At 50.8% G+C, this 143,824-nt stretch overlaps 2 protein-coding genes across 3 annotated transcripts; both read left to right on the top strand.

Annotated features, from left to right (window-relative positions):
- The first annotated feature begins 33,803 nt into the window (after positions 1–33,803).
- LOC137309968 (netrin-G1-like) lies at positions 33,804–95,558 on the top strand. Its single transcript, XM_067977965.1, has 7 exons — positions 33,804–34,166; positions 70,304–70,947; positions 73,734–73,906; positions 75,645–75,671; positions 88,637–88,804; positions 93,669–93,803; positions 95,138–95,558. Exons 1-7 carry the CDS (start codon positions 33,924–33,926, stop codon positions 95,365–95,367), a joined length of 1,620 nt encoding a protein of 539 aa, XP_067834066.1. The 5' UTR covers positions 33,804–33,923; the 3' UTR covers positions 95,368–95,558.
- A 7,800-nt stretch (positions 95,559–103,358) lies between these two features.
- Positions 103,359–133,144, top strand: LOC137309969 (E3 ubiquitin/ISG15 ligase TRIM25-like). Of its 2 annotated transcripts, none has more exons than XM_067977966.1 (6): positions 103,359–104,007; positions 105,540–105,635; positions 106,325–106,555; positions 109,960–109,982; positions 110,938–111,146; positions 129,838–133,144. In XM_067977966.1, the coding sequence occupies exons 1-6, from the start codon at positions 103,447–103,449 to the stop codon at positions 130,368–130,370; spliced, it is 1,653 nt and encodes a 550-aa protein (XP_067834067.1). In that variant the 5' UTR covers positions 103,359–103,446; the 3' UTR covers positions 130,371–133,144. The 2 variants fall into 2 exon arrangements, with proteins under 2 accessions (XP_067834067.1, XP_067834068.1); XM_067977967.1 differs by having other exon boundaries at positions 103,360–104,007; positions 110,938–111,071.
- The last annotated feature ends 10,680 nt before the right edge of the window (positions 133,145–143,824 follow it).

Here is a 143,824-nt window from a genome sequence, read left to right as displayed (position 1 = left end):
GGCAATTTACCTCATTGAGATAGTTGAGGTCATTAATTTTTTGTTGATTCTCAGTCTGAAATGAATTGAAGCCTCACCTGCAGGGGTTTCCCGGGGCTTCTGAATCTTGTCAGGTGAGAGGAGGTTAGAATGGCCGATCCATGAGGTGAGTGAGGGCCTTTATTGCACTGCTGGTGGGCCCAGAGGAGGAGGACTGTTCCATCCAGGACCAACAGGCTCACCTGGCCAACAGGACCCTCATGATCGTCTGACCCCCTGTTGGCCGAGAACCCCCCCGGATGGGAGACCCCCCACCGATGGCCGAGACCCCTCATCGCTCCAAATCTTTATCCGATGTTCGACCTCCCCCCGATCACCTCCCCCCCACCACGACCTTCTCCAAGGTCCTCCCCCCTCCCATGTCCTCCACGGCCCACGATCTCTCCCTCCCTCCCTCCTCTCCGATTCCCGGCTCCTTCCCCTCCTGTTAATCCGACTGTCCCGCGGGAAACACGGAAGAAAAACTAATGACCTTCAATTGAGTCCCGATGTCAGATTCGGACACACTCACTTCACTTCCGGGTTCCCCACAGGAAAATCTACCCCCCGCTGAATTCCCCGCTCCAAGGAAAAATCATGCCCATAGAATCACTGAATCATCGAATCTTCAAATCATAGAATCTTAGAATCATAGAATCTTACAGCACAGGAGGAGGCCATTCGGCCCATCGTGCCTGTGCCGGCTCTTTGAAAGAGCTATCCAATCAATCCCACTCCCCTGCTCTTTCCCCTGCAAATTTTTCCTTTTCAAGTATTTATCCAATTCCCTTTTGAAAGTTATTATTGAATCTGCTTCCACCGCCCTTTCAGGCAGCGCATTCCAGATCAGAACAACTTGCAAAAAATTCTCCTCATCTCCCCTCTGGTTCTTTTGCCAATTACCTTAAATCTGTGTCCTCTGGTTACCGACCTTTCTGCCACTGGAAACAGTTTCTCCTTATTTACTCGTTCAAAGTCCCTCATAATTTTGAACACGTGTATTAAATCTCCCCTTAACAATCTCTGCTCTAAGGTGAACAATCCCAGCTTCTCCAGTCTCTCCACATTATTGAAGTCCCTCATCCCTGGTCCCATTCCAGTAAATCTCCTCTGCACCCTCTCCAAGGCCTTGACATCCTTCCTAAAGTGCGGTGCCCAGAATTGGACACAATTCTCCAGCTGGGGTCTAACCAGTGATTAATGGCGTGTAACAGAAAGGCAGTGGATATTAACCCTAACTAGAGCAGGGCAATCACACAACACACAGGTGGATGGGAAATGAGCAGTAATGGCCCGTAGATCAGACATTGTCAGAACAAACATTGCCCTTTGCTGCTCCATTGGGAGCCCGAGAACCATTATATAAAATCACACAGGGCACCGACAGACTCAAAGGGATGTGGAACTCGAGCAACATTCATCTCAGTAAATGTGGAGCCCGTGAGTCTGTCTTTGGGATGAGACGTTAAACCGAGGCCCCGTCTGTCCCAATGAGAATCCCTACGTGGTCAGTTTTTAGTAAAATATTAAAATGCCTATGTGGCAAAGAAGCAGAATGCAAAATGGTTAGAAAGGGTTAATTAGTTAGTAACTGAGATTGATACAAGTGGCCTGGCCCTCCTGCTGGGCCATATGGTTGCTTAGTCAGCAGGCCTGCATTGTCTTATCAATGATAGGTCTTTGATGTGAGTCAAGGACTGGTCTGAATGTCTCCATGTTTATGGCAGATCAATATAGGGAACGAGCTTAGCCAAAGTTGAAAGACATTCCAGGTTGGGAGATAAGGAATAGAAGGAACAGGGAAGAACCTTCCAAGTTGGAAAGTGAGGAAGTAACCCCTTTGATGTCTAATAGCAACATGGTCAGCATATGGATTGTCTATGATTGGCCGGAAATAATGTAACCCCGCATGGCAGCCTGTGCCCGGCTTATGATTGGTGTTGACTTTTGTGTTAATGATGTTCCAACCTCTATGGATTTGTATAAAGGTATGAGTTTTTGTCTTTGTCTTTGTCTCTCCTTATTCTGTTAGAATCGTTCGGATTCTCTCAGGAATCTGAATTGAAGCTACAGACTAAGATCTGCTATTAAAGTTGTTTGAACTTTACGGTGTACTCGAATCAGTTCTTGCTGAACCAGACTGAGGGGAAAGAATCCGGTTCGTCATTTGGTGGCCCGTACGGGGATTTCAACGGTCGTTCACCGAGAGTTCGCGGAGTAAGAGGCGGTTTGTCTTGGACACAGAGGACGGGAAGGGCGCGCCCGGTGTGAGTAAACTTTTCTTTACTATATCGGCTTTCCTAAATCTGTTAAGTCTGACGACGAATCGTCCAATCGCTAACACTCGAGTGGCGTCTTTACGAGATTCAGGTCAGTCTGGCGAATACACAGAAATAGCAGAAAGAGGTCAATGGTTGAATATCACTGAGGGTCAGTACAGGGACTGAGGGAATAACTTGTAAGCGGTAGGTCAGTGATCGAACTAGAACTTCGGGTCAGTGATCGAACTAGAATCTTGAGTCAGTGATTAAAATTATCACTGAGAGTTAGAGTTCGAGTTTTTGGTGATTTGTTATAAACCAGAATCTTGAGTCAGTGATTAAAATTATCACTGAGAGTTAGAGTTCGAGTTTTTGGTGATTTGTTATAAACCAGAATCTTGAGTCAGTGATTAAAATTATCACTGAGAGTTAGAGTTCGAGTTTTTGGTGATTTGTTATAAACCAGAATCTTGAGTCAGTGATTAAAATTATCACTGAGAGTTAGAGTTCGAGTTTTTGGTGATTGGTTATAAACCAGAATCTTGAGTCAGTGATTAAAATTATCACTGAGAGTTAGAGTTCGAGTTTTTGGTGATTTGTTATAAACCAGAATCTTGAGTCAGTGATTAAAATTATCACTGAGAGTTAGAGTTCGAGTTTTTGGTGATTTGTTATAAACCAGAATCTTGAGTCAGTGATTAAAATTATCACTGAGAGTTAGAGTTCAAGTTTTTGGTGATTTGTTATAAACCAGAATCTTGAGTCAGTGATTAAAATTATCACTGAGAGTTAGAGTTCAAGTTTTTGGTGATTTGTTATAAACCAGAATCTTGAGTCAGTGATTAAAATTATCACTGAGAGTTAGAGTTCGAGTTTTTGGTGATTGGTTATAAACCAGAATCTTGAGTCAGTGATTAAAATTATCACTGAGAGTTAGAGTTCAAGTTTTTGGTGATTTGTTATAAACCAGAATCTTGAGTCAGTGATTAAAATTATCACTGAGAGTTAGAGTTCGAGTTTTTGTTGATTTGTTATAAACCAGAATCTTGAGTCAGTGATTAAAATTATCACTGAGAGTTAGAGTTCAAGTTTTTGGTGATTTGTTATAAACCAGAATCTTGAGTCAGTGATTAAAATTATCACTGAGAGTTAGAGTTCGAGTTCCTGGTGAGTGGGTATAAACAGGAACTGATTGCTTGTGCTGATCGACTAAGGGAGGAAGTGCCTGTCTCAACGCGCAGCCTTCGACCGGTTGTTAAGAGGGGAGATCCCCCACGCGAAGGTCAGGACCCTGAAGTGGGCGTAGAGACCAAAGGCACTTGGGATTGTGAGGCACAAGGAGTCAGGTCCATCTTTGAATTCTGTTCAAATACGGTTGTATTAATTAGTTGACTAAGAGTAAAGGAAAACGGGACATAGAATGGGTAGTTGTCTGGATACCTCTGCAGAACCAGGGAGTGCCTTACAGACTTTGTGTGAAAAATATCCGGACAAGGCAAAACAATTTAGACAATTGTCAGGCGGGTTGAATAAAAAACTGGGGAATGGTCAATGGCCATTGGGAGGAGTTAAAGACCTAGATACTGCCATAAAAGCACAGGAATTAATTTGGAAAAATAACGGAAATAAAGTAGCCAAAGATTTAATTGCTTTATGGAGACAGTACTGTCAAGAACTGAAAGAAGCTTCGTTATTAGCAAGTTGGCAGGATAATGCGTTGAAGTTAGGGATAGGACTCACTGAAGGAGGGGTGGTCAAGTCCGTAGAGGTCCTAAAAGGAGAATGTGCTCATGAAAAGTGCTCTAAAAAGAGGTCTGAAAAGACTTCGGGCGAGCCCAAACTGGTTGAGAAAAGTGGATTATGTAATCCAATGATTGGCCTTGCCTTGGCTGGGGGAGACGATGATGAATTGGATGAGTGGAATTGTAGGTCCCGTGTAGCTCCCCAGGGTCCTAGTGCCCCTCCTGAGTACAGTAATATCTATTCTTCAGGGCCTATGGTACAGACTGTTCAGACCCCTGTGATAATGCCTCAAACTGTCTCCCCGGTTGCTTCCCGTACTAGAAGTAAAACTAGGGAATTATTGGCTCCAACATTTAAATTCTCAGTCAGCCCACTTAGTTTAAGTCAGCAGAGAGATCAGAGATTGGACAGTCAGGGACTTAGAGACGCAGAAACTGAAGAGTCAGGAGACGACTTGCCATCACTAAACTTAGAACGTACTACTGAGACACTAGCTAGGGATGAGCCGACCCCTCGTCAGTTACCAATGAGGCCGATGCCTAATCCTACTTTTGACCCAAACCCAGACAATGTTGGAGTAGCCGGCAACTCCCGAACGATAGATGTGTACTGTCCATGGAAACCTAACGAGATAATGGCCATTCTATCTGGGGTGCCGGATAGGAGAAAGTCACCTACCGCATTTATAGAATTCCTTAAGACTACCGTTTCTGTCTATAATGCAGAATCAAGGGACTTATGGTCGCTAATACAGCAAGTTTTAACCCATGCTGAACATACCAAATTCCTGGACCAATTGAATGTCCGGACTCATGTCGCATTGGTAGCACAGATACCAAACAATGATGTTGAGCGCCAGGAGCGTCTTTTGGGTGCCCTTAGTGCTACTCTACAAAAACCAATTGACATAACTAAGATCTTAGACACCAGGCCTAAAAAGGGAGAAGGAGCAGATGAATATTTGGAAAGATTCTCGGAAGTATACCGGAATCAATCAGGGGACACAGCGTACCGTGAGGGAAGAGACTCACCACAGTACTGCGCTATGCTACTGAACTGCCTACCGATTCCGGTTTCTCAAGCAATTAGGACTAATAATATGGACTGGTCAGAGAATACTTCCAGCCAGATGAATAGGGCAGTAAAATACTACTGGATGGATAATAAGCACCAGGAAGGTCAGGCCCAAGTTCAAGTTAAAACTGAGTATGTGGTGAAAAAGGAAGGGCCGAAACGCACCTCAGACAGAACAGGATATCAGATGGAGCCTCAGTATTGTGTTCCAGGATGGGTTAACGGAGAAGGGTATGGGTACGATACACACCCTAACGGACCAACCGCCCCTAACTATGGCCCACCCTACGTTCCTCCGAGACGTAATTTTGAAGGGAAAAGAGGAGGAGGGAGACAAACAGGGTCAGATGCCTGTTTCAATTGTGGTCAGCTAGGCCACTGGAGCAAGGAATGTCCCTCCCGTAGACAGGGAAGAGGGGGCCATATGCAAGGGCAGCGAAGAGGAGGTTGGCAAGGGAATCGAGGACGAGGAAGATATACGGACTTTTCCCAAAACAATCCGTTCCCCCAGTATTGACTAGCTAACCTTGTGGTAAACGGGATCCAGTCAGAGCAGGAGCCCGTTTTGTCACTGATGATTAAAGGAAACCCACATACATTCTTGGTAGACACCGGAGCAACCATGTCATCTGTCCGATCGGAGCTCAATCTCCCTGAGTCCGGGGAAAAACAGAGTCTGTCTGGTTTTCAGGGACAAGTGAGCCAATACCCGATATCTGAACCAGTGGAAGTACAATTTGGAAATGAGTCAGTGAAACACCAATTTGTAATTACAAGTGGACTAGACTGTAACCTCATGGCTAGAGACTTGCTATGTGCATTCCGCCTGAGCATTGAATGCGGGGACGAAGGACTGATTGTGAAACCATGGGCTCCCAAAATGCAGTGTTATGTTTCCATCACCCCACAATGGTGGTCTCTAGACTTCGAAGATGAGGGTTCCCTTCATGTAACCTTGGCCTACGATATGAGTGGGAGAAATAAGGAATTGGAGGACTTTTACCGAAGCTATATAGGAACGGAATGGGAGGTTATTCGCCGGGCTATGGTTACAGGACCAGAAGGGAGAGCAGAGTATGTTGAGATCCCCTCAGAGTTGTGGAAGGAAGCACCTGTTACAGGTTACATCCCTCGGGGTGCTGCAAAAACAATAGGATGGGACCCAGGACCCTTTGAAATAAAGGGAGCCCCACATATCACCTGGGAGGTGAATTACCCGTACCATGCGAAAGATTTAGGACCCATGATAAAACAGACAGTCGAACAAGCTGATTCAAATAATCGACAGAAACAGACCCTGTCATGCGGTCGGACTATTCTGTTTTACCAGACACCAAGGGTTAACAGGGCACAATTGCGCCACCATGTGGGCAATGAAAAACCAGAATATGTTAATCCGCAAGTGTGGGCGGAGGATCCCACACAGGTAGGATGCGTTAAAATGATTCCTATTCATATTGCCCTGCAGGAAAATGTTGTATTACCCTCTATTCGACAATATCCACTAAAGCAACAGGCGATACCAAGCATTGACAAATTGATCGCTGGGTTGTTAAAACAAGGGATTTTGATTAAATGTCAGTCCCCGTGTAACACGCCGATACTGGCAGTTCCAAAGCCAGGCAAGCCAGACCAGTACAGATTAGTACAGGATTTGCGATCAATCAATGCCATTGTACAGCCACTCCACGCGCTAGTGCCCAATCCAGCTCATATTCTGGCTCAAGTTCCTGCAACAGCCAAAGTCTTTGCAGTAGTCGATCTCCAACACGCCTTTTTCGCCTTACCGCTAGACCCATCAAGTCAGTACCTTTTTGCCTTCACTTACAAGGGACAGCAATATACTTGGACCCGACTGCCACAAGGCTTTGTTAACTCCCCAACATTATTTTCTAGATGCTTACAGGAACAATTACAGACCTTGACTTTGAAACAAGGGTCTGAACTAGTCCAGTATGTGGATGATCTGTTGATAGCCAGCCCTGATGAGCAGAGTAACCGAAAAGACACTGCCCAATTGCTAAATCACTTATCCTCGCTAGGGTACATAGTATCCCAGTCGAAAGTACTGGTGGGCCAACAGAGGGTTAAGTTTCTTGGAGTTATGCTCTCAGCAACTGAGCGGAGCCTAGAAAGAAGCAGGATTGAACCAATCTGTCAATTCCCTGTACCTCGCACTGCAAAGGAGGTCCGGCAGTGGATGGGAATGGTAAACTATTGCAGACAGTGGATCCCTAACATTGCTTTGGACACTAAATTATTAACACCATACACCAGCATAGAGGGTGAATTTCAACTAGATTCTGATGCCTTGGGAGCATTTGAGAGATTAAAGGAAGCTTTGTCACAAGCACCCGCATTGGGGAGACCCTTGTATGACAGACCCTTTCAGTTGTACTGTACTATCCTCGCTGATTGCTCGACTGCTGTTTTGACTCAAAAACATGGCGACAAGCATAGACCGGTGGCGTACTACTCTTCGAAGTTAGATCCAGTAGCACTAGGACATCCAGTTTGTACTCAGATTTTAACGGCCATTTACAATAGCCTACAGTCGGCGGCTAATCTGACTTTACAACAGGACATCACTGTATACAGTTCACACTCGGTAACTGCATTATTAGGACAGCTGCAGACTCAACATCTTACCATGGCTCGACAGAATAAGTATGAGATATATCTGCTTAATAATCCTAGACTGCGATTTAAACATTGTACTACTATCAACCCAGCATGTTTTCTCACAGAACCACCCATGGAACAGACTGATCCAGGACATGATTGTTTATCTTTAATTAAGGAAGACACTTCTGTCAGAGATGATCTATCTGATGTCCCAATAAAAGATCCGGACATAACTATGTACGTGGATGGGAGTGCCTCTATTGGTTCCTTTGGAGAGAAACTTTCTGGATATGCAATAGTGGACCAGGACGGTAAAACTGTCGAATCTGCTGCTTTTGAGTTTCCATATTCTGCCCAGCAAGCGGAGCTGTTTGCATTGATAAGAGCTTGTGTCCTCGGGAAAGACCAAAGGGTTAATGTCTATACAGATTCGAGATATGCTTTCGGGGTAGTTCACGACTTTGGACAGTTATGGAAAAACAGAGGGTTTCTGACTTCTGTAGGTACGCAGATTTCCCATCAGAAGTTAGTTTCAGATTTGTTACAAGCCCTTATGCTACCAAGACAGATCTCGGTTATAAAGTGCCCCGCCCACACGACAGGACAGACCCCAGTAGATATAGGGAATAGATATGCTGATCAGGAAGCTAAGGAAGTGTCCCAGACACAGAGGGTGGTTGTCCCTAGAATGATGAGTCAGACTAAAAGCTCAAAACAGAGCAAGTCTCCCTCTGAAAAGCCAATGCCAACCATCCAAGACGTCATTAAATTACAGGAGGACGCTCCTGACTGTGATAAACAATTGTGGAAACAACTTGGTTGTACTTATGACTGTGTATCTAAATTATGGGTTACCCCTGTGGGGCAGACCTGTATGTCAGATAAATTAGCATTATGGGTTATTGAATGTGTACACTTTGCAACTCATTGTGGTGCCAAAGCTGTTAGTGGTACGCTGCTGGCCACTTGGTGGCATCCTAGGTTGCAAGCCCTAGCTCAGAGCATCAGCAGTCGCTGTCTCATTTGTCAACAATACAACCCTGGGAAGGGAGTGCCTTGCGAATGGGGAAAGACCCCTTTGCCGGAAGGTCCCTTTGAGACCCTCCAGATGGACTACATTGAGTTGGAAAGATGTCAGGGTTATAAATATGTCCTAGTTATTGTTGATGTATTTAGTAAATGGATAGAGGCCTATCCGACAACAGATAACAAAGCCTCCACTGTTGTAAAAGTTCTGATGAAAGAGATCATCCCGAGATACGGAATCCCAAATCAATTGAGTTCAGATAACGGCCCTCATTTTGTGGGTCAGGTGAACAAGGAATTCTGCACCCAAATGGGCATTAAACAACAGTTACACTGTGCCTACAGGCCACAGGCCGCTGGGTTGGTCGAACGAGCTAATCAGACTTTGAAAAATAAACTGGCTAAACTGCAGGCAGAGACTGGTACTACTTGGCTTAAACTTCTTCCTATAGCCTTATTTCAGATACGTACTACTCCGGCTGGGGTAGCACGGTTAAGTCCTGCTGAAATTATATACGGGAGACCCCTCAAGACCCCGTGGAATCAAAACGTTCCGAAAACTGTCCACTTTCACCACATGACGACAGAAATGACTAACTATATTTTGTCATTAACTAAGGCATTGAGAAGCCTCCACTCTCGGGTACGAGCTGCCTACGTCGAACTTCCTCCTATCGCCAGTCCATCTAAAATTGAACCGGGAACGTACGTGTTAATCAGGAATTGGACAAGGAAAGGACTGGAACCTCGTTGGGAGGGGCCCTATCAGGTTCTACTCACCACCCCTACCGCTGTGAAGGTAGAGGGGAAGAGTGCTTGGGTTCACCTCCACCACTGTAAAACTATCAGTTCCACGTCTCAAACTTAAAATGCTAACTTTTCTTTTCTTCTAAGAAATCTTCCCTATATAGGTATCGTGACCAGTTATGAAAGTCTTCCCTTGGATCTTCTGCCTTGAACTCTTGCTGACCCTGGGAGTAACCAAAGGGAGAACATGTCGACGGGACCAGCCTAAGTGCATACACCACTTATGCGAAGGAGACGTACTTCGATGCAACGATAATGACCCAGACGGATTCGGAAGGTGGAACATCACCCGGATAGATGGATGTGCCGGGCTCCTGAGGCAGCCCCACCGCTCGATAGAGTTTGGAATATCGCATGGAGGAATACCTTGTTATTGGACTGAGTGCAAATATGATTATGTTTGTAAACGTGAAGGGGAAAAGACCTCTGAGTTGTGTGAACAAGAGAGAGATACACAGAGGTACGATCGGTACCTGAGATTTAACCAAGGGAGAAAGCGTAATGGGTTAGCCCCCATAGAGATTTTTAACTATCCAAGATTAGGGGGTTCTCTGCTACAGAGACGAAAGAGAGATCTCCAACTCCAAAAGCGCGAACTGCACGTTAACACCTTCCTGTACATGAGTTATGTGTATGCCAAACGGCAGGGTATCTCCAGCTGTTGGGTGTGTTCTCACATTCCTATCCATTCCAAGGGAGGTATCCCTTTAAAGCCGATTCCCTTTATGTCCCATGAATCTGCGGAATGGGTCATTAGACGAAACAATTCGGGAAATGCGATAGGAACCCCGGAAACAATAGAATGGGCATCAGCGGGGTATAGTCTTAATGAGTTTAGAGGATGGTACCAGCCTAATTACAATCAAGCCCATAAGCCCCCGTTCTTGCTCTTGACCAATACGTCTAGACCAAACGGGACGGTATGTTGGAATAAGAATGCCCCAAATAATGGCCCTTTTATGGGACATAGTGATTGCAGCACCACCCACTATTGGCTACCGCCCATAGTCAACCTGACTACACAGGGCATGTTCCAGGGCCAATGGGCCCCAACGCTTAATAAAACCAGTGGGTTGCTGTGGAATCACCTTGACTCTCAGCCTCTTATATATATGGCTAAAAAGGGAAATTTAACTGCATATAATGGTACGTATTTCATATGCGGCCATAAGGCATACCCATGGTTGCCTCAGAACTGGATCGGGTCCTGTTATTTAGGATATGTAGTACCCCATGTTCATCACTTGCCTTCCCTAGCGGATCATTACCAATATAGGTCTAAAAGGGAAATTACAGAAACGGAGCGATATTTCGCTATTTTGTTCCCTGGGTATGGGGTAGCCAGGACAATTAAGGAAATTCGGCAGATGGCTTCGGTATTAGAAGAAGTAGCTAATGACACCGCAGTGGCACTGAAGGATACAAATGCAGAAATGATAGCCATTCGGACAATGGCCTTGCAGAATCGCATGGCTTTAGACTACCTGTTAGCCGCAAAAGGGGGAACCTGTGCACTGATTGGATCAGAATGCTGCACCTACATACCAGATAACTCAGAAAATATAACTAATCTGGTTGAGCATATACAGAAAGCCGTAACAAAATTACACCAGACCCTGGGAGAAGGTTGGTTAGAATGGCTCCTCAGTGGCTCATGGGGATCGTACTTGATGCATGGATTAGTTATTCTAATTGTAGCAATACTTACTTTTGGCCTGATCGTTGCTTGCGTTAAAATCTGCTGTAAGGCGGCAATGGAACAGATTCGTGTATGAGACTCTGCTTAGGCAGAACTGATGAGTAAACAAGGGTTGGTTATCATTAAATGATAAAAGGGGGGAATGAGAATCCCTACGTGGTCAGTTTTTAGTAAAATATTAAAATGCCTATGTGGCAAAGAAGCAGAATGCAAAATGGTTAGAAAGGGTTAATTAGTTAGTAACTGAGATTGATACAAGTGGCCTGGCCCTCCTGCTGGGCCATATGGTTGCTTAGTCAGCAGGCCTGCATTGTCTTATCAATGATAGGTCTTTGATGTGAGTCAAGGACTGGTCTGAATGTCTCCATGTTTATGGCAGATCAATATAGGGAACGAGCTTAGCCAAAGTTGAAAGACATTCCAGGTTGGGAGATAAGGAATAGAAGGAACAGGGAAGAACCTTCCAAGTTGGAAAGTGAGGAAGTAACCCCTTTGATGTCTAATAGCAACATGGTCAGCATATGGATTGTCTATGATTGGCCGGAAATAATGTAACCCCGCATGGCAGCCTGTGCCCGGCTTATGATTGGTGTTGACTTTTGTGTTAATGATGTTCCAACCTCTATGGATTTGTATAAAGGTATGAGTTTTTGTCTTTGTCTTTGTCTCTCCTTATTCTGTTAGAATCGTTCGGATTCTCTCAGGAATCTGAATTGAAGCTACAGACTAAGATCTGCTATTAAAGTTGTTTGAACTTTACGGTGTACTCGAATCAGTTCTTGCTGAACCAGACTGAGGGGAAAGAATCCGGTTCGTCACCCTCAGGTGGACGTAAAAGATCCCTCGGCACGATTTCGAAGAAGAGCAGGGGAGTTCTCCCCGGTGTCCTGGGCAATATTTATCCCTCAAACAGCACCTGAACAGATAGATGATCTGGTCATTTATTTCACTGTTTATGTGTGAAAATTGTCTGCTGTGTTTCCTACATTACAACAGTGAGTACATTTCAAAAGTACTTCATTTGCTGTAAAGCACTTTGGGACGTCCTGAGTTTGTGAAAGGCGCCATATAAATGCAAGTCTTTCTTTCTCCTCTCATTCAAAACAGCAACTCGTGGGGAAGGCAGTGGGTTCGGGTGGGGGTAAGTCACTGCGGCCATTTCAACCTCTCGCCCTCCCGCCCGGTTCCTGCTGGGGGTGAGTGGGTTAAAATCGGGCCTGGTGATTCTACACCCGTTTCCCGCTGGGGGGGAGTGGGTTAAAATCGGGCCTGGTGATTCTACGCCCCGTTCCGCAGCATCTGAGCAGAGTTTTAACGAAGAATCTTCGCCCAAAACATGAGCCGATCGGTTCCCTTTGTTTCAGACGCTGACAGACCTGTCGTGTGTTCCCAGCGTTGGTCGTTTACCATTTTACTCTCTGTAAGATCGAGGATTCGTCTGTTCCCATCGTCACCGGAGCAAGAAGTTAAAAAGATGTTTGTGTTAAATTTGAATGATTCCAACACACGACTCGTTCCCTAAAGTGCCTCAGATCAGCTGCGGAGTGAGGATTGGAAGTGGATTTATTCACAAATCAGACTCCGAGAATGTGATCAGTTCAAACAAACAGAGGCTGAACATGGAAATCTATTCAAAGGGGAATATGGAATAATACGTCAGCTGGGAAAACAGAGATTGCACCAAGTGTGTTCATTACAAACTCCAGACACGCTCAACAGCCCATAATTAGTGCTCAGTGATGTAATATTATCCTGTCAGTGTTTATTGCTTTATTACACGGTTCATTTAATGGATCAAAACAGGATTTTAACCTGCGCTCCTGACTCGCTCAGTAAGGGGACTGAGAACTGCAGTGACTGGGCCAATAGGAGGGTCGTGTCCCTGATCTCAGTCCACCCATAGCCCAGGCCCAAAGGGTGGGGGAGGCCCATCATTTCCTGCACCGTTTTCTGTACAGAATCTTTGTGTTAAATCGATGGGCCTCAATCACAGGCTTTGGGCCTGTGCAAAAAAACAATTCCCACTCAATAGAACCTGGTTGGTCCGAGCTGGAGACCAGACTCACAGGTAAAGGCGGCTCCACTAATATTTAATTCACTAATATGGCCACGATATTGAGGAATATTAAATCACACGGCCCCAGTCATTTTATACAGGCTGGTAAGATCTCCGATTCCCTCTAATGGTCGGTTCACCCACTCACAGGAAAGGAGAGACTTTTATTTAAGATTCTCCGTACGATCAGCATCGATTTTTATCTCCTTTGTGGTCGTTATATTTGCAAATTGGTAAAAAGTAATGGGATATAATTATAATGGGATATAATTGTAATGGGATATAATTGTGATGTAGAGAGAGTAGATCGGAAGAAACTGTTTCCAGTGGCAGGAGGGTCGGTAACCAAAGGACACAGATTTAAGATAATTGGTAAAAGAACCAGAGGGGAGATGAGGAGAATTTTTTTTACGCAGCGAGTTGTTCTGATCTGGAATGCGCTGCCTGAAAGGGCGGTGGAAGCAGATTCAATATTAACTTTCCGCAGCCTTCAACATGTCATCAATGAGGACAAACACCTCGCTATGGCCATCCCCAAACCTCCACTACTCGCCTTTAAACAGCCACCCAACCTCAAACAGACCATCGTTCGCAGCAAATTACCCAGCTTTCAAGAGAACAGCGTCCACGACACCACACAACCCTGCCACGGTAACCTCTGCAAGACATGCCAGATCATCGACACAGATACCACCATCACACGAGAGGACACCACCCACCAGGTGCATGGTTCATACTCCTGTGACTCGGCCAACGTTGTCTACCTCATACGTTGCAGGAAAGGATGCCCCAGAGCATGGTACATTGGCGAGACCATGCAGACGCTGCGACAACGGATGAACGGACACCGCGCAACAATCGCCAAACAGGAGGGTTCCCTCCCAGTCGGGGAACACTTCAGCAGTCATGGACATTCATCCACCGACCTTCGGGTAAGCGTACTCCAAGGCGGCCTTCGAGACACACGACAACGCAAAATCGTCGAGCAGAAATTGATAGCCAAGTTCCGCACCCATGAGGACGGCCTCAACCGGGATCTTGGGTTCATGTCACGCTACACGTTACCCCACCAGCGAACAAATGTTATCTGTTTTTAATATAACGGGTCAGTTGCTGTCTTTTCTATGTTTCTACCTCTCTATCTCTGTTTTTTTTTGTTTGTTGTTTTTTTTTTGGTGATTTGTATATTCTGTGAGACCTGGCAGGTAACACCTGTCTGTCTGCACACTGATTGCCTTGGCAACGGGCAGTTGAAAAAACTGTCTGTACTCACCAAGCATTGTTCTGTGAATTATAAATGCGATTTCATCTCGAGGATTTCATTTTCACATCGTTCACCTGACGAAGGAGGTAGCCTCCGAAAGCTTGTGAATTTAAAATAAAATTGCTGGACTATAACTTGGTGTTGTAAAATTGTTTACAACTTTCAAAAGGGAATTGATTAAATACTTGAAAAGGAGAAATTTGCAGGTCTATGGGGAAAGAGCGGGGGAGTGGGACTAATTGGACAGCTCTTTCAAAGAGCCGGCACAGGCACGATGGGCCGAATGGCCTCTTTCTGTGCGGTAAGATTCTATGTCACTTTTCGCTAAGTGAGATTGAAAATAATGGTCACACAGTTTGAAAAGTTTATTTCACTCATTTGATGAACTGGTACGAGTTGGTTTGTGAGTGGTTTTGAAAACAATGTAGGATTTGATTGGTCAGTTTTCTGCTGGTTTCTCATTTCTCATTGGTACTTTTTTATACTATTAAGTTGTTCACATTTAGTCATTCAGATACGTGATTGGCGATTTATCAGAGTGATCGTCTTTGAGCCGATCATGACTCTCTGCCTTATACACTTTGAAAATGTGACAGCCTGAGGCATGACACCCCAAGGTGTGACACTCTGTGATGCGACCCTGAGGTGTGACACTCTGAGGTGTGACACTTTTAAGGTGTGATATTCTGAGGTGTGAATCCTTGAGGTGTGATGCCCTGAACTGTGACATCTTAAGGTGTGACACCTCTAGTCCAAACTGTCAGCTGTGACCCTCTGAGAGCTGTGATGTGACAGGTCCATGCTCCACACAAGACTTTACAGATAGTCACACATAATTACAGATATTCTCTCTAAAACGGTATTTGCCACACATTCTGTTGGTGAAGTTCTCGGGGGGGAAATGAGTCCCAGTGATTATGGGATGTCATCAGCCTGTTGTGGAGAGAGAGAGAGTTTGAAACTGTCCAATTACTGATTGTCGAGCTGTGTGATGACTGTATTTTACACGGTGATTATTATGGTGAAATGGGAGATGTTTTATTGAGAGTGTCAGTTATTACTGATGCAGCAAAACAGACGGCCGATATTTGGAAAGTGTCCATGTGTGGAACTCCTGAACTGACTGGACGGGAAAGTATTGAGAATGAGCCTCGATTTATAGTCAGTGCGGAAATATTGCAGAAATATGGAGTGAGAATTTCCTGATTGGTGAATTTATTGAGACGGCAACAACAAGAACAACAACTTGCATTTGTATAGCGCCTTTAACATAGTAAAACATCCCAAGGTGCTTCACAGGAGCGTAAATCAGACAAAAATTGACACCAAGCCAAAGAAGGAGATCTTAGGACAGGAGACCAAAAGCTTGGTCAAAGAGGTGGGTTTTAAGGAGGGTCTTAAATGAGGAGAGAGAGGGGGAGAGGTTTAGGGAGGGAATTCCAGAGCTTAGGGTCCAGGCAGCTGAAGGCACGGCCGCCAATGGTGGGGTGAAGGGAGTGGGAGATGGGCAAGAGGCACAGAGATCTCGGAGGGTTGTAGGGCTGGAGGAGGTTACAGAGATAGGGAGGGGAGAGGCCAGGGAGGGATTTGAACATGAGGATGGGAATTTTAAGTTTGAGGCATTAATGGACCAGATATATATCGCAATTATATAAATGCAGCCTCATAAATGACCCTCAGTAAATTTCAACATAGTATTGTTATTATTGATAATCAAAGATATGAAGATTTTCTGGTCTAGTGGTGATGTTACTGTTTGTCCAGTAATCCAAAGGCTGGGACCAATAATCCAGAGAACAAGAGTTCAAATCCCACCCGGGCAGTTTGAGAATTTAAACTCAGTTTTAAAAATCAGGAAATAAAAATCTGGTCTCAGTAAAAGTGACCATGAAGCTGTCGGATTGTCGTAAAAACCCAACTAACCCACTGATACACACACCAGCCGACCTTACCCGGTCTGGGCCTATATGTGACTCCAGTCCACACCAACGTGGCTGACCCTTAACCTCCCTCTGAAGTGGCCGAGCGAGACACTCAGTTTGTATCAAACCCGCTCCCAGTGGTTCAAGAAGAAGGCCCAGCACCACCTTCTCAGGGCAACTCGGGATGGGCAATAAATGCCGGCCCTGCCAGCGACGCCCACATCCCCAGAATGAATAAAAAATAACACACCAGCACCTTAAACTATGTGAAAATAATCCCATCCCGAATGCTGATGGTAAATAATTCATTCTGATTCCCAGTGGATGGAGAATATATAAACCTGGTGCTAATGTCACCGTATAAACTGCCTCTTCATTCCACTGTTCTCAGAATTAATGCGCTTTGTGAGAAACTTCAATAGTTCAGCAAGTCATAAATATTTAACACCCAAACCTCAATGTTCACTTTAATCGAGGGTGGAGAAGGAATGATTTTGGCCTAAATTTTAACCCATTGTGGGGGGGGGGAGCAGTGAAAATTGTTTTAATGACTGGGCCCAGAGCTGGGGGGGTTTCAGATCTGATTCTCGCTCAGAGTTAAATGATTGTGTTTGTTTCCCTGGTGAGGGACAAAAAATGCCGTCAGATTTCAGATTCCGCTCTGCCCCCGAGTCTCGGCCTCAGCTCATGTTTCCCGCTGCGTTTCTCAATTCTCCCAGTTTTTATTTTGATAGATCGGGCCGTCCAGGATCTAATGACCTCGAGCTCTGCTCATTTATCCTCACCCTGTTTACAGATTTTAACGCTGTAAATCCTGTTAAATTAGCAGAGCTGGGAGTTGCGGGATTGTGATGAATTCAGACGGTGTGATTCCAGCCCCGGTCCTTCGATATCCCGGGTATTAATCTCACTCCAGTTATCATCATTCACTCTGCGTTAACACATTTTCTTTTTGCTGTTTCTATTTGTTTTAATCCCCTTCCCTCTCCCTCCCAGCTGCTCCTTGTTGGTCTGAGGGTTCACAGCTCTGGTCACCCCCTCACCCCCCCAGTACCTCATCCCCAAGGGGCCATTGTTCATGTGATGGTGAATGTCAGCTCGATATTCGACTTTGGGGGGAATCACAGACAAAACTGATCCTGTCTCCAACCAGTGGTTGAAGATGTTCCATAAACAGAGATGTGATAATGACCGGATAATCTGTTTTATGATGTTGGTTAAGAAATAGGAGCAGGAGTAGGCCATTCGGCCCCTCAACACTGCTCCGCCATTCAATCAAATCATGGCTCACCTTTGACCTCAACTGGGTGCAGTAGCATCGTGGTTATGTTACTGGACTAGTAATCCAGAGGACTAATATTCCCGAGTCATGAGTTCAAATCCCACTACGGCAGCTGGAGAATTTAAATTCAATTAAATAAAAATCTGGAATTAAAAAAAAATAGTATCAGTAATGGTGGCCATGAAACTACGGATTGCTGTAAAAACCCATCTGATTCACTAATGTCCTTTAGGGAAGGAAACCTGCCGTCCTTACCCGGTCTGCCCTATACGTGACTCCAGACCCACTGCAATATGGTTGATTCTTAATCGCCCTCTGAAATGGCCGAGCAAGCCACTCAATTGTTCAAGTTGGTGGCTCACCACCACCTTCTCAAGAGCAATTAGGGATGGGCAATAAATGCTGGCCCTGCCAGCGACACCCACATCCCATGAACGAATAAAAAAAACTCCACTTTCCTGCCCGATCTCCATTTCTCCATATCCCTTGATTCCCCGAGAGTCCAGAAATCTATCGGTCTCAGCCTTGAATATATTCAATGACTGAGCATCCACAGCCCTCTGTGGTAGAGAATTCCAAAGATTCACAACCCTCTGAATGAAGAGATTTCTCCTCATCTCAGTCTTAAATGGCCGACCCCTTATCCTGAGACTGTGCTCCCTCGTTCTAGACTCTCTTGCCAGGGGAAACAATCTCTCAGCATCTACCCTGTCAAGCCCCCTCAGAATCTTAAGGGATAAATATTGGCCAGGACATTAATCGGCTGATGTTCAAACCAGAGTCCTGGGGAATTCAATCAGTGACTGTGTGATTTGCCTCTCACTCTCCTTCAGATTGTGAGGCTGTCCTTTTGATCCTTGTTTCCTCCCTTCATGCCCAGTAATAGCTGACATTCCGACCTTTGGGAAGTCCCGATCAGGGATTATATATATTGTGAATTAATCCTACACTTCCCACAAGGATGGAACTGTCACTGGGAGCGTTTAGTACTCTCTCACTCCTCATCTCCCCTCAGGCCGAACAGTTATAGGCCGGTCAGTCTTACCTCGGTGGTGGGTAAACTATTAGAATCAATACTGAGAGATAGGATAAACTGTCACTTGGAAAGGCATGGTTTAATCAGGGATAGTCAGCATGGATTTGTTCAGGGAAGGTCATGCCGTACAAATCTGATTGAATTCTTTGAGGAAGTGACAAGGAGGATTGATGAGGGTAGTGCAGTGGATGTTGTCTACATGGATTTTAGTAAGGCATTTGACAAGGTCCCACATGGCAGACTGGTCAGAAAGGTAAAAGCCCATGGGATACAGGGAAATGTGGCGAATTGGATCCAAAATTGGCTCAGTAACAGGAAACAAAGGGTAAAAGTCGATGGATGTCTTAGTGAATGGAAATCCGTTTCCAGTGGTGTCCCACAGGGCTCAGTGTTGGGTCCCTTGCTGTTTGTCGTATATATTAATGATTTGGACTTGATTGGCAAACTTGCAGACGACACAAAAATTGTCCGTGTAGTTGATAGTGAAGAGGATAGCTGTAGACTCCAAGAAGATATCAATGGGTTGGTGGAGTGGGCGGAAAAGTGGCAAATGGAGTTCAACCCGGAGAAGTGTGAGGTAATGCACGTAGGGAGGGCAAACAGTAAAAGGGAATATGCAGTAAACGGGAATATATTGAGAGGGGTAGAGGAAGTGAGAGACCTTGGAGTGCATGTGCACAGGTCCCTGAAGGTGGCAGTACAGGTAGATAAGGTTGTGAAGAAGGCATACGGAATGCTCTCCGTTATTAGCCGAGGTATAGAATACAAAAGCAGGGATGTAATGATGGAACTGTATAAAATGCTGGTAAGGCCACAGCTGGAGTATTGTGCACAGTTCTGGTCACCACATTACAGGAAGGATGTAATTGCTCTGCAGAGAGTGCAGAGAAGATTTACAAGAATGTTGCCAGGGCTTGAAAATTGCAGCTACGAGGAGAGATTGGATAGGCTGGGGTTGTTTTCCTTGGAGCAGAGGAGGCTGAGGGGAGACTTGATTGAGGTGTACAAAATTATGAAGGGCCCAGAGAGAGTAGACAGGAAGTACCTGTTTCCCCTAGCAGAGAGTTCAAGAACGAGAGGACACAGATTTAAGCTGATTGGTGGAAGGATTAGAGGGGACATGAGGAAAACATTTTTTACCCAGAGGGTGGTGGGTGTATGGAATTCGCTGCCCGAATTGGTGGTAGAGGCAGGGACCCTCAACTCTTTTAAAAAGTACCTGGACCTGCACCTAAAGTGCTGTAAGCTGCAGGGCTACGGACCGGGTGCTGGAAGGTGGGATTAGAATGGGCACCTGGTTGTTCTTCGAGCCGGTGCGGACACGATGGGCCGAATGGCCCCTTCTGAGCTGTATCTTTTCTCTGGTTCCATGGTTCTAAATTCTTTTGCTGATTACCTTAAATCTGTGTCCTCTGGTTACCGACCCTCCTGCCAATGAAAACAGTTTCTCCTTATTTACTCTATCGAAACTCTTCATGATTTTGAACACCTCTATGAAATCTCCCCTTAACCTTCTCTGCTCCAAGGAGAACAATCCCAGCTTCTCCAGTCTCTCCACATAACTGGAGTCCCTCATCCCTGGTCCCATTCCAGTAAATCTCCTCTGCACCCTCTCCAAGGCCTTGACATCTTTCCTAAAGTGTGGTGCCCAGAATTGGACACAATTCTCCAGCTGGATCCTCACCAGTGTTTTATAAAGGTTTAGCATAACTTCCTCGCTTTTGTACTCTATGCCCCTATTTATAAAGCCCAGAATCCTGTACACTATTTTAACAGCCTTATTAACTTGTCCTGTCACCTTCAATGATTTGTGTACATCCACCCCCAGGTCTCTCTGTTCCTGCACCCCCTTTAAAATTGTACCATTTAGTTTTCATTCTTCTGACCAAAGTGAATCTCTTCACACTTCTCTTAATATAAATCAAAAAGAGCAGTGGTCCCAACACCGAGCCCTGGGGGACACCACTGTAAACTTCCCTCCAGTCTGAAAAACAACCGCTCACCACTACTCTCTGCTTTCTGTCCCTCAGACAATTTCATACCCACACTCCCACTGTCCCTTTAATCTCATGGCTTCACATTTGCTGACAAGTCATAGAGTCATAGAGTTATACAGCACGGATAGAGGCCCTTCGGCCCATCGTGTCCGTGCCGGCCATCAGCCCTGTCTACTCTCATCCCATATTCCAGCATTTGGTCCGTAGCCTTGTATGCTATGGCATTTCAAGTGCTCATCCAAATGCTTCTTGAATGTTGTGAGGGTTCCTGCCTCCACAACCCTTTCAGACAGTGAGTTCCAGACTCCAACCACCCTCTGGGTGAAAAAGTTCTTTCTCAAATCCCCTCGAAACCTCCCGCCTTTTACCTTGAATCTATGTCCCCTTGTTATAGAACCCTCAACGAAGGGAAAAAGCTCCTTAGTATCCATCCTATCTGTGCCCCTCATAATTTTGTACACCTCAATCATGTCCCCCCTTCAGCCTCCTCTGCTCCAAGGAAAACAAACCCAATCTTCCCAGTCTCTCTTCATAGCTGAAGCGCTCCAGCCCTGGTAACATCCTGGTGAATCTCCTCTGCACCCTCTCCAAAGCGATCACATCCTTCCTGTAGTGTGGCGACCAGAACTGCACACAGTACTCCAGCTGTGGCCTCACCAGTGTTTTATACAGCTCCATCATAACCTCCTTGCTCTTATATTCTATGCCTCGGCTAATAAAGGCAAGTATCCCATATGCCTTCTTTACCACCTTATCTACCTGTTCCGCCGCCTTCAGGGATCTGTGAACTTGCACACCAAGATCCCTCTGACCCTCTGTCTTGCCTAGGGTCCTCCCATTCATTGTGTATTCCCTTGCCTTGTTAGTCCCTCCAAAGTGCATCACCTCGCACTGTTATGTGTTTTGAAAGTCCAATATTATATATAATATATACACATTCATATAGATATAAATATGTGTATATATGGGGTTAATGTATTTAAATATATAAATAAGTGTGTACACTTACATATACCTGCATGTCCTTCTGTACACAAACACACACACGTGTATATTGATATAAACCCATTGCCCCCGCCCTTGTCCCACACACAGGACTCTGCCCCTCACTCATTCCCCTGGAACACTGAGGGGACCCAGCCTGAGGAAGGGGATTTACAGGGAGAGTGAGACTGGCCGCGGTGAGGGGGAGGCTGCTCATTTATTCCAGGCTCCAGTTTTCGATCGCTGTCTGTATCCCAGCCATCAGCCCACAGGCAGTGTGTGCAAAGCTTTCACAGACCAGCATTAACACTGAATTAAAGGGCTGGACGGCCCCAATGTGCCGAGTGATTCGTTTCCCGTCTTGGTTCATTCAGTGCGGATGCTGCCGTGGATCGGGGGCTGGACGTGTCGAGCTATCGAGAGAGGGGAACATTCGCCCGTCTCCAGTGAACACACGACTCTCACAAACCAACCGGGATAAAACTGGAAGCTTTAAAGTGGAGCTGGGTCGGTCCAATCAGTCCTGGGAATAATCCGTGCAGGAAATAACCTTCAGAAATAGGCGGTGAGTGAGAGAGAGAGAAATCGGGGGCTCCGGGCAGGTGGATCGAGATTATTGCAGCCCAACACCATCCATTTATTACAGTGTGTGGACAGTGTACAGCCCACAGCAACAACAACAACTACCTGCATTTATATAGCGCCTTTAAGGGAGGGAAACCTCCCAAGGCCCTTCACAGGAGGGGATTATCAGACAGAATTTACACCCAGTCACATCAGGAGATATTAGGACAGGAGACCAAAAACTTGGTCAAAGAGGTGGGTTTTAAGGAGCGTCTTAAAGGAGGAGAGAGAGGGGGAGAGGGGGAGAGGTTTAGGGAGGGAATTCCAGAGCTCAGGGACTCGGCAGCTGAAGGCACGGCCGCCAATGGTGGAGTGATTAAAATCGGGGATGGACAAGAGGCCAGAATTGGAGGAGTGCAGAGATCTCGGAGGGTTGTAGGGCTGGAGGAGGTTACAGAGATAGGGAGGGGCGAGGCCAGGGAGGGATTTGAACACAAGGATGAGAATTTTAAAATCGAGGCGTTCCTGGACCGGGAGCCAATGTAGGTCAGTGAGCACAGGGGGTGATGGGTGAACGGGACTCGGTGCGAGTTAGGATACGGGCAGCAGAGTTTTGGATGAGCTTTAGGGGGGATAAAGATCATTGTTTTATTCCAGTTTATTCACGGTTCAGTAGCACTTCCTGGTTTTATTTCAGTGACAGCAGAGTGTTCAATTTCGAAGCTCTGTTTTTATTTCGATCGATTTCTTTGTCTTCAGATATCTTTTAAATCTAATCTCAGGATCTGTTTACAGAACTCTCTCTAAATCCCAATCAATCCCTGGTTAATGCTCGTGTTGTTCTGGGGTTTCTGAAACTGCCCCGTTAATTGTTGGATATTGTTTCTTGGGAGAACAGTGTGGAGCTGTGTTTGGGGAGAGAATTCCTCTCACCCTTTATATCATTTATTAAACTCGATTCCAAATTTACTCTGGTTTCCAGTCAGGACTGAAACATCTGGAATATTAATGATGAATAATAATGAGAGAGCTGTTACTAAACGATGGAGGTTCGTTAGGAGACGGAGGCTGGTGTGAGTCAGTTTAACACAGAGAGCCCGTGTTAGTGAGAGAGAGAGTCAGACACACAGAGCAGTGTATAAACCCCTTCGTACCTTTTTTTTTATTCGTTCATGGGATGTGGGCGTCGCTGGCGAGGCCGGCATTTATTGCCCATCCCTAATTGCCCTTGAGAAGGTGGTGGTGAGCCGCCTTCTTGAACAGCTCCGTGCCTTCAGCTGCCGAGGCCCTAAACTCTGGAATTCCCTCCCAAAACCTCTCCACCTCCTTAAAACCCACCTCTTTGACCAAGTTGTTGGTTAGTCCGGATTAACCCCAGTCCCGGATTAACCCCAGTCCCGGATTAACCCCAGTCCCGGATTAACCCCAGTCTCTGATTAACCCCAGTCCAGGATTAACCCCAGTCCCTGATTAACCCCAGTCCCGGATTAACCCCAGTCCCGGATTAACCCCAGTCCCTGATTAACCCCAGTCTCTGATTAACCCCAGTCCCTGATTAACCCCAGTCCAGGATTAACCCCAGTCTCTGATTAACCCCAGTCCCAGATTAACCCCAGTCCCGGATTAACCCCATTCTCTGATTAACCCCAGTCCCTGATTAACCCCAGTCCCGGATTAACCCCAGTCCCGGATTAACCCCAGTCCCTGATTAACCCCAGTCCCTGATTAACCCCAGTCTCTGATTAACCCCAGTCCCAGATTAATCCCAGTCCCGGATTAACCCCATTCTCTGATTAACCCCAGTCCAGGATTAACCCCAGTCCCTGATTAACCCCAGTCTCTGATTAACCCCAGTCCCGGATTAACCCCATTCTCTGATTAACCCCAGTCCAGGATTAACCCCAGTCTCTGATTAACCCCAGTCCCTGATTAACCCCAGTCCCTGATTAACCCCAGTCCCGGATTAACCCCATTCTCTGATTAACCCCAGTCCAGGATTAACCCCAGTCTCTGATTAACCCCAGTCCCGGATTAACCCCAGTCCCTGATTAACCCCAGTCTCTGATTAACCCCAGTCTCTGATTAACCCCAGTCTCTGATTAACCCCAGTCCCTGATTAACCCCAGTCTCTGATTAACCCCAGTCCCTGATTAACCCCAGTCTCTGATTAACCCCAGTCTCTGATTAACCCCAGTCTCTGATTAACCCCAGTCCCTGATTAACCCCAGTCCCGGATTAACCCCAGTCCCGGATTCCCTTTCTCTTGCCGTGTGTTTCTGAATGTAAATCCCTGTCACTGGGAGGCAGCAGCCGAGGTCCCGACCCCCGGTCTCAGGGTCTGTTACTGTCCGGTGCCCAAACACACGGCCGAGGGTTTGATCGAGTCGATGGTCCAGACAGTGATCTGAAGCAGGTCGATCTGGGTGTGTCGCGACTCACTGATCCGGATTAACGGGCTGAGGATTTGCTGATGCAACAATTTAGATGCCTGAAGGACAGAAGTTTATTGGGTGAGTCTCTCCGATCGGGGCACTGGGCGAGTTGGTGACTGAGGGCTTCGGACGGGGAAATTTGCGGACAATTCCAGATTAGGAGGTGTGGTTAATTCTTCAGAAGGTTAAAGGAAGCTGCTGAGGGATATTGATGACATGGGGAATGGGCTGGACAGGGGCAGAGGGATATTGATGAGATGGGGAATGGGCTGGACAGGGGCCGAGGGATATTGATGAGATGGGGAATGGGCTGGACAGGGGCAGAGGGATATTGATGAGATGGGGAATGGGCTGGACAGGGACAGAGGGATATTGATGAGATGGGGAATGGGCTGGACAGGGACAGAGGGATATTGATGAGATGGGGAATGGGCTGGACAGGGGCAGAGGGATATTGATGAGATGGGGAATGGGCTGGACAGGGACAGAGGGATATTGATGAGATGGGGAATGGGCTGGACAGGGACAGAGGGATATTGATGAGATGGGGAATGGGCTGGACAGGGGCAGAGGGATATTGATGAGATGGGGAATGGGCTGGACAGGGGCCGAGGGATATTGATGAGATGGGGAATGGGCTGGACAGGGGCAGAGGGATATTGATGAGATGGGGAATGGGCTGGACAGGGGCAGAGGGATATTGATGAGATGGGGAATGGGCTGGACAGGGACAGAGGGATATTGATGAGATGGGGAATGGGCTGGACAGGGCCCAATGGGATTCAATGTCAGTCAATGCGAGGTGATGCATTTTGGTTAAATAAACAACTGCAGTAATTATACTGTGAATGGGGGTGGGTTCAGGACTGTGGGGGAGCAGAGGGATTTGGGGGAGGACAGGGTCACAGGTCATTAAAGGCACCACCTCAGGGGGAGAAGGCTGTAAAAAGCTCGTGGAATTGTATGTTTCACCTCAAAAGGTGCAGAATATAAAAACCAAGAGGTAATGATGAACCTAAATAAAATCTTAATAAGACCTCAGTTCGAGGACTGTGTACAGTATTGGGCTCCACACTGTAGGAAGGATATTGGGGTTTAGAGAGAGTAAAATACAGATTCACTGGGACGCTGCCTGGAGTGAGGGAAATAAATACCAAGAAAGACCAGAAAATGGGGTCTCTGTTTTTCTCTCTCTCTTTGTCTCTCTGTCTCTGAATGTTTCTCTCTCTCTCTCTTTCTGTCTCGCTCTGTATCTGTCTGTTTTTCTCTCTTTGTCTGTCTCTCTCTATCTCTCTGTCTGTCCCTCTGTCTCTGTCAGTCTGTGTCTGTTTCTCTGATTTGTAAGATTTCTTGGAAAAATCTGTCTGTGTCTGTTTCTCTGTGTCTCTGTATCTGTCTCTGTCTATTTCTCTCTCCCTGTACCTCAATCTGTCTGTACATATCTGTCTTTCTCTCTGTTTCTCTCTCTCTCTCCCTCGGGGAGTGAATGAGACGGGATCTTACAGAATCGTGTATGATACTGAGTGGAATGGAAAAGGTTAATCCCCAGTCACTATTTTAAATTAAACCGTGACTGCAGGAGACACAGGTACAGACTGGGAAAAGGCAGGTTCAGGACTTGTGTCAGGAAGCACTTCACACAGAGAGTGACCAATATCTGAAATTAGTCCCGGAGCAGGGGAGTGGGACTGAAACCTCTGGGGCCATTCACAAGTGTCAGTTGGAGGCTGTGAAGGGCGGGGCTGGGGGATTTATAGGATTTCTTGGAAAGGTGGGGCTGGATGGGCCGAATGGCCTTTCTCTGCGTCTCTCTTAAAGCTGCCGGACTTGTCTTCATTTCTCAAGCAAAATGTCGTGGTGTGAGGGGGAGCAGGAGGTACGAAGGGTCCAAGAACCCCATCACCCCAAGGTTTATGTGTTTTATCCTTCCATAAAATCGTACAGTACAGGAGGAGGCCTTTCGGCCCATCATGCCTGTGCCAGCTCTTTGAAAGAGCTGTCCAATTAATCCCACTCCCCCACTCTTTCCCCATAGCCCTGTATAGATGGAGCATCAGTCAGCTCTCCTGGGAATCGGGTCGGCAACTCTGGTTGGACATGTTCCTGGAGGTTTCATCACATGACCTCTCACCTCCAAACACCCCACCCCCACTCTCCCGCCTTTGGTCGCCCGACACATCCATCCTCATGACACCCCGCCCCCTCCCCCAATCTCCCACCTTTGGTCGCCCGACACATCCATCCGAGTGTCTCCCCACCCCCTCACCCCCACCATTGGTCGCTCGACACGTCCATCTTAATGACGCCCCGCCCCCACACTCCCTCCTTTGGTCGCCTGATACGTCCATACATGGGAACCTCCCCCTGCACTCCCGCCATTGGTCACCCGACACGTCCATCCCACACCTAGCGGAAAGTGAACAGACTCTTTGTTACCCGATTGGATGATTCTTGACTCTCAGTCAAACAGCCAATCTCCGCCATCGACAATATTTTTACAATTAATAAATGAAAGTACTCAAAGAAAATGTAAACAACGTACCATTTTTTAATGGCCCCATGATGTTTCTCCCCCGGTTTGCTCGCAGCGGTGTCCTGGAGATTAATATTTTATTCCTGGAGACTCCAGGACAATCCTGGAGGGTTGGCAACCCGACCTGGGAATGTTGTAAACAGAAACAGGACCGATCCCTGAAGTGAAACAGACATCAAACCCCAGCCCTGGACTTTCATATCCCTTCCCCCATATTATTTAAACTGTGATTACTTCACATTTCTTGTAGTATGTTTATTCATATTTATCAGTAACAGTAGAACACACAAGCCCAAATCCGGGCTGAATATCGGATTCATTTTGATTCGGACAAATTTGAGTGTTAATGAAATCCGATAGTTTTAAACAGCGGGCTTTAGGACCGCGGGGAGGCCTCAGGTGGGACCATTGGTCAGAGTAACTCGGCGGGCTTGAGGACCGCGGGGAAGCCTCAGGTGGGACTATCGGGCAGAGTAACTCGGCGGGCTTTAGGACCGCGGGGAAGCCTCAGGTGGGTTGATGTTTCCAGTCTGTGTCTGCTCCTGGATTGAGATTTTATTTCTCTCTCTGTGAATTTCTCCGGGACCGGGCCGGTCTCTCTCTCCCCATCTATTCCCCCCTCTCCCCCCATCTATTCCCCCCTCTCCCCATCTATTCCTCTCTCTCCCCATCTATTCCCCCCTCTCCCCCCATCTATTCCCCCCTCTCCCCATCTATTCCTCTCTCTCCCCATCTATTCCCCCCTCTCTCCCCATCTATTCCCCCCTCTCCCCCCATCTATTCCCCCCTCTCCCCATCTATTCCTCTCTCTCCCCATCTATTCCCCTCTCTCCCCCCATCTATTCCCCCCTCTCCCCCCATCTATTCCCCCCCCTCTCCCCATCTATTCCCCCTCTCTCCCCATCTATTCCCCCCTCTCTCCCCATCTATTCCCCTCTCTCCCCATCTATTCCCCCCTCTCCCCATCTATTCCCCCCTCTCCCCATCTATTCCCCCTCTCTCCCCATCTATTCCCCCCCTCTCCCCATCTATTCCCCCCTCTCTCCCCATCTATTCCCCCCTCTCTCCCCATCTATTCCCCCCTCTCCCCATCTATTCCCCCTCTCTCCCCATCTATTCCCCCCTCTCTCCCCATCTATTCCCCTCTCTCCCCATCTATTCCCCCCTCTCCCCATCTATTCCCCCCTCTCCCCATCTATTCCCCCTCTCTCCCCATCTATTCCCCCCCTCTCCCCATCTATTCCCCCTCTCTCCCCATCTATTCCCCCCTCTCTCCCCATCTATTCCCCTCTCTCCCCATCTATTCCCCCCTCTCTCCCCATCTATTCCCCCCTCTCTCCCCATCTATTCCCCCCCTCTCCCCATCTATTCCCCCCCTCTCCCCATCTATTCCCCCCCTCTCCCCATCTATTCCCCCCCTCTCCCCATCTATTCCCCCCTCTCTCCCCATCTATTCCCCCCTCTCCCCATCTATTCCCCTCTCTCCCCATCTATTCCCCCTCTCTCCCCATCTATTCCCCCCTCTCCCCATCTATTCCCCCTCTCCCTCCCCTCTCCTTGTGATGATCTAATTGCCGATCCCATCTCTCAGTCTCACAATCCGCCAACACCCAACACATGTCCCCATCACACCCATCAAACGGGACTCGGATTCTCCCCCTCCACCCGCTCTCTGCAGACGGGTCGATCCCAGGACCGAGTCGATCATTTTATTTCGGGATTTATTTCCTGTCAGCAAATCCCGCGGCCGCAAAATCAACTTTAATCCGGTTTCTCTGCTAAAGTCATCGGACCCGATTGAAGAGGCTCCGTCCTGAGGAATGCGGAGCTCGGTCCCTGATCGGAGGGCGCTGATCTCGGCCAGTGTAAGTGAGACTCTGGACATGTCCCCCCGGTAGGAGGGTCTGTGTACATTGTATAGGGGGGTCTGTGTACATTGTATAGGGGGGTCTGTGTACATTGTATAGGAGGGTCTGTGTACATTGTATAGGGGGGTCTGTGTACATTGTATAGGGGGGTCTGTGTGCATTGTATAGGGGGGTCTGTGTACATTGTATAGGAGGGTCTGTGTACATTGTATAGGGGGGTCTGTGTACATTGTATAGGAGGGTCTGTGTACATTGTATAGGAGGGTCTGTGTACATTGTATAGGGGGGTCTGTGTACATTGTATAGGAGGGTCTGTGTACATTGTATAGGAGGGTCTGTGTACATTGTATAGGGGGGTCTGTGTACATTGTATAGGGGGGTCTGTGTGCATTGTATAGGGGGGTCTGTGTACATTGTATAGGAGGGTCTGTGTACATTGTACAGGGGGGTCTGTGTACATTGTGTAGGAGGGTCTGTGTACATTGTATAGGAGGGTCTGTGTACATTGTATAGGAGAGTCTGTGTACATTGTATAGGAGGGTCTGTGTACATTGTATAGGTGGTCTGTGTACATTGTATAGGAGAGTCTGTGTACATTGTATAGGAGGGTCTGTGTACATTGTATAGGAGGGTCTGTGTACATTGTATAGGGAGGTCTGTGTACATTGTATAGGGCTCTGTGTACAGTGTATAGGGCTCTGTGTGCAGTGTACAGGCTCTGTGTACAGTGTATAGGGCTCTGTGTGCAGTGTACAGGCTCTGTGCACAGTGTATAGGGCTCTGTACAGTGTATAGGGCTCTGTACAGTGCATAGGGCTCTGTGTGCAGTGTACAGGCTCTGTGTGCAGTGTACAGGCTCTGTGTACAGTGTACAGGCTCTGTGTACGGTGTCTTGGGCTCTGTGCGCGGTGTGCGGGCTCTGTGCGCGGTGTGCGGGCTCTGTGCGCGGTGTACGGGCTCTGTGCACGGTGTACGGGCTCTGTGCACACTGTACGGGCTCTGTGCGCGGTGTACGGGCTCTGTGCGCGGTGTGCGGGCTCTGTGCGCGGTGTACAGGCTCTGTGCGCGGTGTGCGGGCTCTGTGCACGGTGAACGGGCTCTGTGCGCGGTGTACGGGCTCTGTGTACGGTCCAGGGTGGGATATGCTGCTTCCTGCAATCTGACAATCTCCAACACCCACAAACTCTGATTCCCATTTCCCCCGGGCTGGAACAGGGCCCCCTGCCGGTCCGGCCCAGTCTCACACCCTGGACCACCCCCAGTTTTGGGGACAATTTCCTTTCACTGAGCGTCTCCCCCAACTCACTCCTTCCCACATTGTCTGACTTTATAAACGATTCGAGATGCAGAAGGAGCTTTCTTTATTTAATGGTTAATAAAGAAATAATCCTGAACACACAAACAATGGGATTGGATGAGCCTTAAATCAGCGTTGATGAAATGAGTTTTTGATGAGCGGCCGGTGCTGAACTTGTCCTGTTTCCCCCCGCCGTGTGTTTAATGCTCCTGTCTGGGATCAGATTCACTTCTCACAACATTTCATTTCATTTCTAAATCACAGCAGAGTTTCCAGAGCGAGGGCATCAAACCAGCCCACATCCCCGAACCAGCCACTGGGCAAGATTCACACTCCCCTCAGCTCTGAGCTGCCAATAAATTCAACCCCAACTCGCCTGTTATCGAGGTGTAATTATTCCTATTGATCTGCAGCTTGTGAAGATAATGTGATCACTGAAACAAATCTCTCCTAAACTAGGCCCAATATATCAAAACCTCATCAAACTCTAGTGATGTCCGACTGTGAGACCCTCCAGCCCTCCCACCCTCCGAGATCTCCGCGTTCCTCCAACTCTGGCCTCTTGTCCATCCCCCACTCCCTTCACCCCTCCATTGGCGGCCGTGCCTTCAGCTGCCCAGACCCTAAGCTCTGGAATTCCCTCCCTAAACCTCTCTGCCTCTCCCCCTCTCTCTCCCCCTCTCTCTCCTCCTTAAAACCAACCTCTTTGACCAAGCTTTTGGTCACCTGTCCTAATATCTCCTTATGTGGCTCGGTGTCAAATTTTATTTGATAATCGCTCCTGTGAAGTTCCTTGGGATGTTTTACTACGTTAAAGGCGCTATATAAATGCAAGTTGTTGTTGGGGTCACATAAGAACATAACACAAGAAATAGGAGCAGGAAGAGGCCATTCGGCCCCTCGAGCCTGCTCCGCCATTCAGTCAGATCTTCGACCTCAACTCCACTTTCCCGCCCAATCCCCATATCCCTTGATTCCCTCAGTGTCCAAAAATCGATCGATCTCAGTCTTGAATATTCTCAACGACTGAGCATCCACAGCCCTCTGGGGTAGAGAATTCTAAAGATTCACAAACCCTACGAGCAGGTGGTGTGACGTAGGAGCCAGAAGATGAGTGTGGATTGTGAGGATCGAGCTGAAGGGGAACAGCATTCCGGGGGAGGAAGGGTGACGTTCGGAGACTATTTCTGCTCACGGTGTAGCAGCTTATAAAAGGCCGTAGTATTTATTATAGAAAATGGGTTATAAATATCCCAGTTACAAGTCTGTATATCAGTCAGAGTCCAGAGTAACACATTGTGTCGTAAAATGGTCCGCGGGAGGGACATCAAACCCAGAGTTTGTGAGTTTTTATAGGGGCCACTTTTAAAAAGAGAATGAGAATAATTTCACTTTTCCCGTGTGAGGAGCTGCTGAGATTGAGGTGAGATGATGGAGGGAGGGGAATATTTTTGCTTTTGCATCTCCTTCTCACCTCTCCTGAAGGTGCTGACTCAAGTCCCACTCCAGAGACTCAAGCACTTAATCCAGGCCGACACTCGCGGTGCAGTACTGAGGGAGTGCTGGACTGTCGGAGGGTCAGTCCTGAGGGAGTGGTGCATTGTCGGAGGGTCAGTACTGAGGGAGTGCTGCACTGTCGGAGGGTCAGCACTGAGGGAGTGCTGCACAGTGGGAGGGTCAGCACTGAGGGAGTGCTGCACAGTTGGAGGGTCAGTACTGAGGGAGTGCTGCACTGTTGGAGGGTCAGTACTGAGGGAGTGCTGCACTGTTGGAGGTGCCGTTTTTCGGATGAGATGTTAAACCGAGACCCCGTCTGCCCTCTCAGGTTGATATCGATGATTCCATGGCACTATTTTTAAGAAGAGCATGGGAATTCTTCCCGGTGTCCTGGCCAATATTTATCCCTCAACCAACATTGTGAAAAAACAGATTATCTGGTCATTTATCTCATTGCTGTTTGTGGGATCTTGCTCTGCGCAAATTGGCTGCCGCGTTTCCTACATTACAGCAGTGACTACACTTCAATAAAGTATTTCATTGGCTGTAAACAATTTGGGACGTCCTGAGGATGTGAAAGTCCCAAAGCTGCTCAAACAAAGTCCTCCACAGAGAGAGCCAATAGAAAGTGTTTGAGTGGGAACCTCGATTCCTTGTCATTGAATTGAAGGGCTGGAGACTCTCACATTTTAAAATTAAACAAAGCTGTTTCACTTTAATCCTCACTCCAGCCAATAGGTGACCCGGCTCCGTCACACTCACTGGTTCTCAGTGTCTGCAGTTATTGGTTTATATTAAAACTAATAAAAGGCGGTAACGATTGATTCTGGGCAGTGTGGTCCTGATGATCAGGGATCCAGAGTCTGGATCTGGTGTTGTCTGAAAGGATCTTTTGATTGTCTGTAATTTCTGAATGTTGCAGTAAATCAGTGCGTTTATAATCAGATAATGAATAATATCCTTAATCCCTCAAACTCCAGTGTGTTCTGTTTAATCAGTGAGCTTTTCAATAGAGGCCGAGATTTAACGGGAAAATCCCATCACAAGATTTATTTTTATCTCGATCAGAATCCTGGGAGTTGAGTTGAAATCTTCATCTCATCAAAATCGAGATAAAGTCTCAAATCCAGGCACTCGGATTGGATTAGTCAGAGTGCGGGGATTGGCTGTTAATGGGCAGTGTGAGTCTGAGGATTGGGCTCGAAGGTCAGGAGCAGAACCTGGTCCAAAATCCATTGATTTTATTTCTCTCCCAACAGGGAGCTGATGTCAGAAGGAGGAGATGATCAATGGGAGAGAGAGTCTTGTCAGGATACAGTCATCACATTGGGTCCCAGTACTGACTGATCAGCGAATAAGGACAACTGTCTGACACAGAGAACAGCTGGGGGGAAAACAGCTGGAATTCAAACACCTGGAACATCTGCAAACACAGCCGGGGAAAACAGCTGGAACCATAACACCTGCACATCTGCAAACACTGTTGTGGAAAAACAGCTGGAATCCTAACACCTGACACATCCGCAAACACAGCTGAGAAAAACAGCTGGAACCCCAACATCTGGAATATCTGCAAACACCGCTGGGGAAAAACATCTGGAATCAGTGTCCAGTCAAAGTCGGATCGTCACAGAACGTTCACACCAGACCTCAGAGTGGAGACCCCCCTGAATCACCCCCAGACGGACCGAGATCACCCCCTCTCTGAGCGAGGGTCCAGTTGGAGCGGAGACCCCCCTGAATCACCCCCAGACAGACCGAGATCACCCCCTCTCTGAGCGAGGGTCCATTCGGAGCGGAGACCCCCCTGAATCACCCCCAGACAGACCGAGATCACCCCCTCTCTGAGCGAGGGTCCATTCGGAGCGGAGACCCCCCTGAATCACCCCCAGACGGACCGAGATCACCCCCTCTCTGAGCGAGGGTCCATTCGGAACGATGCGTCTGTCCGGTTTGTTGCCCCTTCAGGCCCTTTGGACAGCCCTGTCTGTCTCCACACAGCACTTCCCGTCCTGGGGTCACTACGACCTGTGTAAGGCTCAGATTCACTGGGACCAGGGGAGGAGTTGGGATTACATGGCCTGCCAGCCCGAGGCGGAGCTGGTCAGCAGGTTCCTGAGGGTGAGGTTGGATCCCCCCAACAGTACGTGTGGAGAGACCCCGGAGATGTACTGCACGCTGGTGAGTAGAAGCCTTTCACACCCAGTCTCTGTTGTGTGTCACGCTGGGAATGGACGGTCACTGAATGGCCTTTATCAAAGTGAGTCATTACATAGAATTACAGAGAATGTACAGCACAGAAACAGGCCATTCGGCCCAACTGGTCTATACTGGTGTTTATGCTCCACACGAGCCTCCTCCCACCCTACTTCATCTCACCCTATCAGCATATCCTTCTATTCCTTTCTCCCTCCTGTGTTTATCGAGCTTCCCCTGAAATCCATCTACACTATTCACCTCAACCTCTCCTTGTGGGAGTGAGTTCCACATTCTCACCACTCTCTGGGTGAAGAAGTTTCTCCTGAATTCCCTATTGGATTTATTAGTGACGATCTTATATTTATGGCCCCGAGCAGGTGAATATGTCCAATTGTGTCTCTGAACACTGTCCAATATCTCCAGTGGGGGAATATGTCCAATTATATTTCTGAACACCACTGATTTATTATAATGTTCTGTCTCTCTGGGGCTGCTGGGAGACTTGTCATTTTCTGAAGATCCAATTCAGCCCAAAAGGCAACAGACTCGATCCCGATTGGCTTTGCTGTAATCTCCCCGAGTCTGACAATCTGATCTGATTGGGTTTCCGTACGATATAAACTGTCCTGTAATGAAGTCATTGAGATGTAAATTCAGGACTGTTTCTAAATATTAATTATCCTCTCGTTGAGTTAATCATCTCCTCAGGACAACTGGTTCCTTCATCATTGTTAGAGGGAAAGTCCTGAATTAATAATCCGTCATATGTTTCACCAATAATTAAAACTGTATAATTTATTGCAGAACATGTAGTTTATCAGAGGGAATTATTCTCCAGGTCAATTAGTAATCTGTTACAACAATAATACGACTCTTTGAGGTAAATCTTACACCAGTCCCGTATTCCACTAGTCCGGTCTCACTGGGCCCGGGCAGTGTTTCACACACAGTGACACCCGGTCCGGTCTCACTGGGCCCGGGCAGTGTTTCACACACAGTGACACCCGGTCCGGTCTCACTGGGCCCGGGCAGTGTTTCACACACAGTGACACCCGGTCCGGTCTCACTGGGCCCGGACAGTGTTTCACACACAGTGACACCCAGTCCGGTCTCACTGGGTCCGGACAGTGTTTCACACACAGTGACACCCGGTCCGGTCTCACTGGGCCCGGGCAGTGTTTCACACACAGTGACACCCGGTCCGGTCTCACTGGGCCCGGGCAGTGTTTCACACACAGTGACACCCGGTCCGGTCTCACTGGGTCCGGACAGTGTTTCACACACAGTGACACTGTCGGAGGGTCAGTACTGAGGGAGCGCTGCACTGTCGGAGGGTCAGTACTGAGGGAGCGCTGCACTGTCGGAGGGTCAGTACTGAGGGAGCGCTGCACTGTCGGAGGGTCAGTACTGAGGGAGCGCTGCACTGTCGGAGGGTCAGTACTGAGGGAGCGCTGCACTGTCGGAGGGTCAGTACTGAGGGAGCGCTGCACTGTCGGAGGGTCAGTACTGAGGGAGCGCTGCACTGTCGGAGGGTCAGTACTGAGGGAGCGCTGCACTGTCGGAGGGTCAGTACTGAGGGAGCGCTGCACTGTCGGAGGGTCAGTACTGAGGGAGCGCTGCACTGTCGGAGGGTCAGTACTGAGGGAGTGCTGCACTGTCAGAGGGTCAGTACTGAGGGAGCGCTGCACTGTCGGAGGGTCAGTACTGAGGGAGCGCTGCACTGTCGGAGGGTCAGTACTGAGGGAGTGCTGCACTGTCGGAGGGTCAGTACTGAGGGAGCGCTGCACTGTCGGAGGGTCAGTACTGAGGGAGCGCTGCACTGTCGGAGGGTCAGTACAGAGGGAGCGCTGCACTGTCGGAGGGTCAGTACTGAGGGAGCGCTGCACTGTCGGAGGGTCAGTACTGAGGGAGCGCTGCACTGTCGGAGGGTCAGTACTGAGGGAGCGCTGCACTGTCGGAGGGTCAGTACTGAGGGAGCGCTGCACTGTCGGAGGGTCAGTACTGAGGGAGTGCTGCACTGTCAGAGGGTCAGTACTGAGGGAGCGCTGCACTGTCGGAGGGTCAGTACTGAGGGAGCGCTGCACTGTCGGAGGGTCAGTACTGAGGAAGTGCTGCACTGTCGGAGGGTCAGTACTGAGGGAGTGCTGCACTGTCGGAGGGTCAGTACTGAGGAAGTGCTGCACTGTCGGAGGGTCAGTACTGAGGAAGTGCTGCACTGTCGGAGGGTCAGTACTGAGGGAGCGCTGCACTGTCGGAGGGTCAGTACTGAGGGAGCGCTGCACTGTCGGAGGGTCAGTACTGAGGGAGCGCTGCACTGTCGGAGGGTCAGTACTGAGGGAGCGCTGCACTGTTGGAGGGTCAGTACTGAGGAAGTGCTGCACTGTCGGAGGGTCAGTACTGAGGGAGCGCTGCACTGTCGGAGGGTCAGTACTGAGGAAGTGCTGCACTGTCGGAGGGTCAGTACTGAGGGAGTGCTGCATTGTCGGAGGGTCAGTACTGAGGGAGTGCTGCATTGTCGGAGGGTCAGTACTGAGGGAGTGCTGCACTGTTGGAGGGTCAGGACTGAGGGAGCGCTGCATTGTCGGAGGTGCTGTCTTTTGGACGAGACGTTAAACCGAGGTCCCATCTGCCCTCTCGGGTGGGCGTGAACGATCCCAGGGTTACTATTTTGAGGAAGAGTAGGGGAGTTCTCCCCGGTGTCCTGGGCAATATTTATCCCTCAACCAACATCAAAAACAGATGATCTGGTCATTTATCTCATTACAACAGTGACTACACTTCAAAAAGTACCTCATTGGCTGTAAAGCGATTTGGGACGTCCTGAGGATGTGAAAGGCGCTATAGAAATGCAAGTTCATTCTTTCTTTCTTCATGGCCAATGAAGGACTTTTTTTGAAGTGTAGTCACTGTTGTAATGTGGGAAACGCGGCAGCCAATTTGCACACAGCAAGATCCCACAGACAGCAATGTGAGAAATGACCCGATAATCTGTTTTAATGATGTTGGTTGAGGATAAATATTAACTTCCTGCCGCCATATTGGGACCTTAGTTGGCCGGTTTACGCCTGAGAAACGGAGCCTTGTTGTTCGGCCGGTATCTCGTAGTTTGTATATTTTTTATTCTGTAACTGTGTTTTTTACTCGTATCCTCGCTCCTTCTCTCCCAATCTGTTCCCTCTCCTGAACTTCTGTTCTCTGATTCTGTTCTCTGATTCAGTATTCAATGTGAGTGGGTGAGTGAGACGGAAAGACTGCAGGGTGAGAATGGATTCAGACTCTGGCTGTAGAGTTGGTGCAAAGACAGCAATTCCTGCACAGATGCTGCAGATTTTAAAATTCTCATCCTCGTGTTCAAATCCCTCCATGGCCTCTCCCCTCCCTATCTCTGTAACCTCATCAACCCTACAACCCTCCGAGATCTCTGTAACCTCGTCAACCCTACAACCCTCCGAGATCTCTGTAACCTCATCAACCCTACAACCCTCCGAGATCTCTGTAACCTCGTCAACCCTACAACCCTCCGAGATCTCTGTAACCTCGTCAACCCAACAACCCTCCGAGATCTCTGTAACCTCGTCAACCCTACAACCCTCCGAGATCTCTGTAACCTCGTCAACCCTACAACCCTCCGAGATCTCTGTAACCTCATCAACCCTACAACCCTCCGAGATCTCTGTAACCTCGTCAACCCTACAACCCTCCGAGATCTCTGTAACCTCCCCCAACCCTACAACCCTCCGAGATCTCTGTAACCTCGTCAACCCTACAACCCTCCGAGATCTCTGTAACCTCGTCAACCCTACAACCCTCCGAGATCTCTGTAACCTCCCCCAACCCTACAACCCTCCGAGATCTCTGTAACCTCGTCAACCCTACAACCCTCCGAGATCTCTGTAACCTCCCCAACCCTACAACCCTCCGAGATCTCTGCAACCTCCCCCAACCCTACAACCCTCCGAGATCTCTGTAACCTCCCCTAACCCTACAACCCTCCGAGATCTCTGTAACCTCGTCAACCCTACAACCCTCCGAGATCTCTGTAACCTCGTCAACCCTACAACCCTCCGAGATCTCTGTAACCTCGTCAACCCTACAACCCTCCGAGATCTCTGTAACCTCGTCAACCCTACAACCCTCCGAGATCTCTGTAACCTCGTCAACCCTACAACCCTCCGAGATCTCTGTAACCTCATCAACCCTACAACCCTCCGAGATCTCTGTAACCTCGTCAACACAACAACCCTCCGAGATCTCTGTAACCTCCCCCAACCCTACAACCCTCCGAGATCTCTGTAACCTCGTCAACCCTACAACCCTCCGAGATCTCTGTCACCTCGTCAACCCTACAACCCTCCGAGATCTCTGTAACCTCCCCCAACCCTACAACCCTCCGAGATCTCTGTCACCTCGTCAACCCTACAACCCTCCGAGATCTCTGTAACCTCCCCCAACCCTACAACCCTCCGAGATCTCTGTAACCTCGTCAACCCTACAACTATCCGAGATCTCTGAAATCTCCCCCAACCCTACAACCCTCCGAGATCTCTGTAACCTCCCCCAACTCTACAACCCTCCGAGATCTCTGTAACCTCCCCCAACCCTACAACCCTCCGAGATCTCTGTAACCTCGTCAACCCTACAACCCTCCGAGATCTCTGTAACCTCCCCCAACCCTACAACCCTCCGAGATCTCTGTAACCTCCCCCAACTCTACAACCCTCCGAGATCTCTGTAACCTCCCCCAACCCTACAACCCTCCGAGATCTCTGTAACCTCCCCCAACCCTACAACCCTCCGAGATCTCTGTAACCTCGTCAACCCTACAACCCTCCGAGATCTCTGTAACCTCATCAACCCTACAACCCTCCGAGATCTCTGTAACCTCGTCAACCCTACAACCCTCCGAGATCTCTGTAACCTCGTCAACCCTACAACCCTCCGAGATCTCTGTAACCTCGTCAACCCGACAACCCTCCGAGATCTCTGTAACCTCATCAACCCTACAACCCTCCGAGATCTCTGTAACCTCCCCCAACCCTACAACCCTCCGAGATCTCTGTAACCTCATCAACCCTACAACCCTCCGAGATCTCTGTAACCTCGACAACCCTACAACCCTCCGAGATCTCTGTAACCCCGTCAACCCTACAACCCTCCGAGATCTCTGTAACCTCCCCCAACCCTCCAACCCTCCGAGATCTCTGTAATCTCCCCCAACTCGACAACCCTCCGAGATCTCTGTAACCTCGTCAACCCGACAACCCTCCGAGATCTCTGTAACCTCGTCAACCCTACAACCCTCCGAGATCTCTGTAACCCCCCCCAACCCTACAACCCTCCGAGATCTCTGTAACCTCGTCAACCCTACAACCCTCCGAGATCTCTGTAACCTCCCCCACCCTACAACCCTCCGAGATCTCTGTAACCTCCCCCAACCCTACAACCCTCCGAGATCTCTGTAACCTCCCCCAACCCTACAACCCTCCGAGATCTCTGTAACCTCGTCAACCCTACAACCCTCCGAGATCTCTGTAACCTCCCCCAACTCTACAACCCTCCGAGATCTCTGTAACCTCGTCAACCCTACAACCCTCCGAGATCTCTGTAACCTCCCCCAACCCTACAACCCTCCGAGATCTCTGTAACCTCCTCCAACCCTACAACCCTCCGAGATCTCTGTAACCTCGTCAACCCTACAACCCTCCGAGATCTCTGTAACCTCCCCCAACCCTACAACTCTCCGAGATCTCTGTAACCTCCCCCAACCCTACAACCCTCCGAGATCTCTGTAACCTCCCCCAACCCTACAACTCTCCGAGATCTCTGTAACCTCCCCCAACCCTACAACCCTCCGAGATCCCTGTAACCTCCCCCAACCCTACAACCCTCCGAGATCTCTGTAACCTCGTCAACCCTACAACCCTCCGAGATCTCTGTAACCTCCCCCAACCCTACAACCCTCCGAGATCTCTGTAACCTCGTCAACCCTACAACCCTCCGAGATCTCTGTAACCTCCCCCAACCCTACAACTCTCCGAGATCTCTGTCACCTCCCCCAACCCTACAACCCTCCGAGATCTCTGTAACCTCCCCCAACCCTACAACCCTCCGAGATCTCTGTAACCTCGTAAACCCTACAACCCTCCGAGATCTCTGTAACCTCCCCCAACCCTACAACCCTCCGAGATCTCTGTAACCTCGTCAACCCTACAACCCTCCGAGATCTCTGTAACCTCATCAACCCTACAACCCTCCGAGATCTCTGTAACCTCCCCCAACCCTACAACCCTCCGAGATCTCTGTAACCTCCCCCAACCCTACAACCCTCCGAGATCTCTGTAACCTCCCCCAACCCTACAACCCTCCGAGATCTCTGCAATCTCCCCCAACCCTACAACCCTCCGAGATCTCTGTAACCTCCCCCAACCCTACAACCCTCCGAGATCTCTGTAACCTCGTCAACCCTACAACCCTCCGAGATCTCTGTAACCTCCCCCAACCCTACAACCCTCAGAGATCTCTGTCACCTCCCCCAACCCTACAACCCTCCGAGATCTCTGTAACCTCCCCCAACCCTACAACCCTCCGAGATCTCTGTAACCTCGTCAACCCTACAACCCTCCGAGATCTCTGTAACCTCCCCCAACCCTACAACTCTACGAGATCTCTGTAACCTCCCCCAACCCTACAACCCTCCGAGATCTCTGTAACCTCCCCCAACCCTACAACCCTCCGAGATCTCTGTAACCTCGTAAACCCTACAACCCTCCGAGATCTCTGTAACCTCCCCCAACCCTACAACCCTCCGAGATCTCTGTAACCTCGTCAACCCTACAACCCTCCGAGATCTCTGTAACCTCATCAACCCTACAACCCTCCGAGATCTCTGTAACCTCCCCCAACCCTATAACCCTCCGAGATCTCTGTAACCTCCCCCAACCCTACAACCCTCCGAGATCTCTGTAACCTCCCCCAACCCTACAACCCTCCGAGATCTCTGCAATCTCCCCCAACCCTACAACCCTCCGAGATCTCTGTAACCTCCCCCAACCCTACAACCCTCCGAGATCTCTGTAACCTCGTCAACCCTACAACCCTCCGAGATCTCTGTAACCTCCCCCAACCCTACAACCCTCCGAGATCTCTGTAACCTCCCCCAACCCTACAACCCTCCGAGATCTCTGTAACCTCCCCCAACCCTACAACCCTTCGAGATCTCTGTCACCTCCCCCAACCCTACAACTCTCCGAGATCTCTGTAACCTCCCCCAACCCTACAACCCTCCGAGATCTCTGTAACCTCCCCCAACTCTGCAACCCTCCGAGATCTCTGTAACCTCGTCAACCCTCCAACCCTCCGAGATCTCTGTAACCTCCCCCAACCCTACAACCCTCCGAGATCTCTGTAACCTCCCCCAACCCTACAACCCTCCGAGATCTCTGTAACCTCGTCAACCCTACAACCCTCCGAGATCTCTGTAACCTCCCCCAACCCTACAACCCTCCGAGATCTCTGTAACCTCGTCAACCCTACAACCCTCCGAGATCTCTGTATCCTCCCCCAACTCTACAACCCTCCGAGATCTCTGTAACCTCGTCAACCCTACAACCCTCCGAGATCTCTGTAACCTCGTCAACCCTACAACCCTCCGAGATCTCTGTAACCCCCCCCCAACCCTACAACCCTCCGAGATCTCTGTAACCTCCCCCAACCCTACAACCCTCCGAGATCTCTGTAACCTCATCAACCCTACAACCCTCCGAGATCTCTGTAACCTCCCCCAACCCTACAACCCTCCGAGATCTCTGTAACCTCGTCAACCCTACAACCCTCCGAGATCTCTGTAACCTCCCCCAACCCTACAACCCTCCGAGATCTCTGTAACCTCGTAAACCCTACAACCCTCCGAGATCTCTGTAACCTCCCCCAACCCTACAACCCTCCGAGATCTCTGTAACCTCCCCCAACCCTACAACCCTCCGAGATCTCTGTAACCTCGTCAACCCTCCAACCCTCCGAGATCTCTGTAACCTCGTCAACCCTACAACCCTCCGAGATCTCTGTAACCTCCCCCAACCCTATAACCCTCCGAGATCTCTGTAACCTCGTCAACCCGACAACCCTCCGAGATCTCTGCACCCCTCCAATTCTGGCCTCTTGTCCATCCCCGATTTTCTTCGATCCACCATTGGCGGCCGTGCCTTCAGCTGCCTGGGCCCTGAGCTCTGGAATTCCCTCCCTCCACCTCTCCACCTCTCTCTCCTCCTCTAAGATGCTCCTTAAAACGTACCTCTTTGACCAAGCTTTTGGTCTCCTGTCCTAATATCTCCTTCTGTGGCTCGGTGTCAGTTTGTGTCTGATAATCGCTCCTGTGTAGGGCCTTGGGATGTTTTCCTACATTAAAGGCGCTATATAAATGCAGGTTGTTGTTGTTGCTGTTGTTGTTTCTGCTGCTCTGTACCTTTATCGGCCGTCTGACCCTAACCCTGTTTACACTGACGTTCTGTTTGTTGTTGGGAGTGGGGACTGCCTGCCAGGCCCTGGTGTCCTGACTTGTGAAGGCCCGAGGCCTGAGAGTCGTGACCCGAGAGTGACCTCTGCAATCGACCTTCGAACCCGGCTCCACACAGCATGGGGAAACATTTATTATTGGACGATCAGTGAGACCTCCCGGTGTCCCGGCCAACACTCCTCCCATCCAACATCAACACAAACAGCTCATCACAACGCTGTCTGTTGGATCTTGCTGTGCACAAAATGGCTGCTGCGTTCAGCTCCATCAGACTAACCGTGTTTCACCTGTCAGCCTTGACTCAGTGGTGAACTTTCACCTCGGAGTCAGAAGGTCATGGGGGAGTGCAGGGTGAGGTCTGGGGGCTAAGTTGAGGCCCAGTGCAGATTGTCTCCTGTGAAGCAGAGATTCTAGTGATCCTGTTGTAGACACTGAGCTGAGGTTTAAACTCCGTGAGGGCCGAAAGCCCCTTTAATACGGGTTCCAGGATTTGAAATCACTGCATTGCTTTAAAATCTTTTCCTGTGAGCTGATGGACGTGTTTCTCTGGAGTGTCGGAGCTCAGGTTCGAGTTCAGATAATGGGCTATATTTATATAAAAGGCCGCGGTTTCACCCAGTCTGACTCACATTCTGGGCTCCACTTCCCGCAATATCACTAATTTTACCAAAGTCTCTCGACAGCAGAATGAAGGGGTTACGATCAATATTTCAGCATTTTTTTTTTTATTCGTTCACGGGATGTGGGCGTCGCTGGCGAGGCCGGCATTTATTGCCCATCCCTAATTGCCCTTGAGAAGGTGGTGGTGAGCCGCCTTCTTGAACCGCTGCAGTCCGTGTGGTGAAGGTTCTCCCACAGTGCTGTTAGGAAGGGAGTTCCAGGATTTTGACCCAGCGACAATGAAGGAACGGCGATATATTTCCAAGTCGGGATGGTGTGTGACTTGAAGGGGAACGTGCAGGTGGTGTTGTTCCCATGCGCCTGCTGCTCTTGTCTTTCTAGGTGGTAGAGGTCGCGGGTTTGGGAGGTGCTGTCGAAGAAGCCTTGGCGAGTTGCTGCAGTGCATCCTGTGGATGGTGCACACTGCAGCCACAGTGCGCCGGTGGTGAAGGGAGTGAATGTTTAGTGTGGTGGATGGGGTGCCAATCAAGTGGGCTGCTTTATCTTGGATGGTGTCGAGCTTCTTGAGTGTTGTTGGAGCTGCACTCATCCAGGCAAGTGGAGAGTATTCCATCACACTCCTGACTTGTGCCTTGTAGATGGTGGAAAGGCTTTGGGGAGTCAGGAGGTGAGTCACTCGCCGCAGAATACCCAGCCTCTGACCTGCTCTCATAGCCACAGTATTTATATGGCTGGTCCAGTTAAGTTTCTGGTCAATGGTGACCCCCAGGATGTTGATGGTGGGGGATTCGGCGATGGTAATGCCGTTGAATGTCAAGGGGAGGTGGTTAGACTCTCTCTTGTTGGAGATGGTCATTGCCTGGCACTTGTCTGGCGCGAATGTTACTTGCCACTTTTCAGCCCAAGCCTGGATGTTGTCCAGGTCTTGCTGCATGCGGGCTCGGACTGCTTCATTATCTGAGGGGTTGCGAATGGAACTGAACACTGTGCAGTCATCAGCGAACATCCCCATTTCTGACCTTATGATGGAGGGAAGGTCATTGATGAAGCAGCTGAAGATGGTTGGGCCTAGGACACTGCCCTGAGGAACTCCTGCAGCAATGCCCTGGGGCTGAGATGATTGGCCTCCAACAACCACTACCATCTTCCTTTGTGCTAGGTATGACTCCAGCCACTGGAGAGTTTTCCCCCTGATTCCCATTGACTTCAATTTTACTGGGGCTCCTTGGTGCCACACTCGGTCAAATGCTGCCTTGATGTCAAGGGCAGTCACTCTCACCTCACCTCTGGAATTCAGCTCTTTTGTCCATGTTTGGACCAAGGCTGTAATGAGGTCTGGAGCCGAGTGGTCCTGGCTGAACCCAAACTGAGCATCGGTGAGCAGGTTATTGGTGAGTAAGTGCCGCTTGATAGCACTGTCGACGACACCTTCCATCACTTTGCTGATGATTGAGAGTAGACTGATGGGGCGGTAATTGGCCGGATTGGATTTGTCCTGCTTTTTGTGGACAGGACATACCTGGGCAATTTTCCACATTGTCGGGTGGATGCCAGTGTTGTAGCTGTACTGGAACAGCTTGGCAAGAGGCGCAGCTAGTTCTGGAGCACAAGTCTTCAGCACTACAGCTGGGATGTTGTCGGGGCCCATAGCCTTTGCTGTATCCAGTGCACTCAGCCGTTTCTTGATATCACGTGGAGTGAATCGAATTGGCCGAAGACTGGCTTCCGTGATGGTGGGGATATCGGGAGGAGGCTGAGATGGATTATCCACTCGGCACTTCTGGCTGAAGATGGTTGCAAATGCTTCAGCCTTGTCTTTTGCACTCACGTGCTGGACTCCGCCATCATTGAGAATGGGGATGTTTGCAGAGCCTCCTCCTCCCGTTAGTTGTTTAATTGTCCACCACCATTCACGACTGGATGTGGCAGGACTGCAGAGTTTTGATCTGATCCGTTGGTTGTGGAATCGCTTAGCTCTGTCTGTAGCATGTTGCTTCCGCTGTTTAGCATGCATGTAGTCCTGAGTTGTAGCTTCACCAGGTTGGCACCTCATTTTTAGGTACGCCTGGTGCTGCTCCTGGCATGCTCTTCTACACTCCTCATTGAACCAGGGTTGATCCCCTGGCTTGTTGGTAATGGTCGAGTGAGGAATATGCCGGGCCATGAGGTTACAGATTGTGCTGGAATACAATTCTGCTGCTGCTGATGGCCCACAGCGCCTCATGGATGCCCAGTTTTGAGCTGCTAGATCTGTTCTGAATCTATCCCATTTAGCACGGTGGTAGTGCTACACAACACGTTGGATGGTGTCCTTAGTGCGAAGACGGGATTTCATCTCCACGAGGACTGTGCGGTGGTCACTCCTACCAATACTGTCATGGACAGATGCATTTGCGACAGGTAGATTGGTGAGGACGAGGTCAAGTAAGTTTTTCCCTCGTGTTGGTTCGCTCACCACCTGCCGCAGGCCCAGTCTAGCAGCTATGTCCTTCAGGACTCGGCCAGCTCGGTCAGTAGTGGTGCTACCGAGCCACTCTTGGTGATGGACATTGAAGTCCCCCACCCAGAGTACATTTTGTGCCCTTGCTACCCTCAGTGCTTCCTCCAAGTGGTGTTCAACATGGAGGAGGACTGATTCATCAGCTGAGGGAGGACGGTAGGTGGTAATCAGCAGGAGGTTTCCTTGCCCATGTTTGACCTGATGCCATGAGATTTCATGGGGTCCAGAGTCAATGTTGAGGACTCCCAGGGCCACTCCCTCCTGACTGTATATCACTGTACCAACACCTCTGGTGGGTCTGTCCTGCCGGTGGGACAGGACATACCCAGGGATGGTGATGGAAGAGTCTGGGGCATTGGCTGAAAGGTATGATTCTGTGAGTATGGCTATGTCAGGCTGTTGCTTGACGAGTCTGTGGGACAGCTCTCCCAATTTTGGCACAAGTCCCCAGATGTTAGTAAGGAGGACCTTGCAGGGTTGACTGGGCTTGGTGTTTTGCCGTTGTCGTGTCCGGTGCCGAGTGGTCCGATGCCGGGTGGTCTGTCCGGTTTTATTCTTATTATGACTTTTCGTAGCGAGATTTTACAACTGAGTGGCTTGCTAGGCCATTTCAGAGGGCAATTAAGAATCAACCACATTGCTGTGGGTCTGGAGTCACATATAGGCCAGACTGGGTAAGGGCGGCAGGCTTCCTTCCCTAAAGGACATTAGTGAACCAGGACATGATGTTCAATGTCAGCTGACCAACTGAATCCATGGCCTTGTTACTGATTATATCGCTCACCTTCTCTCCCCGGAAAGTCTGTTAATAATTGATGTAAAGTTGCTTCTCCAGAGAACAAAACATGGTTGAGGTTTGATTGAAATACTGAGGGGATAGTGTGAGGAGACGGGAGGGGAGTATTGGTGAGTGAAGCAAACACTGTCGGGAACATCGGAACAGCAGGAGGCCATTCAGCCCCTCGAGCCTGTTCCGCCATTCAATTAGATCACGTCTGATCTGTACCTCAATCCCATTTACCCTCCTTTGCTCCGTATCCCTCGATACCCAACAAAAATCCATCGATCTCAGTCTTGAAAGCTCCAATTGACCCCCAGCATCCACAGCCTTTTGGGGGAGAGAGTTCCAGATTTCCACTCCCCTTTGTGTGAAGAAATGTTTCCTGACATCACCCCTGAACGGCCGAGCTCTAATTTTAAGATTATTCCCCCTTGTTCTGGACCCTCCCACCAGAGGAAATAGTTTCTCCCTATCGACCCTATCAAATCCCTTTATCATTTTAAACACCTCGATTCGATCTCTCCTTAATCTTTATATTCCGGGGAATACAAGCCTAATCCATACAACCTGTCCTCATAATTTAACCCTTTAAGCCCCGAGAGTGCCCTCTCAGTGTGCCCGTGTTTCAGATCAGTCTGAGTGTATAATTTGGAGACCTTCCCTGAACCATCGATATCCGACAAACCATCGATGAGGTATCGAGTGACAGCCGACTACACAACCCACAGGTCTGACAGAGGGAGTTTGGACACACAGGCTGAGCCCTTTAATAAAGCTGGTTTAATCGAAATAAATTCATCTCTTTTTATTCAATCCTCGATTATAATGAACCGAGTTTAACAGAAGAAATTTACAAGGCGTGTTTTTATTTTAATCCATTGTTAATGAAGTGGGACGAAGGCGTTAATTAGACTGAGAGCCAGAGAAGGGTCACCTTCCATAAACAGGCCCCAACAATCAACGCTGTAGAGCACCCCGCGCTCGGATCACCCGGACCCCCTTCCCCCGGACCCCACCCCCCCTTCTCCGGACCTCTCCTCCCCAGACCCCCCTCCCCTGGACCCCCTTCCCCCGGACCCCACCCCCCCCCCCTCCTCCGGACCTCTCCTCCCCAGACCCCCCTCCCCCGGACCTCACTCCCCAACCCTGGAACCCACCCCCCCAGTTATTGAATAGTAACTTTCAAAAGGGAATTGGATAAATACTTGAATGCGAAATATTTGCAGGGTTATGGGGAAAGAACGGGGGAATGACATTCATTGGAAAGCTCTTTCAAAGAGTCGCCACAGGCTCGATGGTCCGAATGGCCTCCTTCTGTGCTGTAATATTCTATGATTCTATGGACTGAGGGACACACTGTGGGGCCTGTTGTTAGACTCACTCCCCCAGTTATATTGTTCACTCCCCCTGGACTGAGGGACACACTGTGGGCCCTGTTGTTAGACTCACTCCCCCAGTTATATTGTTCACTCCCCCTGGACTGAGGGACACACTGTGGGGCCTGTTGTTAGACTCACTCCCCCAGTTATATTGTTCACTCCCCCTGGACTGAGGGACACACTGTGGGGCCTGTTGTTAGACTCACTCCCCCAGTTATATTGTTCACTCCCCCTGGACTGAGGGACACACTGTGGGCCCTGTTGTTAGACTCACTCCCCCAGTTATATTTTTCCCTCCCTCTCACAACCTTCTCTAAACAGACAGCTTTTCCCAACAGAAACCCTGACTGTTGTGTCGAAGGCTCAGTCCAGGCAGGAGTTGGAAGGTCGAGTTATCTCCCTGTCACCCTGTCCCTGTCTCTCCTCCCCTTCAATACTCGTCCAGCTCACTCACTCACACAGAAAGGAGATGAGAAGCAGTCGGTCACTAACACTGTTTAACAAAGGAGATGGGAGATCGGAGGAGGGACTGATTCAATCTCACAACACTTCCCAACAAAAAGCAGAAACTCAATCCCATTAATTCACAAACTGAATGTTTGAGTCAAAATGAAATGGGATGAATTAAATCCACTTTCCATTTCAGTGGATTGTGTTTAAAATGTAAATGAGATGAGCTTCCTCTTTAAACCGGGCCAGGTTTCCACTTTAAAGGAGTGATGATCCTTTGTTGCTGGGTTTATTCCCCTGTGGGTCAGCATTGAGGAGTGGGGCTGTGGACAGAAGCAGGACTGACTGCCGTTTGCTTGTTAATACACGGCCCGTTCTCTGCCCGTTCACCCTTCGACCTCCCGCTGACCTCGTGCCCAGAGTCCACCTTCAGGTCGATTTGGTTCGCGGGTCGATAAACGTGTGTGAAAAGGAGACGGGATAATGTCTGGGCTCACCCTTTCCCTCCTGCATTTTCAGGGTTTCTTTCCACTGACAACAACAACAACCTGCATTTATATAGCGCCTTTAACGTAGTAAAACGTCCCAAGGTGCTTCACAGGACCGTAAATCAGACAAAAATTGACACTGAGCCAAAGAAGGAGATATTAGGTCAGGTGATCAAAAGCTTGGTCAAAGAGGTGGGTTTTAAGGAGGGTCTTAAAGGAGGAGAGAGAGGGGGAGAGGTTCAGGGAGGGAATTCCAGAGCTTAGGGTCCAGACAGCTGAAGGCACGGCCGCCAATGGAGGGGCGAAGGGAGTGGGGGATGGACAAGAGGCCAGAATTGGAGGAGTGCAGAGATCTCGGAGGGTTGTAGGGCTGGAGGAGGTTACAGAGATAGGGAGGGGTGTAGGGGGGAGGGGTTTACAGAGATAGGGAGGGGTGTAGGGCTGGAGGAGGTGATAGAGATAGGGAGGGGTGTAGGGCTGGAGGAGGTTACAGAGATAGGGAGGGGTGTAGGGCTGGAGGAGGTTACAGAGATAGGGAGGGGTGCAGGGCTGGAGGGGGTTACAGAGATAGGGAGGGGTGTCGGTCTGGAGGAGGTTACAGAAATAGGGAGGGGTGCAGGGCTGGAGGGGGTTACAGAGATAGGGAGGGGTGTGGGGCTGGAGGGGGTTACAGAGATAGGGAGGGGTGTCGGGCTGGAGGAGGTTACAGAAATAGGGAGGGGTTTGGGGCTGGAGGAGGTTACAGAGATAGGGAGGGGTCAGGCCATGGATTTGAAGAAGAGGAAGAAAATTTTAAAATCAGAATTAAAATCACTGATGATTGAAATCTGAATGTGGGAAGCTTTGCCACAAGTGCTGATCGATACTGAATCATTTATAGTGTTGAAAAGGTCACTGGGTAAATACTGAGAGAGGAATTAAAAAGTGTCCGAGAGCAGGAAAACAGGACCATCGAAAACCAGCCCCAATTGGGGCCGAAATTCAGCCCCGGCAGAACGGGCCAAACACTCGCCTCCTGAGTTAAAATCTCCGTCTCCAATAGAATGGGACCGGGGATGAGGGAATTCAGGTGTGGAGAGACTGGAGAAGCTGGGATTGTTCTCCTCAGAGCAGAGAAGGTTAAGGGGAGATTTAATATCAAGATGGGTTTTGATGGAGTGAATAAGGAGAAACTGTTTCCAGTGGTGGGAGGGTCGGTCACCAGAGGACACAGATTTAAGGGAATTGGCAAAAAAAACAGGAGGGAGATGAGAATTTTTTTAACTCAGCGAGTTGTTCTGATCTGGAATGTGCTGCCTGAAAGGGCGGTGGAAGCAGATTCAATAATAACTTTCAAAAGGGAATTGGATAAATACTTGAAAAGGAAACAATTGCAGGGCTGTGAAAGAAAGGAAGACGGAGAGACTTGTGTTTCTATCACACCTTTCAGGACCTCAGGATGTCCCAAAGCTTCACAGCCAATTAAATACTTTTTTGAAGTGTAGTCATTGTTGTAATGTAGGAAAAGCAGCAGCCAATTTGCGCACAGCAAGATCCCACAAACAGCAATGAGATAAATGACCAGATAATCTGTTTTAGGTGTTGGTTGAAGGATAAATATTGACCGGGGAGAACGCCTCTGCTTTTCTTTGAATAGTGAAATGGGATCTTTTACGTCCACCTGAGAGGGCAGACAGGGCCTCGGTTTAATGTCTCATCCAAAAGACGGCACCTCCGACAGTGCAGCACTCCCTCAGTACTGCCCTGGGAATGTCGGCCCAGATTATGGAGCTCAAGTCTCTGGAGTAGGACTTGAACCCACGACTGTCTGACTCAGAGGTGAGAGTGCTGCCCACTGCGCCAGTATAACCCCGTGCTGTGACCCCCAATATTCTGATTGTTTAACAGCCTGGGAACATTGTGCTGATGGTTTCAGTGACCTGTCCACTCAGACCCCGAGATCTCTCTCCTGCTCCAACACCTCAAGTACATTCCCATTTAGCACATAATCCACATCAACCTTCCCTCTGCCCAATCTCATGACCTTACATTTCTCTGTATTAAACTGGATTTGCCATTTCTCTGCCCATTGATCGAACTTGTCAAGATCCTTTTGAATTTGTTCCCATTGATATTCATCATTTTCCACTGCTCCCAAGTTGGTATCGTCTGAAAATTTGGACACAATTCCTTCCTCTAAATCATTTATAAAAATTATAAACAGCGGCCCCGACACTGAACCTTGTGACACTCCCCTGGTAACTGTCGGCCAATCAGAGACCTGCCCGTCCCCCACTACTCATTATCTACCAATCATATCCCAATCCAGTTTAATCCATTCCCATCTGTCCCGTGGGCTCGGACCTTATGTTGTTGCCTATTATTTGGGACATTGTTAAATGTCTTCCTGAATCCTGGGGAGACAACATCCACCGTCTCCCCCGATCTACTCGGTCTGTCATCTCCTCAAAGAAATCCAATCAATAAGTCAAGCACCACCTCCCATTGTCTCGAATTAGCTCATGTCTCACAAGATGACCCTAATATTATCCCTCCCAATCCTTTCAAACACTTTCCCAACACTGGAAGTAAAGCTTGTGGGTCTGTGATTCGATGGTTCATCCCTCGTCCCTTTCTGGCACTCACATTTGGGATTTTCTTTTTTTTAATTTATTCGTTCATGGGATGTGGGCATCGCTGGCGAGGCCAGCATTTATTGCCCATCCCTAATTGCCCTTGAGAAGGGGGTGGTGAGCCGCCTTCTTGAACTGCTGCAGTCCGTGTGGTGAAGGTTCTCCCACAGTGCTGTTAAGAAGGGAGTTCCAGGATTTTGACCCAGCGACGATGAAGGAACGGCGATATATTTCCAAGTCGGGATGGTATGTGACTTGGAGGGGAACATGCAGGTGGTGTTGTTCCCATGTGCCTGCTGTTCTTGTCCTTCTAGGCGGTAGAGGTCGCGGATTTGGGAGGTGCTGTCGAAGAAGCCTTGGCGAGTTGCTGCAGTGCATCCTGTGGATGGTACACACTGCAGCCACAGTGCACCGGTGGTGAAGGGAGTGAATGTTTAGGGTGGTGGATGGGGTGCCAATCAAGCGGGCTGCTTTATCTTGGATGGTGTCGAGCTTCTTGAGTGTTGTTGGAGCTGCACTCATTCAGGCAAGTGGAGAGTATTCCATCACACTCCTGACTTGTGCTTTGTAGATGGTGGAAAGGCTTTGGGGAGGTCAGGAGGTGAGTCACTCACCGCAGAATACCCAGCCTCTGACCTGCTCTTGTAGCCACAGTATTTATATGGCTGGTCCAGATAAGTTTCTAGTCAATGGTGACCCCCAGGATGTTGATGGTGGGGGATACTGCGATTGTAATGCCGTTGAATGTCAAGTGGAGGGTGGTTAGACTCTCTCTTGTTGGAGATGGTCATTGCCTGGCAGTTATCTGGCGCGAATGTTACTTGCCACTTATCAGCCCAAGCCTGGATGTTGTCCAGGTCTTGCTGCATGCAGGGTCGGACTGCTTCATTATTTGAGGGCTTGCGAATGGAACTGAACACTGTGCAATCAACAGCGAACATGCCCATTTCTGACCTTATGATGGAGGGAAGGTCATTGATGAAGCAGCTGAAGATGGTTGGGCCTAGGACACTTCCCTGAGGAACTCCTGCAGCAATGCCCTGGGGCTGAGAAGATTGGCCTCCAACAACCACGACCATCTTCCTTTGTGCTCGGTATGACTCCAGCCACTGGAGAGTTTTCCCCCTGATTCCCATTGACTTCAATTTTACTCGGGCTCCTTGGTGCCACACTCGGTCAAATGCTGCCTTGATGTCAAGGGCCGTCACTCTCACCTCACCTCTGGAATTCAGCTCTTTTGTCCATATCTGATCCTCTGGGATTTGGTCCGAGTCTCGTCAACTCTGAAAAATATCCACAAGACTCTCAATCGTTTGTGTCGATTCCTTCAGACCCCTGGGATGAAACGTATCAGATCCAGGAGCCTCATCTCCCTTGAGCTTCAACAACCTCCCCAACATGTCCTCTCCACATTTCCCCATCTACATTCACCTTTAAACTGGACCCCAATTCTGACCTTTCTCCCCCCATTTCTTTTGTAAACATTGTTAAAAAACGAACGGTTAGAAGCTTCAGCAATTTCTCTATTTCCGGACGTGACCTCCCGATCGTCACAGTTTGTGACTGTGTGTAAATTTCAGGCTCCCGGTCAATGACTGACTTTATTGTGATTGGATTGTTTTGTGTCTGTAACCGTGTGGAGTCTGCTGTGTGACGGAGTCACGCCAGATGGGAGAAGAATGTGGTATTTCTGTTTGTCTGGGATTGGTTTGATGGCCGTCCATAGGAATTACTGGAGGGGAAAAGACCGAGGTCGATCTCGTTCACCTTCTACCATCCTGGTAATCACATGATCCAATGGTAATGGAGTTATTGACCAATCACAGCAATCAATCTCTATCAATGCGTCTCCAACAGACCCAGACATGAGGTGAGGAAAACCCCCAGTGGGGGAGAGCTTTGGGAACCATAGGTCCAAAGTCCCCTGTTCCTCCCGAGCCTGTTACACTCAGCACACGTCATGTCTCAAATTACTCAGATACTGGATCACAAAATATTATTTCTGAATGAAATCGATGTAATTTGTATTTGAGTGAATCAATACTAACTGTTCCCACCGTCTCCCTGGGGAACCTGTTCCATAGATTGACCACTCGCTCACTGAAATATTGTTCCCACAGATGAGTTTTGAATTGACCCCCTTCGAGCGCAGGCCGTGTCCTCGGGTTCTACTGTTCTGGACAGGGTGAAACAGCTGGTCATGGTCGACATTATCCAGTCCCTTTAGAATCCGAAACACACCAATCAGATCACCTCTCAACCTTCTCTTTCCCAGTGAGAATATTCCCAATTGACATAATCGCTCCTCATAATCCAATCCCTCCATCCCCTCAATCATTCTGGATCCTTTCAATAGCTGCAATATCCTTTTTGTACTGTGGTGACCAGAACTGCCACGGTGTTCTAACATCTGTACACAGTGTTCTAGCATCTGTACACGGTGTTCTAACATCTGTACACGGTGTTCTAACATCTGTACATGGTTATTCGAAGATCTGTACACGGTATTCTGTGAACTGTACATTGTATTCTATGAGCTGTACACTTTATTCTGTGAACTGTACACTGTATTCTATGAACTGTACACTTTATTCTCCGTGAGGTCACACCAATGATTTATAAAGTGACGGGATTACCTCACTATTTTGCTCCCTTTAAATTCACTCACTGTCCATGAGTTTGAAGGAGGATGTGGTTAACCAGGAATCCTTGTCTCAGCGAATTCTCTACCTGTGTTGTGAGGTTTGCTCGAACTGTCGACTTAAAGGGAGGAACATCACTACTTCTGGAGAAACACAGTCTGTGTGATTCGCTCGGCTAAAAGTCTGACAGCCAATTATTTCTAAATCCGAGCACCAATTATGAAAATCCCAGCGAGTCTCGACAGCTGGTGAATGTTAACGGGAAGTGTCGGCTTCTCTTCTTTGAGCCGAGTCAAGTGATTCAGTTCCGTGTTCTCCAGAAATTTCTCCCAGAAAAGGGGTCCGGTGATGTGGTGATTTTGTTACAAACATGGAAATGACGGGCAGGAAAGGACCAGCTGGTCCATCAAGCCTGTTATTGGCCGAATAATCCAGAGATCGTGAGTTCAAATCCCACCATGGGCAGTTTGAGAATTTGCATTCATAGAATCGTAGAATCTTACAGCAAAGAAGGAGGCCATTCGGCCCATCGTGCCTGTGCCGGCTCTTTGAAAGACCTATCCAATTAGTCCCACTCCCCCGCTCTTTCCCCACAGTCCTGTAAATTTTTCCATTTCAAGTATTTATCCGATTCCCTTTTGAAAGTTATTATTGAATCTGCTTCCACCGCCCTTTCAGGCAGCACATTCCAGATCAGAACAACTCACTGCATAAAAAAACTTCTCCTCATCTCCCCTCTGGTTCTTTTGCGAATTACCTTAAATCTGTGTCCTCTGGTTACCGACCCTCCTGCCACTGGAAACAGTTTCTCCTTATTTACTCCATCAAAACCCTTCATGATTTTGAACACCTCTATTAAATCTCCCCTTAACCTTCTCTGCTCTGAGGAGAACAATCCCAGCTTCTCCAGTCTCTCCACATAACGGAAGTCCCTCATCCCTGGGACCATTCTGGTAAATCTCCTCTGCACCCTCTCCAAGGCCTTGACATCCTTCCTAAAGTGCGGTGCCCAGAATTGGACACAATACTCCAGCTGAGGCCTGACCAGTGATTGATAGAAGTTTACCATAACTTCCTTGTTTTTGTCCTCACTGCCTCTGTTTATAAAGCCCAGAATCCCGTATATTTTTATTCAGTTTAAATAAATCTGGAAATAAAAATCTGGTCTCAGTAAAAGTGACCACGAAACTGTCAGATTGTCGTAAAAACCCAACCGGTTCACTAATGTCCTTTAGGGAAGGAAACCAGCCGTCCTTACCCGGTCTGGGCCTATATGTGACTCCAGTCCCACACCAACGTGGTTGACCCTTAACCTCCCTCTGAAGTGGCCGAGCAAGACACTCAGTTTGTATCAAACCCGCTCCCAGTGGTTCAAGAAGAAGGCCCAGCACCACCTTCTCAGGGCAACTAGGGATGGGCAATAAATGCCGGCCTTGCCAGCGACGCCCACATCCCCAGAATCAATTTAATAAACGAACGATGTTTTAAGTCCACATCTTCCCAGGGAGCTCGATGGGATTCTCAGCGTCGAAATTTAATTACAAAGAATCTGAGCCGGTGGAAATGAATGTTTGTTCAAGTTAATAAAACCCAGAACTCTGCACCTGGTGTTTGTGTTTAAACATTTCAGTAATGAGCCGAGCACAGGGAGGTTTCAAGAGAACGAAAACCTGACTGGAGAAAGAATGAGAATCTCCAGCAAATATTAAACAAGCAGGAGGCCATTCAGCCCCTCAAATTACATAGGAACAGGACCAGGCCATTCAGCCCCTCGAGCTTGTTACATAGGAACAGGAGGAGGCCATTCAGCCCCTTGAGCCTGTTCCGCCATTCAATTAGATCACGTCTGATCTATATCCAACCCCATTTACCCGCCTTTGCTCCGTATCCCTCGATACCCTCACCCAACAAAAATCTATCGATCTCAGTCTTGAAAGCTCCAATTGACCCCCAGCATCCACAGCCTTTTGGGGGAGAGAGTTCCAGATTTCCACTCCCCTTTGTGTGAAGAAATGTTTCCTGACATCACCCCTGAACGGCCGAGCTCTAATTTTAAGATTATTCCCCCTTGTTCTGGACTCTCCCACCAGAGGAAATAGTTTCTCTCTATCGACTCTATCAAACCCTTTTTTATCATTTTAATCACCTCGATTAGATCATCCCTCAACCTTCCAAACTCGAGGGAAACAAAACAAGTTTTGCAACCTGTCCTCAAAATTTAACCCTTTTAGCCCCGGTATCATTAACAGCAATGTGATAATGAGCAGATAATCTGTTTCAGTGATGTTGGTTGAGGGATTAATATTGACCTCGACACCGGGGTGAACTCCCCTGCTCTACTTCGAATAGTGGCCGTGGGATCTTTTACACCCAATTGAGAGGGCAGACGGGGCCTCGGTTTAATGTCTCATCTGAAGGACGGCACCTCCGACAGTGCAGCACTCCCTCAGTACTGACCCTCCGACAGTGCAGCACTCCCTCAGTACTGACCCTCCGACAGTGCAGCACTCCCTCAGTACTGACCCTCCGACAGTGCAGCACTCCCTCAGTACTGACCCTCCGACAGTGCAGCACTCCCTCAGTACTGACCCTCCGACGGTGCAGCACTCCCTCAGTACTGACCCTCCGACGGTGCAGCACTCCCTCAGTACTGACCCTCCGACGGTGCAGCACTCCCTCAGTACTGACCCTCCGACAGTGCAGCACTCCCTCAGTACTGACCCTCCGACAGTGCAGCACTCCCTCAGTACTGCAATGCGAGTGTCGGCCTGGATTATGTGCTCGAGTCTCTGGACTGGGCCTTGTACCCATGACCTTGCCTGTCTGTCTCTATCGGTGTTTATAATTAAATATGAAATTGAGCAATACAGAGAACGGGAAACAGAGAATAACAGGAGACGGCCCCGAGACTCCTCATCATTCAAACTGGTCGATAGAAAAATCCATCCCCCGATGACAGGGTCACAAGGTCAGTCAGTCATTACCTCAACATCTGGAAACAGCCTCTTAAAACACCGTCCGGTTAGAATCAGGTCTGTGTGCAGCTGCTGACGGACTCACTCCATAAATATCTTGTAATGTTTTCATGTACACAGAGCGTTTTTATAATTCATTCCTGGGATGTGGGTGTCGCTGGCAAGGCCGGCATTTATTGCCCATCCCGAGTTGCCCCTTGAGAAGGTGGTGATGGGCCTTCTTCTTGAACCGCTGCAGTCCGTGTGGTGAAGGTTCTCCCACAGTGCTGTTCGGTCGGGAGTTCCAGGATTTGGACCCAGTGACGATGAAGGAACGGCCGATATATGTCCAAGTCGGGATGGTGTGTGACTCGGAGGGGAACTTGGAGGTGACGGTGTTCCCATGCACCTGCTGCCCTTGTCCTTCCAGGTGGTGGAGGTGGTGGGTTTGGGAGGTGCTGTCGAAGAAGCCTTGGCGAGTTACTGCAGTGCATCCTGTGGATGGGACACACTGCAGGCACGGTGCGCCAGTGGGGGAGGGAGGGGGTGTTTAAGGTGGGGGAGGGAGTGGGTGTTTAAGGTGGGGGAGGGAGTGTGTGTTTAAGGTGGGGGAGGGAGCGGGTGTTTAAGGTGGGGGAGGGAGTGGGTGTTTCAGGTTGGGGAGGGAGCGGGTGTTTAAGGTGGCGGAGGGAGCGGGTGTTTAAGGTGGGGGAGGGAGCGGGTGTTTAATGTGGGGGAGGGAGCGGGTGTTTAATGTGGGGGAGGGAGTGGGTGTTTAAGGTGGGGGAGGGAGTGGGTGTTTAAGGTGGGGGAGGGAGTGGGTGTTTAAGGTGGGGGAGGGAGCGGGTGTTTAAGGCGGGGGAGGGAGTGGGTGTTTAAGGTGGGGGAGGGAGCGGGTGTTTAAGGTGGGGGAGGGAGTGGGTGTTTCAGGTGGGGGAGAGAGCGGGTGTTTAAGGTGGGGGAGGGAGCGGGTGTTTAAGGTGGGGGAGGGAGTGGGTGTTTCAGGTGGGGGAGGGAGTGGGTGTTTCAGGTTGGGGAGGGAGTGGGTGTTTCAGGTGGGGGAGGGAGTGGGTGTTTCAGGTTGGGGAGGGGGCGGGTGTTTCAGGTGGGGGAGGGAGCGGGTGTTTAAGGCGGGGGAGGGGGCGGGTGTTTAAGGCGGGGGAGGGGGCGGGTGTTTAAGGCGGGGGAGGGGGCGGGTGTTTAAGGCGGGGGAGGGAGCGGGTGTTTAAGGCGGGGGAGGGAGCGGGTGTTTAAGGCGGGGGAGGGAGCGGGTGTTTAAGGCGGGGGGAGGGAGCGGGTGTTTAAGGCGGGGGGAGGGAGCGGGTGTTTAAGGCGGGGGGAGGGAGCGGGTGTTTAAGGTGGGGGAGGGAGCGGGTGTTTAAGGTGGGGGAGGGAGCGGGTGTTTAAGGTGGAGGAGGGAGTGGGTGTTTAAGGTGGGGGAGGGAGCGGGTGTTTAAGGTGGGGGAGGGAGCGGGTGTTTCAGGTGGGGGAGGGGGCGGGTGTTTCAGGTGGGGGAGGGAGTGGGTGTTTAAGGTGGGGGAGGGAGTGGGTGTTTCAGGTTGGGGAGGGAGTGGGTGTTTCAGGTGGGGGAGGGAGCGGGTGTTTAAGGTGGGGGAGGGAGTGGGTGTTTCAGGTGGGGGAGGGAGTGGGTGTTTAAGGTGGGGGAGGAGTGGGTGTTTAAGGTGGGAGAGGGAGCGGGTGTTTCAGGTTGGGGAGGGAGTGGGTGTTTCAGGTGGGGGAGGGAGCGGGTGTTTAAGGTGGGGGAGGGAGTGGGTGTTTAAGGTGGGGGAGGGAGTGGGTGTTTCAGGTGGGGGAGGGAGTGGGTGTTTCAGGTGGGGGAGGGAGTGGGTGTTTAAGGTGGGGGAGGGAGTGGGTGTTTCAGGTGGGGGAGGGAGTGGGTGTTTAAGGTGGGGGAGGGAGCCGGTGTTTAAGGTGGGGGAGGGAGTGGGTGTTTCAGGTGGGGGAGGGGGCGGGTGTTTGAGGCGGGGGAGGGGGCGGGTGTTTAAGGCGGGGGAGGGAGCGGGTGTTTAAGGCGGGGGAGGGGGCGGGTGTTTAAGGCGGGGGAGGGGGCGGGTGTTTAAGGCGGGGGAGGGAGCGGGTGTTTAAGGCGGGGGAGGGAGCGGGTGTTTAAGGCGGGGGAGGGAGCGGGTGTTTAAGGCGAGGGAGGGAGCGGGTGTTTAAGGCGGGGGGAGGGGCGGGTGTTTAAGGTGGGGGAGGGAGTGGGTGTTTGAGGCGGGGGAGGGAGCGGGTGTTTCAGGTGGGGGAGGGAGTGGGTGTTTCAGGTTGGGGAGGGAGCGGGTGTTTAAGGTGGCGGAGGGAGCGGGTGTTTAAGGTGGGGGAGGGAGCGGGTGTTTAATGTGGGGGAGGGAGCGGGTGTTTAATGTGGGGGAGGGAGTGGGTGTTTAAGGTGGGGGAGGGAGTGGGTGTTTAAGGTGGGGGAGGGAGCGGGTGTTTAAGGTGGGGGAGGGAGCGGGTGTTTAAGGCGGGGGAGGGAGTGGGTGTTTAAGGCGGGGGAGGGAGCGGGTGTTTAAGGTGGGGGAGGGAGTGGGTGTTTCAGGTGGGGGAGAGAGCGGGTGTTTAAGGTGGGGGAGGGAGCGGGTGTTTAAGGTGGGGGAGGGAGTGGGTGTTTCAGGTGGGGGAGGGAGTGGGTGTTTCAGGTTGGGGAGGGAGTGGGTGTTTCAGGTGGGGGAGGGAGTGGGTGTTTCAGGTTGGGGAGGGGGCGGGTGTTTCAGGTGGGGGAGGGGGCGGGTGTTTAAGGCGGGGGAGGGGGCGGGTGTTTAAGGCGGGGGAGGGGGCGGGTGTTTAAGGCGGGGGAGGGGGCGGGTGTTTAAGGCGGGGGAGGGAGCGGGTGTTTAAGGCGGGGGGAGGGAGCGGGTGTTTAAGGCGGGGGGAGGGAGCGGGTGTTTAAGGTGGGGGAGGGAGCGGGTGTTTAAGGTGGGGGAGGGAGCGGGTGTTTAAGGTGGGGGAGGGAGTGGGTGTTTAAGGTGGGGGAGGGAGCGGGTGTTTAAGGTGGGGGAGGGAGCGGGTGTTTCAGGTGGGGGAGGGGGCGGGTGTTTCAGGTGGGGGAGGGAGTGGGTGTTTAAGGTGGGGGAGGGAGTGGGTGTTTAAGGTGGGGGAGGGAGTGGGTGTTTCAGGTGGGGGAGGGAGCGGGTGTTTAAGGTGGGGGAGGGAGTGGGTGTTTAAGGTGGGGGAGGGAGTGGGTGTTTCAGGTGGGGGAGGGAGTGGGTGTTTCAGGTGGGGGAGGGAGTGGGTGTTTAAGGTGGGGGAGGGAGTGGGTGTTTCAGGTGGGGGAGGGAGTGGGTGTTTCAGGTGGGGGAGGGAGTGGGTGTTTAAGGTGGGGGAGGGAGTGGGTGTTTCAGGTGGGGGAGGGAGTGGGTGTTTAAGGTGGGGGAGGAGTGGGTGTTTAAGGTGGGAGAGGGAGCGGGTGTTTCAGGTTGGGGAGGGAGTGGGTGTTTCAGGTGGGGGAGGGAGCGGGTGTTTAAGGTGGGGGAGGGAGTGGGTGTTTAAGGTGGGGGAGGGAGTGGGTGTTTCAGGTGGGGGAGGGAGTGGGTGTTTAAGGTGGGGGAGGGAGTGGGTGTTTCAGGTGGGGGAGGGAGTGGGTGTTTAAGGTGGGGGAGGGAGCCGGTGTTTAAGGTGGGGGAGGGAGTGGGTGTTTCAGGTGGGGGAGGGGGCGGGTGTTTGAGGCGGGGGAGGGGGCGGGTGTTTAAGGCGGGGGAGGGAGCGGGTGTTTAAGGCGGGGGAGGGGGCGGGTGTTTAAGGCGGGGGAGGGGGCGGGTGTTTAAGGCGGGGGAGGGAGCGGGTGTTTAAGGTGGGGGAGGGAGTGGGTGTTTAACGTGGGGGAGGGAGCGGGTGTTTAAGGTGGGGGAGGGAGCGGGTGTTTCAGGTGGGGGAGGGGGCGGGTGTTTCAGGTGGGGGAGGGAGTGGGTGTTTAAGGTGGGGGAGGGAGTGGGTGTTTCAGGTTGGGGAGGGAGTGGGTGTTTCAGGTGGGGGAGGGAGCGGGTGTTTAAGGTGGGGGAGGGAGTGGGTGTTTAAGGTGGGGGAGGGAGTGGGTGTTTCAGGTGGGGGAGGGAGTGGGTGTTTCAGGTGGGGGAGGGAGTGGGTGTTTAAGGTGGGGGAGGGAGTGGGTGTTTCAGGTGGGGGAGGGAGTGGGTGTTTAAGGTGGGGGAGGAGTGGGTGTTTAAGGTGGGAGAGGGAGCGGGTGTTTCAGGTTGGGGAGGGAGTGGGTGTTTCAGGTGGGGGAGGGAGCGGGTGTTTAAGGTGGGGGAGGGAGTGGGTGTTTCAGGTGGGGGAGGGAGTGGGTGTTTAAGGTGGGGGAGGGAGTGGGTGTTTAAGGTGGGGGAGGGAGTGGGTGTTTAAGGTGGGGGAGGGAGTGGGTGTTTCAGGTGGGGGAGGGAGTGGGTGTTTAAGGTGGGGGAGGGAGCCGGTGTTTAAGGTGGGGGAGGGAGTGGGTGTTTAAGGTGGGGGAGGGAGTGGGTGTTTCAGGTGGGGGAGGGAGCGGGTGTTTAAGGTGGGGGAGGGAGTGGGTGTTTCAGGTGGGGGAGGGAGTGGGTGTTTAAGGTGGGGGAGGGAGTGGGTGTTTAAGGTGGGGGAGGGAGTGGGTGTTTAAGGTGGGGGAGGGAGTGGGTGTTTCAGGTGGGGGAGGGAGTGGGTGTTTAAGGTGGGGGAGGGAGCCGGTGTTTAAGGTGGGGGAGGGAGTGGGTGTTTCAGGTGGGGGAGGGGGCGGGTGTTTGAGGCGGGGGAGGGGGCGGGTGTTTAAGGCGGGGGAGGGAGCGGGTGTTTAAGGCGGGGGAGGGGGCGGGTGTTTAAGGCGGGGGTGGGGGCGGGTGTTTAAGGCGGGGGAGGGAGCGGGTGTTTAAGGTGGGGGAGGGAGTGGGTGTTTAAGGTGGGGGATGGGCTGCCGATCGAACGGACTGCTTTATCCTGGATGGTGTTAAGGTTCTTGATTGTTGCAGCTTCACATCCACTTCCTGTCACGTACAGATGCATCGAGCCACACAAGGAGATATTAGGACAGGTGAAGAGGGAGGTTTTAAGGAGCATCTTAAAGGAGGAGAGAGAGACGGAGAGGTTTAGGGAGGGAATTGCAGAGTTTAGGGCCCAGGCATCTGAAGGCACGGCCGCCAATGGTGGGGTGATGAATATCGGGGATGAATAAGAGGCCAGAATTGGAGGAATGTGGTGGACCAGTGATCCCGAGGCCTGGAGCGGTGATCCCGAGGCCTGGAGCGGTGATCCCGAGGCCTGGAGCGGTGATCCCGAGGCCTGGAGCGGTGATCCCGAGGCCTGGAGCGGTGATCCCGAGGCCTGGAGCGGTGATCCCGAGGCCTGGAGCGGTGATCCCGAGGCCTGGAGCGGTGATCCCGAGGCCTGGAGCGGTGATCCCGAGGCCTGGACCGGTGATCCCGAGGCCTGGAGCGGTGATCCCGAGGCCTGGAGCGGTGATCCCGAGGCCTGGAGCGGTGATCCCGAGGCCTGGAGCGGTGATCCCGAGGCCTGGAGCGGTGATCCCGAGGCCTGGAGCGGTGATCCCGAGGCCTGGACCGGTGATCCCGAGGCCTGGAGCGGTGATCCCGAGGCCTGGAGCGGTGATCCCGAGGCCTGGAGCGGTGATCCCGAGGCCTGGAGCGGTGATCCCGAGGCCTGGAGCGGTGATCCCGAGGCCTGGAGCGGTGATCCCGAGGCCTGGACCGGTGATCCCGAGGCCTGGAGCGGTGATCCCGAGGCCTGGACCGGTGATCCCGAGGCCTGGAGCGGTGATCCCGAGGCCTGGAGCGGTGATCCCGAGGCCTGGAGCGGTGATCCCGAGGCCTGGACCGGTGATCCCGAGGCCTGGACCGGTGATCCCGAGGCCTGGACCGGTGATCCCGAGGCCTGGAGCGGTGATCCCGAGGCCTGGACCGGTGATCCCGAGGCCTGGACCGGTGATCCCGAGAGTCACTGGCGGAGGGGAGAGAGAGAGAGGGTACCCATTGGAGGAGGGGAGAGAGAGAGGGTACCCATTGGAGGAGGGGGAGAGAGGGAGGGTACCCATTGGAGGAGGGGAGAGAGAGGGAAGGTACCCATTGGAGGAGGGGAGAGAGGGAGGGTACCCATTGGAGGAGGGGGAGAGAGGGAGGGTACCCATTGGAGGAGGGGAGAGAGAGAGAGGGTACCCATTGGAGGAGGGGAGAGAGGGAGGGTACCCATTGGAGGAGGGGGAGAGAGGGAAGGTACCCATTGGAGGAGGGGGGAGAGAGAGAGGGTACCCATTGGAGGAGGGGAGAGAGAGGGAAGGTACCCATTGGAGGAGGGGAGAGAGGGAGGGTACCCATTGGAGGAGGGGGAGAGAGGGAGGGTACCCATTGGAGGAGGGGAGAGAGAGAGAGGGTACCCATTGGAGGAGGGGAGAGAGGGAGGGTACCCATTGGAGGAGGGGGAGAGAGGGAAGGTACCCATTGGAGGAGGGGGAGAGAGGGAAGGTACCCATTGGAGGAGGGGGAGAGAGGGAGGGTACCCATTGGAGGAAGGGAAGAGAGGGAGGGTACCCATTGGAGGAAGGGAAGAGAGGGAGGGTACCCATTGGAGGAGGGGGAGAGAGGGAGGGTACCCATTGAGGGGGAGGGGACAGAGAGTATTCCTGATATTGGGATCTGAAGGAACGATTAATCGCTGATAGTTTGACAGAAGCATGAGATTGAGATCAGGCAAAGAAGATAAAAAAACCCTCGAAATGATCCTTTTATTCACTTTCTGAACTGTATTTATCAGAAACAATCGATCCCCTAAAATATTCAAATTTATGAAAAAGTGAGACATCCCCATAATTAATAGCAGGATTTCCATTTGCTGTTGGGGGTTTTGTAAATGAGTCGGTGTAAAAGTCTCCAGGTTTGGAGTCTGATTTATTGTCTCTTTAACCCTCAGACAGTATAAAAGGATGGGGGTGAATTTCTGACCCGTTTTATCCTCTCGCTGCCTCTGTCCTGTCGAGATTACTGGAGAATATTTCAGCTCCTCTCTGGGACACTAAACGCTGCTCATTTTATTCTCTGTCCGATCATTAACCTCCAAACTGAGCAACTCTGCTCTAAAATTAACTGTAACAAAGGAGCTGATTACTTGGCGATGGGGAGTGACCGCAATCTGTGGGATTGTACTTTATGGAGCCACTAACTCCTGTACTTAATAATACCCTAATTAACATAATTAACCAGGGGACTGAACCGTGCAGATAGCGAGAGGTTTAGTTAGTGATAATGACAGGCTGTTACTCACACAACACATTGTAAATCCAAGATAGAAACACTTAAAGCCCTGAAATAAATGTCAAGTGGTGAGTGGATTTGGAGAAGTAACAATGATTCATAAGATGCTCCGTTTACACTCCAGTGTGGCAGGAGCAGTTCCTGGAATATATGATCCGTGTATTGAAATATCTTCCCTTCCCACGTTGATGCAGCTGCACAGAGCAGGAGCCTGTTGTTTCTCTCCCTCCCTGGGCTGTGTGGTGATCTTTAATTACTGTTTCAACAACAACTACTTGCATTTATATAGCGCCTTTAACATAGTAAAACGTCCCAAGGTGCTTCACAGGAGCGTAATCAGACAAAACTTAACACCGAGTCACACAAGGAGATATTAGGACAGGTGACCAAAAGCTTGGTCAAAGAGGCAGGTTTTAAGGAGCGTCTTAAAGGAGGAGAGAGAGGTCGGGAGGTGGAGAGGTTTAGGGAGGGAATTCCAGGGTTTGGGGCCGAGGCAGCTGAAGGCACGGCCGCCAATGGTGGGGTGATGAAAATCGGGGATGCACAAGAGGCCAGAATTGGAGGAGTGCAGAGATCTCAGAGGGTTGTAGGACTGGAGGAGGTTACAGAGATAGGGAGGGGCGAGGTCATGGAGGGATTTGAACACGAGGATAAGAATTTTAAAATCGAGGCATTGCTGGACTGGGAGCCAATGTGGGTCAGTGAGCACAGGGGTGATGGGTGAACGGGCGAGTTAGGATACGGGAGGCAGAGTTTTGGATGAGCTGAAGTTTACGGAGGGTGGACGGTGGGAGGCCGGGCAGGAGAGTATTGGAATAGTCGAGCCTGGAGGTGAGAAAGGCATGGATGGTGCAGTGGAACAGTAAACAAGAAACCTGGTCCAGAAATGTGAGCATCAGAGAGAGCTCGAGCGAGTGGTGGAGAGAGACAGTCGCTCAGTCTCTCTCTTCACTCCCGCTGTGGTTTCACACTGAACTCCCACCACTGATTGCCCCTCGAGTTTCCTCACCGTTTACACACTGTCATTCCATAGAATGGTGAGTTGCAGCACTGGGACAAGGGGCTGTTAATTATGTACCGAGGACACGGCAATTCAGGAGCACTTAACATCTGGACAGTGTGATTATTCATTCATACTTTTGACAGCTTTAGGATTCTGTTACTAATGGACACTCGTTTCATTCTAAATACAGACATTAAAATAATCAATTCCAATATCCAGCTTTAGTCAGTGCCTTTGGAAAGATGCTGTGAGAATTGTAGATTCATTAATAAGAACATAAGAAATAGGAGCAGGAGTAGGCCATTCGGCCCCTTGAGCCTGCCCCGCCATTCAACAAGATCATGGCTGATCTTCGATCTCAATGCCATTTTCCTGCACCATCCCCACATCCCTTGATGCCTTTAATATCTAGAAATCTATCGATCTCTGTTTTGAATGTACTCAATGACTGAGCCTCCACAGCCCTCTGGGGTAGAGAATTCTAAACATTCACCACCCTCTGAGTGAAGAAATTTCTCCTCATCTCAGTCCTAAATGGCCGACCCCTTATTCTGAGACTGTGACTCCTGGTTCTAGACTCTCCAGCCGGGGGAAACATCCTCCTTGCATCTACCCTGTCGAGCCCTGTAAGAACTTTGCAACTTTCAATGAGATCACCTCTCATTCTTCCAAACTCTCGAGAATACAGGCCTAGTCTACTCAATCTCTCCTCATACGACAATCTCGCCATCCCAGGAATCAGTCTGGTGAACCTATGGCAAGTATATCCTTTCTTAGGTAAGGAGACCAAAATTGTACACAATACTCCAGGTGCGGTCTCACCAAGGCCTATATAATTGCAGTAAGACATCTTTACTCCTGTACTCAAATCCTCTTGTAATAAAGGCCAACATACCATTTGCCTTCCGAATTGCTTGCTGCACCTGCATGTTAGCTTTCAGTGACTCATGTACAAGGACACCCAGGTCCCTTTGAACATCAACATTTCCCAATCTCTTACCATTTAAAAAATACTCTGCATTTCTGTTTTTCCTACCAAAGTGGATAACTTCACATTTTTCCACATTATATTCCATCTGCCATGTTCTTGCCCACTCACTTAGCCTGTCGATACCCCCTTGAAGCCTCTTTGCATCCTCCTCACAACTCACATTCCCACCTAGTTTTGTGTCATCAGCAAACTTGGAAATATTACATTTGGTCCCCGCGTCCAAATCATTGATAGAGATTGTGAATAGCTGGGGCCCAAGCACTGATCCCTGTGGTACCCCACTAGTCACAGTCTGCCAACCTGAAAAAGACCCGTTTATTCCTACTCTCTGTTAACCAATTCTCAATCCATGCCAGTAAATTACCCCCAATTCCATGTGCTTTAACTTTGTTCACCAACCTCCTGTGTGGGACCTTATCGAAAGCCTTCTGAAAATCCAAATACACCACATCCACTGGTTCCCCCTTATCTATTCTACTAGTTACATCCTCAAAGAACTCCAATAGGTTTGTCAAACATGATTTCCCTTTCGGCCTTTCATAAATCCACGTTGACTCTGCCAAATCCTATTATTATTTTCTCAGTGTCCTGTTATCACATCCTTTATAATAGATTCTAGCATTTTCCCTACTACTGATGTCAGGCTAACTGGTCTGTAATTCCCTGTTTTCTCTCTCCCTCCTTTCTTAAATAGTGGGGTTACATTTGCCACCCTCCAATCTGCAGGAACCATTCCAGAATCTATCGAATTTTGGAAGATGACAACCAATGCATCCACTATCTCTGTCGCTACCTCTTTCAAAACCCTGGGATGGAGATCATCAGGTCCTTGGGATTTATTGACTTTCAGTCCCATTAATTTCTCTAATACTATTTTTTTACGAATACTAATTTCTTTCAGTTCCTCATTCTCACCAGACCCTTGGATCTCTAGTATTTCTGGGAGGTTTTTTGTGTCTTCTTCCATGAAGAGACACAAAGTATTTGTTTAATTTCTCTGCCATTTCCTTTTTCCCCGTTATAAATTCTCCCCTCTCTGTGTGTGAGGGACCCACATTTGCCTTCACCAGTCTTTTCCTTTCCACATACCTATAGAAGCTTTTACAGTCCGTTTGTATGTTTCTCGCTAGTTTACTCTCATATTCTATTTTCCCTCTTTATCAATTTCTTGGTCCTCCTTTGCTGAATTCTAAAATGCTCCCAATCCTCAGGCTTACTGCTTTTTCTGGCGTCTTTCTCTGCCTCTTTCTTTGATTTAATACTATCTTTAATTTCTCTTGTTAATCTCTATTATCCAGCTTTAGTCAGTGCCTTTAGAAAGATGCTGTGAGAATTGTAGATTCATTAATCTCGATTCTCTCTGTATACGGCCCCCTCTCCATCTTTCTCACACATTAGTTTTATTGATTGCTGCAACAGCCACTTTCTGAAGATTGCGGTCTAACAGGCGAGCTGTGTGATCATTTGGAAAAGGATGTTGGTCTGATTCTGTGTTGCCGATGTTGGGGAGAGTATCAGTGTGTCCCATCCACAGGATGCACTGCAGCAACTCGCCAAGGCTTCTTCGACAGCACCTCCCAAACCCACCACCTCCACCACCGAGAAGGACAAGGGCAGCAGGTGCATGGGAACACCGTCACCTCCAAGTTCCCCTCCGAGTCACACACCATCCCGACTTACAATCAGAGAATCGTAGAACCTTACAGCACTGAAGGAGGCCATTCGGCCCATCATGCCTGTGCCAGCTCTTTGAAAGAGCTATCCAATTAATCCCACTCCCCCGCTCTTTCCCCATAGCCCTGCCAATTTTTCCTTTTCAAGTATTTATCCAATTCCCTTTTGAAAGTTATTATTGAATCTGCTTCCACCGCCCTTTCAGGCAGCGCATTCCAGATCATGACAACTCGCTGCGAAAAAAATTCTCCACATCTCTCCTCTTTTTTTGGCCAATTACCTTAAATCTGTGTCCTCTGGTTACCGACCCTCCTGCCACTGGAAACAGTTTCTCCTTATTTACTCCATCAAAACCCTTCATAATTTTGAACACCTCTATTAAATCTCCCCTCAACCTTCTCTACTCTGAGGAGAACAACCCCAGCTTCTCCAGTCTCTCCACATAACTGAAGTCCCTCATCCCTGGTCCCATTCTGGTAAATCTCCTCTGCACCCTCTCCGAGGCCTCGTCTGTCCTTCACCCGACTGTCGGAATCATCAGAGAATCTGGGAACATTGTGATGGGAGAATACGACCCACATAAAAGCTGATGTGTGACCTCTGATTGTCTGCGGGCCGTCGACTCATTCCCGAAACGCACCTTGTGTGAAATGTGTGGAGCTGCCGCTGTCTCTGTCGCTGCTTCACTGCGGAAGGACCCTGACCTGAAGTGAGCCCGAGGGAGCCCTGCCATCTCCGACTGCTTCCTCGCAAACCAGCCGCAGATAAAGCATCATTAGGACCACAGGCTGGGCTGTGGTCTGAGACCCAGAGCCCAGGATTATGGCCTGATCGGAAATAAGGGATTGTTTTAACAACGGACTGTAAAAAGACAACTGCCCCTCAATCATTCCGCCCGGAAAACTCTCCTCCTTTCTCTCTCTCTCTCTCCTTTTGGGCAATAAATGCCGGCCTCACCAGCGACGCCCACATCCCGAGAATTAATAAACACAAATGATTCTTTCAGAACAACATTCCTGAGAAATTGGCTGATGATAAATTCTGTGATCCAGATATTCCTAATTCTGATACAACAAACTACACGGTGACGGGGAATCACTCCCGGTGACGGGGAATCACCCCCGGTGAGGGGGAATCACCCCCGGTGACGGGGAATCACCTCCAGTGACAGGAAATCAATCCCAGTGACGGGGAATCACCCCCGGTGACGGGGAATCACTCCCGGTGACGGGGAATCACCTCCAGTGATGGGGAATCTCCCCCAGTGACAGGGAATCTCCCCCAGTGACGGGGAATCTCCCCCAGTGACGGGGAATCACTCCCAGCGACGGGGAATCACCCCCAGTGAGGATAAGGTGGGATCTTACAGTTGTGTTTCCAATTCCTGTGTAGTTTTACAATTCAGGTCTCTAAATATTTTAGTGGTGTGAAGCTATTTTTAGTTAGACAGAGCGAGAATCATTCCTCGACACTACAGCGATATAATTAACCAGCTGTCTAACCGTCCAGCACAGAGTGCAGTGAGATGGAGCGCATACAGTTTCATCAAAACTTATCCCTGAGAAAATTAGAGTGGATGGATATTCCTGGATTTCAAGACAGTGTCGAGGGAGCTTTACTCTGTATCTAACCCATGCTGTACCTGCCCTGGGAGTGGTTGATGGGACAGTGTAGAGGGAGCTTTACTCTGGATCTAACCCGTGCTGTACTTGCCCTGGGAGTGTTTGATGTGGGACAGTGTAGAGGGAGCTTTACTCTGTATCTCACCCATGCTGTACCTGCCCTGGGAGTGTTTGATGGGACAGTGTAGAGGGAGCTTTACTCTGTATCTAACCCGTGCTGTACTTGCCCTGGGAGTGTTTGATGTGGGACAGTGTAGAGGGAGCTTTACTCTGTATCTAACCCGTGCTGTACCTGCCCAGAGAGTGTTTGATGTGGGACAGTGCAGAGGGAGCTTTACTCTGTATCTAACCCGTGCTGTACCTGCCCTGGGAGTGTTTGATGGGACAGTGTAGAGGGAGCTTTACTCTGTATCTAACCCGTGCTGTACCTGCCCGGTGAGTGTTTGATGTGGGACAGTGTAGAGTGAGCTTTACTCTGTATCTAACCCGTGCTGTACCTGCCCTGGGAGTGTTTGATGGGACAGTGTAGAGGGAGCTTTACTCTGTATCTAACCTGTGCTGTACCTGCCCGGTGAGTGTTTGATGGGACAGTGTAGATGGGGCCTAACTCTGTATCTAACCTGTGTTGCTCTGTGCCCATTTCCAGGAGAACCCCTACATGTGCAACAACGAGTGTGATGCTCGCACGCCTGAGCTCGCACACCCCCCCGAGCTGATGCTAGATCACGAGGGCCGGATCCCAAACACCTTTTGGCAAAGCGTCTCCTGGAGGAGTTTCCCCGAGCCCCTCCTGGTCAATATCACCCTGTCCTGGGGCAAGACCATCGAGCTGACCGAGGATATCGTCATCACCTTCGAGTCGGGCCGGCCGGAGCAGATGGTCCTGGAGAAATCTCTGGACCACGGCCGGACGTGGCAGCCCTACCAGTTCTACGCTGCCGACTGCCTCAACTCCTTCGGGATGGAGCGGAGAACGGTCCGGGATCTGAGCCCAGCCTCGGTGCTGGACATCATCTGCACGGAGGAGTACTCCAGGGGCTACGTGTGGAAGGTGGACAAGACGGTCCGCTTCGAGATCAGGGAGCGGTTCGCCCTGTTCGGGGGGCCCCTTCTCCGCAACATGGCCTCGCTCTACGGCCAGCTGGACACCACCAAGGACCTGAGGGACTTCTTCACCCTGACCGACCTGCGGGTCAGGCTGCTCCGGCCGGCCACCGGGGCCACCAGCGTCGACCAGCTCAACCTCTCCAAATACTTCTACGCCATCTCCAACGTGGAGATTCACGGACGGTGAGAGCTCCTCGTCACCTCTGCTCAGGGTCACTGATCCCACACTTCACATCCAGGGGGCGCTGTATCAGGGCAAACATCTGGGGGACGGTCCATCAGGGCAAATATCTGGGGGACGGTCTATCAGGGCCAACATCTGGAGGGAACTCCATCAACAATAACAACTTGCAATTATATAGCCCCTTTAACATAGTAAAACGTCCCAAGGTGCTTCACAGGAGCGACTATCAAACAAAAATTTGATACCGAGCCACATGAGATATTGGGACAGGAGACTAAAAGCTTGTTCGAAGAGGTCGGTTTTAAGGAGCGTCTCAAAGGAGGAGAGAGAGGTGGAGAGGGGGAGAGGTTTAGGGAGGGAATTCCAGAGCTTAGCTCCCAGGCAGCTGAAGGCACGGCCGCCAATGGTGGAGCGATTAAAATTGGGGATGTGCAAGAGGCCAGAATTGGAGAGATCTCGGAGGGTTGGAGGGCTGGAGGAGGTTACAGAGATAGGGAGGGGGCGAGGCCATGGAGGGATTTGAACACAAGGATGAGAATTTTAAAATCGAGGCGTTGCCAATGTAGGTCAGTGAGCACGGGGGTGATGGGAGAACGGGACTTGGTGAGAGTTAGGATACGGGCAGCAGAGTTAGCCTCAGACTGTGGCCGGGGAGAGGGATGGAGTCGGTGTCTGGGGAACGGAGTTTGAGGCGGGGACTGAAGACAATGGCTTCGGTCTTCCCAATATTTAATTGGAGGAAATTTGTGCTCCTCCAGTACTGGCTGTTGGAAAAGCAGCGTGACAAATCAGAGAGAGTGGAGGGGTCGAGAGAGGTGGGGGTGAGGTAGAGCTGGGTGTCGTCAGTGTACATGTGGAACCTGACGTTGTGTTTTCAGATGATGTCACCGGGGGGCAGCCTGTAGATGAGAAATTCTACACTCAGCATCTGGGAGACTCACTCGAGCTTTTAGTCCAGGAGAATCTTCAGACACTAATTCGAGAACAGGAACAGGAAAATGTTTACGCTGAGGTTAATTTGCCTCCAAGGAACTGTCTGGGTTTCTGCTTAGTTCAGCAAAAAGTGCCGAGAACAGCAAATGTGCTGAATGTGTGAGGACCAATCTGCAGATTTTGAAGCTTCACCTTCCCAGTGAGTTAAACAGCGGCCCGATGCTGTTAGCACAGAATCCCCGAGACCAGCGATCTCACACTTTACAACACAGAAACCCTCACAACACACTGGGCCTTTCCACATCGTATTTACTAAAGGGAAATCTTCATCACACTCACTGTTAATGTCAGCGATGCGATTGTGTCCTTTAGAACATTAAAATATATATTTCACAAGGAGGTGATCCCAGACCGACCTTCCCCAGAAACTGTAAACTCCCATCACAGCGACTAAACCCTCTTCAATGTGATAATGACCAAAGAATCTGTTTTATGATGTTGGCTGGTGGATAAACATTGGTCAGGACACCGGGGAGAACTCCCCCGCTCTTCTTTGAAATAATGGCTGTGGGATCTTTTACGGCCACCTGAGAGGGCAGACAGGGCCTCGGTTTAAAGTCTCATTCAAAAGACACCAACACCAATAGTGCAGCACTCACTCAGTACTGACCCTCCGACAGTGCAGCACTCCCTCAGTACTGACCCTCCGACAGTGCAGCACTCCCTCAGTACTGACCCTCCGACAGTGCAGCACTCCCTCAGTACTGACCCTCCGACAGTGCAGCACTCCCTCAGTACTGACCCTCTGACAGTGTAGCACTCCCTCAGTACTGACCCTCCGACAGTGCAGCACTCCCTCAGTACTGACCATCCGACAGTGCAGCACTCCCTCAGTACTGACCCTCCAACAGTGCGGCACTCCCTCAATACTGACCCTCCGACAGTGCGGCACTCCCTCAGTACTGACCCTCCGACAGTGCAGCACATCCTCAGTACTGCCCCTCCGACAGTGCAGCTCTCCCTCAGTACTGACCCTCCGACAGTGCAGCACTCCCTCAGTACTGACCCTCTGACAGTGCAGCACTCCCTCAGTACTGACCCTCCGACAGTGCAGCACTCCCTCAGTACTGACCCTCCGACAGTGCAGCACTCCCTCAGTACTGACCCTCCGACAGTGCAGCACTCCCTCAGTACTGACACCGGGGAGTGCCGGCCTGGATTATTTGCTCAAGTCTCTGGAGCGGGGCTTGAACTTATGACCTTTTGACTCAGAGGCGAGATCTCAATATCTCATTGCTGTTTGTGGGATCTTGCTGTGCGTAAATTGGCTGCTGTGTTTCCTACATTACAACAGTGACTACATTTCAAATTTACTTCATTGGCTGTAAAGCACTTTGGGACGTCCTGAGGTGGCGAAAGGCGCTGGAGAAATGGGAGATCTTTCTCTTTTTCGGGTTGACCCATGTTCCTGGTCTCTGCTGCTCCAGTCAGTGGGAATGGCCCCATGCTGGGAATGGCCCCATGCTGGGAATGGCCCTGTGCTGGGAATCGCTCTGTACTGGGTTTGGCGTCCTGTGCAGTTCGGGCCTGAGATCTTGTCACTGGGTCCAGTTTGGGGAAAGGGGAGACTGTGTGAGGGGATCACAGGCTGCCCATGTTCTGCAGGAAGGGGTTTGCATCAGTTTAAAATTCTGCAATGACCTTTAACTGGGATCCAGGACCTTCCTGTGATGGAGACACCAGGAACCTAAGCTGGTAAAGGGAGCGCTGAGCCCCGGAGCAGAGAGTCCGGTGTGTAACGGAGCTGCTCGGGGTCATTTTAAACCAGCTTGTCCCCTTGTTTTTTTGCCAGGTGTAAGTGCAATCTTCACGCCAACAACTGTGTCCTGGAGAAGGGGAAGCTGAGTTGCGAGTGTGAGCACAACACGACGGGGCCGGACTGCGGGAGATGCAAGAAAGGCTTTCAAGGCCGGCCGTGGAGAGCCGGCTCGTACCTCCCGATCCCCAAAGGGACGGCCAATATCTGTGAGTAACGAGGGCTTCTCTGGCCCCGCCTGATACCGGCGGCACCTTGGGTTTCGGTTCAGATTTCATTCTAATTCCAACTCCCGGCAATGCACCGATTCCAAAATAGAAGCAAATGGATGTTTGTGAATGAATTAATGTGTAAACAGAGACTCAGAGCGGGAGATTGGACAGAGACAGAGAACAGGAATAAGGACTGACTCCAGGGGGAGGGGACCACGAGGGGGAGGGGAAGGGGGTCAGGAGGGGGGAGAAGGGGTTCAGGAGGGGGGAGAAGGGGTTCAGGAGGGGGGAGAAGAGGTTCAGGAGGGGGGAGAAGAGGTTCAGGAGGGGGAGAAGGGGTTCAGGAGGGGGGAGAAGGGGTTCAGGAGGGGGGAGAAGAGGTTCAGGAGGGGGAGAAGGGGTTCAGGAGGGAGGGAGAAGGGGTTCAGGAGTGGGGAGAAGAGGTTCAGGAGGGGGGAGAAGGGGTTCAGGAGTGGGGAGAAGGGGGTTCAGGAGTGGGGAGAAGGGGGTTCAGGAGGGGAGGAGAAGGGGGTTCAGGAGGGGGGAGAAGAGGGTTCAGGAGGGGAGGAGAAGGGGTTCAGGAGTGGGGAGAAGGGGTTCAGGAGGGGAGGAGAAGGGGGTTCAGGAGGGGAGGAGAAGGGGGTTCAGGAGTGGGGAGAAGGGGGTTCAGGAGGGGAGGAGAAGAGGTTCCGGAGGGGGGAGAAGAGGTTCAGGAGGGGGGGAGAAGGGGTTCAGGAGGGGGGAGAAGGGGGTCAGGAGGGGGGAGAAGGGGTTCAGGAGAGGGGAGAAGGGGTTCAGGAGGGGGGAGAAGGGGTTCAGGAGGGGGGAGAAGGGGTTCAGGAGGGGGGAGAAGGGGTTCAGGAGGGGGGAGAAGGGGTTCAGGAGGGAGGGAGAAGGGGTTCCGGAGGGGGGAGAAGGGGTTCCGGAGGGGGGAGAAGGGGTTCAGGAGGGAGGGAGAAGGGGTTCCGGAGGGGGGTGATGGTCGATCCCCGGGGTGTGAATTTCCCCGTGGCCCCTTTTTCTGTCGATTCCCTGATTCCCGGAGCCGGTTGAATGGAGGCGGCGATGGCGGCCCTGCCTTCCCACAATGCAGCGCGGCGGAGAAAAGGCCCCATCGAGAGCCCTGGCCCTGCTGCACTCTGGGAGATTGAGTCCCCTGACCCCGTGACCCCGGGGGCCGGATGTTGGCCACTGGTTGTCACTGTCCGGATGGGGAGGGGCGGAGCTGTCTGACCCTCCTCAGGCGAAGCCTCCATTCCCTCAAGGTGGGGCTCACTCTGGAATTACCACCTCCTGTATTATCCCCAACCCTCAACCCCTCCCCCTCCCCAACCCCTCCCTCCTCCCCCCAACCCTTCTCCTTGCCCTCCTCCATCACTCTCCCTCCATTCCGCTCCCCCTCCACTCCCCCAATGCTTCTCCCCCTCCCCAAATGCTCCCCTCCCCCTCCCCTTTCCCCATCCCCCTCCCCCGTCCAAACCACCTCCTCTCCCCCTCCTCCCTGCTCTCCCCCCTCCACTCCACTCCCCCCCATCTCGCCCCGTCCTCCCTCCTCTCCCTCCCCCTCTCCCTCTCTCTCCCCCTCCCCCTCCCTTCACTCTGAAGAAGTCTCCTTTCACTGTAATGTGTTTACGTTGTGCTCTGACACATTGTTCCACTAAAATACTTTATAATCCGTGTTCGACACAAACACCTGAACTCAGGCCCTGATTTTTGTTTCCGTTTCCCTCTCCAGGCCTCCCGAACACCGTCACCAGTGACCGTAAGTAGGACCTACGCTCTCTGACCTGTGACCTGCTGACCCAGAGCCCATTTCTGTATCGGGAACGAACCGTCCGCTCGAACCCCCCTCGTGTCTCACTGACCGTGGAACAGGTGTAGGTGTGAACAGGGACTGAGTGTGGAACAGGTGTAGGTGTGAACAGGGACTGAGTGTGGAACAGGTGTAGGTGTGAACAGGGACGAAGTGTGGAACAGGTGTAGGTGTGAACAGGGACTGAGTGTGGAACAGGTGTAGGTGTGAACAGGGACTGAGTGTGGAACAGGTGTAGGTGTGAACAGGGACTGAGTGTGGAACAGGTGTAGGTGTGAACAGGGACTGAGTGTGGAACAGGTGTAGGTGTGAACAGGGACTGAGTGTGGAACAGGTGTAGGTGTGAACAGGGTCTGAGTGTGGAACAGGTGTAGGTGTGAACAGGGACTGAGTGTGGAACAGGTGCAGGTGTGAACAGGGACTGAGTGTGGAACAGGTGTAGGTGTGAACAGGGACTGAGTGTGGAACAGGTGTAGGTGTGAACAGGGACTGGGTGTGGAACAGGTGTAGGTGTGAACAGGGACTGAGTGTGAAACAGGTGTAGGTGTGAACAGGGACTGAGTGTGTTTGTGGAAAGCTGTCTGGTTCCTGATACCGAGATCAATCGGGACCTGTTGTAATCCCGTTCTCCCAGATACAGAAATGGGAACTGGACGAGTGTCTCTCGGCCTCAATCTCTTCACCTTCGTTTCCCGTATTTTGCATGAACTCGTTCCCGTTTATTTAACCCTTCGCATGCTGTCCATGTCATTCCAAACCATCGGCTGCATTGAGCACCCAAATCAGCACCCATACTGACCGGGAGCAGAGTGTCCATAACTCCCCGTACTGACCGGGACAGAGTGTCCATAACTCCCCGTACTGACCGGGACAGAGTGTCCATAACTCCCCGTACTGACCGGGACAGAGTGTCCATAACTCCCCGTACTGACCGGGACAGAGTGTCCATAACTCCCCGTACTGACCGGGAGCAGAGTGTCCATAACTCCCCGTACTGACCGGGACAGAGTGTCCATAACTCCCCGTACTGACCGGGACAGAGTGTCCATAACTCCCCGTACTGACCGGGACAGAGTGTCCATAACTCCCCGTACTGACCGGGACAGAGTGTCCATAACTCCCCGTACTGACCGGGAGAGAGTGTCCATAACTCCCCGTACTGACCGGGAGAGAGTGTCCAAAACTCCCCGTACTGACCGGGAGAGAGTGTCCATAACTCCCCGTACTGACCGGGAGAGAGTGTCCATAACTCCCCGTACTGACCGGGACAGAGTGTCCATAACTCCCCGTACTGACCGGGAGCAGAGTGTCCATAACTCCCCGTACTGACCGGGAGCAGAGTGTCCATAACTCCCCGTACTGACCGGGAGCAGAGTGTCCATAACTCCCCGTACTGACCGGGAGCAGAGTGTCCATAACTCCCCGTACTGACCGGGAGCAGAGTGTCCATAACTCCCCGTACTGACCGGGAGCAGAGTGTCCATAACTCCCCGTACTGACCGGGAGCAGAGTGTCCATAACTCCCCGTACTGACCGGGAGCAGAGTGTCCATAACTCCCCGTACTGACCGGGACAGAGTGTCCATAACTCCCTGTACTGACCGGGACAGAGTGTCCATAACTCCCCGTACTGACCGGGACAGAGTGTCCATAACTCCCCGTACTGACCGGGACAGAGTGTCCATAACTCCGTGTACTGACCGGGACAGAGTGTATATAACTCCCCGTACTGACCGGGACAGAGTGTCTATAACTCCCCGTACTGACCGGGACAGAGTGTCCATAACTCCCCGTACTGACCGGGGACAGAGTGTCCATAACTCCCCGTACTGACCGGGAGCAGAGTGTCCATAACTCCCCGTACTGACCTGGAGCAGAGTGTCCATAACTCCCCATACTGACCGGGAGCAGAGTGTCCATAACTCCCCGTACTGACCGGGAGCAGAGTGTCCATAACTCCCCGTACTGACCGGGACTGAGTGTCCATAACTCCCCGTACTGACCGGGACAGAGTGTCCATAACTCCCCGTACTGACCGGGAGCAGAGTGTCCATAACTCCCCGTACTGACCGGGAGCAGAGTGTCCGTAACTCCCCGTACTGACCGGGAGCAGAGTGTCCATAACTCCCCGTACTGACCGGGAGCAGAGTGTCCATAACTCCCCGTACTGACCGGGACTGAGTGTCCATAACTCCCCGTACTGACCGGGACAGAGTGTCCATAACTCCCCGTACTGACCGGGAGCAGAGTGTCCATAACTCCCCGTACTGACCGGGAGCAGAGTGTCCGTAACTCCCCGTACTGACCGGGACTGAGTGTCCATAACTCCCCGTACTGACCGGGAGCAGAGTGTCCATAACTCCCCGTACTGACCGGGAGCAGAGTGTCCGTAACTCCCCGTACTGACCGGGACAGAGTGTCCATAACTCCCCGTACTGACCGGGACAGAGTGTCCATAACTCCCCGTACTGACCCCGGGACAGAGTGTCCATAACTCCCCGTACTGACCGGGAGCAGACTGTCCATAACTCCCCGTACTGACCGGGAGCAGAGTGTCCATAACTCCCCGTACTGACCGGGACAGAGTGTCCATAACTCCCCGTACTGACCGGGACAGAGTGTCCATAACTCCCCGTACTGACCGGGAGCAGAGTGTCCATAACTCCCTGTACTGACCGGGACAGAGTGTCCATAACTCCCCGTACTGACCGGGAGCAGAGTGTCCATAACTCCCTGTACTGACCGGGAGCAGAGAGTCCATAACTCCCCGTACTGACCGGGACAGAGTGTCCATAACTCCCCGTACTGACCGGGACAGAGTGTCCATAACTCCCCGTACTGACCGGGAGCAGAGTGTCCATAACTCCCCGTACTGACCGGGAGCAGAGTGTCCATAACTCCCCGTACTGACCGGGAGCAGAGTGTCCATAACTCCCCGTACTGACCGGGACAGAGTGTCCATAACACACCGTACTGACGGGGAGCAGAGTGTCCATAACTCCCCGTACTGACCGGGACAGAGTGTCCATAACTCCCCGTACTGACCGGGAGCAGAGTGTCCGTAACTCCCCGTACTGACCGGGACAGAGTGTCCATAACTCCCCGTACTGACCGGGACAGAGTGTCCATAACTCCCCGTACTGACCCCGGGACAGAGTGTCCATAACTCCCCGTACTGACCGGGAGCAGACTGTCCATAACTCCCCGTACTGACCGGGAGCAGAGTGTCCATAACTCCCCGTACTGACCGGGAGCAGAGTGTCCATAACTCCCTGTACTGACCGGGAGCAGAGAGTCCATAACTCCCCGTACTGACCGGGAGCAGAGTGTCCATAACTCCCCGTACTGACCGGGACAGAGTGTCCATAACTCCCCGTACTGACCGGGACAGAGTGTCCATAACTCCCCGTACTGACCGGGAGCAGAGTGTCCATAACTCCCCGTACTGACCGGGACAGAGTGTCCATAACTCCCCGTACTGACGGGGAGCAGAGTGTCCATAACTCCCCGTACTGACCGGGACAGAGTGTCCATAACTCCCCGTACTGACCGGGAGCAGAGTGTCCATAACTCCCCGTACTGACCGGGACAGAGTGTCCATAACTCCCCGTACTGACCGGGAGAAGTGTCCATAACTCCCCGTACTGACCGGGAGCAGAGTGTCCATAACTCCCCGTACTGACCGGGAGCAGAGTGTCCATAACTCCCCGTACTGACCGGGACAGAGTGTCCATAACTCCCCGTACTGACGGGGAGCAGAGTGTCCATAACTCCCCGTACTGACCGGGAGCAGAGTGTCCATAACTCCCCGTACTGACCGGGAGCAGAGTGTCCATAACTCCCCGTACTGACCGGGACAGAGTGTCCATAACTCCCCGTACTGACCGGGAGAAGTGTCCATAACTCCCCGTACTGACCGGGAGCAGAGTGTCCATAACTCCCCGTACTGACCGGGAGCAGAGTGTCCATAACTCCCCGTACTGACCCCGGGACAGAGTGTCCATAACTCCCCGTACTGACCGGGACAGAGTGTCCATAACTCCCCGTACTGACCGGGAGCAGAGTGTCCATATCTCCCCGTACTGACCGGGACAGAGTGTCCATAACTCCCCGTACTGACCCCGGGACAGAGTGTCCATAACTCCCCGTACTGACCCCGGGACAGAGTGTCCATAACTCCCCGTACTGACCGGGACAGAGTGTCCATAACTCCCTGTACTGACCGGGAGAGAGTGTCCATAACTCCCCGTACTGACCGGGAGCAGAGTGTCCATAACTCCCTGCACTGACCGGGAGCAGAGTGTCCATAACTCCCCGTACTGACCGGGAGCAGAGTGTCCATAACTCCCCGTACTGACCGGGACAGAGTGTCCATAACTCCCCGTACTGACCGGGACAGAGTGTCCATAACTTCCTGTACTGACCGGGACAGAGTGTCCATAACTCCGTGTACTGACCGGGACAGAGTGTCCATAACTCCCCGTACTGACCGGGACAGAGTGTCCAAAACTCCCCGTACTGACCGGGACAGAGTGTCCATAACTCCCCGTACTGACCGGGACAGAGTGTCCATAACTCCCCGTACTGACCGGGAGCAGAGTGTCCATAACTCCCCGTACTGACCGGGAGCAGAGTGTCCATAACTCCCCGTACTGACCGGGAGCAGAGTGTCCATAACTCCCCGTACTGACCGGGAGCAGAGTGTCCATAACTCCCCGTACTGACCGGGACAGAGTGTCCATAACTCCCCGTACTGACCGGGAGCAGAGTGTCCATAACTCCCCGTACTGACCGGGAGCAGAGTGTCCATAACTCCCCGTACTGACCGGGAGCAGAGTGTCCATAACTCCCCGTACTGACCGGGAGCAGAGTGTCCATAACTCCCCGTACTGACCGGGACAGAGTGTCCATAACTCCCCGTACTGACCGGGACAGAGTGTCCATAACTCCCCGTACTGACCGGGACAGAGTGTCCATAACTCCCCGTACTGACCGGGAGCAGAGTGTCCATAACTCCCCGTACTGACCGGGAGCAGAGTGTCCATAACTCCCCGTACTGATCGGGAGCAGAGTGTCCATAACTCCCCGTACTGATCGGGAGCAGAGTGTCCATAACTCCCCGTACTGACCGGGACAGAGTGTCCATAACTCCCCGTACTGACCGGGACAGAGTGTCCATAACTCCCCGTACTGACCGGACAGAGTGTCCATAACTCCCCGTACTGACCGGGAGCAGAGTGTCCATAACTCCCTGTACTGACCGGGAGCAGAGTGTCCATAACTCCCCGTACTGACCGGGAGCAGAGTGTCCATAACTCCCCGTACTGACCGGGAGCAGAGTGTCCATAACTCCCCGTACTGACCGGGAGCAGAGTGTCCATAACTCCCCGTACTGACCGGGACAGAGTGTCCATAACTCCCCGTACTGACCGGGACAGAGTGTCCATAACTCCCCTTACTGACCGGGAGCAGAGTGTCCATAACTCCCCGTACTGACCGGGACAGAGTGTCCATAACTCCCCGTACTGACCGGGAGCAGAGTGTCCATAACTCCCCGTACTGACCGGGACAGAGTGTCCATAACTCCCCGTACTGACCGGGAGAAGTGTCCATAACTCCCCGTACTGACCGGGAGCAGAGTGTCCATAACTCCCCGTACTGACCGGGAGCAGAGTGTCCATAACTCCCCGTACTGACCCCGGGACAGAGTGTCCATAACTCCCCGTACTGACCGGGACAGAGTGTCCATAACTCCCCGTACTGACCGGGAGCAGAGTGTCCATATCTCCCCGTACTGACCGGGACAGAGTGTCCATAACTCCCCGTACTGACCCCGGGACAGAGTGTCCATAACTCCCCGTACTGACCGGGACGGAGTGTCCATAACTCCCTGTACTGACCGGGAGAGAGTGTCCATAACTCCCCGTACTGACCGGGAGCAGAGTGTCCATAACTCCCCGCACTGACCGGGAGCAGAGTGTCCATAACTCCCCGTACTGACCGGGAGCAGAGTGTCCATAACTCCCCGTACTGACCGGGACAGAGTGTCCATAACTCCCCGTACTGACCGGGACAGAGTGTCCATAACTCCCCGTACTGACCGGGACAGAGTGTCCATAACTCCGTGTACTGACCGGGACAGAGTGTCCATAACTCCCCGTACTGACCGGGACAGAGTGTCCAAAACTCCCCGTACTGACCGGGACAGAGTGTCCATAACTCCCCGTACTGACCGGGACAGAGTGTCCATAACTCCCCGTACTGACCGGGAGCAGAGTGTCCATAACTCCCCGTACTGACCGGGAGCAGAGTGTCCATAACTCCCCGTACTGACCGGGAGCAGAGTGTCCATAACTCCCCGTACTGACCGGGACAGAGTGTCCATAACTCCCCGTACTGACCGGGAGCAGAGTGTCCATAACTCCCCGTACTGACCGGGAGCAGAGTGTCCATAACTCCCCGTACTGACCGGGAGCAGAGTGTCCATAACTCCCCGTACTGACCGGGACAGAGTGTCCATAACTCCCCGTACTGACCGGGACAGAGTGTCCATAACTCCCCGTACTGACCGGGACAGAGTGTCCATAACTCCCCGTACTGACCGGGAGCAGAGTGTCCATAACTCCCCGTACTGACCGGGAGCAGAGTGTCCATAACTCCCCGTACTGACCGGGACAGAGTGTCCATAACTCCCCGTACTGACCGGGACAGAGTGTCCATAACTCCCCGTACTGACCGGGACAGAGTGTCCATAACTCCCCGTACTGACCGGGAGCAGAGTGTCCATAACTCCCCGTACTGACCGGGAGCAGAGTGTCCATAACTCCCCGTACTGACCGGGAGCAGAGTGTCCATAACTCCCCGTACTGACCGGGAGCAGAGTGTCCATAACTCCCCGTACTGACCGGGACAGAGTGTCCATAACTCCCCGTACTGACCGGGACAGAGTGTCCATAACTCCCCGTACTGACCGGGACAGAGTATCCATAACTCCCCGTACTGACCGGGACAGAGTGTCCATAACTCCCCGTACTGACCGGGACAGAGTGTCCATAACTCCCCGTACTGACCGGGACAGAGTGTCCGTATCACAGTCCGATACTGGACAGGAACATGTGCGATGCTGGGACTGGGACTGGGACTGGGACACCCTGGAGTTCTATGAAACGTTACACTTTGGACCCAAACCTGCCCCTTTCCTGCCCAGGTACAGCCAGAACCGACATGAAAAAACAGACCATCAAAACCTTCATCACTGGCACAAACTTAACGAAAGATAAAACTCGTTCGAATGTCTTCAATGATTATCTATTTTGTCCTTAATGACTGACCGTGATTGTTACTGGATTCAGTCTCGCTGAATAATAACAGGGAGACTCAGTCAGATACTGGATTACACAGTTTGTCTTTCAAACACTCAACCGACTCGAATTACTGAAATCCCATAATAACAGCCTGTCACCGGCCTCCCCCCATTAAATCATCGGCTCCACAGACCAGATTCCAGCTAATTCGCGTTCGCTCGGCTTCGAGCTCCAACCCGGGCAGTGATTCGACCCGGAGAAGCGATTGATTGAACCGACATTGGCTCCCGGTCCAGCAACGCCTCGCAATTAAAATTCTCATCCTCACGTTCAAATCCCTCCCTCGCCTCGCCCCTCCCTATCTCTGTAACCTCCTCCAGCCCCTCGCCCCTCCCTATCTCTGTAACATCCCCCAGCCCCTCGCCCCTCCCTATCTCTGTAACCTCCTCCAGCCCCTCGCCCCTCCCTATCTCTGTAACCCCCTCCAGCCCCTCGCCCCTCCCTATCTCTGTAACCTCCTCCAGCCCCTCGCCCCTCCCTATCTCTGTAACCTCCTCCAGCCCGACACCCCTCCCCATCTCTGTAACCTCCTCCAGCCCTACACCCCTCCCTATCTCTGTAACCTCCTCCAGCCCCTCGCCCCTCCCCATCTCTGTAACCCCCTCCAGCCCTACACCCCTCCCTATCTCTGTAACCCCCTCCAGCCCTACACCCCTCCCTATCTCTGTAACCTCCTCCAGCCCGACACCCCTCCCTATCTCTGTAACCCCCTCCAGCCCTACACCCCTCCCTATCTCTGTAACCCCCTCCAGCCCTACACCCTCCCTATCTCTGTAACCTCCTCCAGCACTACACCCTCCCTATCTCTGTAACCCCCTCCAGCCCTACACCCTCCCTATCTCTGTAACCCCCTCCAGCCCTACACCCTCCCTATCTCTGTAACCCCCTCCAGCCCCACACCCCTCCCTATCTCTGTAACCCCCTCCAGCCCCTCACCCCTCCCTATCTCTGTAACCCCCTCCAGCACTACACCCCTCCCCATCTCTGTAACCTCCTCCAGCCCGACACCCCTCCCTATCTCTGTAACCCCCTCCAGCCCTACACCCCTCCCTATCTCTGTAACCTCCTCCAGCCCGACACCCCTCCCTATCTCTGTAACCCCCTCCAGCCCTACACCCCTCCCTATCTCTGTAACCCCCTCCAGCCCTACACCCCTCCCTATCTCTGTAACCTCCTCCAGCCCTACACCCCTCCCTATCTCTGTAACCCCCTCCAGCCCTACACCCCTCCCTATCTCTGTAACCTCCTCCAGCCCGACACCCCTCCCTATCTCTGTAACCCCCTCCAGCCCTACACCCCTCCCTATCTCTGGAACCTCCTCCAGCCTCTCACCCCTCCCTATTTCTGTAACCTCCTCCAGCTCTACACCCCTCCGAGATCTCTGCGCTCCTCCAATTCTGGCCTCTTGTCCATCCCCGATTTCCTTTGCTCCGCCATTGGCGGCCGTGCCTTCAGCTGCCGAGGCCCTAAGCTCTGGAATTCCCTCCATAAACCTCTCCACCTCTCCGCCTCTCTCTCCTCCTTTAAAATGTTCCTTAAAACCTACCTCTTTGATGAAACTTTTGGTCACCTGTCCGAATATCTCGTTATGTGGCTCGGTGTTAAATCCTGTTTGATAATCGCTCCTGTGAAGGGCCTTGGGACGTTTTACTACGTTAAAGGCGCTATATAAATGCAGGTTGTTGTTATTATCTCTGGGCGAGGGTCAGAAACTGTGACCGTTTGTTCAGATTGAATAAAATCATAGAATCATAGGATCATAGAAGTTTACAACATGGAAACAGGCCCTTCGGCCCAACATGTCCATGTCGCCCAGTTTATATCACTAAGCTAGTCCCAATTGCCTGCACTTGGCCCATATCCCTCTATACCCATCTTACCCATGTAACTGTCCAAATGCTTTTTAAAAGACAAAATTGTACCCGCCTCTACTACTGCCTCTGGCAGCTCATTCCAGACACTCACCACCCTTTGAGTGAAAAAATTGCCCCTCTGGACCCTTTTGTATCTCTCCCCTCTCACCTTAAATCTATGCCCCCTCGTTATAGACTCCCCTACCTTTGGGAAAAAATTTTGACTATCTACCTTATCTATGCCCCTCATTATTTTATAGACTTCTATAAGATCACCCCTAAACCTCCTACTCTCCAGGGAAAAAAGTCCCAGTCTATCTAACCTCTCCCTATAAGTCAAACCATCAAGTCCCGGTAGCATCCTAGTAAATCTTTTCTGCACTCTTTCTAGTTTAATAATATCCTTTCTGTAATAGGGTGACCAGAACTGTACACAGTATTCCAAGTGTGGCCTCACCAATGCCCTGTACAACTTCAACAAGACATCCCAACTCCTGTATTCAATGTTCTGACCAATGAAACCAAGCATGCCGAATGCCTTCTTCACCACCCTATCCACCTGTGACTCCACTTTCAAGGAGCTATGAACCTGTACTCCTAGATCTCTTTGTTCTATAACTCTCCCCAACGCCCTACCATTAACGGAGTAGGTCCTGGCCCGATTCGATCGACCAAAATGCATCACCTCACATTTATCTAAATTAAACTCCATCTGCCATTCATCGGCCCACTGGCCCAATTTATTAAGGTCCCGTTGCAATCCTAGATAACCTTCTTCACTGTCCACAATGCCACCAATCTTGGTGTCATCTGCAAACTTACTAACCATGCCTCCTAAATTCTCATCCAAATCATTAATATAAATAACAAATAACAGCGGACCCAGCACCGATCCCTGAGGCACACCGCTGGTCACAGGCATCCAGTTTGAAAAACAACCCTCTACAACCACCCTCTGTCTTCTGTCGTCAAGCCAATTTTGTATCCAATTGGCTACCTCACCTTGGATCCCATGAGATATAACCTTATGTAAAAAATATATTTTTAACTGAGCAACTTGACCCCTGCAAGAAGGAGTTTGTTTTTATTGAAGTTTGTGAGACTCAGTTCGGAGACACAGTCAGTCGTGGGGATGGGAGCAGGAAGTTACAAAGGGACATGGACAGACTGAGTGAGTGGGCAAAACTGAGGCAGATGGAGTTCAATGTGGACAAGATATATTGGCCCTGGAGGGGGTTCAGCGCAGATTCACCAGAATGATACCGGGGCTAAAAGGGTTAAATTAAGAGGACAGGTTACATAAACCAGACTTGTATTCCCTCGAGTTTAGAAGATTGAGGGGTGATCAGATCAAGGTGTTTAAAATTATTGAACGATTTGATCGGGTAGATAGAGAGAAACTAATTCCTCTGGTGGGAGAGTCCAGAACAAGGGCGAATAATCTTAAAATTAGAGCCAGGCCGTTCAGGGGTGATGTCAGGAAGCGTTTCTTCACACAAAGGGGAGTGGAAATCTGGAACTCTCTCCCCCAAAAGGCTGTGGATGCTGGGGGTCAATTGGAGCTTTCAAGTCTGAGATCAATAGATTTTTGTTGGGTGAGGGTATCGAGGGATACGGAGCAAAGGAGGGTAAATGGAGTTGAGGTACAGATCAGCCATGATCTAAAATGAACAGCAGAACAGGCTCGAGGGGTTGAAAGGCCTCCTCCTGTTCCTGTGTAACAGGCTCGAGGGGCTGAATGGCCTCCTCCTGTTCCTGTGTAACAGGCTCGAGGAGCTGAATGGCCTCCTCCTGTTCCTGTGTAACAGGCTCGAGGGGCTGAATGGCCTCCTCCTGTTCCTGTGTAACAGGCTCGAGGAGCTGAATGGCCTCCTCCTGTTCCCGTGTAACAGGCTCGAGGGGCTGAATGGCCTCCTCCTGTTCCTGTGTAACAGGCTCGAGGGGCTGAATGGCCTCCTCATGTTCCAATATCCTGTGGATAGTGAGGTTTCACTGCTGACATCATCTTTAAAAAAATCTATCAGCTGAAAAGTTACTTCTGTCAGGAAATCATTACAAACATCTGTCTGACCCCAGCAGATTGAAATCATTCCAAACATCTGCTGAATCCAGCAGATTGAAATCATTGCAAACATCTGTTGAACACAGCAGATTGAAATCATTACAAACATCTGTCTGACCCCAGCAGATTGAAATCTGTGACGATTTTCAGAAATATTTGTTGGGTTTTGATGGAAGTGTCTGGTTGCTTGTCTCTCGGACCCACTCACTGTCCCGTGCAGTCTCGAGTCGATGTGTTTGTGCGCACAGTACAGATGTTCTGTTCAGACCGCGCGTTGTTCTCCATCTGGGATTATTCATTGCTGATTTCTCCTGATGCAGCTCATCCAAAGCAAGGTCAGACACGGCCAAGTATCTCATCACTAGGGGTCACTAACACAAAGTCAGGTCAGACATGGCCAAGTATCTCATCACTAGAGGTCACTGACACAAAGCAAGGTCAGACACGGCCAAGTATCTCATCACTCGGGGTCACTGACACAAAGTAAGGTCAAACACGGCCAAGTATCTTATCACGAGGGGTCACTAACACAAAGCAAGGTCAGACACGGCCAAGTATCTCATCACTTGGGGTCACTGACACAAAGTAAGGTCAAACACGGCCAAGTATCTCATCACGAGGGGTCACTAACACAAAGCAAGGTCAGACACGGCCAAGTATCTCATCACTGGGGGTGATAGTCAGTGTTGTAATGTAGGAAAAGTGGCAGCCAATTTACGGACAGCAAGATCCCACAAACAGCAATGAAATAAATGACAAGATAATCTGTTTTTTGAGGTTGGTTTAAGGATAAATTTTGGCCAGGACACCGGGGAGAATTCCCTTCTCTTCAAAATAGTGGCATTGGATCTTTTCCATCTGCCTGAGAGGGCAGACGGGGCCTCGGTTTAACGTCTCATCAGAAAGACGGCACCTCCGACAGTGCCGCACTCCCTCAGTACTGACCCTCCGACAGTGCCACACTCCCTCAGTACTGACCCTCCGACAGTGCAGCACTCCCTCAGTACTGCTCTGGAGTGTCAGCCTGGATTTTCTGCTCAAGTCTCTGGAGTGGGACTTGAACCCACGTCCTCCTAACTCAGAGGTAAACAATTTTACAACACCAAGTTATAGTCCAACAATTTTATTTTTAATCCCACAAGCTTTCGGAGGCTTCCTCCTTCCTCAGGTGGTGTTTCATTTCCACACCACCTGAGGAAGGGGGAAGCCTCCGAAAGCTTGTGGGATTAAAAATAAAATTGTTGGACTATAACTTGGTGTTGTAAAATTGTTTACAATTGTCAACCCCAGTCCATCACCTGCATCTCCACATCATAACTCAGAGGTGAGAGTGCGACCCTCTGAGTCACAGTTGAAAGGCCCCGACCTTGGAAGCCCTGTATAAAACCCACCACCGGACTCTATAAACCCTGGAACGTTCCCATCCATCGCCATCTGCCTGATTCAATGTGACCGTATCGAGCCAGGAGTCTGATGTTCTCCCCTCACTGCTAAAAGTCTCAGTGTCTCCCCTCCCTCCCATTCCAGACATTTCCTCTCCGCCTCTCATTCCTGCAGCATGTGACCCGCTCGCAGTTTACGACCCGTCTACGTCCTGTCTACGTCCCGTCTACACTTTCTGTCTTTTCCTTGCAAGACTGCGAATGTTTCGGCCACTCGAACCGGTGCAGTTACATCGAGCTGCTCACCACCACCATTTGCGTGAGCTGTAAGCACAACACGAGAGGCCGACACTGCCAGTTGTGCCGACTGGGCTATCACCGAAACCCGTCAGCAGAGCTGGACCATCACAACGTTTGCCTCGGTCAGTTCCTGTTACAATCTCCGCTCTCGCCTCCTTCCTTCACCCTTCAGATTTCAGCCCAAAACAAGATAAAGAAACAAAAAGGAACCTTCGATAGGGCTGAGCAAAAGGAATCAGCTCCCCTTTCCCCAGAGATCAGACCCGGTCCGACCTTTCCCCAGAGATCAGACCCGGTCCGACCTTTCCCCAGAGATCAGACCCGGTCCGACCTTTCCCCGGAGATCAGACCCGGTCCGACCTTTCCCCAGAGATCAGACCCGGTCCGACCTTTCCCCAGAGATCAGACCCGGTCCGACCTTTCCCCAGAGATCAGACCCGGTCCGACCTTTCCCCAGAGATCAGACCCGGTCCGACCTTTCCCCAGAGATCAGACCCGGTCCGACCTTTCCCCAGAGATCAGACCCGGTCCGACCTTTCCCTAGCGATGCGGCCTGGCCCTGAGGTAAATTGAAAGCCCTGTGTTGTGACGATATAATCATTGCTTCCCTGTCTCCATTGTTTTTCTGGAATTTGTATGTTGTTTGTCCTCTTGGCAAACGAACATCCTTCATCGTAGCAGCATCACTCGCCTCTGCTCAATGTTACCCTCCCCCCATTGTCCAACATCAATGTTCTCTCTCCATTTCCTCATCTCCTTCCCATTCTCCACACACAGAATTACAGAGAATGTACAGCCCTAGTACAATTGAAGTCAATGGGAATCAGGGGGCAAACTCTCCAGTGGCTGGAGTCATACCTAGCACAAAGGAAGATGGTAGTGGTTGTTGGAGGCCAATCATCTCAGACCCAGGTTGTTGCTGCAGGAGTTCCTCAGGGCAGTGTCCGAGGCCCAAACATCTTCAGCTGCTTCATCAATGACCTTCCCTCCATCATAAGGTCAGAAATGGGGATGTTCGCTGATGATTGCACAGTGTTCAGTTCCATTCGCAACCCCTCAAATAATGAAGCAGTCCGAGCCCGCATGCAGCAAGACCTGGACAACATCCAGGCTTGGGCTCATAAGTGGCAAGTAACATTCGCGCCAGATAAGTGCCAGGCAATGACCATCTCCAACAAGAGAGAGTCTAACCACCTCCCCTTGACATTCAACGGCATTACCATCGCCAAATCCCCCACCATCAACATCCTGGGGGTCACCATTGACCAGAAACTTAACTGGACCAGCCACATAAATACTGTGGCTAAAAGAGCAGGTCAGAGGCTGGGTATTCTGCGGCGAGTGACTCACCTCCTGACTCCCCAAAGCCTTTCCACCATCGACAAGGCACAAGTCAGGAGTGTGATGGAATACTCTCCACTTTCCTGGATGAGTGCAGCTCCAACAACACTTAAGAAGCTCGACACCATCCAGGACAAAGCAGCCCGCTTGATTGGCACCCCATCCACCACCCTAAACATTCACTCCCTTCACCACCGGCGCACTGTGGCTGCAGTGTGTTCCTTCCACAGGATGCACTGCAGCAACTCGCCAAGGCTTCTTCGACAGCACCTCCCAAACCCGCGACCTCTACCGCCTGGAAGGACAAGGGCAGCAGGTACATGGGAACAACACCACCTGCACGTTCCCCTCCAAGTCACACACCATCCCGACTTGGAAATATATCGCCGTTCCTTCATCGTCGCTGGGTCAAAATCCTGGAACTCCCTTCCTAACAGCACTGTGGGAGAACCGTCACCACACGGACTGCAGCGGTTCAAGAAGGCGGCTCACCACCACCTTCTCAAGGTGGGCAATAAATGCTGGCCTCGCCAGCGACGCCCACATCCCATGAATGAATAAAATAAAAGCTTCATAGTTTAGTCTCAACTAAACTCAGAACACATGATGTTGGTTTTGTTACTTCCGTTTCAGTTATTTTCAGTGAGTGATTTCCTCTGTTGCCAGGGTAACAATCTGTCAGATCTCAGCACAAGAGGTGTTGGCCCCAATTTATATCTGAAAGACCATGAAACATTCAGTGTAAACTCCTATCTGTGTATTCAACAGACCAGGAGCAGGAACATCTTCTGGATACGGGGAATACATTTCAATATCATTTCTGCTAAACCAAAAAAAATAAAATTATAATCCAGCAGTAGGTTGTGTCGATACATTTAATTCACAAGACGTCCTGTTGCCATGGTTCAAGAACACTTTTCTAAGATTGGTAACGCCTGTTCCAATAACTTTTTAATGGAGAATATTGTTTCACTTGCTATTCAGTCCTCCCAGCATCTGTGGCGCTGTAGCGAACATTCGCACATGTCCGCCTGCCATTCTGGCCCATTTCAACAAACACAGTGAGAACACATTTTGGTTCATCTGTCAAAGGCCATCGAGATTCACCAGGAATCAATCAGAAGTCTTATTTATATTGCACACTTTGTGTAAGCATCACACTTACTGCTGCACTCCTCTCTTGTCACACTCACTTCCTGTTACACATCAAACTTCACAATTCACACATCAAACTTTGAATGTAACCTCTCACTCCCTGTTACTGGGGTGTCGGTGTGGGACTGAGTCAGTGGGGTCTCGGTGTGGGTCTGGGTCAGTGGGGTGTGGGACTGGGTCAATGGGGTCTCGGTGTGGGACTGGGTCAATGGGGTGTGGGTCTGGGTCAGTGGGGTCTTGGTGTGGGTCTGGGTCAGTGGGGTCTTGGTGTGGGTCTGAGTCAGTGGAGTGTGGGTCTGGGTCAGTGGGGTCTTGGTGTGGGTCTGGGTCAGTGGGGTCTTGGTGTGGGTCTGGGTCAGTGGAGTGTGGGTCTGGGTCAGTGGGGTCTCGGTGTGGGTCTGGGTCAGTGGGGTCTTGGTGTGGGTCTGGGTCAGTGGGGTCTTGGTGTGGGACTGGGTCAGTGAGGTGTGGGACTGGGTCAGTGGGGTGTGGGTCTGGGTCAGTGGGGTGTGGGTCTGGGTCAGTGGGGTGTGGGTCTGGGTCAGTGGGGTGTGGGTCTGGGACAGTGGGGTGTGGGTGTGGGTCAGTGGGGTGTTGGACTGGGTCAGTGGGGTGTGGGTCTGGGTCAGTGGGGTGTGGGACTGGGTCAGTGGGGTGTGGGTCTGGGTCAGTGGGGTCTCGGTGTGGGTCTGGGTCAGTGGGGTGTCGGTGTGGGACTGGGTCAGTGGGGTGTGGGTCTGGGTCAGTGGGGTCTCGGTGTGGGTTTGGGTCAGTGTGGTCTCGGTGTGGGTCTGGGTCAGTGGAGTGTCGGTGTGGGTCTGGGTCAGTGGGGTCTCAGTGTGGGTCTGGGTCAGTGGGGTGTCGGTGTGGGTCTGGGTCAGTGGGGTCTCGGTGTGGGTCTGGGTCAGTGGGGTCTCAGTGTGGGTCTGGGTCAGTGGGGTGTCGGTGTGGGTCTGGGTCAGTGGGGTGTCGGTGTGGGTCTGGGTCAGTGGGGTCTCGGTGTGGGTCTGGGTCAGTGAGGTCTCGGTGTGGGTCTGGGTCAGTGGAGTGTGGGTCTGAGTCAGTGGGGTGTCGGTGTGGGTCTGGGTCAGTGGGGTGTCGGTGTGGGTCTGGGTCAGTGGGGTGTGGGTCTGGGTCAGTGGGGTCTCAGTGTGGGTCTGGGTCAGTGGGGTGTCGGTGTGGGTCTGGGTCAGTGGGGTGTCGGTGTGGGTCTGGGTCAGTGGGGTGTCGGTGTGGGTCTGGGTCAGTGGGGTGTCGGTGTGGGTCTGGGTCAGTGGGGTCTCGGTGTGGGTCTGGGTCAGTGGAGTGTGGGTCTGGGTCAGTGGGTTGTCGGTGTGGGTCTGAGTCAGTGGGGTGTCGGTGTGGGTCTGGGTCAGTGGGGTGTCGGTGTGGGTCTGGGTCAGTGGGGTCTCGGTGTGGGTCTGGGTCAGTGGGGTGTGGGTCTGGGTCAGTGGGGTCTCAGTGTGGGTCTGGGTCAGTGGGGTGTCGGTGTGGGTCTGGGTCAGTGGGGTGTGGGTCTCGGTCAGTGGGGTCTTGGTGTGGGTCTGGGTCAGTGGGGTCTCGGTGTGGGTCTGGGTCAGTGGAGTGTGGGTCTGGGTCAGTGGGTTGTCGGTGTGGGTCTGAGTCAGTGGGGTGTCGGTGTGGGTCTGGGTCAGTGGGGTGTCGGTGTGGGTCTGGGTCAGTGGGGTCTCGGTGTGGGTCTGGGTCAGTGGGGTGTCGGTGTGGGTCTGGGTCAGTGGGGTGTCGGTGTGGGTCTGGGTCAGTGGGTTGTCGGTGTGGGTCTGGGTCAGTGGGGTCTCAGTGTGGGTCTGGGTCAGTGGGGTGTCGGTGTGGGTCTGGGTCAGTGGGGTGTGGGTCTCGGTCAGTAGGGTCTCGGTGTGGGTCTGAGTCAGTGGGGTGTCGTGGGGGTCTGGGTCAGTGGGGTCTCGGTGTGGGTCTGGGTCAGTGGGGTGTCGTGTGGGTCTGGGTCAGTGGGGTCTCGGTGTCGGTCTGGGTCAGTGGGACGGATGAACAACATTACGTGAACTGTACAGGGTCGGTGAGAAGCCAAGCTCCAGGTTACAGAACCTCACTGCAACGAAAAGATGCATTTAAGGTGAAGTGAGATAAACACGTGAGGGAGAAAGGAATGGAAGGATTTGCTGATACAGTTAGAAGAAGAGGGGTGGGAGGAGGCTCATGTGGAGTCTAAACGCTGCCATAGACCAGTTGGGCCGAATGGCCTGATTCTGTGCTGTAAATTCTATGTAAACAAAATCGATGTAATAACCTGCGTTAATTGTGTGCAGTCGCCCCAAGGAGTGGAACACGGGCCGTGTCCAATCAGTGTGTGGACGATTGACGCTGTTTGTAAACTGTTGGAGACTTGTTTCCCCCCAGAGTCGGCTCGTCCCCTGTCCTGGGCCCGAGTCATTTGTGTCCCTGAGATTGTGTCGATGGGTTTTATTGGGAACAGCCATGTGCAGTGTGTGTGTTGTCTTGTTTCTGCAGACTGTCAGTGTCACCCCTATGGCTCACTCCATGATCGCTGTAATGAGACGGGATATTGTGACTGTAAGGAGGGGACAGCAGGGCCCAAGTGTGACAAGTGCCTGCCCGGATATTACTGGCACAGGGGCTGCCGAGGTAAGTAACCGTTCCAGCACCAGACCCTCCCTCACTCCGCCTGGCTCCTGTGTGTCAGGGTCAGCAGTGGATCCGATAGCAGAGATACCAGGGGGGGAAAGACAAAGGCTTTTAGACAAGGAACCCTCCTGGGTTCCCCCATCACCCTGAGAAACAATTAGTGGCACAGCTCCTCACAAAGGGAGGGACTGGAGTTCAGTGAGGAGCATTTCATCGAATCAGACAGCACACAAGGAGGCCATTCAGCCCATCGAGCCTGTGCTGGCTCTTTGAAAGAGCGATCCTATTAGTCTCACTCCCCCCGCTCTTTCCCCATAGCTCTGCAAATTTTTCCTTTTCAAGTATTTATTCAATTCCCTTTTGAAAGTTATTATTGAATCTGCTTCCAGATCAGAACAACTCGCTGTGTAAAAAAATTCTCCTCATCTCCCCTCTGGCTCTTTCACCAATTACCTTAAATCTGTGTCCTCTGGTTACCGACCCTCCTGCCAGTGGAAACAGTTTCTCCTTATTTACTCTATTAAAACCCCTCATAATTTTTAACCCCTCTATTAAATCTCCCCTTCACCTTCTCTGTTCTGAGGAGAACAATCCCAGCTTCTCCAGTCTCTCCACATAACTGAAGTCCCTCAACCATGGTCCCATTCCAGTAAATCTCCTCTGCACCCTCTCCAAGGCCTTGACATCCTTCCGAAAGTGTGGTGCCCAGAATTGGACACAATAATTGGACACAGAATTTAACCCTCAGTCTCTCCTTCAGTATTTAATCATCAATTTAGTCCCATTCACCCATCACCCCTGTGATCTCTGACCTACATTGGCTCCCGGTCCAGCAACGCCTCGATTTAAAGATTCACATCCTCACATTCAAATCCCTCCGTTGCCTCGCCCCTCCCTATCTCTGTAACCTCCTTCAGCCCTGCACCCCTCCGAGATCTCTGCGCTCCCCCAATTCTGGCCTCTTGCACATCCCCCATTTCCTTCACCCCCCCATTGGCGGCCGTGCCTTCAGCTGTCTGGACCCGAAACTCTGGAATTCCCCCCAAACCTCTCCCCCTCTCTCTCCTCCTTTAAGACGCTCCTTAAAATCTACCTCTTTGACCAAGCTTTTGGTCTCCTGTCCTAATGTCTCCTTATGTGGTTCAGTGTTAATTTTTCTCTGATTTACGCTCCTGTGAAGCACCTTGGGCCGTTTTACTACGTTAAAGGCGCTATATAAATGCAAGTAGTTGTTGGTGTAAAAGTGAAACACTGGGAGCGGCGACAGTTCAAACAATCTCTGAGGTCAGGAGATTTCCAGTGACCTGACGTTTCTTTTCTCTGACCTCTTGCAGCCGGCGTGTGCGATAACTTGCTGACGCGGTGTCAGAACGGAGGAGTGTGCGAGGACAATGGGAGGTGTCGCTGTCCCGCTCCCTACACCGGGCTCCTGTGTGAGAAAGGCCAGTGTGGGAAGGAAGCAGGAGGGTGTGTCTCCCAATCCCCCCGGGACCCCACCTTACACCGGGTGCTGCTGTCACTCACTGCGCTGCTAACCACCGCTAACGGACGCCCGGCGCTCTGACCCGCTTCCAGCGCCACGGACGCTCACGGGAAGGTGCAAAGAGCGGAGGAGAATCCAGCGTTTACTGCGTCCCCGTTAAACACGGTCCCCGCCCTCCGGCCCGGGAAAGGCAAACTGTAACCCAGGCCTGAGCCCACCCACCCACCCACCGAGCCCGACTGTATCTCCGAGCCCTGAAGGAATGGGCAGTCAGTGGGGACTGTACTTTCAGACCCCCTGCCGGAGGGAGGGAGGGAGGGAGGGAGGGAGGGAGGCAGCTGCTAATATTCATTCTCCAATCGCCAGCCTGGCCTCGGATGGCCAGCTTTGGGAAAGAAGAAAGAAAGAAAGAAAGACTTGCATTTATATAGCGCCTTTCACCACCTCAGGACGTCCCAAAGAGCTTTACAGACAATGAAGTACTTTTGAAGTGTCGTCACTGTTGGAATGTAGGAAACACGGCAGAAAATTTGTGGAGCTCAGAGGAGGCCGTTCCCCGCTCTGGTGCAGCCCTCGCTCGCTCGCCCCTCACTCACTCCCTCCCTCTCCCTCACTCTCTCCCTTCCTCACTCTCCCTCACACCCTCATTCACTCCTCACTCACTCTGTCCCTCCACTCACTCAATCCACACTCCCTCCCTCCCTCACTTCATTCATTCACTCCCTCAGTCACTCCACTCACTCATCAATTGCTTGCCCCTCACTCACTCACTCCCTCCATCCCTCTCACTCCTCACTCATTCACTCACTCCTCACTCTCCACACTCACTCCTTCACTCCCTCCCTCACTCTTTCCCTCACTCCTTCCCTCCCTCACTCCCACCCTCACTCACTCAGTCACTCACTCATTCCTCACTCCCTCCCTCCCTCACTCACTGCGAGGGATTGCTGTCGGTACATCGTGACCTGAGGAAATCTGTGGGCCGGCTTCGAGCGGCCTAGAACCTGGGCTTTAGTGCCCGTTGTGTGTAATCCTGGAGCGCATCAGAGCGATGGGGGAATAATCCTGAGCAGTGAGTGGAGAGTGTTAGTGCGTTTATCGATTCTTTTGTATTAAGATGAAGTTATTTTCTTGCAATCCCACAATGTTCCATGTAGTTTTTGTGTGAATCGCGGTTTGTGTTGATGAATATATCTCTCACTGTGTAATTCCCAGCGACGGGGGGAATGAGACGGTTTTATTTTATTTGTATGATTTTCCTGTGCACAGATTTCTCTGTAACTGCAACGTGCTGACATCAAAGAATCTGAGTTTACAGCTCTGGAAAGTGTCATAAGATCCAGGAAAGGATTTGATGCTTTACTCTGGACAACAATAAAAGCTGCTGCAGAAAGTGTCCTGGTCTCCTGATCTGGGTCCTGACTGTGTGTCTGTGGGGAGGGGTTCAGGGGGAGGGGGAAGGGGTTGAGGGGGAGGGGTTAAGGGAGTTAGGAAGGGGGTTCGGGGGGAGGAGTGGGTTGAGGGGGAGGGGAAGGTGTTGAGGGGGAGGGGAAGGGGTTAAGGGGGTTAGGAAGGGGGTTCGGGGGGAGTGTCCCGGGTCGGTTCCAGTCCTGGGTTCCCCGATTCCAGGAGCCTGTTGAACGGGAGCCATCGACAGATTGGGCCGTATTGCACTCTGGGAGATTGAGTGACCTGACCCCGTGACCCCAGACAGGCGGCGGAGGGGGAGGGGGACAGTGGCCAGGGAGGAGGGGAGGGGGTGGAATCAGCAGCATGGGAACGGAGTTTGTGGCGGGGATCGAAGACACCGGCTGAAATTTTAACTCCAAGCTGCGAAGTCGGCGGGGGGCGAATTCCCTGAGTCCGGGTTTCCCGGACGTCCTTAGGATTTTGACGTCAGGACGTCTTTTAGGTTTTTTTGCGCCCAAAAGTTCGTCTGGATTGACAGGCTGGTCTCAGTCGGACGGGAGAAGAGCAAGGAAGATGATGTGAGGGGTGAGTGTTAGACGGAGGGCGGGAGGGAGGTATTGGGGCTGGAATTCACCGGGGGTGAAGGGTCGATAGTCATCAGGGGTCATCGGGGGTTGGCACCAGCGGGCAGGAGTAATCGCAGGGTACAGGGGTCATCATGGGAGGTGTCAGAGATTGTGGGGGATGTCGGAGATCGTGGTGAGGTCGGAGATCGTGGTGGGGTCCCAGATCATGTGGGGGTCGCAGGTTGTGGGGGGTCGCAGGTCGTGGGGGGGTCAGAGATCGTGAGGGGTCAGAGATCGTGGTAGGGTTGGAAATCGTGGGTGGGGTCACAGATGGTGATGGGGTCGGAGATTGTTGTGGGGGGATCGGCGACCGTGGCGAGGGGGGGGTCGGAGATCGTGGTGGGGTCGGAGATCGTGGGGGGGGGGGTCTGAGATTGTAGGGGCAGGTTGGAGATTGTGTGTCGGGGGGTCAGAGATCATGGGGTGGAGGGGTTGCCCCAGGGAAGCTTGTTGGGCCTGGGGGAAGCACTCCTGCTCCTCCGGGCCCACAAGCCCTGCGATAAAGGCACTCACCTGCTGTTTAGGGCCTTCTCACCTCCTCTCACGAGGTGTGAAGGAGAAGGCCCGGGAATCCAGACAAAGCAGCACTCCCTCCGCACTGCCCTGGAGTGGCAGCTTGGATCATGAGCTCAAACTCCCGAGCCCCAGCAAGTCACACAACTCTCTAGTCCCAGAATAGAACATGTTACCAACTGAGCTCTGCACCGGTCAGGCAGCATCTGAGGGGCAACGTTTTGGGTGGGATCCTGAGTCAGTTCTGCTGTTTATTGCCAGCAATTTGTTTTATTCAAAGTACAGATGCCATTTTGTCGAAATGTCTTTAATCTAAAAACGGAGAAACAGTGTACACACGCTCACACTAAAGGAATTGAAGGTGAAATATTAGTGAGCATTCCTGGTTCCTTTCAGAGACCGAGCAATCAGTTATTGAAGCCCCCCTGCCCATGGTTTAGTGGGTAAAGTGTAACTGGTCTGATGTGTTGACCGTGGGCTCCACATGGTCTCGGTCTCATTAAACTGGGGCAGGACAAAGAATCAGTCAGGGTTAAATTTATATTTATCAATGACTTGGATGAAGGAATAGAGAGCCGTGTGTCTCAGTTTGCTGACGACACTAAGTTAGGTGACACAGTAAATAGTGTAGATGGGAGCAGAAAGTTGCAAAGGGACATTGGTCGATTCAGTGAGTGGGCAAAACTGGGGCAGATGGAGTTCAATGTGGGGAAGTGTGAGGTCATTCACTTTGGACCTAAGAAAGATCGATCAGAGTATTTTCTAAATGGTGAGAAGCCGGGAACTGTGGAGGAGCAGAGAGATTTAGGGGCCCAAGCACAGAAATCACTAAACGCCAGTGGACAGGTACAAAAAATAATTAAAAAGACGAATGGAATGTTCACCTTTATCTCGGGGGCTGGAATACAAAGGGGAGGAAGTGATGTTCCAGCTGTACAGAGCTCTGGTCAGACCACATCTGGAGACTGGGTTCAGTTCTGGGCACCGCACCTCAGGAAGGATATATTGGCCCTGGAGGGGGTGCAGCACAGATTCACCAGAATGTTCTTATTAGGGCGGGAAAGTGGAGTTGAGGTAAAAGATCAGCCATGATCTGATTGAATGGCGGAGCAGGCTCGAGGGGCCGTATGGCCGACTCCTGCTCCTAGTTCTTATGTTCTTATATCGGGGCTGGAATGGTTAAATTACGAGGCCAGGCTGCACACACTAGGCTCATATGCCCTGAGTCTCGAAAATTAAGGGGAGATCTAATTGAATATTTTAAATGATTAAAGGATTTGATAGGGTAGATAGAGAGAAACTATTTCCTCTGGTGGGAGAGTCCAGAACAAGGGGGAATAATCTTAAAATTCGAGCTCGGCCGTTCAGGGGTGATGTCAGGAAACATTTCTTCACACAAAGGGGAGTGGAAATCTGGAACTCTCTCCCCCAAAAAGCTGTTGAGGCTGGGGGTCAATTGAAAATTTGAAAATTGAGATTGATAGATTTTTGTTGGGTGAGGGGATGAAGGGTTACAGAACATTGGCGGGTAAATGGAGTTAAGATACAGATCTGCCATGATCTAATTGAATGGCGGAACAGGCTGGAGGGGATGAATGGCCTCCTCCCGCTCCTATGTTCCCATAACCAGAATTGGACACAGTGCTCGGGGTGGGTCTGACCAGAACTGGACACAGTACTCGGGGTGGGTCTGACCAGAACTGGACACAGTACTCGAGTGGGTCTGACCAGAACTGGACACAGTACTCGGGGTGGGTCTGACCAGAACTGGACACAGTGCTCGAGGTGGGTCTGACCAGAACTGGACACAGTACTCGAGTGGGTCTGACCAGAACTGGACACAGTACTCGGGGTGGGTCTGACCAGAACTGGACACAGTACTCGAGGTGGGTCTCAGTAAGGCCTTCGATAAAGTCCCCCACAGGAGACTGGTCAAGAAGGTACGAGCCCATGGAATCCAGGGTGCCTTGGCACTTTGGATACAAAACTGGCTTAGTGGCAGAAGGCAGAGGGTGATGGTCGAAGGTTGTTTTTGTGACTGGAAGCCTGTGGCCAGTGGGGTACCACAGGGATCGGTGCTGGGTCCCTTGCTGTTTGTGGTCCACATTAATGACTTGGATATGAATGTAAAAGGTATGATCAGTAAGTTCGCTGATGATACAAAAATTGGTAGGGTGGTAAATAGCGAGGAGGATAGCCTCAGTCTGCAGGACGATATAGATGGGTTGGTCAGATGGGCGGAACAGTGGCAAATGGAATTTAACCCGGAAAAGTGCGAGGTGATGCACTTTGGAGGGACTAACAAGGCAAGGGAATACACAATGAATGGGAGGACCCTAGGCAAGACAGAGGGTCAGAGGGATCTTGGTGTGCAAGTTCACAGATCCCTGAAGGCGGCGGAACAGGTAGATAAGGTGGTAAAGAAGGCATATGGGATACTTGCCTTTATTAGCCGAGGCATAGAATATAAGAGCAAGGAGGTTATGCTGGAGCTGTATAAAACACTGGTTAGGCCACAGCTGGAGTACTGTGTGCAGTTCTGGTCGCCACACTACAGGAAGGATGTGATCGCTTTGGAGAGGGTGCAGAGGAGATTCACCAGGATGTTACCAGGGCTGGAGCGCTTCAGCTATGAAGAGAGACTGGGAAGATTGGGTTTGTTTTCCTTGGAGCAGAGGAGGCTGAGGGGGGACATGATTGAGGTGTACAAAATTATGAGGGGCACAGATAGGATGGATACTAAGGAGCTTTTTCCCTTCGTTGAGGGTACTATAACAAGGGGACATAGATTCAAGGTAAAAGGCGGGAGGTTTAGAGGGGATTTGAGAAAGAACTTTTTCACCCAGAGGGTGGTTGGAGTCTGGAACTCACTGCCTGAAAGGGTTGTGGAGGCAGGAACCCTCACAACATTCAAGAAGCATTTGGATGAGCACTTGAAATGCCATAGCATACAAGGCTACGGACCAAATGCTGGAATATGGGATTAGAGTAGACAGGGCTGATGGCCGGCGCGGACACGATGGGCCGAAGGGCCTCTATCCGTGCTGTATAACTCTATGACTCTATGACTCTATGACCAGAACTGGACACAGGTCTGACCAGAGCCATGTACAGTTTGACCATGACTTCCTCTGACTGTATTCTCCTGTTTTGGATTTGTTGTCCAACATTCTTTTGTCTTTGTTGGTTTGCAGCTCTGTGTTTTTTTTTATTCGTTCACGGGATGTGGGCGTCGCTGGCGAGGCCGGCATTTATTGCCCATCCCTAATTGACCTCGAGAAGGTGGTGGTGAGCCGCCTTCTTGAACCGCTGCAGTCCGTGTGGTGACGGTTCTCCCACAGTGCTGTTAGGAAGGGAGTTCCAGGATTTTGACCCAGCGACAATGAAGGAACGGCGATATATTTCCAAGTCGGGATGGTGTGTGACTTGGAGGGGAACGTGCAGGTGGTGTTGTTCCCATGTGCCTGCTGTTCTTGTCCTTCTAGGTGGTAGAGGTCGTGGGTTTGGGAGGTGCTGTCGAAGAAGCCTTGGCGAGTTGCTGCAGTGCATCCTGTGGATGGTGCACACTGCAGCCACAGTGCACCGGTGGTGAAGGGAGTGAATGTTTAGGGTGGTGGATGGGGTGCCAATCAAGCGGGCTGCTTTATCTTGGATGGTGTCGAGCTTCTTGAGTGTTGTTGGAGCTGCACTCATCCATGCAAGTGGAGAGTATTCCATCACACTCCTGACTTGTGCCTTGTAGATGGTGGAAAGGCTTTGGGGAGTCAGGAGGTGAGTCACTCGCCGCAGAATACCCAGCCTCTGACCTGCTCTCGTAGCCACAGTATTTATATGGCTGGTCCAGTTAAGTTTCTGGTCAATGGTGACCCCCAGGATGTTGATGGTGGGGGATTCGGCGATGGTAATGCCGTTGAATGTCAAGGGGAGGTGGTTAGACTCTCTCTTGTTGGAGATGGTCATTGCCTGGCACTTATCTGGCACGAATGTTACTTGCCACTTATGAGCCCAAGCCTGGATGTTGTCCAGGTCTTGCTGCATGCAGGCTCGGACTGCTTCATTATCTGAGGGGTTGCGAATGGAACTGAACACTGTGCAGTCATCAGCGAACATCCCCATTTCTGACCTTATGATGGAGGGAAGGTCATTGATGAAGCAGCTGAAGATGGTTGGGCCTCGGACACTGCCCTAAGGAACTCCTGCAGCAATGTTGGTCGGACATGTTTCGTGTCGAGTTTACTCAGACTTGTAGCCTCTGCTGCTTTGCTTTTCTTCATCGGTCTTTGCCCCACTGATAAGAATATAAGAAATAGGAGCAGGAGTAGGCCACAGGGCCCCTCGAGCCTGCTCCGCAATTCAATAAAATCACGGCTAATCTTCAACCTCAACTCCACTTTCCTGCCCGATCCCCAGATCTGTTGATTTCCCAAGAACCCAAAAATCTGTCCATCTCAGCCCTGAATATACTTAATGACTCAGCATCCACAGTCCTCTGGGGTAGGGAATTCCAAAGATTCACAACCCTCTGAGTGAAGAAATTCCTCCTCATCTCAGTCTTAAATGGCCGACCCCTTATCCTGAGACTATACCACCGAGTTCTAGACTCTCCAGCCAGGGGAAACAGCCTCTGAGCATCTACCCTCTCAAGCCCCCTCAGAATCTTATATGTTTCAATGAGATCACCTCTCATTCTTCTAAACTCCAGAGTGTATAGGCCCATTCTACTCAATCTCTCCTCAAAGGACAACCTTCTCATCCCAGGAATCAATCTAGTGAATCTTCGTTGCACTGCCTCTAAGGCAAGTATATCCTTCCTGAGATAAGGAGACCAAAACTGTGCGCAGTACTCCAGGTGAAGTCTCACCAAAGCCCTGTATAATTGCAGTAAGACTTCCTTACTCTTGTACTCCAACCTCTTGCAATAAAGGCCAACATTCCATTTGCCTTCCTAATTGCCTGCTGTACCTGTGTGCTAACTTTTGTGTTTCTTGTCCGAGGACACCCAGATCTCTCTGAACACCAACATTTAATAGTTTCTCACCATTTAAACAATATTCTGATTTTCTATTCTTCCCACAAAAGTGAATAACCTCACATTTCCCCACATTATACTCCATCTGCCACCTTCTCGCCCACTCTCTTAACCTGTCAATATCCCTTTGCAGAATTCCTGTGTCCTCCTCACAGCTTACTTTCCCACCGATGAACATTTTAACTTTTTCTGTATATTTTCTATTCCTCCCAGAGAGCTCCTTCCCTTTCCTCTCTGGGGGATTTGTGAAGGTTATTGTTCCTCTTTATATCAGTTTTAAATCATTTGTTAAACCGTTTAGGGTCTGGTCTGAGCTGATTACTTTTCGGTTTGTGTTTACTGAGTCCAGCTTGCTGTATTCTGACTCCAGATTGTAAAATTGCAATCTTGTTTTTCTGATTTTTGTTTCTGAGCTGCTACTGCAGGCCTGAAAGGGTTAATTTTCAGCCAAAGTGAGTCATGAAAGTGAAATGAACTTTGTCACTCCTCAAAGCGAGTGTTTATGAGAATTTCACTTCCTGCTCTGGTTGCTCTCTCTCTCTCTCTCTGTGCTGTGTGAAAACTCTTTCAGGTGCTGCAGGAATGGAGCCCGGAGCTTTCGAGGATGAATTAACCTGTGCTGTGTGTCTCCAGGTGTACCAGGACCCGGTGATATTACCCTGTCTGCACAGTTTCTGTTTGAAATGTATTGAGGGAGTTTGGGCCCAGACAGCAGGCCCAGAAGGGTTTGAGTGCCCTCAGTGTCGCCGGAAATTCAACCCCAGGCCCAGTCTGGAGAGAAACTTCACGCTGTGTAATATCGTGGAGAAATACAATCGCTCACAGCCTCCTGCTAATTCAGGCCGTGTCATGTGTGATTGCTGTGAAGAAAATCCAACCCCAGCTGTGAAGACGTGTCTGAAATGTGAAGCTTCCTTTTGCTCCCTTCATTTAAAACCACATTTACGGAAAGAGGCCTTGAAAGATCACACCCTAATCGAGCCTACGGCTGATCTTACAGAGAGACAGTGCCTTGACCATAAGAAGGTCCTTGAATACTACTGTAAAGATGATGCAGAGTGTGTGTGTGCTTCCTGTACAATAATAGGGAAACATAAATCCCACACACTGCTGAGCCTCGATCAGGCACAAGCTGCAATTAAGGTGAGTGACATAATTCCTGATATTAAATACAGTGAGGGAGAGTTTTCCTTTTAATAACGAACATTAATTCGAACTGATTGCAGACAGTGCTGATTTAGCCCAGTGTTTTCTTTCTGCCCTGGGTCTGGGTTTCGTGCTGTTAATTTTTTGTCAGTCAGATGCTCCCTCCCCTTTCTCTTACAGTCTGTCTGAGAGAACAGGGTGGGCACTGGGAGGGGTGTGAGAGTGAGCCAGGGTGACTGCCCCTCACCCACAATCATCCCCTCCTGGTGAGGGCATTGTGGAGCTCAGTAATTCACTGTGTGGGTGATGAACTCGATTCTTTCCCCTCAGTCTGGTTCAGCAAAAACTGAAATCGAATACGTCTTTAAATTCAACACAATTTTATTTACCGCGGGGCTTGGTCTCTAGCATCGATTTTGACTCCGGACAGAGCCGTGTCGATCCTAACAGAACAAGACAAGTTACATACAGGAGTTCACACTTTTATACATTTATCAGAGGAGGTGGGCACCTGTACAGCCAGGGTCCACACCAATCATCAGCGGGGCATCGGTAGGCCATGTAAGGTTACATAATTACCGGCCAATTACAGGTAGTACAGGGGCCTGAACATGCAACATTGACAGACACAGATGAATGTATTCTTATCTCCCAGTTTGGAATGCCTTCGTGGTCCTTCTCCACTCTTATCTACTAGCTTGGAATGTTTCCAGCCTTGATCAGCTTATTGCTTTTATTGATTAACCGGCTGTACCAAAACACTCACACCAGAGACTCCCGAGTCCTGTCAGGTCTCTTCCATGATGAGCATCAACAGACCTCTATATCTAACAAACTCAGCATATAACTATCAGCCTTGATGGGGCCCCTTGTCCTGACCCACAGTATGCTGGCTTCGAAGTAACTCCTGTTTCTACTTTGCCACATAAGCAATCCTAGCTTCTAGTATTACTGACTATGTAAGCATTTTCATTAAAGGGGCACTGCGTATGGATTCTCATGGGCACCTGTGAGAACTGGCACTCCATGGCATAGGGCTGTAGAGCAGAGCATGTTGGAGCCCTGTGTAACGCTGGGGTATTCTGCCATCTGACCAGCAGGGAGAGGACCATCACCGGTGGGGGGAGTGAGGGACACCCACGGGGGGTGACTCAGGGGCTGGGGGGGGAAACTGTTTCTCACAACAAGAGGGAATTGGTGTTTGAGAAATGCTGGTGTGACTGAGTCTGTCTCCCTTTCCCCTCGGCTGATTCCTGGAAATGGAGGAGCTGAGTCCGTGTGAAAATGCAGCACACGGTGTGTCAGTGTGAAAAGAAGCCGGTGTGTGTGGTCACTCAGTTTATACAGGGCAGGGAGCGCCTCTTTACTGAGAGCCACAGAAGGGAATATTTCTGCTCAGGGCCCAGACACTGAGAATCCCCCAAACCACTTTCTATCCACACCCAGTGGGGTCACTCCTGGAACGGAATCATTTCCCCTTTAAATCCCAGTTTGAATCCCTTTTGAAAACTTTCCAATTGCCTTTATAGGAAGAATTGGAGAGAGAAATCGAGAGGCTTCGGGGAGTCCAGCAGAATTGTTCCAGCAAACAGCGAGACTTGGAGAGATCAGAAGCTGAAATAAAGGTAGGGAAAAGTGGGACTGGATTTACTCTGGAATCTGCAGCCAATTCAGGACAAACTCTGGGAAATTCCTCCCCAGCTCCCTTTTAAAGGGTGGGAGTGACTCCAAACCCCCCACATGTTCAGGGAGTCTGTTCCAGAGATCAAGGACTCTGGTGTCTAACCTAACTCTGTGCCTATGGATTTTATACACAGACCCTCTGGTCCTACCATCCTGATCCATCTCAATACCTCACCCAACCAGTGAGTCCAATAATTCCTCGATCGTTTTAAAAACATCAATCCTGTCCCTCTCGGCCTTTCTCTAAATCGCCCTCCCTCTTGGAGCCGATCCTCAGAATTAAATCCATCAGACTACGTGTCATTCTGGCCACCGTCCTCTCCAGAGTCTTGATCTCCTTCACCAGGTGTGGGCACCAAAACTGGACCCATCACTCCAGGTGTGGATGGACCAGGTGGCAGTGCCATACACAGTCCAAATACAGTGCTCTTTCTTTTAAACTCAAGGCTCAAGGCAACACTTGTTAAACTCTGTTTTCTCTCCCAGTAGACACCCCCCACTGCTTGTCTATCTTTAACGGGTGATCGAGTAGTGATCGAAACAAACTGTCCCGTCCCTGGAAAGTGCCGTGTGCTCAGGGTAAGAGCTGTGTGGAAGGGCCGTTTGTAATGAGAGTTGGTTTGGGTTTCAGACACGAATCAATGAGCTGAAAGGAAAGCTATCGAAGAGCTACTCTGACTGGAGGAGACAGCTGGAAGAAGATGAAGAATACGCACTGAAACTGATCGATGAGGAGGGGCTCCGAGCTCTCTCACAGATTAGAAGCTGTTCTGAAGCATTAAACAAGAGGATGGAACAGATGACATTAATAGATGGAGAATACCAGAGTCTGGAACAGAGGGACCCTCTCTCCTTTATTCAGGTACATCTTCAATATAAACAGGGCCATGTCTGGGGAATGGGGCGTTTCTGTGAGGCTGGTGAGAGGACTGAATTGTTTGAAGATTGTTGGTGGGGCCCAGCAATGGTGCTGCCCCCTCAGCCCTGCCCCGGGAGTGTTGGTGCTGCCCCCTCAGCCCTGCCCCAGGAGTGTTGGTGCTGCCCCCTCAGCCCTGCCCCAGGAGTGTTGGTGCTGCCCCCTCAGCCCTGTCCCAGGAGTGTTGGTGCTGCCCCCTCAGCCCTGCCCCAGGAGTGTTGGTGCTGCCCCCTCAGCCCTGCCCCAGGAGTGTTGGTGCTGCCCCCTCAGCCCTGTCCCAGGAGTGTTGGTGCTGCCCCCTCAGCCCTGTCCCAGGAGTGTTGGTGCTGCCCCCTCAGCCCTGACCCGGGAGTGTTGGTGCTGCCCCCTCAGCCCTGCCCCAGGAGTGTTGGTGCTGCCCCCTCAGCCCTGTCCCAGGAGTGTTGGTGCTGCCCCCTCAGCCCTGCCCCAGGAGTGTTGGTGCTGCCCCCTCAGCCCTGCCCCAGGAGTGTTGGTGCTGCCCCCTCAGCCCTGCCCCGGGAGTGTTGGTGCTGCCCCCTCAGCCCTGCCCCGGGAGTGTTGGTGCTGCCCCCTCAGCCCTGCCCCGGGAGTGTTGGTGCTGCCCCCTCAGCCCTGTCCCAGGAGTGTTGGTGCTGCCCCCTCAGCCCTGCCCCGGGAGTGTTGGTGCTGCCCCCTCAGCCCTGTCCCAGGAGTGTTGGTGCTGCCCCAGGATGGAGTGCAGTGAAATGTTGGATTATTCCCCATTCCTGTCACTGGCCCCACCTACTGTTATACACTGAACTCTTTACTCTCAATCCCAAATTCACGGTTTGGTTTCATTGGGTGTTGATTGGTTTGTTGTATAAACAATCGAATAGTGATAATGGGGGAGTTCAATTATCCGAATATAGACTGGGGAAAAAACAGAGTAAAGGGCAAAGAGGGGGAGGAATTCCTCAAATGTGTTCAGGAGAACTTTCTTCAATATGTTTCCAGCCCAACGAAGAAGGAAGCAGTGCTGGATCCAGTTCTGGGGAATGAAGTGGGGCAAGTGGAGCACGTTTCAGTGGGGGAGCATTTGGGAAACAGTGATCACAATATCATCAGGTTTAGAAAAGTAATGGAAAAGGACAAGAAACAACCAAATGTAAAAATACTCAACTGGAGGAGGGATAATATCTGTGAGTTGAAAAGGGATCTGGCCCAGGTGGATTGGAAACAAAGATTGGCAGGTAAAACAGTAAATGAGCAATGGGAGGCCTTCAAAGAGGAGATAGTTCGGGTACAGACTGGACACATTCCCACGAGGGGGAAAGGAAGGGCATCCAAAGCTCGAGCTCCCTGGATGATTAAAGAAACAGATTAAAATGAAACAGAAAAAGGAGGCTTATGGTAAATGTCAGGTTCAAAATACAGTAGAGAATCAAACAGAATACAGAGAGTGCAGAGGAGAACCGAAAAAGGAAATAAGAGGGGTGAAGATAATGTATGAGAAAAGATTAGCGGGTAACATGAAGTCTTTTAGAAACTTACAAAGTGTAAAAGGGTAGTTCAAGGAAAGGTGGGGCCGACTAAGAACAAAAAGGAAACCTTCTTGTGGAGGCAGAGGGAATGACTGAGGTACTAAATGAATACTTTGCATCGGTCTTCACTAAAGAGGATGCTGCCAATCTTACAGTAAAGGAGGAGGGGGAGAGAAACTGGAGAGAATTAAAATAGATAAAGAGGAAGTACTAAAAGGGTTGGCAGCGCTCAAAGTGGAAAAGTCACCTGGTCCGGGTGGGATGCATCCGAGGTTGCTGAGGGAAGTAAGGGTGGAAATAGTGGAGGCTCTGGCAGAGGACTGGAGGATTGCAAATGTTACACCTCTGTTCAAAAAAGGGGAGAGGGATAAACCCGGCAACTACAGGCCAGTCAGCCTAACGTCGATGGTGGGGAAATTTCTGGAGACAATAATCCAAGACAAAATTAATTGTCACTTGGAAGAAAATGGGATAATGAACGACAGACAACACAGATTTATTAAAGGCAAATCGTGTCAGACTAACTTGATTGAATTCTTCGATGAAAACTTGTTAGCAAAATTGAAGCCCATGGGATTAAAGGGACAGTGGCAGCGTGGACACGAGATATGCTCAGAGACAGAAAGCAGAGAGTAGTGGTGAACGGTTGTTTTTCAGACTGGAGGGAAGTTTACAGTGGTGTCCCCCAGGGGTCAGTATTAGGACCGCTGCTCTTTTTGATATATATTAATGACCTCGACTTGGGTATACAGGGCATAATTTCAAAGTCTGCAGATGACACGAAACTCGGAAATGTAGTAAACGATGTGAAGGATAGTAACAGACTTCAGGAGGACAGAGACAGACTGGTGAAATGGGCAGAAACATGGCAGATTAAATTTAACACAGAGAAGTGTGAGGTGATGCATTTTGGTAGGAAGATTGAGGAGAGGCAAAATAAACTAAATGGTACAATTTTAAAGGAGGTGCAGGAACAGAGAGACCTGGGGGTGTACGTACACAAATCTTTGAAGGTGGCAGGACAAGGTGAGGAGGCTGTTAAAAAAGCACACGGGGTCCTGGGCTTTATAAACAGATGTGGAGATGCCGGTGATGGACTGGGGTTGACAATTGTAAACAATTTTACAACACCAAGTTATAGTCCAGCAATTTTATTTTAAATTCACAAGCTTTCGGAGACTTCCTCCTTACTCAGGTAAATGGAGACTTCCTCCTTCCTCATTTACCTGAGGAAGGAGGAAGTCTCCGAAAGCTTGTGAATTTAAAATAAAATTGCTGGACTATAACTTGGTGTTGTAAAATTGTTTACAATTTATAAACAGAGGCAGAGAACAAAAGCAAGGAAGTTATTCTAAACCTTTATAAAACACTGATGAGGTCACAACTGGAGTATTGTGTCCAATTCTCGGCACTGCACTTTAGGGAGGATGTTAAGGCCTCAGAGAGGGTGCAGAGGAGATTCACCCGAATGGTACCAGGGATGAGGGACTTCAGTTATGGGGAGAGACTGGAGAAGCTGGGATTATTCTCCTCAGAGCAGAGAAGGTTAAGGGAAGATTTAATAGAGGTGTTCAAATCATGAAGGGTTTTGATAGAGTAAATAAGGAGAAACTGTTTCCAGTGGCAGGAGGGTCGGTAACCAGAGGACACAGATTTAAGGTAATTGGGAAAAGAACCAGAGGGGAGATGTGGAGAAAATTTTTCGGAAGCGAATTGTTCTGATCTGGAATGCGCTGCCTGAAAGGGCGGTGGAAGCAGATTCAATAATAACTTTCAAAAGGGGAATTGGATAAATACTTGAAGGGAAAAATTTACAGGGCTGATTTGATCTCCTCTTTTTATTCACAGAACACGAAGCAGCTCCTTTCCAGGTAAGTTCCTCTCAGTCATACAGTACCTGCTGCTGATAGGGAACCTTCACCTGTATCTGGGAGAAGAGTGAAAGTAGAATCACCGCTTGGAAACCTCCCCAGATCAGGGGCTTTCAAATGGGGCGAATATTGAGTGATGTTTAACTGTGGTTTGAGGGGTTCTTGGTTCAGGCAGCCTGTGGGAAATGGGAGTGAGATGGGCTGTTCCATCAGTGTGCAGAGCTTCTCAGGAACCTGTTAGACAGGAATTGAGAGTGAGAGAAACCTGCAGTGACCTGTATCTAACCGAGGCTTCCTAAAGGCTCCATGTGTGTCAGTGACAGCTTTATTCCATTGGGTCAGTAAGTGATGTGTGATTGGCTTGTTCTATCAACCAGCCCATGGAGAAATGAGGAGAGGGGCAGGTCCCAGTGTCAGAGTGACAGTAAAATGTCTTGTGATTGGCTCATTCTATCCACTAACAGAGAAATGAGTGTGTGCTGAAATGTCCCAGTAATGTCAGTGTGACTGGACACTCTGTGAGGGAATCCCACCGATCCCAGGTCCCTGGGAGGCTGTTCCTTCTCCTCTCCTCACTTCACATGATCGTAGTGAGTGTGTTCCTGCAGAGAGTGGGGAGCACAGACTGGAGACCCTCGGGATAATAATAATTATTAATCATGGAAAGATAAGGGCTCCAGTACAGAGAAACTGGACTGAACACAGACGGCTTTGAAAATCACAAACTGAGCTGAAGTGGCAGCAAACCAGGATCCCACTGCTCGTGTGGAGATCAGTGTGAATGCAGGGAGACTGCAAATCCCGGGATTCTGCCATTCTCAGGATGGGTTGCTGCGGGGTGTTAGTACGAGCATTAGAAGGGGTGCAGGTTGTTGCACTGATCACTCGTTCCCCTTTGGGTTTCTGATCTGAAATGTCCCCACTGATAAAAACATTCTCTCCTCTTTCATTACAGAGTGACTGAGACTCAGAGAGACACAGACCCAGATGTTCCAGCGCTCACCCTGAACCTGTCCAAAATATCTCAACTTATCCAGAAGAGGCTGAATGGATCGGAAAAGTACCACTCAGACATATTGGGAATGATAAGTAAGAACGTGCAGCTTTTCTCCAATTCTGGGCACCACACTTTAGGAGAGATGTCAAGGTTAAGAATTTCAAGAGGTGAGGAGGCACTTAGATTAAAGCCCTCAGGTTAGAGATGATTGCCGTTGGCTGGGCTTGTCTGAGACATGAAGAAACTGTTATTGAATCATTAAAATAAGATTTCCAAGGGGATTACGATCAATATACTGATTGGACTGAAAGAGGAGGAAGGCGGTGTGTACTGAGGACATCTGAATGGAGAAGTGGGGAAGTTATGTTAAACTTGTATCAAACCTTGGTTAGACCTCATTTGGAGCACTGTACACAGTTCTGGTCTCCATATACCTTGGTTAGACCACACTTGGAGCACTGTGCACAGTTCTGGTCTCCATATACCTTGGTTAGACCACACTTGGAGCACTGTGCACAGTTCTGGCCTCCATATACCTTGGTTAGACCTCACTTGGAGCACTGTGCACAGTTCTGGCCTCCATATACCTTGGTTAGACCTCACTTGGAGTACTGTGCACAATTCTGGTCACCACACCACAGGGAGGATGTAATTGCACTGGAGAGGGTACAGAGGAGATTTACGAGGATGTTGCCAGGACTGGAGAATTTTAGCTATGAGGAAAGATTGGACAGGCTGGGGTTGTTCTCTTTGGAACAGAGGAGGCTGAGGTGTACAAAATTATGAGAAGGCTTGATAGAGTGGATAGGAAGGACCTGTTTCCATTAGCAGAGAGGTCAATAACCAGGGGACATAGATTAAACTGGTAGAAGGATTAGACAGGAGCTGAGGAAAAACATTTCACCCAATGGGCGGTGGGGGTCTGGAACTCACTGCCTGAGAGGGTGGTAGAGGCAGAAACCCTCAACTCATTTAAAAAGTACCAGGATGTGCACCTGAAGTGTCGTAACTACAAGTCTACGGGCCAAGTGCTGGAAAGTGGGATTAGGCTGGGTGGCTCATTTTCGGTCGGCGCGGACACGATGGGCCGAATGGCCTCCTTCTGTGCCATAACTTTTCTATGATTCTATACTGTGCACTGTTCTGGTCTCCACATACCTTGGATAGACCACACTTGGAGTACGGTGCACAGTTCTGGTCTCCATATTATAAAAAGGATGTAGAGGCACCGGATAATGTGCAAAAAAGATTCACAAGGATGATGACAGAACTGAGAGGTTATAAATATCAGGAAAGGTTGAACCGGCTGGGGCTCTTTTCTCTCAATCAGGAGGGCAAAAAGGGGGCATGAGATTGCTTTGGCAGATAAGGCAAAGGTGAATCCAAAGAGCTTCTACAAATACATAAAGGGCAAAAGAGTAACTCGGGAGAGAGTAGGGCCTCTTAAGGATCAACAAGGTCATCTATGTGCGGAACCACAAGAGATGGGTGAGATCCTAAATGAATATTTCGCATCGGTATTTACGGTTGAGAAAGGCATGGATGTTAGGGAACTTGGGGAAATAAATAGTGATGTCTTGAGGAGTGTACATATTACAGAGAGGGAGGTGCTGGAAGTCTTAACGCGCATCAAGGTAGATAAATCTCCGGGACCTGACGAAATGTATCCCAGGACGTTATGGGAGGTTAGGGAGGAAATTGCGGGTCCCCTAGCAGAGATATTTGAATCATCCACCGCTACAGGTGAGGTGCCTGAAGATTGGAGGGTAGCAAATGTTGTGCCTTTGTTTAAGAAGGGCGGCAGGGAAAAGCCTGGGAACTACAGACCGGTGAGCCTGACATCTGTAGTGGGTAAGTTGTTAGAGGGTATTCTGAGGGACAGGATCTACAGGCATTTGGAGAGGCAGGGACTGATTAGGAACAGTCAGCATGGTTTTGTGAGAGGAAAATCATGTCTCACAAATTTGATTGAGTTTTTTGAAGGGGTAACCAAGAAGCTAGATGAGGGCTGTGCAGTAGACGTGGTCTACATGGACTTTAGCAAAGCCTTTGACAAGGTACCGCATGGTAGGTTGTTACATAAGGTTAGATCTCACGGGATCCAAGGTGACGTAGTCAATTGGATACAAAATTGGATTGACGACAGAAGACAGAGGGTGGTTGTAGAGGGTTGTTTTTCAAATTGGAGGCCTGTGACCAGCGGTGTGCCTCAGGGATCGGTGCTGGGTCTGCTGTTATTTGTTATTTATATTAATGATTTGGATGAGAATTTAGGAGGCATGGTTAGTAAGTTTGCAGATGACACCAAGATTGGTGGCATTGTGGACAGTGAAGAAGGTTATCTAGGATTGCAACGGGATCTTGATAAATTGGGCCAGTGGGCCGATGAATGGCAGATGGAGTTTAATTTAGATAAATGTGAGGTGATGCATTTTGGTAGATCGAATCGGGCCAGGACCTACTCCGTTAATGGTAGGGCGTTGGGGAGAGTTATAGAACAAAGAGATCTGGGAGTACAGGTTCATAGCTCCTTGAAAGTGGAGTCACAGGTGGATAGGGTGGTGAAGAAGGCATTCAGCATGCTTGGTTTCATTGGTCAGAACATTGAATACAGGAGTTGGGATGTCTTGTTGAAGTTGTACAAGACATTAGTAAGGCCACACTTGGAATACTGTGTACAGTTCTGGTCACCCTATTATAGAAAGGATATTATTAAACTAGAAAGAGTGCAGAAAAGATTTACTAAGATGCTACCGGGACTTGATGGTTTGACTTATAGGGAGAGGTTGGATAGACTGAGACTTTTTTCCCTGGAGAGTAGGAGGTTAAGGGGTGATCTTATAGAAGTCTATAAAATAATGAGGGGCATAGATAAGGTAGATAGTCAAAATCTTTTCCCAAGGGTAGGGGAGTCTATAACGACGGGGCATAGATTTAAGGTGAGAGGGGAGAGATACAAAAGGGTCCAGAGGGGCAATTTTTTCACTCAAAGGATGGTGAGTGTCTGGAACGAGCTGCCAGAGGCAGTAGTAGAGGCGGGTACAATTTTGTCTTTTAAAAAGCATTTGGACAGTTACATGGGTAAGATGGGTATGGAGGGATATGGGCCAAGTGCAGGCAATTGGGACTAGCTTAGTGGTATAAACTGGGGGACATGGACATGTTGGGCCGAAGGGCCTGTTTCCATGTTGTAATCTTCTATGATTCTATGATTCTATAAGGCTGAGGGGTGACCTGATAGAGGTCTTTCAGATTATGAAAGGGTTTGATAGGGTAGACGTAGAGAAGATGTTTCCACTTGTGGGGGAGACCAAAACTAGGGTCATAAATATAAGATAGTCACTAATAAATCCAATAGGGAACTCAGGAGAATCTTCTTTACTGAGAGAGTGGTGAGAATGTGGAACTCGCTCCCACAAGGAGTAGTTGAGGCGAACACACAAATACATATAAGGGGAAGCTGGATAAAGACATGAGGGGGAAAGGAATAGAAGGATACACTGAAAGGGTTAAATCAAGTCGGAGGGAAGAGGCTCGTGTGGAGCATAACACCAGCATGGACCAGTTGGGCCGAATGGCCTGTTTCTGTGCTGTACATTCTATGTAATTCTATTTATGTCGAGGCCTTGGAGAGGGTGCAGAGGAGATGTACTAGAATGGTACAGGGATGAGGGACCTCAGTTATGTGGAGAGATTAGAGAAACTGGGATTGTTCTCTTTACATCGAGTCACATCAAGTCTACAGCACAGAAACAGGCCATTCGGCCCAACTGGTCCATGCCGGAGTTTATGCTCCACACGGGCCTCCCCTCTCCCTACTTCATCTCACCCAATCAGGATACCCTTCTATTCCTTTCTCCATCATGTGTTTATCGAGCTTCCCCTTCAATACATCTGTGCTATTTGCCTGAACTGCTCCTTGTGGTGGTGAGTTCCACATTCTCACCACTCTCTGGGTAAAGAGGTTTCTCCTGAATTCCCTATTGGATTTATTAGCGACTATTTTGTACTTATGACCTCTCGTTTTCGACTCCCCCACAAGTGGAAACATTTTCTCTACGTCTACCCTATCAAACCCCTTCATTATCTTAAAAACCTCTATCAGGTCACCCCTCAGCCTTCTCTTTTCTAGAGTAAAGAGTCCCAGCCTGTTCAGCCTTTCCTGATAAGTTTATCCTCTCAGTTCTGATATCATCCTTGTGAATCTTTTTTTGCACCCTCTCCAATGCCTCTATATTCTATTTATAATATGGAGACCAGAACTGTTCACAATACTCCAAGTGTGGTCTAAACAAGATTCTATATAAGTTTAACATAACTTCTTTGCTTTTCAATTCTACCCATCTAGAAATGAACCCAGTGCTTGATTTGCCTTTTTATGGCCTGATTAACCTGTGTCGCTGCTTTTAGTGATTTGTGTGTCTGTACCCCCAGATCCCTTTGCTCCTCTCCCCCATTTAGACTCTTATTGAACAAGCAGTTTGTGGCCTCTTTATTCTTCCTACTAAAATGCACCACCTCACACTTATCGATATTGCAATTCATTTGCCAATTACAGCCGACTCTGTAAGTTTATTAATGTCCTCTTGTATTTTGACACATTCTTTCTTTGTATTAACCACATCCCCCAGTTTGGTGTCGTCTGCAAATTTTGAAATTGTACTTCCGATTCCCGAATACAAATCATGAATGTAAATTGTGAACAACAGTGGTCCCAGCACCGATCCCTGGGGAACACCACTTCCCACCTTTTGCCAGTCTGAGTAACTACCCTTAACCCCGACTCTCTGTTTTCTGTTTTGTTGCCAACTTGCGATCCATTATCTGCTCATTGATCCTGAGTACAGAGAAGGTTAAGGGCAGATTTAACAGAGGAGTTCAAAATTTTGAGTGATTTTCATAGAGTAGAGAGGGAGAAACTGTTTCCAATGGCAGGAGGGTCGGTAACCAGAGGACACAGATTTAAGGTAAACAGCAAAAGAACCAGAGGGGAGATTTGTAGAATTTTTTTTACAGTGAGTTGTTCTGATCTGGAATGCGCTGCCTGAAAGGGCGGTGGAAGCAGATTCAATAATAACTTTCAAAAGGGAATCAGATAAATACTTGAAAAGGAAAAATTTGCAGGGCTATGGGGAAAGAGCGGGGAAGTGGGATTAATTGGATAGCTCTTTCAAAGAGCCGGCACAGGCACGATGGGCCGAATGGCCTCCTTCTGTGCTGTAAGATTCCATGATTCTATAGGGGACTGCAGCATAGAATCATCGAAAGGTTACAGCACAGAAGGAGGCCATTCGGCCCATCGAGTCCACGCCTGCTCTATGCAAAAGCAATCCTGCTAGTCCCGTTCCCCCACCCTTTCCCTGTATCACTGCTGATTTTTTCCTTTCAAGTAGTTATCCAGTTCCCTTTTGAAGACCATGATTGAATCTGCCTCCACCACCCCCTCGGGCAGTGCATTCCAGATCCTAACCACTCGCTGTGTAAAAAGGTTTTTCCTCATATCACCTTTGGTTCCTTTGCCAATCACCTTAAATCTATGTCCTCTCATTCTTGACCCTTCTGCCAATGGGAACAGTTTCTCTCTATCTACTCTGTCTGGACCCTTCATGATTTTGAATACCTCGATCAAATCTCCTCGCAACCATCTCTGTTCCAAGGAGAACAACCCCAGCTTCTCCAGTCTATCCACGGAACGAAAGTCCCTCATCCCTGGAATCATTCTCGTAAATCTTTTCTGCACCCTCTGTCAGGCCTTTACACCTTTCCTAAAGTGCGGTTCCCAGAACTGGACACAATACTCCAGTTGTGGCTGAACCAGTGAATTATAAAGGTTCATCATGACTTCCTTGCTTTTGTACACTCAGCCTCTATGTATAAAGCCCAGGATCTCTCTGTTCCTGTACCCCTTTTAGAGTTGTGTCCATTAGTTGATATTGCCTCTCCTCATTCTTCCTACTAAAATGTATCACTTTGCATTTTTCTGCGTTAAATTTCATGCCACGTGTCCGCCCAGGCCACCTGCCTGTCTATACCTCTTGAAGTCTATCACTATCCTCCTCACTGTTTACTACCCTTCCAAATTTTGTGTCATCTGCAAATTTTGAAATTGTCCCCTCTACACCCAAGTCATGAATATATATCAAGGAAAGTAGCTCTAAGCACTGGCACCTAATAGACCACATCATGGTCCGAGCGAGGGACCGCAAAGATGTCCGCATCACCCGCGCCATGCCTGGAGCCGACGACTGCTGGACTGACCACCGACTAATCCACTCCACCATCTCCATCAACCTGGCCCCAAACCGGCAGCGGCAGAAAAACCTCTGCCGCAGGAGACTGAATGTCGCTGGACTCAAAGACCCTGAGAAGAAAGACCGACTCAGCCGTCGCCTGACAACCAATCTGGTGACGACCAATGATCCAGAGTCCCAGAGTGCCCACAGCGTCTGGTCCGCCCTAAAAGCCACCATAGTCAGCACCTGCGAGGAGACGCTCGGTCTCTCGACCAGGAAACACCAAGACTGGTTCGACGAGAACGATCAGGAGATCCAGGATCTCTTAGACCGTAAACGCAAGGCGTTCCTGAATTGGCAGCTCCACCAAAACTCGAGTGAGAGGAAACAAGCCTCCAGGCAACTGAAGGCCGAGGTGCAACAAAGAACCCGTGACCTAAAGAACAGATGGTGGGTGGAAAGAGCGCAGGAGACTCAGCAACTCGCTGACAACCACGACGTGCGCGGCTTCTTCAGCGCAATTAAAGCCATCCACGGTCCGAGTACCCAGGGACCTACCCCACTGAGAGCCAAACATGGAGAGGCGCTCATCAAAGACAGAGAGGCAGTCAACGCCCGCTGGAGAGAGCACTTCGAGGACCTCCTCAACCAAGACCCAGTCCTCGACGCAAGTACCCTCGACACCGTCCCGCAACACGCGACCCGCCACCATCTCAGCACAACCCCAGCCCGCCACCGTCTCAGCACAACCCCAGCCCGCCACCATCTCAGCACAACCCCAGCCCGCCACCATCTCAGCACAACCCCAGCCCGCCACCATCTCAGCACAACCCCAGCCCGCCACCATCTCAGCACAACCCCAGCCCGCCACCATCTCAGCACAACCCCAGCCCGCCACCATCTCAGCACAACCCCAGCCCGCCACCATCTCAGCACAACTCCAGCCCGCCACCATCTCAGCACAACCCCAGCCCGCCACCATCTCAGCACAACCCCAGCCCGCCACCATCTCAGCACAACCCCAGCCCGTCACCATCTCAGCTCAACCCCAGCCCGCCACCATCTCAGCACAACCCCAGCCCGCCACCATCTCAGCACAACCCCAGCCCGCCGCCATCACAGCTCAACCCCAGCCCGCCGTGAGGTCGAAAAAGCCATTCGACAACTGAAAAACAACAAGGCCCCCGGTGCAGATGGAATCCCCGCTGAAGTACGAAAACACGGCGGAGAGGCACTCTTGACACGAATACACGGCCTTATCACCCTTGTCTGGAAGGAAGAGAGCATGCTGGGAGATCTCAGAGACACTGTAATTGTGACCATCTTCAAGAAAGGAGATAGGTCCGACTGCGGAAATTACAGAGGGATTTCCCTAATGTCCACCACGGGAAAGGTCATCGCGAGAATCCTCCTCAACCGCCTCCTTCCAGTGGCCGAAGAGCTCCTCCCTGAGTCTCAATGCGGCTTCCGCCCGTCAAGAGGCACAATGGACATGATCTTTAGCGCGCGACAAATCCAGGAAAAGTGCAGGGAGCAGCATCAACCTCTGTACATGGCCTTCTTCGATCTCGCAAAGGCCTTCGACTCTGTCAACCGTGAGGAATTGTGGAGCATCCTCCTCAAATTTGGCTGCCCCCAGAAATTCGTCACCATTCTCCACCTGCTCCACGATGACATGCGAGCCGTGATCCTCACCAACGGATCCACCACAGACCCAATACGAGTGCAAACTGGGGTCAAGCAGGGCTGTGTCATCGCACCAACGCTCTTCTCCATCTTCCTCGCTGCAACACTCCACCCCATCACCATGAAGCTCCCCGCCGGAGTGGAGCTAACCTACAGGACAAGCGGGAAACTGTTCAACCTTCGACACCTCCAGGCCAGAACCAAGACCACCCCAACTTCTGTCATCGAGCTGCAGTACGCAGACGATGCCAGCGTGTGCGCACACTCAGAGGCCGAGCTACAAACCATCGTCGATGCATTCACCGAGGTGGATGAGAGAATGGGACTCGGGCTAAACATCCCGAAAACAAAGGTTCTCTCCCAGCCCACTCCTGCCACACAACACTGTCCCCCGACCATCAAGATCCACGGTGAGCCTCTGGACAGTGTGGATCATTTCCCATACCTCGGGAGCCTCCTCTCGGTGCGAGCAGACATCGACGATGAAATTCAACATCGACTCCAATGTGCCAGTGACACCTGAGGAACAGAGTGTTCGAAGACCGAGACCTCAAATCCAGCACCAAGCTCATGGTCTACAGAGCAGCCGTGGTCCCCACCCTCCTGTACACATCAGAAACATGGACAATGTACAGCAGACACCTCAAATCACTGGAGAGATATCACCAACGTTGTCTCCGCAAAATCCTGCAAATCCACTGGCGGGATAGACGCACCAACGTGAGCGTTCTCTCCCAGGCTAATATCCCCAGTATCGAGGCACTGGTCACGCTCAACCAGCTGCGATGGGCGGGGCCACATTGTCCGCATGCCCGACACAAGATTCCCTAAACAAGTGCTCTACTCCAAGCTCCGCAATGGCAGGCGATCACTAGGAGGGCAGAGGAAACGCGAGACGGACACTCTCAAAGCCTCCCTAAAAAAATGCAACATCCCCACTGACACGTGGGAATCGCTTGCCCTAAATCGCCCAAACTTGAGAAGAAGCATCCATGAAGGCGCCAATTACCTCGAGCGTCACCGAGTGGAGCACGCGGAGGCCAAGCGTAAGCAGCAAAAAGAGCGCACAGAATCCAGAGCGTCTCACCCACCCACCTTATCAAACACTACCTGCCCCACCTGTGGCAGAGTCTGCGGCTCCAGGATTGGACTATTCAGCCACCGCAGAACCCACCCTCCCGGAGTGGAAGCAAGTCATCCTCGACCCTGAGGGACTGCCAAAGAAGAAGATTTATCAAGAAAAGCAGTGGTCCCAGCACCAACCCCTGGGGAACACCACTGCACACCTCCCTCCAGTCCGAAAAACAACCGTTCACCACTACTCTCTGTTTCCTGTCACTTAGCCAATTCTGTATCCATGTTTCCACTGCCCCCTTTATTCCATGGGCCGCAATCTTGATGATAAACCTACCATGTGGCACTTTATCAAACGCCTTTTGGAAGTCCATGTACATCACATCAACTGCATTACCCTCATCTACCCTCTCTATTACCTCATCAAAAAGCTCTATCAGGTCAGTTAAACACGATTTGCCTTTGACAAATCCGTGCTGGCTTTCCCTATTCAATCCACACTTGACCAAGTGACTGTTAATTCTGTCCCGGATTATCGGTTCTAAAAGTTTCCCCACCACTGAGGTTAAACTGACTGGCCTATAGTTGCTGGGTTTATCCTTACACCCTCTTTTGAACAAGGGTGTAACATTTGTGATTCTCCAGTCCTCTGGCACCACCCCCCGTATCTACGGATGTTTGGAAAGTTATGGCCAGTTAGCAGGTCGGGTTAGTTGTGTTCAGACAGCTGGAAATATCCCCGAACTTTAATCTCAGGTCCCTGTGTGTGTGGATCAGGAGCCTGAGATTAATCCTCAGTCGCCAGTGACACCTGCTTTAAACATTCCTCACTGGAATGGGCCAAAGCTTCACCCGCCATGGGTCAGGTAGGGGCGGGGTTACACACTGTCAATCAGAGTGTCTCTTAAAGGGACACTGTCCCTCACAGGGCTGTCAGCATCTGTGCTCCGGGGAGGGGGCTGAATCAGCACAACAGGGGCAGCCCCAGTCCCAGGGATCGTCATCGAGCAGTCGACAGGGATCAGGGGGAGAGCGGAATATTCCAAGGTGTGTTTATATCACAGGGGATCACAATGTTCATAATTTCTATTTAACCCTTTATGTTTCTATTTAACCCTTTCTGTTCCTAGTTAACCCTTTATTTCTCGGTGACGTTTCTTCAGTCAGGGTTCAGTGCGAGGGATTCGCGGGTCGAGTTCCTGCACCTGTTCCCTCCTCGCAGCTCGGAATTGGTCCAAGTCTCAGACCCAGGGCGAGAGGGAGTGTTGGTGAATTCAGAGTGAACAGGGAGCAACAGTTTAATGTACAGAAGGGACATCAGATTCATCTCAATTGACAACAGAATCCTCACTACTGTGTGGAAACTAATGGAGACTTTAATCAGAGCTGTGAGCAGGAGGGAGAGAGCCCAGGGCACACTCCTGTATTCAGGATGGAACAGTAACAGGAGGGGGAGAGCCCAGGGCACACTCCTGTATTCAGGATGGAACAGTAACAGGAGGGAGAGAGCCCAGGGCACACTCCTGTATTCAGGATGGAACAGTAACAGGAGGGAGAGAGCCCAGGGCACACTCCTGTATTCAGGATGGAACAGTAACAGGAGGGAGAGCCCAGGGCACACTCCTGTATTCAGGATGGAACAGTAACAGGAGGGAGAGGGCCCAGGGCACACTCCTGTATTCAGGATGGAACAGTAACAGGAGGGAGAGAGCCCAGGGCACACTCCTGTATTGAGGATGGAACAGTAACAGGAGGGAGAGGGCCCAGGGCACACTCCTGCATTCAGGATGGGACAGTAACAGGAGGGAGAGAGCCCAGGGCACACTCCTGTATTCAGGATGGAACAGTAACAGGAGGGAGAGGGCCCAGGGCACAATCCTGTATTCAGGATGGGACAGTAACAGGAGGGAGAGAGCCCAGGACACACTCCTGTATTCAGGATGGAACAGTAACAGGAGGGAGAGAGCCCAGGGCACACTCCTGTATTCAGGATGGAACAGTAACAGGAGGGAGAGAGCCCAGGGCACACTCCTGTATTCAGGATGGGACAGTAACTGGAGGGAGAGAGCCCAGGGCACACTCCTGTATTCAGGATGGAACAGTAACAGGAGGGAGAGAGCCCAGGGCACACTCCTGTATTCAGGATGGGACAGTAACAGGAGGGGGAGAGCCCAGGGCACACTCCTGTATTCACGATGGAACAGTAACAGGAGGGAGAGAGCCCAGGGCACACTCCTGTATTCAGGATGGAACAGTAACAGGAGGGAGAGAGCCCAGGGCACACTCCTGTCTTCAGGATGGGACAGTAACTGGAGGGAGAGAGCCCAGGGCACACTCCTGTATTCAGGATGGAACAGTAACAGGAGGGAGAGAGCCCAGGGCACACTCCTGTATTCAGGATGGAACAGTAACAGGAGGGAGAGAGCCCAGGGCACACTCCTGTATTCAGGATGGAACAGTAACAGGAGGGAGAGAGCCCAGGGCACACTCCTGTATTCAGGATGGAACAGTAACAGGAGGGAGAGAGCCCAGGGCACACTCCTGTATTCAGGATGGGACAGTAACTGGAGGGAGAGAGCCCAGGGCACACTCCTGTATTCAGGATGGAACAGTAACAGGAGGGAGAGAGCCCAGGGCACACTCCTGTATTCAGGATGGAACAGTAACTGGAGGGAGAGGGCCCAGGGCACACTCCTGTATTCAGGATGGGACAGTAACAGGAGGGAGAGAGCCCAGGGCACACTCCTGTATTCAGGATGGGACAGTAACAGGAGGGAGAGGGCCCAGGGCACACTCCTGTATTCAGGATGGAACAGTAACAGGAGGGAGAGAGCCCAGGACACACTCCTGTATTCAGGATGGAACAGTAACAGGAGGGAGAGAGCCCAGGGCACACTCCTGTATTCAGGATGGAACAGTAACAGGAGGGAGAGAGCCCAGGGCACACTCCTGTATTCAGGATGTAACAGTAACAGGAGGGAGAGAGCCCAGGGCACACTCCTGTATTCAGGATGGAACAGTAACAGGAGGGAGAGGGCCCAGGACACACTCCTGTATTCAGGATGGGACAGTAACAGGAGGGAGAGAGCCCAGGGCACACTCCTGTATTCAGGATAGAACAGTAACAGGAGGGGGAGAGCCCAGGGCACACTCCTGTATTCAGGATGGAACAGTAACAGGAGGGAGAGAGCCCAGGGCACACTCCTGTATTCAGGATGGGACAGTAACAGGAGGGAGAGGGCCCAGGGCACACTCCTGTATTCAGGATGGAACAGTAACAGGAGGGAGAGGGCCCAGGGCACACTCCTGTATTCAGGATGGAACAGTAACAGGAGGGAGAGAGCCCAAGGCACACTCCTGTATTCAGGATGGGACAGTAACAGGAGGGAGAGGGCCCAGGGCACACTCCTGTATTCAGGATGGAACAGTAACAGGAGGGAGAGAGCCCAGGGCACACTCCTGTATTCAGGATGGAACAGTAACAGGAGGGAGAGAGCCCAGGACACACTCCTGTATTCAGGATGGAACAGTAACAGGAGGGAGAGAGCCCAGGGCACACTCCTGTATTCAGGATGGAACAGTAACAGGAGGGAGAGAGCCCAAGGCACACTCCTGTATTCAGGATGGAACAGTAACAGGAGGGAGAGGGCCCAGGGCACACTCCTGTATTCAGGATGGAACAGTAACAGGAGGGAGAGAGCCCAAGGCACACTCCTGTATTCAGGATGGGACAGTAACAGGAGGGAGAGGGCCCAGGGCACACTCCTGTATTCAGGATGGAACAGTAACAGGAGGGAGAGAGCCCAGGGCACACTCCTGTATTCAGGATGGAACAGTAACAGGAGGGGGAGAGCCCAGGGCACACTCCTGTATTCAGGATGTAACAGTAACAGGAGGGAGAGAGCCCAGGGCACACTCCTGTATTCAGGATGGAACAGTAACAGGAGGGAGAGGGCCCAGGGCACACTCCTGTATTCAGGATGGAACAGTAACAGGAGGGAGAGAGCCCAGGACACACTCCTGTATTCAGGATGGGACATTAACAGGAGGGAGAGAGCCCAGGGCACACTCCTGTATTCAGGATGGAACAGTAACAGGAGGGAGAGAGCCCAGGGCACACTCCTGTATTCAGGATGGGACAGTAACAGGAGGGAGAGGGCCCAGGGCACACTCCTGTATTCAGGATGGAACAGTAACAGGAGGGAGAGAGCCCAGGGCACACTCCTGTATTCAGGATGGAACAGTAACAGGAGGGAGAGAGCCCAGGGCACACTCCTGTATTCTGGATGGAACGGTAACAGGAGGGAGAGAGCCCAGGGCACACTCCTGTATTCAGGATGTAACAGTAACAGGAGGGAGAGAGCCCAGGGCACACTCCTGTATTCAGGATGGAACAGTAACAGGAGGGAGAGGGCCCAGGACACACTCCTGTATTCAGGATGGGACAGTAACAGGAGGGAGAGAGCCCAGGGCACACTCCTGTATTCAGGATGGAACAGTAACAGGAGGGAGAGAGCCCAGGGCACACTCCTGTATTCAGGATGGAACAGTAACAGGAGGGAGAGAGCCCAGGGCACACTCCTGTATTCAGGATGGGACAGTAACAGGAGGGAGAGAGCCCAGGGCACACTCCTGTATTCAGGATGGAACAGTAACAGGAGGGGGAGAGCCCAGGGCACACTCCTGTATTCAGGATGGAACAGTAACAGGAGGGAGAGGGCCCAGGGCACACTCCTGTATTCAGGATGGGACAGTAACAGGAGGGGGAGAGCCCAGGGCACACTCCTGTATTCAGGATGGAACAGTAACAGGAGGGGGAGAGCCCAGGGCACACTCCTGTATTCAGGATGGAACAGTAACAGGAGGGAGAGAGCCCAGGGCACACTCCTGTATTCAGGATGGGACAGTAACAGGAGGGAGAGAGCCCAGGGCACACTCCTGTATTCAGGATGGAACAGTAACAGGAGGGGGAGAGCCCAGGGCACACTCCTGTATTCAGGATGGAACAGTAACAGGAGGGAGAGAGCCCAGGGCACACTCCTGTATTCAGGATGGGACAGTAACAGGAGGGAGAGGGCCCAGGGCACACTCCTGTATTGAGGATGGAACAGTAACAGGAGGGAGAGGGCCCAGGGCACACTCCTGTATTCTGGATGGAACAGTAACAGGAGGGAGAGAGCCCAGGGCACACTCCTGTATTCAGGATGGAACAGTAACAGGAGGGAGAGGGCCCAGGGCACACTCCTGTATTCAGGATGGAACAGTAACAGGAGGGAGAGAGCCCAAGGCACACTCCTGTATTCAGGATGGGACAGTAACAGGAGGGAGAGGGCCCAGGGCACACTCCTGTATTCAGGATGGAACAGTAACAGGAGGGAGAGAGCCCAGGGCACACTCCTGTATTCAGGATGGAACAGTAACAGGAGGGGGAGAGCCCAGGGCACACTCCTGTATTCAGGATGTAACAGTAACAGGAGGGAGAGAGCCCAGGGCACACTCCTGTATTCAGGATGGAACAGTAACAGGAGGGAGAGGGCCCAGGGCACACTCCTGTATTCAGGATGGAACAGTAACAGGAGGGAGAGAGCCCAGGACACACTCCTGTATTCAGGATGGGACATTAACAGGAGGGAGAGAGCCCAGGGCACACTCCTGTATTCAGGATGGAACAGTAACAGGAGGGAGAGAGCCCAGGGCACACTCCTGTATTCAGGATGGGACAGTAACAGGAGGGAGAGGGCCCAGGGCACACTCCTGTATTCAGGATGGAACAGTAACAGGAGGGAGAGAGCCCAGGGCACACTCCTGTATTCAGGATGGAACAGTAACAGGAGGGAGAGAGCCCAGGGCACACTCCTGTATTCTGGATGGAACGGTAACAGGAGGGAGAGAGCCCAGGGCACACTCCTGTATTCAGGATGTAACAGTAACAGGAGGGAGAGAGCCCAGGGCACACTCCTGTATTCAGGATGGAACAGTAACAGGAGGGAGAGGGCCCAGGACACACTCCTGTATTCAGGATGGGACAGTAACAGGAGGGAGAGAGCCCAGGGCACACTCCTGTATTCAGGATGGAACAGTAACAGGAGGGAGAGAGCCCAGGGCACACTCCTGTATTCAGGATGGAACAGTAACAGGAGGGAGAGAGCCCAGGGCACACTCCTGTATTCAGGATGGGACAGTAACAGGAGGGAGAGAGCCCAGGGCACACTCCTGTATTCAGGATGGAACAGTAACAGGAGGGGGAGAGCCCAGGGCACACTCCTGTATTCAGGATGGAACAGTAACAGGAGGGAGAGGGCCCAGGGCACACTCCTGTATTCAGGATGGGACAGTAACAGGAGGGGGAGAGCCCAGGGCACACTCCTGTATTCAGGATGGAACAGTAACAGGAGGGGGAGAGCCCAGGGCACACTCCTGTATTCAGGATGGAACAGTAACAGGAGGGAGAGAGCCCAGGGCACACTCCTGTATTCAGGATGGGACAGTAACAGGAGGGAGAGAGCCCAGGGCACACTCCTGTATTCAGGATGGAACAGTAACAGGAGGGGGAGAGCCCAGGGCACACTCCTGTATTCAGGATGGAACAGTAACAGGAGGGAGAGAGCCCAGGGCACACTCCTGTATTCAGGATGGGACAGTAACAGGAGGGAGAGGGCCCAGGGCACACTCCTGTATTGAGGATGGAACAGTAACAGGAGGGAGAGGGCCCAGGGCACACTCCTGTATTCTGGATGGAACAGTAACAGGAGGGAGAGAGCCCAGGGCACACTCCTGTATTCAGGATGGAACAGTAACAGGAGGGGGAGAGCCCAGGGCACACTCCTGTATTCAGGATGTAACAGTAACAGGAGGGAGAGAGCCCAGGGCACACTCCTGTATTCAGGATGGAACAGTAACAGGAGGGAGAGGGCCCAGGACACACTCCTGTATTCAGGATGGGACAGTAACAGGAGGGAGAGAGCCCAGGGCACACTCCTGTATTCAGGATGGGACAGTAACAGGAGGGAGAGGGCCCAGGGCACACTCCTGTATTCAGGATGGAACAGTAACAGGAGGGAGAGGGCCCAGGGCACACTCCTGTATTCAGGATGGAACAGTAACAGGAGGGAGAGAGCCCAGGACACACTCCTGTATTCTGGATGGAACAGTAACAGGAGGGAGAGAGCCCAGGGCACACTCCTGTCTTCAGGATCGAACAGTAACAGGAGGGAGAGAGCCCAGGGCACACTCTTGTATTCAGGATGGGACAGCAACAGGAGGGAGAGAGTCCAGGGCACACTCCTGTATTCAGGATGGGACAGTAACAGGAGGGAGAGAGCCCAGGACACACTCCTGTATTCAGGATGGGACAGTAACAGCAGGGAGATGGCCCAGGGCACACTCCTGTATTCAGGATGGGACAGTAACAGCAGGGAGAGGGCCCAGGGCACACTCCTGTATTCAGGATGGGACAGCAACAGGAGGGAGAGAGTCCAGGGCACACTCCTGTATTCAGGATGGGACAGTAACAGGAGGGAGAGAGCCCAGGGCACACTCCTGTATTCAGGATGGAACAGTAACAGGAGGGAGAGAGCCCAGGGCACACTCCTGTATTCAGGATGTAACAGTAACAGGAGGGAGAGAGCCCAGGGCACACTCCTGTATTCAGGATGGGACAGTAACTGGAGGGAGAGAGCCCAGGGCACATTCCTGTATTCAGGATGGAACAGTAACAGGAGGGAGAGAGCCCAGGGCACACTCCTGTATTCAGGATGGAACAGTAACAGGAGGGAGAGAGCCCAGGGCACACTCCTGTATTCAGGATGGGACAGTAACAGGAGGGAGAGAGCCCAGGGCACACTCCTGTATTCAGGATGGAACAGTAACAGGAGGGAGAGAGCCCAGGGCACACTCCTGTATTCAGGATGTAACAGTAACAGGAGGGAGAGAGCCCAGGGCACACTCCTGTATTCAGGATGGAACAGTAACAGGAGGGAGAGAGCCCAGGGCACACTCCTGTATTCTGGATGGGACAGTAAAAGGAGAGAGAGAGCCCAGGGCACACTCCTGTATTCAGGATGGAACAGTAACAGGAGGGAGAGAGCTCAGGGCACACTCCTGTATTCAGGATGGAACAGTAACAGGAGGGAGAGAGCCCAGGGCACACTCCTGTATTCAGGATGGAACAGTAACAGGAGGGAGAGAGCCCAGGGCACACTCCTGTATTCAGGATGGGACAGTAACAGGAGGGAGAGAGCCCAGGGCACACTCCTGTATTCAGGATGGAACAGTAACAGGAGGGAGAGAGCCCAGGGCACACTCCTGTATTCAGGATGTAACAGTAACAGGATGGAGAGAGCCCAGGGCACACTCCTGTATTCAGGATGGGACAGTAACAGGAGGGAGAGAGCCCAGGGCACACTCCTGTATTCAGGATGGGACAGTAACAGGAGGGAGAGAGCCCAGGGCACACTCCTGTATTCTGGATGGAACGGTAACAGGAGGGAGAGAGCCCAGGGCACACTCCTGTATTCAGGATGGAACACTAACAGGAGGGAGAGAGCCCAGGGCACACTCCTGTATTCAGGATGGGACAGTAACAGGAGGGAGAGAGCCCAGGGCACACTCCTGTATTCAGGATGGAACAGTAACAGGAGGGGGAGAGCCCAGGACGCACTCCTGTATTCAGGATGGAACAGTAACAGGAGGGAGAGAGCTCAGGGCACACTCCTGTATTCAGGATGGGACAGTAACAGGAGGGAGAGAGCTCAGGGCACACTCCTGTATTCAGGATGGGACAGTAACAGGAGGGAGAAAGCTCAGGGCACACTCCTGTATTCAGGATGGAACAGTAACAGGAGGGAGAGAGCCCAGGGCACACTCCTGTATTCAGGATGGAACAGTAACAGGAGGGAGAGAGCCCAGGGCTCACTCCTGTATTCAGGATGGGACAGTAACAGGAGGGAGAGAGCCCAGGGCACACTCCTGTATTCAGGATGGGACAGTAACAGGAGGGAGAGAGCCCAGGGCACACTCCTGTATTCAGGATGGAACAGTAACAGGAGGGAGAGAGCCCAGGGCTCACTCCTGTATTCAGGATGGGACAGTAACAGGAGGGAGAGAGCCCAGGGCACACTCCTGTATTCAGGATGGGACAGTAACAGGAGGGAGAGAGCCCAGGGCACACTCCTGTATTCAGGATGGAACAGTAACAGGAGGGAGAGAGCCCAGGGCACACTCCTGTATTCAGGATGGGACAGTAACAGGAGGACGAGAGCCCAGGACACACTCCTGTATTCAGGATGGGACAGTAACAGGAGGGAGAGAGCCCAGGGCACACTCCTGTATTCAGGATGGGACAGTCACAGGAGGGAGAGAGCCCAGGGCACACTCCTGTATTCAGGATGGGACAGTAACAGGAGGGAGAGAGCCCAGGGCACACTCCTGTATTCAGGATGGGACAGTAACAGGAGGGAGAGAGCCCAGGACACACTCCTGTGAGCTGTGAGTTCCCAGTACAGCCAGTGCTGAGATTGTGGGGCTGTAACTGTGAGTCTGTGGGATGTGTTGTGTGCCGGTGAATCCCCTCCATTGTGTCTGGGAGAACGTGTGCACAGTGCCAGGGGCTTGTGTGATTAAACTGACTGCTAATGTGTGTCTCCACTGCAGTGTTTGCACTGAGTGTACAGCACTGGGACCCACACACTGCTATTTAACAGGGATTCTGATCAAAGGCCATTTATTTAACAGGGGATGAACACAGTCTCAGAGGTAATATGGGGCTGACAGTGTCTGGGAAATACTGACACTCCCACCCTGCAGCTGTCAATCATTGATGGGAGTGGAATAACCCTGTCTGACCAATCTCTTCTCTCCTCTCCAGGGCAAAGGTCAGCGATGAGCCTGGATCCAAAGACAGCAAACTGGAACTTGGTTCTGTCGGATGATCTGAGATCAGTAACACGGACTAAACAGAAACAGCCCTACCCACCTCACCCAGAGAGGTTTAAAGACGATCCCCAAGTCCTCTGCTCCCAGAGTTTCTCCTCAGGACCCCATTCCTGGGATGTGGAGACTGATGGGAAAGAGTGGAGAATAGGGATTGTGTGTGGGAGCGCAGAGAGAGAGGGGGAAGAGTCTGGTCTCGGGGTCAGCAGTAAATCCTGGTGTTTATGTTATGGTTTGTTTGGTGTTGATTCTCTCAGTGCCGGTCACAATTCCCGGTTCACTGACCTCCCACTGATCCCGTCTAAGAGCCGGATCCGAGTTCAGTTGGACTACGAGGCCGGGACTGTGTCATTTCACCGGGTCACTGACTCACTGACACATTTACACACATTTCAAACCACATTCACTGAACCCGTGTTTCCGGCATTTTATTGTTGGAAAAAAACATCCCTAAAACTGTTAAATTAATCCTGATAGTTCAGACTCAGTGATGTCACTTCCTCTTCAGGACTGATGTCACTTCCAGGTCTGCCCCTCGGATGATGTCACTTCCAGGACTGCTCTTCTGATGATGTCAGTTCCAGGTCTGCTCCATATGATGATGTCACTTCCAGGTCTGCCCCTCTGATGATGTCACTTCCGGGAGCGTGTCTCTGATGATGTCACTTCCAGGAGTGCCCCTCTGATGATGTCACTCCCCGCTCTGTCCCTCTGATGATGTCACTCCTGGCTCCGCCCCCTCTGATAATGTCACTTCCGGGAGCACCTCTCTGCTGACGGTATTTCCGGGTCCGCACCTCTAATTATGTCACTTCCAGCACTGCCCCTCTTTGTCAGGATCCGGGGTCTTTGTGATTTTCTTTGTGAGGATCGGTCACTAAAGCTAAAAATAGCTGCTTTTGGTTGAGTTTGCTTGTAATTCGTAGCGTTCCAATTAATTGTCTCCTTCAGTTGTAGAATTTTACCACTTTAGTTGCAGAATTGTAGTGGTATTAATCACAGTAGTGAATCAGAATAGTGGCAGGCACGACTGTATTAATCTCAGTAGTGAATGGTAGTGACAGGGCATGACTGTATTAATCTCAGTAGTGAATGGTAGTGACAGGGCACGACTGTATTAATCACAGTAGTGAATGGTCATGACAGGGCACGACTGTATGAATCACAGTTGTGAATGGTAGTGACAGGGCACGATCGTATGAATCTCAGTAGTGAATGGTAGTGACAGGGCACGACTGTATTAATGTCAGTAGTGAATGGTAGTGACAGGGCACGACTGTATTAATCTCAGTAGTGAATGGTAGTGACAGGGCACGACTGTGTTAATCTCAGTAGTGAATGGTAGTGACAGGGCACGGTCCCTTTAAAGTGCTGCTGTGAAAATCTGAGGCTGGGGTTTGAAATTGTTCTTTGACGGTCGCTCCAAACAGTGATGGTGAATCGACAGCCCGAGTTACACTGACTTCAGTGGGAAAGAAAATGGTGCGGGTGTAAAATGGGCTGTCCATTCACTATCGCCCGTGTTGCACTAACACCAGAGACTAATTTCACCCCCGGGGTCTCCTGGGCATCGCTGAGAGCTTCTGGGACTGCCCAGGGGGGGTAACACATCTGTCTGAAACTAAGCAAATGTATTGATTCATTGGACCAGACTGGGAACTTTTAATCTGTGTTTTATGGGGTGGTGATTTTTAGTTTATTGGACAGTAAGGTTCCTCCAGGGCTCACAACCAACATGAAATGGGAATATTATGGGATGTTTAACTTAATTCGACACGAGGAGGTGACTGAGTGTGTGAGACACAAACAGGAAAATTGCCCCACCAATTGGGGTCGACAATCAGCGTCCCAGGTGGTCATGGGTGATAATGGGACATTTTGTGATAACCAAAAACCAAAGGGTCAGGAAAACGATGTGTGAGTGACCGGTGAGAAACAAAGATCACCTGGGAACAACCCCCAAAGGGCATCAATCAGGAATCAATACACAATCCAGTGAAAGTCAGGAAAGGGGAGTTAACAATCGTTAATTGATCGCTTTCTCTTGGAGATGGTTGTGTCCTTGCTTATACTGAACAGTGAGAAGAATATTTTATAACCTGGGCTCCACCCGAGAGATCGGGACCATGCAGGGGGAGATAAGCAAAGACCTCCAGACACCCCCCGGTCTGTTGATCAGATAGCCTGAAAGCACAGGAATGGCTTGTATTTGATGTCACGTTCGGTGTGATTTTGGGAAACAGCTGTGTGTGTAAATGTGATATTTTGCACGTGAGGCAACCAGTCTGTGGAACGCATGATGGAGATGCCCTGAAGGACGGGTCTCAGACATGCTCAGTCACGTTGACAACACCACTACATGAAATGGTTAATGTGCTCAGGAGAGTGAGGACAGATACTGGATCACTACTGATTTACACTTGGTAATCAAGGCACTGACACATGCTCCATAGAGAAACCGACTAGTTAATGAAACAATCAGGACAGTGTTAAACACACTGGTCCCGATCAGAGGGATTGAAATTAAAGTAAAGATGGACATAGAATTTGGATTTCCAAAATTCAGGGTTGGATTCCTTCGAGTTAACAATGAAATTGGGACAACTGAGGGCCGGGGAGAAATAATACTGAGCCTGAATCATCCACAAGATGGATAATGGTAAAAAGGAGAGCTGGAGGATCTTTGAAGTCCAAGATTTCATGATGATATGGTAGTATTTGGGGGGAGCCTAGTTTCTGTAGTTTTCTGTGCAATGCATTATGATTTTCTTTGACTGTATCATGATGTGTGATATTAACCAAATGAAACTTAGATTAGAAGAGCAAATGGCTGGAGATCGGTCTGTGATGCTCACAGGATGAGGACCTTAGATAAGGCCCCAGGATCACACAAAGGAGGGTGGGGGGAGATTGTAGAAGATTAAGACTGAGAAGTAATGAGGGAAATCACTTTCTTAGATTACTTCTGTAGTTTAAAACCCCTAATATTGATAGACTGACAGTGCATTCGAAACAACGTAATGCTGAAATTGAAAAGGGGACCTCTACCCCTGGGGATCATGAATGGAGGGAGGTCGTCTATAATGTGGGACAGCATCCTTGGGTGAAAATCATGTCTCTGCTTTTTGTTATTATACAGCTTGTTATGATTGTAACACTTTTCTTTCTCATTTGTCGTATTTGAAATAACTTTTTTGTAAATGTGACGCTGATTAAACTTCTTGTAACAATGTTTAAACTTATCTGTGGTGAGTGCAATTCAGATTCAATGAATGGGTTAAAGTGAGTTGTTCGATCTCACACTCAATTGAGGGGCGACTGAAGGATTTTGGACTTTCAACACCAGTTATTAATTACCTGCTAAAGGAGCTGAGTTTGGTTAAAAATATTATTTCAACAAAGGAACGGTTAAACTGACTGTTCAAGACGACATGCTGGGAAGGTTGGCCAAATTGGAAAAGTTTCATTCAGCAGATTGTCTCGAAGGTTAAAGGTAAGACAGATGCAAGGCCTTGAAAGTCTGTGAGAAGCTGTTGTAAACATCAGATGCTGTCATATCAACTTGTTCAAACCATGGGAAAGAGAGAGAGGGAAAAGTAACAACAGTGAGTTTTGCCAGCAAGAGTGGGGAGAAGTGAGGAGGGAGTGGGGGAGAAGAGGGAAGAAGGGGAGGAGATTGGGGGTCGGGGAGGGAGGAAGAGAGGGGGAGGGGGGAGGGGGGGGATGCGGGGAGGGGGACGTGAGGCCTGGTTCCCACACTCCTCGTCGGCCAAGTTTTGTATCATCTGCAAATTTTGAAATTGTGCCCTCGACACCCAGGTCCAAATTGAAAAGAGAAGATTGTGAAGTTCAAATTAACCGATCGAAAACATTCCAAGTGAGCAAAGATTCATCAAAGAATTCACCACAATACATCTCTCAATAAATGCCCTGCTTCCCTCCACCTTTTACGAGTTGTTTTAATATATTTTCATTCTTTGTCACTGACACATAAATCAGAGGAGGAAATTTCAGCTGCAATGAGATTCCCGTGAGATGGGCCTTGTCCCATTAGCTGCAGTGTTACAAGAACAACAGAAACTTGTATTTATAAAGCACCTTTAACGTAGTAAAACATCACAATGTGCTTCACAGGAGCAATCAAACCAAAACTGACACCAAGGCAAAGAAAAAGACATTAGGTCAGGTGACCAAAAGCTTGGTCAAAGAGGTCGGTTTTAAGGAGAGTCTTAAAGGAGGAGAGAGAGGGGGAGAGGTTCAGGGAGGGAATTCCAGAGCTTAGGGCCGAGGCAGCTGAAGGCACGGCCGCCAATGGTGGAGCGATGAAAATCGGGGATGCACAACAGGCCAGAATTGAAGGAGCGCAGAGATCCCGGAGGATTGTAGGGCTGGAAGAGGTTACAGAGATAGGGAGGGGCGAGGCCAGGGAGGGATTTGAATACAACGATGAGAATTTTGAATTTACGGTGTTGCTGGACCGGGAACCAATGTAGGTCAGTGAGCACAGGGGTGATGGGTGAATGGGACTTGGTGCAAGTTAGGATACGGGCAGCAGAGTCTTGGATGGGCTGAAGTTTAAGGAGGGTGGAAATGGGAGGCCGGCCAGGAGAGCATTGGAATAGTCAAGTCTGGAGGTCACAAATGCATGGATGAGGGTTTCAGCAGCAGATGAGTTGAGGCAGGGGTGGAGACGGGTAATGTTGAGGTGGAAGTAGGCGGTCTTGGTGATGTTGAGAATATGGGTTCGGAAGCTCAGCTCAGGGTCCAATAGGACGCTAAGGTTGCAAACAGTCAGCATCAGACAGTGGTCAGGGAGAGGGATGGAGTCGGTGGCTCGGGAACGGAGTTTGTGGCGGGGACTGAAGACAATGGCTTCGGTCTTCCCAATATTTAGTTGGAGGGAATTTCTGCTCCTCCAGTACTGGATGTCGGACAAGCAGCGTGACAAATCAGAGAGAGTGGAGGGGTCGAGAGAGGTGGGGGTGAGGTCGAGCTGGGTGTCGTCAGTGTACATGTGGAACCCGACACTGTGTTTTCGGATGATGTCACCGAGAGGTAGCATGTAAATGAGAAATAGGAGGAGACCAAGCACAGATCCATGGGGAACTCCAGAGTTAACGGTACGGGAGATTTACTCTGTATCTAACCCGTGCTGTACCTGCCCTGGGAGTGTTTGATGAGTCAGGCTGAAGCATTTGCAACCATCTTCAGCCAGAAGTGCCGAGTGGATGATCCATCTCCGCCTCCTCCCGATATCCCCACCATCACAGAATCTAGTCTTCAGCCAATTCGATTCACTCCACGTGATATCAAGAAACAGCTGAGTGCACTGGATACAGCAAAGGCGATGGGCCCCGACAACATCCCAGCTGTAGTGCTGAAGACTTGTGCTCCAGAACTAGCTGCGCCTCGAGCCAAGCTGTTCCAGTACAGCTACAACACTGGCATCTACCCGACAATGTGGAAAATTGCCCAGGTATGTCCTGTCCACAAAAAGCAGGACAAATCCAATCCGGCCAATTACCGCCCCATCAGTCTACTCTCAATCATCAGTAAAGTGATGGAAGGTATCATCGACAGTGCTATCAAGCGGCACTTACTCACCAATAACCTGCTCACCGATGCTCAGTTTGGGTTCCGCCAGGACCACTCGGCTCCAGACCTCATTACAGCCTTGGTCCAAACATGGATAAAAGAGCTGAATTCCAGAGGTGAGGTGAGAGTGACTGCCCTTGACATCAAGGCAGCATTTGACCGAGTGTGGCATCAAGGAGCCCTAGTAAAATTGAAGTCAATGGGAATCAGCGGGAAAACTCTCCAGTGGCTGGAGTCATACCGAGCACAAAGGAAGATGGTCGTGGTTGTTGGAGGCCAATCATCTCAGCCCCAGGGCATTGCTGCATGAGTTCCTCAGGGCAGTGTCCTAGGCCCAACCATCTTCAGCTGCTTCATCAATGACCTTCCCTCCATAAGGTCAGAAATGGGGATGTTCGCTGATGATTGCACAGTGCTCAGTTCCATTTGCAACCCCTCAGATAATGAAGCAGTCTGTGCCCGCATGCAGCAAGACCTGGACAACATCCAGGCTTGTGCTGATAAGTGGCAAGTCTCATTCGAAAAACGACACTTCCTCAGTACTGCCCCTCCGATAGTGCAGCACTCCCTCAGTACTGCCCCTCCGATAGTGCAGCACTCCCTCAGTACTGCCCCTCCGATAGTGCAGCACTCCCTCAGTACTGCCCCTCCGATAGTGCAGCACTCCCTCAGTACTGCCCCTCCGATAGTGCAGCACTCCCTCAGTACTGCCCCTCCGATAGTGCAGCACTCCCTCAGTACTGCCCCTCCAAGAGTGCAACACTCCCTCAGCACTGTCCCACCGACAGTGCCGCACTCCCTCAGCACTGACCCTCCAACAGTGCCACACTCCCTCAGTACTGCCCCTCCGACAGTGCGGCGCTCCCTCAGTACTGCCCCTCCGACAGTGCAGCACTCCCTCAGTACTGACCCTCCGACAGTGCAGCGCTCCCTCAGTACTGCCCCTCCGACAGTGCAGCACTCCCTCAGTACTGACCCTCCGACAGTGCCGCGCTCCCTCAGTACTGCATTGAAGTTTCAGTCTGGATTATGTGCTCACGTCTCTCGAGTGGAGATTGATCCCACGACCTTCTGATTCAGAGGCCATTCGGTCCATCGTGCCTGTGCCGGCTCTTTGAAAGAGCTATCCAATTAGTCCCACTCCCCTGCTCTTTCCCATAACTCTGTAAATTTTTCCCCTTCAAGTATTTATTCAATTCCCTTTTGAGATTTTCTATTGAATCTGCTTCCCCCGCCCTTTCAGGCAGCACATTCCAGATCAGAACAACTCGCTGCGTAAAAACATTCTCCTCATCTCCCCTCTGGTTCTTTTGCCAATTACCTTAAATCTGTGTCCTCTGGTTATCGACCCTCCTGCCACTGGAAACAGTTTCTCCTTATTTACTCTATCAAAACACTTCATGATTTGAACACCTCTGTTAAATCTCCCCTTAACCTTCTCTGCTCTGAGGAGAACAATCCCAGCTTCTCCAGTCTCTCCCCATAACTGAAGTCCCTCATCCCTGGTCCCATTCTAGTAAATCTCCTCTGCACCCTCTCCAAGGCCTTGAGATCATTCCTAAAGTGCGGTGCCCAGAATTGGACACAATCCTCCAGCTGAGGCCTAACCAGTGATTTATAAAGGTTTAGCATAACTTCCTTGCTCTTGTACTCTCTGCCTCTGTTTATAAAGCCAAGGTTCAACCAACTGACCATTAAACCCCTCACAGGAGGTCCACTAGTGATTGAAAGTTAAATCAGGATTTCCCAGCACAAATTCTCCCTGAGACAGATTCAACAGCCCGTCCCCTGAGCTCGGGGGAACTGACGAGGGCTGATTTAATTCCATCTTCGATTTCATTGTAATTCAACCGAATCATGTTGTACAAATAATCTCCTGTTGGGCTTTATCTGAATGGAGATGAGAGGCTTGTCATGGTTGACACCTGCAACAAACTCCATCACATTCACCGAGTCCTGCTGGGGATTGGTCGAATTGTAAAGGGTCCCTGGACCAGTGACTGATGGAGAACAGTCAGAAAACTCCCCATACAGACATTTCCAAACCTCAGGTCAGTGCTCTGTCACGGCCAGAATCGTGACTCGCCTCGGAGTCAGAAGGTCGTGGGTTCAAGTCCCACTCCAGAGACTCGAGCCCATAATCCAGGCCGACACTCCATATCACACGAAGGGCCCAAACCTCTCCACCATTCTCCAGCGTTCCCGGGAAGATCAAAGGTTTCTTCCTGTAATCTCTGCGGCTCAAAGATGGTCACAGACGAGGTTGGGAATCAATGTTTCTCTCAATGGGCTGATGGAATTCACAAAGGGGGAGTCAGAGCTCGGCTGTGAGAGTGAGCTCAGGAACATTAGAGATAAGTCCCAGAGAGTGTCCTTCGGAAGGTCAGAGAATGGGTGACCTTTGGAGATGGTGTTTAGCCTCAGACCCTGGGCAGGTAATCTCTGTACCTTGTGTGTTAAACCAGAATGGGAGTCTGCGGGGAGCTGATTTGCCTGAACTGATGTGACATCGAGTGCAGTTTGTAAACAAGGCTCTGGCTGTGAGTGAGGAAGTGTCGAAATGTCATTTCCAGTCCAACTCTTTCACAGCACTTTGTGTTTCCATCAAACCCTCACAAGGACCTTCTCACCAGCTCCCTGAACAGTCAGTCAGGGCGTCTGAGAGACATTTAGGAGATTACAGAGATAGGGAGGGGCGAGGCCATGTGAAGATCAACTGTCTGTTAGGTTCTGTGGGCCGAGGAATGTTTCCTCCCTCAGGGACAGAAACTGTCAGTCAGACACGGTTTGGGTGAAAGTTTTGTAACTCTGAATATTTCTGTCCCCTCGGATGGAGCTGAGCTCTGGGCCTGAGTGAGGAACCTGTGGGAATGAGTTGATGTGAAGGGGCTGAGGTGGACAGTGTGTCTGCTGTCTCCCTTCTCTCCCACTCTGCTCTATAAGCTTCATATCATCGGGTACCTGAACTCTACTGATTGTTTCTGGATGTGGAACCTTCCCTGGTTAATGGAGCCATTGAACTGTGAGTCCTGTTACTGGGAAAGTGCTCGATCTGCAGACAGGGTTACAAGGTGTGTAATACGGGGAGAGAATCACTGGCCTAACACTGGGAGTTGCCTTTCCTTCACTCTCAGAATATATTTTTACTGCACATTATATTTCAGCTGGAAAGTGATTCAAACAGTAAAGTTTCTCTTATGATTTCTGTATTATTGGATTCCTCTGACACGTGATATTAATAAAAGCTGGGATGAGTTACAGTCTGACCCCAGGGTGACCCTGCAGGTTTTGTGATGTCCTTTGCCTGAACTGGGGCTGGTTGAATATTTAAGGCACTGAGTGAGCGGGGGAGGGGGGAGGTTTCTGTGGGCCCCACAGAGAGGAGTGGGACTGGTCGTCCATTGGAGGTTTGGGGTCTCCCCCCACTGCTCCCTCTGAGGATCAGGGTTCAGCCTCTCTCCGTCCAGTAACCCTGGGGCCCATTGGAATCTGGACATTGCTTCAGGATCCTACAACACACAGAGGAATCTCACTCCCACTCGAAACCCATCGCTCGTTTCTCCTGTGACCGGGGGAAACTCTGACAAAATATTTTTATCATCAATTCTTTGGGATGTGGGTGTCGTTGGCAAGGCCGGCAATCATTGCCCATCCCCAGTTGCCCCTTGAGAAGGTGGTGATGGGCCTTCTTCTTGAACCGCTGCAGTCCGTGTGGTGAAGGTTCTCCCACAGTGCTGTTCGGTCGGGAGTTCCAGGATTTGGACCCAGTGACGATGAAGGAACGGCCGATATATGTCCAAGTCGGGATGGTGTGTGACTCGGAGGGGAACTTGGAGGTGACGGTGTTCCCATGCACCTGCTGCCCTTGTCCTTCTCGGTGGTGGAGGTGGTGGGTTTGGGAGGTGTTGTTGAAGAAGCCTTGGCGAGTTACTTGGTGTGATTATTGTGTTGGTGCTGAATGTGAGAGGAATCCATCTCCCCATCACAGCTCACATTATTCAGAAACACTTCACACAACTTTACACTTTGACCCCAGCTGATTGATGGCGGTGATATTAGGGCCAATAACAATTAATAACCTGGACCCTTTGTACAAGGGAAGGATGGAGTGAATATTACGGAGATTAACTACAGAATTAAGAGCTTGTTTTTGGTATTAATCCCTCGTCATGACATCAAACACCAACTTTCTCCGTTGATCTTTAACAGTTTCGATGTTGACGACTTGGACTCAAAGCTCGATCTCCATTCACTGGTTTAAAGGCCTCTCGTGAAGTGAGCTTTTCATATTTCAAACTGAAGCCTTTCCCTATCACTGAGGTCAGAGCCCGTTGGCAATATCTTCCTGTCATTTCACTCACCGAGCACTTTCTCCTTAAATGGCAGCTCACTGGGGACAGATCTCCAATCAGGGAAAAGATGACACCACCCTTCTCTTCACTCAAACTAAAGCAAAATACTGCGGACGCTGCAAATCAGAACTCAAACCCGAGAATGCTGGAAACACTCAGCAGGTCAGGCAGCATCTGTGGGGAGAGAAACAGAGTGAATGTTTCAGGTCGATGACCTTTCATCAGAACAATCTGTTTCTCTCCCCACAGACGCTGCCTGACCTGCTGAGTGTTTCCAGTATTCTCGGGTTTGATTTCTTTCTCTTCACTCTGAGGGGCTGCGGGAGTTTATTGACCGGCGGCCGTTGTATGTTCAGTAATTTTACACGTCCCTTGGTCAGGACCAGGGGTGATTCTGGGATCAAAAAGCCCCTGTGACATCCTGGGATCCGTTTCCCAGTGAGCGTCGCTCCCTAAAGGGAATCTCCCGGATCAGAGAGTCTCCCCGAGAGATCCCGACATCGGGGAGTAAATGTGCAGTTACTCGATCTCACACTCCTGTGTCACACTCATTCTGTATCACACTCGTTCTGTCCCCTCCTCCTCCTCCACTTTGTGTTTGGGGCAAATCCCTTGGGGAATTCTGATGGAAGTGGTGACAGAATTAACCAGCGTTGAGTTACAGACTGAATCATCAGATTAAACTCAGGAGTTTCATGAAATGAGGGAAAAACCTGCAAAAAAGAGAGAATTTTCTCGGCCGATTGTGAACAATCTGCACTTTTGTGCAAAAAAACCCGAAAAATTCAGCGTAACTTTAAAAGGAAAGATGATAAAACTAAAAGCTGTGGAAAGGACGGAGGTTTGTGTTGTTTTGCCAGGATGTCACTGCACGAAATGGGAAATGGATTCACCGAATGGCAGAGTCGGAATATCAAATCAGGCCGGAGAAATCAATGGGAAGGTGCCGAGTGATGTGATCACATCTCAGCCCTGGGCACGGAGGGAATGGGAATCCATCTCAGGATCAATCTCTCACATCAATGGTGCCGAGTTGTGGAACTGCCCCCAGTGTTTCAGTGTCTCCACTCATTTCATGATCAGATTTGAAATCTCCCACCTGTCTCTCTGGCCTTTCCTCACTCATCATTTCACAATTGGAGATCTCACTCGGTGCGATTTCCAACAGTTCGAGAATTCAGGAGTCAATCGTGGCTCAGTGGGTGGCTCTCTGGCCCCTGAGTCAGAAGGTCATGGGTTCAAGTCCCACTCCAGAGACTTTAGCACAAAATCCAGGCTGACACTCCCAGTGCAGTACTGAGGGAGTGCAGCACTGTCGGAGGGTCAGTACTGAGGGAGCGCTGCACTGTCGGAGGGTCAGTACTGAGGGAGCGCTGCACTGTCGGAGGGTCAGTACTGAGGGAGTGCAGCACTGTCAGAGGGTCAGTACTGAGGGAGTGCAGCACTGTCAGAGGGTCAGTACTGAGGGAGTGCAGCACTGTCAGAGGGTCAGTACTGAGGGAGCGCTGCACTGTCGGAGGGTCAGTACTGAGGGAGCGCTGCACTGTCGGAGGGTCAGTACTGAGGGAGCGCTGCACTGTCGGAGGGTCAGTACTGAGGGAGCGCTGCACTTTCGGAGGGTCAGCACTGAGGGAGCGCTGCACTGTCGGAGGGTCAGCACTGAGGGAGCGCTGCACTGTCGGAGGGTCAGTACTGAGGGAGGGCTGCACTGTCGGAGGGTCAGTACTGAGGGAGTGCAGCACTGTCAGAGGGTCAGTACTGAGGGAGTGCAGCACTGTCAGAGGGTCAGTACTGAGGGAGCGCTGCACTGTCGGAGGGTCAGTACTGAGGGAGCGCTGCACTGTCGGAGGGTCAGTACTGAGGGAGCGCTGCACTGTCGGAGGGTCAGTACTGAGGGAGCGCTGCACTTTCGGAGGGTCAGCACTGAGGGAGCGCTGCACTGTCGGAGGGTCAGCACTGAGGGAGCGCTGCACTGTCGGAGGGTCAGTACTGAGGGAGTGCTGCACTGTCGGAGGGTCAGTACTGAGTGAGCGCTGCACTGTTGGGGGGTCAGTACTGAGGGAGTGCTGCACGGTCAGTACTGAGGGAGTGCTGCACTGTTGGAGGTGCTGCCTTTAGGATGAGATATTAAACTGAAGCCCTGTCTGCCCTCTCAGGTGGATGTGAACTATTCAAAGATAAGCAGGAGAGTTCTCCCCAGTGTCCTGGCCAATATTTATCCCACAACCAACATCACGAAACAGATTTTCTGGTCATTATCTCATTGCTATTGTGGGATCTTGCTGTGCGCAAACAATCACATCAACAGACATCACAAGTGAAATATTTACTGCCTCTGGTGACAAGATGTCCAGTGAGGGTTAAATCATATTGAAATAAATAGGTCGTAAAGATCAATAATTCAAAGATGTGTTTCTTTATTCTTGATGTGGAGATGCCGGTGATGGACTGGGGTTAACAATTGTAAACAATTCAACAACACCAAGTTATAGTCCAACGATTTTATTTTTAATCCCACAAGCTTTCGGGGGCTTTCCCCTTCCTCAGGCGGTTTTCCACACCGCCTGAGGAAGGGGAAAGCCCCTGAAAGCTTGTGGGATTAAAAATAAAATCGTTGGACTATAACTTGGTGTTGTAAAATTGTTTACAATTTCTTTATTCTGACTGCAGTCAGTTAAAATATAAATCTTATCCCTGAGCCCATGGGTCAGGGAGGGTCTGTGGGAAAGTATTTGTGTTTCTGTTTGTTAAGTTTCCAGTCACCTGTTTATCATTGTCGATGTTTATTTGTAAACTTCTCCCTTCTTCCTCCTTCATTGTTACAACCATTTCATCTTCCCTTTCACTCCCTCTCACTGCCCACCATTCACTGGATGGGAGGGTGGGCATGTAACTCACTCCCAGACCTCTGTCACAGCTGCTGGAACATCAGGGGACAGGGACAGGGGAAGGGCCTTCGACTCAAACAAGGACATCCCTTTCAACAAAGGAACAACTTGCATTTTTATTGCTCTTTTCACAACCTCAGGACGTCCCAAAGTGTTTCTTTTCTCTCTTTGTTGGTTTGAAGTGGGGATTCATTGATTGGAGACTGAGCTTGTTATCGAGCATCATTCAGAAACCAGTCCATTGAGACCACTGTGTTCTCAGCCTCCACTTCACTAATTGTCACCATTGGGCAGAATGGGCCTAAACTCTCTGGGTTTCGGAGAACGAGAGGTGATCTCATTGAAACATATAAGATTCTGAGGGGGCTTGACAGGGTAGATGCTCAGAGGCTGTTTCCCCTGACTGGAGAGTCCAGAACTGGAGGCCATAGTCTCAGGATAAAGGGGTCCACCATTGAAGACTGAGATGAGAAGGAATTTCTTCACTCAGAGGGTTGTGAACCTTTGGAATTCTCTACCCCAGAGGGCTGTGGATGCTGAGTCATTGAGTATATTCAAGGCTGAGATCAATGGATATTTGGACTCTAGGGAAATCAAGAGATATGGGGATTGGGTGGGAAAGTGGAGTTGAGGTGGAAGATCAGCCATGATCTGATTGAATGGCGGGGCAGGCTCGAGGGGCCGAATGGCCTACTCCTGCTCCTATTTCTTATGTTCTTATCTCCTGGTCTTCAAAGTACAACTGATGAGATTCACCCTCTCACCACAAGCTCATTCCCTGATTGGTTTTATTATTGACATCAATCAGCTCCAAATAAAATGGAGCAATCAGTGAGAAATGAGGGGAGGCGATGAGTTTGTGAATAAACAGACGCTTCTTTTAATCCAATAACTGTAATGTAACAAACCCAGCTCGAATATTCTTTATTAATGAATTGACACTAATTCTGGGCCAGGAATTACAGTAACTGTCGGGAGGTTGGTGTGTCGAGGGGAGAATGGTTTCTGTAACGATCGGATTCAAAGGTTGCAGCAATGAGGAAAGTGTATTTCAGAATAGTTATTCCTGGTGTTCCTGTTCACACTC

The sequence above is a fragment of the Heptranchias perlo genome, unplaced genomic scaffold (assembly GCF_035084215.1).
Source record: "Heptranchias perlo isolate sHepPer1 unplaced genomic scaffold, sHepPer1.hap1 HAP1_SCAFFOLD_198, whole genome shotgun sequence".
Classification (NCBI taxonomy): domain Eukaryota; kingdom Metazoa; phylum Chordata; class Chondrichthyes; order Hexanchiformes; family Hexanchidae; genus Heptranchias; species Heptranchias perlo.
Note: the sequence above shows the minus strand (reverse complement) of the source record. Positions and strands in the feature narration are given on the sequence as shown.

Coding starts and splice junctions, on each gene's coding strand:
- LOC137309969 (XM_067977966.1), top strand. CDS start 103,447: ATGGAGCCCGGAGCTTTCGAGGATGAATTAACCTGTGCTGTGTGTCTC. Junction 105,636..106,324: donor GATCAGAAGCTGAAATAAAG/GTAGGGAAAAGT, acceptor TTTGGGTTTCAG/ACACGAATCAATGAGCTGAA. Junction 106,556..109,959: donor ACCCTCTCTCCTTTATTCAG/GTACATCTTCAA, acceptor TTTTATTCACAG/AACACGAAGCAGCTCCTTTC.
- LOC137309968 (XM_067977965.1), top strand. CDS start 33,924: ATGCGTCTGTCCGGTTTGTTGCCCCTTCAGGCCCTTTGGACAGCCCTG. Junction 34,167..70,303: donor CGGAGATGTACTGCACGCTG/GTGAGTAGAAGC, acceptor GCCCATTTCCAG/GAGAACCCCTACATGTGCAA. Junction 73,907..75,644: donor CAAAGGGACGGCCAATATCT/GTGAGTAACGAG, acceptor TTCCCTCTCCAG/GCCTCCCGAACACCGTCACC.